The sequence below is a fragment of the Ammospiza nelsoni genome, chromosome 2, assembly GCF_027579445.1.
Source record: "Ammospiza nelsoni isolate bAmmNel1 chromosome 2, bAmmNel1.pri, whole genome shotgun sequence".
NCBI classification, from domain to species: Eukaryota; Metazoa; Chordata; class Aves; order Passeriformes; family Passerellidae; genus Ammospiza; species Ammospiza nelsoni.
Genome location: NC_080634.1, coordinates 27,637,311 through 27,780,581, shown reverse-complemented (window position 1 = coordinate 27,780,581; position 143,271 = coordinate 27,637,311). Strand labels below are relative to the sequence as shown.

Here is a 143,271-nt window from a genome sequence, read left to right as displayed (position 1 = left end):
GAAATGTATCACGCAGTGACAGCAAGGCCCTGGATAATCCTGTCAGTAGGTTCCTCTTGAAGAGGCTGTATTCCACAGATGGTTGTGAGGGGCTTTCTGCATTCCTCAAAGCCTTGTGGCCACAGTACCCTCTTCACCCTCCCTTCTGCACACCCCCTTACTAGGCTTGTATGCCAAGCTAATTTAAAATGTGATGCAGACCACCTCAGCCCTGAGGTCACTCAGCTGGCCCACGCAGCCTCCCACCACTCACCCCAGGTAGGATCTGTCCTTCTTTATTTGTGCAAATGATACTTTGTCTTTGAATTGTAGCTGTACATGGGAAAGGTGCAATTAGCTGCTGCAAGGAGCCAGGCCTGTCTGCCTTCCCTTGTTTAACAGAGGCTTTAATTAAAGACCCCCTGATGCTAGAAAGGCACATTAATTATTCATCTGAAAACATTTACATAGAGTCCCCCGTTTCCCTTCTTCAATAAATTATCAGCTTCACATCTCCATAATTCATCGAAATGACTAAAAATACATTGTCTCAGCCTCCATCACCTCCCTTTTCACTTTGTCTATTCCGACTGTGATGGGTTCAGTATCTTAATGTGAAGGTCTCCTACTGCTCTTAAGTAAAAAGGGAGGATGGAATACAAGGGGGAGAGGGAGAGGGAAAGATTTGTCCCCTGATGGGAGTCATGCAGATGGCAGTAATTTTTGTTTTTTTTCTTTCCCACAAAACTGGCATGATCCTGAGGTTTGAAGAAGCTCATTGACTGTTTCTAATAAGGAAAAAATCACTTAGAGGAGAAGAAAATATGTTTCCAGGGGCAGAAGAGGTCTGGGTTTAGATATTTTCTATGCTCAGATGTAGACAGCCTGTGTGATCCTTAGCCCAGCAGTTAATCTCCCTAGATCATCTCTGTACCTCACCTGTAGACCAGGCCAGCAGTTGCCTCTCTGCCTGGTAGAGGGATGGTTCTTTACTAGTTATAAGCTGTTATAATATAGATGTGTGGAAAAGAAAAAAAAACAGATAAGTTAGGCAGAGGGAGAAGTTTTGCAACAATTCACAACAAAGATGTCACTCCAGGCACAACTGAGGGAAAATTCACTGCAAATGGTATTCTCCAATGCATTTCACTTTGTGACAAAGTGAACCATCACATGAGGAAAAAAACAATCCTCTGAGGGCTTGTTTACATGGGGAGTTAAAAAAATTAGTGTGAGGTGTGAGATAATGTGCAGAAGTTGAAGTGCATTTAACTTCTGTGTGGGGCTCTGATACAGAAGGAAAATGGCCACAGTTCACTATGGTGACAATTGAACAAAAGCAAAGCAAAGATCACTTTCTCTCCATATATCTATGCAGGCCTTAACATGCTTTCCTGTGCACTCATTTCACATCTTTGGTAATTTATTTTAACTTTCATGGATGTTTTAATCTGCAGGCATTGGAGAAGTGCATGCTCCACGTGGCTCTGAATACCTACTGTTCCTGGAAAACCTGGAGCAGTCTTGGTGCCTACAGAAATCAGACCAGATGTGCTCTCCTGGGAGCAAGGGGAGCCAGATGCTGCAGACAGGTGATCTTCTAGGATGATGGGTGGAAGGGGCAGGATCGATACTGGCAACTTTCTTGGGATGTGGTCAAAGAGGGCATTCGATAATGAACCAGGAAAGAAATGTTGAATTCAGAGGACTTGACCTCTAAATCTGAGACCAAAAATGGGGTGGAACTGATTACAAAGAGAGTGACACGGTTATCTGAAGCATTACTTTATTGAATTCTGTGGGTTTTTTTCTTTCTCTTGCCCTTGCTGTTTTAGATGGGCTGTCTTGGCTCAGCAGTAAATAGCACGGTGACAAAAACCTTGTCTGATCATGGGGCTGTGTCTAAATCTTAAGCACTGCAATCTTAGAGCTGAGAGACTAGAAGCTCTTCTTGCATTCAATACATTGATTAAGTTTACTAAGATATAAATATCATCTATTGCTTACCAATTACATTATAGTTCAGATTATTTTATTAAGGGATCTGAATTAGCATTCTTCTGGACGTAAGAGGAGCATGTTTTTGCAGGCAATAGTTAAAAGCTCCCATCCTTTTCTTCCATCTAAACAAATTGAATTAAAATTTTCTGTAGTGAAGTCTTTTAGCACTTATATATGGAGACCCCTTAAAAATTGTCCAGACAATGGCTTTCATCCAAATGTATGTAAGTATCAGTCTTGAGATACCTCACTCACAATCCAGCCTTTGCTGTTAAATTTGTATTGGCCTTAACATGCTTTGAAGTAATAATCAGTGCTGTGTCTCCAGGGGGATAGGACAATATGTAATTGGCCTAAACAGAAGGAAGATCTCGTTAGACATTAAGAAGCCTTTACTAATGGTACAGTAATTAAGCACAGGAATAAATGGCTCAAGGCCTTCTGCCTGTAGAGAAGTTTGGATGAACACACTGAATCTTGTCTTCTCCCACAAGGAAAGCAGAGATCATTCTTTGCAGTTTCTTTCAACTGTGTTTTCTATGATTCTGCAAATGTCCACAAAGTTTTCTTGCCAAAAGTGGCAATAGCAGCATTTTCATTGCCACCGCATTGTCATTGAAAATGCTGCCCCATCAGTGCCCCAGCGGAAGAACAAGCTGAAATAACAGAATGCCAATGAGAGCATCCTTTCTTTCCAAGCTGGCAGGACCAAGCCATTCTGGAAGGTGATGTACATCTCCCATAACCCATGCTCCAGCTTCCTTGGTTGAGCCAAATTGTCTTCCCTGCTTGTCAAATGGGAGAAGTGTTAACACTGTAATTAGAAACATTAAAGCAATCAAAATGAGCATACAGGCATAATTAAGGCACTATTGGTTTATGTCCCCTGCAGGCATTCTTTTAGAATAAATGACTTTTTGGTTTAATTTAAGCCTCTTCAAAAACATCACTAAAACAAAGGGGCAAAGGAATTTCTATCCATATATTCACCAGTAAAACTATTTAGTTTCCAATCTCATAACCTAGTTTTACTGGTAACATTTCCCTGCACTGACTAAATAGAGGGTATTGCTGAATAAAGAGCTTAGCTTGACAAGAATGAGTTGGGTCTGGACAGCAAGAATCAAAGAGGAGCAAGAGAGACGGCACTGGCTCTGGATCAAGCCCTTCATAAAAGAGAAATTAGCTGTGCTGTGCCAGTTGGACATGATGTTATGAAAGTGCCATTTTTTCCTGAGAAGGAAAGGTACACAGAATAATTAAGAAGGCTGGTAGAGTTTTTTCCAATCTGGGTGGGTGCATAAAGGAGAGATGAAGATCAGCAACATTGGGTGAGTATGGAAGAGTTGCAACTCTTCTTCTCTGTAAGTCTAGAGTGGTCTTGCACTACGAAGGAGGTTGAGCCCCATTCACAGTGCTCACTGGGTTAAGCCTTGGAAAAGTAGATGTTCAGCTCTGACCTGCTGAGGCTGAGGTATCTACAGAAAGTAGCCACAACTTGTCTAGTTGAGAAAGATGGGCCCAGCGCTGTGTGTGCATGTACATGTGGTGTGATTTTGCTGCTGACAAAGAAGCACAATTGCCACCCATTAGAAAAGTTCTGCCCCTTGGTTCCTCATTCTGCCATAGGAATACTTTTTATTGTCATCCTGGTAGTTCTAATGGCCAATTCAGCCCGAGAAAAGGGGCTTAGGGTTACCCAGGGGTCAAGGCAGAGTTGTTTGCACCCAGTGGCTTCGTATAGAATGGGAATCTGCACATCCAAATGGGTGAATATTTTCTGTCCTGGCTGCCTTCAGCTCACAGGAAGGTTGAGTGACTGGAGGACTGGCATGTGGACTTTATTTGAGGTTGATGTTAACCTTCCCACTGGTGGGAAGTTACAGGGTCTACTGAGTATTCCTAAGGGTCTGGGAAGAATATTCAAATTTGACCATCTCTGCAGGAATTTGATCTTACAATATGCTCTCGGAAATGTCTTCCTTGTATCCACTCTTCCCTGTTTTAATGAACTTCAGGTCTTTGATTTATCCTTTGATAAGATCCCATGCAAACCCTCAATCTGTCTGGTATAGGCAAGAAACGTGATAGAGCCAGCTAATGGTGGTGCAGATGGAAGGACACTTTCTTTGAGGACCTGCCTTCCTGACAGGGTTAGCAAGCCCTGTGTTAGCACTGTGGGGTCACTGTCACACTCATGGCTATTCCAGACTCAGCTTTTTGCCCAAGAGCCAGAAGAGCGACAGCTCCACAGCTGGCATCTCCCACCATCGGTTCTTGGACTTAGCTGCTGTTAGCTGCAGGCTAAACTCATCCCGTGTTCCGTCCTGCGGGTAACATGACAAGCAGCAGGTACTGCAGGACGCTGCTGCAGCTTCCTGGTCCTAGTACTACCCTCGCAGATACCAAGTGGCATCCATCAGGATCCGAATGTTCCTGTGCTGGGCAGCTGAGAAGAGATGGCAGCGTAAACCAGAGGTAAATAACAGACTCTGAGTCTGAGTTTCATTATAGTTCTTCATACCAAAATGAGCCATGGTAAGAGTCAATTGGTGTACCCTTCCTCCCCAAAACAGACTAAACAAGAGGTTCAGAGATGTAAGGGGAATTTTTTGGCTCATATTTTGGCACACACATGAAGAACTGTGGAAATGACGTTTGTCTTTGCTCACTCTAGCTCTGGCTATGATCTCTATGATCATAGAATGACTGGAGCAAGTAGCTCCCTTATCCCAAAGCCTTGCCCTGTTACTGCATCCCCTGCTTGCTTGGCTTAGGTTGCCTGAGTTAGGATTGCTGAAGTTCCTGGATAGGGAAAGAAGCACAAGAGAACCTTTATGCTGTGGACTCTCCTGCAGCACCTCTGCAGAGGGGCACAAATGCCACTCTTCTACCTCACTTTTTTTGTCCCTGTCCCCAGTGAATGCTGCCACAGCTGACGTGCCATCTGTACAGAGCAGACTGATGGCCCTTTCCCTTGCCCTCTGCCCTCTGCAGAGGCAAGGGGCTGGAAACTGGCTGCAACAGATGGGCAGAAGGACAAGGTGAACGTCACAGGCAGCACCAAGAAAATCCATCTGAAACCTTGCTCCATATGGGGAAGTACAGTTCCAGCTGTTCAGCCTTCGGAGTAAGCTGGCTCTGAAGCTGCTGCTACCCTGGCTGTAATGCTAGGCAAGCACAGCCCCATCAGAGCTGGTGAATAGGGGGAAAGCAGCAGGGGTAGCAGCATCATGCTGGTACAAGGAATCTCGTGATGCTATTGCTCCCCATGATTATGCTGTTAGCAGCCAAGCAGGGTGGAGTTTAATGAGCAAAGGTAGATGAGAAAAGGAAAACAACTGAGACAAATGATGTTTAAATGTGATGGCTCATTAAACAAAAGCTCTCTGCTATGTTTCTTTCCTTGGTAGCAACAAAAGGGACAATGGCCATAAGTAAAAGGCAACCCACTGACGACAGGAAGGATTTATAGAAAGCAACACACTTAATTTAGCTGCTCCAGCACGAATGAGCAGAGATATTTTGCATCAAGTAACTCAAGTGAAGGATTTTGCAATGCCTTTGTATGAGACAGAGTGCTTTTTTCTGCCCGAACCATAGGAGCTTCTTGCTATTTGAATACCAAGAACAAGTCCTGCTTTTCTTCATATCTGAATTCTTGTTGTCTTCAGCAGATGTTTTGCAGTGCAAAAGTCAGTGCAGTGTGAGCTGGGGGCCTCATATTAATGTGTCAACCATCTTGTCTGGCCTGGCTTAACGATGCCTGCCTGTGGGGCCTTGCTCCTGACCAGATACTGTAGCTTTTACTGAACTGTAGGCCTTTACAGATTTTGGGAAGTTAGGCTAATCAATTCTCCTTCAAAAGACAGCAACAGCTTCACTAGTGTCCTTCCTGACAGATGTAAAACCACTTCCCAAATCATCTGTGATGTAGAGGCTCCACACCCCCCAGCTGAGCAACTATTCCAGTGTTTCATTGTCATAATCCACCTTGTCAGTATATTGCCCTCTCCAGTCAGGATATAGAGGAGAGACTATTTCCTCCTTCTTTGGCAAAGCCTTACTATTGATTGTGTAGTGGATTGCCTTTCAGCTTTCCAACAACATGTGAGAAAAGATCTCCATAATGTTCATTTGTCTTACAAGGCAAATGGCTGCTCTGCATTTGTATAAATCATGGAACTGTGTGTGATTTTGTGCCTGAAGAAAAAGATACAGTCTATCTTACTGGAGTTCCTATTGTGTTATTTATGAGACTTTTGAAGGCAATAGTCTTCAGGCATGAAATACCTGAGCCCCCAGGAGCTCCCACCATTAAGCTCTTGACCTGAGAAGCTGGCCCTGCAATCCATCCAACAAGACAAGAGATGGGTCCCTGGACTTCTTTGCCAGTTCAAAATGTGTCAGGAATGAGAAAGTCATGATCCCTTCTGATGTTAAAATATCTTAGATAGCAAGAGAATGATATCTTTACTGTTCTTTACTTGTTTTCTGCATAGGCAACTCAGCCTTATCAGAGATTTCATTGTCCAGTACTGGAAAATTTAGTCATTTGGATGCTGTAGAAAGTGTGCTGCTAGGTCTCTCCATAACAAAAAACAACAACTTCAGAGCAGATGCAGAGAGATGAGATTTAAACCTCCACTATTCACTGGCCTTTTTGAGGGTCATGTGCCAAGGAACTAACACAGATTCTAGCATTCCTGGTGAAATGGTGGTGCACAACAGCAGTGGTTTTGTTGGTTGTGTTCTGCACATGGCTGCACTGACATTTACACAGTAAAACAGGTAACTTCATTCTGTCTGATGTAACAGGAGGTCTTCTCTCTCCAAGTGTTATTTGATCCCAGAGGGATTGAACTGATTTGAAAGCACCTTTCATCAACACCCTCTCTGTTCCAGGTGAGGATCTTGCACGATTGGAACTACCTGTTCAAAAATCTTGTGGGAAGGCAGCCAGCAAAGTGCAGTGTCCGTACAGAAAGTGCTTATTGGTTAAGAGATGGCAACGCTGTGGACAGGAAAAATGCTGCTGAGACAATTTATCTACAGTGAGGAGTTTAAACATTCAGTTCTCACTTCTGTACCACTGCATCTCCTACTTAGTGGAAGTCAAAATGTTGCAGTTGAGCAACATCTCATTTTGTGCATAGAAATCAATGATCTGATTGATTGCCCTCAGACTGGTTTTCAAAATTGCTGAATCCCCATTACCTGGATGATATGAGTCAGAGAAATTAAAGTCTCACTGATTATGGCGTTATAAGGCAATCTGAGTCTGCAAAAGAATAACCTGCATATTTGATATCAGGGCATGTTGTGTTTGCAATTGACATTTTGAAGGCAGATACCTAAGGCTAGAGCAAGCTACAAGAAAAGCAGACCACAACATTAAGGCAAGGCCAATTGAATATTCAGTGACTTAGAATCTGGCAGTGAGTGAATTTCCAAAAATTCTTACAGACAGCAAGATTTACCTCCAACTGCATTGCTAAAGTGCGGGTATGTGGAAAGCTGTGACACTGCAGAGATCAGCAGAGATCCAGTCAATGCAGGGGGTGCATTGGAGAGTTGTGCTGCTCTTGTTAGACACAGTAAACTCAGCTGATGGGTTGAGTGGCTCTCCATAGTCTGCAGCCTGCATTAACTCCTTTTCTGTTGACTGAAAGCAGACATTTGGCCCCAAGGTCACATGCAAGTACCCACAGTCCAGACAGCCACATCTCACACTATCTGTGAGTACGCACAGTTCTTCTCACTCCTGAGCTAAAAACCTCACCTTGGTGTGCACCATGTCAGTCAATAACAAAAGCAAGCAGCTGGAAAAGGTGGTTGCCACAGAATAATCTCCAATTCCCTGGGAATAATATCAGTTTAGTGTTTAAGACCAGTCCTTCCACCTTATTTCACACCATAAGGATGTAGAAAGTGTTTGGAAACTGAGTCTCGAGTCGGAATGTCTTCTGAAGGGTATTTTCACAAAACATTCAATCCCAGAAGTCAAGAATGTATAAATGTATATATAAATGTCTTCCCCCTTGCAAAAGGGAAAACTTTTGCCTACTCTGTCTATCTTGTAAATGACTTCTTCTCCTGACTTTGCTCTGATGGATTTCCTAGAGTTTTCTTATTTCTTTGCAGGTGGCCTCTCTCCAGTTTCATAAGTACTGATGACCACATTTTCTTCCTGTGTCTGTTGAAGGCAATGACCACTATATCTGCTCCAAAACAGCTCCCCATGGACAGATCCAGGGAGCTTCTAATGACAAAGAGGAATTTGATGTTCATACACAATATGCTGGCATGTAAACCCACCAAGGATGACCAGAAGAAATGGTACCTGACTGTCTTCATAAATTTCCTCAAGTGCCTGGTGGGTAGCAGAACATGCTCTTGCCAATGACCTCTGAGATTGCAGTATAAAATTAACCGAAAGCAGCTAAAAAGCAACTGGAGGGGAAGGATGTATTTTATGTCAATTCAGTCAAAAAGTCCTCAGAATTAGTTGCCTGAAGTGTTTGGGAAAGCTGACAAAGTATAATAGCACAGAGACTATTTTCTTGCTTCTTAGCAAAGACAGCATTAATCGTCTGGGCTTAATATAGCCTTCCACATGCCAACTGGGTGCAAAATTATGGCTGGTATTAGAAAACCACTTACCATGTGGACAGGCTTAAAGTGCAATAAGCTGTGGGGTGTGGATGCAGATGGAGTATGCCTAAGGACAAACAGTGACCTTGAGAATTGTGTGCCATGTCTCTGGAGATATAGTGCCTCTTCATTATAAACCTGACAGACATGGAGCTCTTCATCAGTGGTGGCGCAGGGAAGGACTTAGATTTGGAGCCAGGCTTGAATTTTGCAGTCCAGGTATATCTAGACATGTCTGAGCTCAAGAGATTTACTGGAAAGGGTTGTACACACCCTTATAATAATATGTATTCATAATGTATAGGCCAATATACATCATGAGTATTTCAGAGAGAGAATCCATGGCTTTGGATGTTTGCAAGAACAGCACGTATAGAAAAAAATCATCATTTTCTGTGCCCAACCTGGCTTGATTGGGGTACCTTCTACCAAATACTTTTCCTTATTTTGATAAAAAAGGAGCAGAAGTATGGCTGAGCATCTAATCTGGGACTTTGTCTTAGCACTTGAAGAATGCAGAGTATATCAAATAAGGTCAGACCCTTTAACACCCTGCATTGTAACATCTGTACAACACAGCTTAGAGATTGTTGTTCTGGTATTACTACCTAGTAAAGTGGGCTCAATGGTGCAGTGCTTATATAACACTATTTTTTCTGTGCATGAATTGTGTCTCAATCCTGTTTTTCTCCCAGTAGTTTCTTGATAGTTATCAATAAACAATTTTAACTAGTAAGTTTCAGGTCTTGCAACATATTCTTCATTGCTGTATATGTAGTTAGCCTCCTTGGTTATGCAGCAATCTCTCTTGGTGGTCTCTGATGAGGAGATTAATTTTAAGAGCATGATAATAAATATACCATCGTTAAAGTCTTTTGGACAAATGTAAATCTTTGCTAAAATTAGAAGACATTCAGTGCAGTATTTCCGCAGTTATCCAGACACTGACATACAACATCACGCAGACTGAGTCGAGCGGAAGGCTGATTCATGGATCAGGATTTTTGATAATCAACCAACACTAGTATTTAGGTAATTATGTCTGTAAAGGATGTTATGACATCTCTATCTTACGTGTAGTGCCAGTTACCGAGACAGCTTCTTTTTATAACTAAAATATACCTTTCCTGCCTGAAAACATTATGATAATTGTGGGAATGTCTCTTATTGCTGAGGCGCCTACACCTTGATGAAAATGACAGAGCTCAGCTTATGTGAATTAATGCTGAAAGCACAGAGGAGACTAGCTATGGCTCCTCATCTGACTACTGGAAGCATGAAAGGTGTGGCAGCAGGGCTGGAACTGAAAGAAGCAATTCAAAAGAAGGGGAAGTGAGAACATCCCAGCATTTCCAAGTGTCATATTCTCTTGTTAGTGGGCAAGATGACTGCCACTGAGACCCACTAAGCTGAGAGGCTGATCCATGTTTTGCCTTCCAGCTGGAAAAGGGGCCTCTGGGAGATGGCTGCATACTGTGCCATTGCTTTGCTATTGCACCTATCCAGAGGGAGGAGCATCCTTTGCTGCTGCACAGGCTCTGGTGCAAACCCCTCTCCTGGCTGCAGCCAGGAAGGGAGAGTTGACTTCACAAAAAGCAGCTGCTGTGCACTTAATGTCTTGTGGTGTTGTTACCAGATGTGTTGGTTTTTCGTTATACTGGGGATCCATCTTCCTTCCCAGCCTGAAACTGGGAAGCATAGCTGTGCACCTCACTGCTAGGCCACCATTTGGGCTGTGAATGGAAGGTCAGCCCTGTCTCCAGACCACAGGCACACACTCATCTCTGACCTTCTCACTGGCAATCTTCCAACAAACTCTGCCCCATGTTCAGATTTAGGGAGAAGTAGCCTTAATTGTGTGCCAGACTTCTGATGCACACTTTGCAAAATCTTCTGGGGTCTGTCTGAATGACTAAATAACCAGGCCCAAGGTGCTTGCTCTGAGCTGGAGTGCTGTAGCTGTGCTGATGTTCATCTGAACCAGCATTTCAAGATGCTCACTGTGCTTCTTCCACTGGATGATACTTCACCATCCCTGCTTCCTTCTCCCTTTTCCCTTCCATCCCCATGGCAGGAAAGACTCCTTGGCTTTTAGGTGGGGGTAGGTCATGGCAGATGTGTGTTTTCCTTTGAGACTTGCCCACTGCTTGGCTTAATTAATCCTGACACATTGCAGTTGCTGTTACAGAAGAAATGTCAAGAGAAATTAGACCAGCTGGTAGCATGAAAACTGAGGAAGCGTGGTGCCTCACTTTCCTGGGTGGATCTGATTTGCTTTCCTGGCAGGAGCTGTGGGACACTGGATGGCTGTGAGCAGAAGAGTCTGACCTGTGTCACCTGCTCGTGCCACAGTTGCCTTGCACCAAGATCCAGCAAAAGGACATCAAGGACCTGTTCCCCAAACAAGCCAAGCAGGGGATCTAATGAGCAGCAAGTGGCATGGCTGGGCTTGCATGAGAACTAGGACAGCCCTGGGATCTGGCTTGGCTTAGGGTCCTGGTTACCTGAAGCATAAGGCTGTGAGGAGCTCTGGGGCTTTCTTGAGCTTCTCAGGGAGGAGACAAGCACTACTGAGTTGCTTCTTTATTTTTTTTTTTTTTTATTTTTTTTTTTTGTCTATGAGCATCTTTAGCAGCTGTTTCTCATCATTTTCTTCACCTTTATACCTACTTACTTGAGTGTTTTCATATACCAGTCAATTTTGTGGGATTTTTATCAGCACCTTTCATGCTTTTTTTTTTCCTTAAACAGGCAACTTTCATATTTGATGTTTCATTAGACCGTCGCATCTGAGCTCTTTCTTTTCTGCAGTGATCTGATTTAATAAAATGAGAAGCCAGTCTAATAATGCACAGTGCAGCTTCACAGTGTGGATGCCTTGTGAGTGTGTATTTCCTTGAACATCTTCTTCTCTGTGCTCTTCTGTGTCACATCAGTTTGTAAGTGTGCAAATGCTGTGATCCTGGAATAGAATTCCACTTGCAGAGAGCTGGCTTTAACACTTAAATATGGCCCAAAGTTCAGGAGCATTTTTTGTGCTATCTTGGGGATGCATGCAAGTAACATTTCGCCTCTGCTTGATGATTGGCAAAAAAATCTCTTTGTTCTACCAGACAGGCACTTACTTGCCAAGGGCATGTTACTCGTATTTAAATATTAAGAACAAGACCTTGCCATGGCATGGTGTCTCTAGCTTGAGAAGCTCAGAAGTAAGTTTAGCTTCTGGTAGGATAAAAGGGATATTTTTCTCCTGTTTTGAACACATAGATCACACATCCTGTTGTGGTGTTGAAGATCTCACTCCTGATTTCTATGCTGGGCTCAGTGGAGGAGTGCTCCTCTGGGACTCCTCTGGGGAGTGGATCATGAGCTATGCTGCACCAAGAAGCAGAGAAGAGACCAGGTACTCAGAGAGAAGAGCAGAGAGGAGGAAAAAGAAGGATGGTTTTGTGAGGGCCATGTCACTCCTTAAGGGACGACGACCTGCCTGCAACAGATCTTTTGGTAGCTGTGATGGCATCATCAGGTTCTTTGCCCTGCCCCAGCAAGTTCCAAGCTCAAGGGCTGGTCTAGGCACGAGGTTACCCAGGCCAGGAGGTTGTAGGAGGCAGCGACACAGTCACTTTCTCTTGTCCACTGCACCTATTTGTGCAAAGAAAGCTGAGCTATTGTTGGCCAGTGACAGCCACTCTGATCTGCAGCAATTGGTGCATTGTGGTTGCTGTGTGTCCACCAAAGCTCAGCTGACCGCTGAGAGAACAGTGTCATGGTCTTGTGCACTGTGTCCCTCATCCCCATCCTACTCCATACTCCTCAAAAGGTCACAGCATTGCTTGTTCTTTCTCTCCTGTGGTCAGGGAAAAAAGGGATGTTGTGTTGTAGAAGACTTGGTTTTTGGAAACAAGCCCTTCTCTCTGACTTTCTGCTTGATCTGGAGCTTACTGCACATATCCAATGTGTAAGAGGGCAAAGGGAATGGGATTTGGGGGCTATGAGAAGCCTGGCTCAGATATCAATCCCTGTCCCCATGTCCATTCATTTTTCCTTTGCTATACCACCTTCAAGAGGTCCTAGTCAAGAGTCCTAGAGATTGCTGGACTGAGTGTAACCAGGCTGCAGAAAATGCTTGCTGTCTGTGGTACCAGCAGGTTTGCCTGCCCTCTGGGTGGTGAGTTTCTGAGTGAGTGAATTTATAGGAGGCCAGAACCCAGTAGGTATCACTGCTCCATGGGTCCTAGCATCCATTTCCTTTTTGGAAGAGCTTTAGGAGCTGTGAGCATGGGAAGCAGCCTCCCAGCCCTCTGTGGAGAGGGGTGTGTGTTTGCATGGTGCCGATCATGCTGCATGAGGTGGGAATGCACTTCTGCCATGTATAGGCCACTGCCTGAGCTGGGGCTGTCTTATGCTGAGAGAGGTGCCCACGTGAGGGCTGCTCTGGTATTTTTTCCACAAATCACGTGTATTTCATTGACCAAAACTGCCCACAACTTAGAAAGGGATGGCCAGTTTAAGTCATTTTAACACAAGCACACAAGGGCCCCTTGGTGCTGAAAGGATGGCTGTCCCAACTCCTAGGCACTGCTGCCCTGTTGGAAGTTGCCAGCCTGGCACAATCTGCTGGGGAAGCTGTTCAAGCTTCCCTCCCTCATCCAAGTTGTGCACAAACCTCAAGCTTAGCTCACACCAGCCATTCTGATGACACTGAGGTACATCTGCTCTTCCACTGGCATGGCTGAACCTGAGGGAAGGGACCTCTTCATTACCTGAGGCCTTTCTCACTCACAGCCTTACCCTGGTTTAATTAAAGCACCACAATCCTCTCCCTGAGCTCTCCCATGTTAGTCTAAAAGTGTTTTACATCTGCTTTTTAATTCTTAATTTCCTTACAGACTTAACTTGGATCATCATAATCTTTTCTCAATCCTGTAGAGTACAAGCGAAGTCGGGAGGGGCTTCAACTAAATGTGTGTTACACCAGCACAATTTTATGGGTAGGCAAGCTCTGATCAGCATGACTCAGGACATGTGAATATTCACAGCCATTAAAGTCAAAATAAATACAGTGTGGGTGACCTAATAGATTCAAACAGTCAATGCAGTAGCAGGAACTGCTGTCAGTGTCCATGAACAAAGAAAGACAAAGTTCCTTCAAATAAATAAAAAAGTATATTCACTCTGCATTATTCACCCAACCACAGCTTCTCAGGGAAACCAAGCTGTTAATGTCTGGCATGGGAGAAAGCAAAGCAAAAAGTACAAGAGAAATGGAAACAAAGTATTTTTTCATGTTTTAGCTACTGGGACTCAACTATTAAACACGTTTGCTCAGGATGGAAAGATGTGAGATATGAAGCCCTCAGGCAGTAGCAGTGGTACACAAAGATACCTCTGAGCTTTTCACTTTGGCTCTGAAAGGTGCTCCAAGGATGGCTTTCATTGGGCCCATGTGAAGGAAGGAGAGATTCCCCCCACACCCTTTCCTGTAGGACTGCAGATAGTGGGAATAGAAGGACTGGCACCTGGCTGTGTTGGGAGGGAAGACTTACTGATGGTTCTGCTGTCCTCATATTCATGTTCTTGAATAAACCACTAGAAGTTAACTATCATTAGTGTCTCAACAAATTACAAAAAGGTTTGGGGACCTGCTCCTTTGGGCACTTTAGTAAACCTGGACCTTATTAGACATCTTTTAGAAAGTCAGCAAAGTCTTTGCACATTTACTTCAATGTTATTAATTTACAAGGGCTACTCAATTAAGAGAGTCCACTAAGTTGTAAAACTTTACTTATTTACACTGCTTCTCGGCGAAGGATTTTCTCAGAGCGTGATGATGATAGGCTTAGGCATTACAAATCCTCTTGCTGCTTTTGTCAACAGGCAGCCTGAGAGCATTAATCAGAGAGATGCACACTTCCCAGCAGTGGCTTTGCTCCAGCTCCCTGCTGCTTCCCTGCTACAGGGTACAGCCCTGCGGGGCACCAGCTTCCCTCTGAGTCTGGAGGAGCTCTGCACACCAGCATTAGCTTTTACGAGGGCTGGAGACCCCATTTGAAAGGCAGCAGGAAATTGGGAATCTTATCATGACCACTTTTTAGGCAGCAGGCAAGATGAGGCTGTGTTTGCCTCAAAAGCAAAGCACTCTCCCCAAAGTGTGCATTTTGGCTCAAGGCAATTTTCTCGCACCACGCGTGTCTCCAGTGCATGAAGCTTCATCAGGGCAGGATGTGGGGTACACTTGGGCTTCAAAGTGTGCTTCAAATCACTTTTCAGACAAGTGAAAAATTGCAGTTCAACTTACTGCTGCAGAGAAGGGAAATGGGAGTGCAGGGTGAAGAGGACTGGGAATATTGTGACCTCCAAGCCCTCCAGATCACCTTTAGGGATGTCCCAAATGCTCCTTATTTGTCTAGGAGCCTCCAAGTCATTTCAGGCCAAGTCAGTCACGCAGCTCTGTGGTGCTCACAGAGCAAATGTGGTAGGTAAATGCAGCTGCTACTCTTGGGAGGTGCTTGTATACATTAATGGTATGAGGAACTTGGCACGATTTCTGCCTTGCCCCAGCCCAGGGTGTTATTTTTCCCCCTGTCACTGCTGCAAGTGAGATTTAACTAGGATGATTTTCTCATTCCCGATAGTTACTGAGATTTTGCTCTGGGCACTTGGTGAATCCCCATCTCCCTGTGCAGACACTGTGGGTGCACAAAGTGTGAAGTTTGAACCCACCTGGCAGACTGGGACAAGTCCTTCCTCCTGTATGGATTCATTGAGATGGTGCTGGGGAGGGTGAATCAGTCAACTAGCTGCTACGGGCAAGAAAGCCACTGTCACAGGCAGTGAGAAAAAAGGGTAGCATCCATCTGCCTCAACAGGCAGATATTAGACACATGGAGAGTTTGACACAGGTTGTGTAGCAGTGAATTATTGTACATTTTGACCCTTTGTCCAGTGTCTGCCTCTCTGGCTGCTTGGACTTCTTTCTGTGTTATTCAGAGCATTATGCTGTGTATTGACATTTGCCTTCTTTGAAAGCTGCAGGGAGAGGATTACCCACTGCTTTCCTACATGGAAAATGCCAATAATGAAATTGAATGCAGTGCTTCTTCCTTCGCTAGGAGCTGCAAGGCTTCACAAGCATGTCATAAGCATGGTGGTAGCTTTTGCTGCCCTGAAAGGGTTTGCTTCTTGAAGCAAATTGATTTCCCCTCTGAGTCAGCATGAAAGCAAAGTTTTTCAGCTCTGACTATTCTACAGGTGCTTGTGCAAAATCTAATGAATGTGTTAATGTGCAATGCAAGGATGTTGCTAGGAAACTTGTGAGAGCTAAATGAGGAAATGCTGTTAATAGAGGCAAGTGGCAGGGCCTCAAAGTTTTCCTTTGCAATCCTGCTCATGGTTATTATTATATAAACAGGGCCAGTTGTGGCACTGTGTTGGGTCATCCTCTGGTGACAGCAGGTCTGCTTAAAAAGCAGTAAAAGTAAATTAAAAAAAGGCTTGACTCTTATGGGTTTTGATGTTCTTTCATCCCAGAAAAGCTTTACTACACTATCTGCTTCTGTAAAGGGCGGGTAAGTGCCTTCTCTTGTGATGCGCTGATGGGAACTTTGCTCTGCCTTATTTCACGGTACCTATTTGACACTCACTGGTGACCGATCTGAACCAGCCTGTGCAGACCTGTGTAAGCTCCAAACTGGGGCAGTGCTTTCCCAGTCAGACTGAAAGGTTTTGTGAGCTCTAGAGCACTGAGGGAAGTGATTTTTGCCTCTACCTTTGCCTGTCTACAGTGGGCCTCCCGGAGTTTAATTCAGCTCAAAGATGATATTGAATGAGAGATTTTCTTCCCTACTTTGTGGTGTTAAAATGCCCATAGAGCCCAATGGATGCAAAGTTAGCAGTGACTGCTAATATCTTATGTTTGGAAGAGGCCAAGAAGCTTTTGACTCAGTTTGCCTGTGGGCACACTTAAATGATCTTCCCAAATTAAGCCCTCTTGCCTTTCCCTCCTAATGGCACATTGTTACTGTAGCAAGTGTTGCTCTTCATGCCATTACTAACCCTCTGAAACAGCACATTTTGCTTCTTCTGAAGTTTAGAGAGTGCTGGGCTTGTTCTCTTTTGGAGAAACATTGAGCTTTGTATGTTATGTACTTTCCAACTGCTGAGGAAGTTTGGGCTGGCAATCCTGGCTTCCTTCCAGCTGAAGCTGTGACATTCTGCTGCTTTAGCTTTTCTTCCAGCCTCTTCAGTTCATAATACTTCTATTCATGTCATCACTTGTTGAATTAATTTTTATCTTTTTTTTCCTTTTTTTTTTTAGAAACAGCTAGGGGAAAAAACCAAACCAACTAAAGAAAGTTACAAAACTCCAGCAGCAAAAGTTTTCTTTGGATGCAACTACTTGTTCTCTTATCTAAGAGTGAACTGCAGGTGCCAGCTGTCAGCTGGAAAGACTTTGCTGTGGTGTGGTGTGGGGATGGGAGCAAGTTGCATGCCAGGTAAGCTTTGTTTTGGAATGAGTTGACAAGGGAGTTGTTCCTAATGTGTCCTGAAGTACAAGTTGTTTATGTGGCTCATCTTGAAGAAGCCCTCATAACCTTTTAGCCCACTGCATGCCAACTGCTGGGGAAAAAAGCCCAACCCTGGAATAATAGTAGTGAATTTAAAATGCTGTTTGGAAAAATTCTTCCTCCTTGCCTCCCTAGTGTTCAGATCCAAGGATTTTTTTTTAATCTTGAAGGCTTTGCAAAAGATTATGTGATATATTTTTTCATGTCTTAGTGATCTAATAAAAATTAATTCCTTTCCCTAGAAACGTTGTCTCAGCTACAGCCTAAAGTATTCACAACTACAACACTACTACTACTGTGAGCAAAGTTGCCTCCATTTCAATGAATCCAACTGTGTAGAATTCAAAGGGAATTATCTGTGCAACCATTTAAAAATTACTCAAATGCATTTCTATGCAGAGAAGTCATAGCATTAAAATCTCGAGTCTTTTCAGGACATGTGTCCCCTTTGTGCAGCTGGGAACTGCCCTTCCCTAATAGCATGAGGCTCCTATTTCTATCCCTTCACAACCACCAGGCCTTAAAGATGAGAGGGTTTTTGTTGTACAGGGTTTTTATGCCTAGAAAAGCATCACTTGCCCAAGGCTGAATCTGAATCTTGTCTGTCCTGAGTGGGGATAGTTTGGGGAGAAATGCCTTTGAAACCAATGAGTTATTTGTAACACTAGAATACATTTGGTGGAGACGAATTAATGGGTAGAGTACAGCTGAGCTGGTGAAAGGTACATGATTAATTCAGTTTTGACAAGACTGTATAATTTATAGCCTGGATCACACCTTCAGTTAGGCATATCACATTCTTTATTTCTACAACTGTAGAGCCTAGGAATACCAAACCTGAATGTCAGCCATAGTGTGCTTGGTGCTGCACACAAACAGAAGTACAAAAATAATGGTACAGTGTGAAAGAGAAAAAGCACACCTGAATAATGTTGAGACTATTTTGGGAGGCAATCCTGCTCACCAGTGAAATATTGAACTATTGAAGCTTTCATGCTTGATGACTATTTCCATAAATGTCCCAGTTTCTGTCTTTGCAGCCATTCCTTCATGGAGCCCAAGTTTGATTCCAAGGAGAAATAAGCTGAGAGGGCAGGACAAGCATTGCAAAAGCAGATGTCTAGTGATGCTGTAGATAATGTGGGGTTTGGATGCCAGGGTCACCAGAGATGTGATTATGAGGGATGTGTGGGTTCCTGCCTTCTGGTAAGCTGAAACTGTAGGACAGAATGATAGAAGAGAAAGGGAATTTGGCTGTAAAGGAAGGGGTCTATCCCATGCAGGAACAGGTTAATGTGCCTTGTTGTAGATGTGACCCAAGTGATGAGGAAAGCCAGGTAGGCTGGAGCTTTTGGTTCCTGTAAGGGCAGTAGCTGCCCTTGCTGTGGGCCCATCTCTCAACATCAAACAGGGGAAGGGAAAAAGCAGGCTCAAAATGGACTCCAGCCCCTTTACACTGTGGGGGAGCACCCCCTGCCAATGGCTGTGAAGTGGATGTCAGCCAAAACCCCATGTTGCTATTGTGGTGCTGAAGATCTTGCTATCCTACCTGTAGGACTTGCAAGGCTGTTGTAGGAGCTCTGCTCTGCACCTCTGGCACACCTTGGGGCTGCTGCTCACTGCAGAGCTTGTGCTTCACTTGTTAGTGATTTCAGAAGTATCGCTGCATAAATCAATATGCAGGAAACTAACTTAGCATCTCTGCCAGGTGTCTGTTTTCCTGTAGCCTTCCCCAGTATTTCAGACTGGATTGGTAATGAGCAGAGAGCTATATTTGTGTGGAAGTGAGATGCCAGCTCCTTAAGGATTCATTTATTGGGCTGCGGGCCAAGGAATATTTTGGCCCTTGATTGCATGTTGCTTGCTGCATTTACTTAATCAAATGGGGAAGCTTTTAAACTTTCAATCCAACAACATGAATACATTATTGTACAGTCCTCTGATTTCCTTGTTAGCAACATGTCAGTAATGAAAATGGGGCTAAGGAGGAAAGAATCAACAGTGTCATTTGTCTGAGTCGCTCTGGGATCCAGGTATGGATAAGGACTCTGCTGTTGTCTCTTTTATAACATCAAGATCCATTTTATGAGATGCCTTAGAAAAATCTGGTTTGTAGCTGTTTGATATCCTAGAGAAATCTAGCTGCTTTTTTTCTCTTTTGGGAGAGGGATTCATCCTTGGAGATGACACCTCCTAGAAATCATTATAGAAAATAGTATCCGTGGTAACTGGAGCTGATATTTCTATACGCAGAAGAAATCTGTGCCATCTTAAACTGGGAGTTGATTGGATGGGGGAGGATAACTTCAGAAAAAAAGCTGCTTTGAAGCACTAGAGAGAGGATCAGGAGGCCATGTGAGGTGCTCAAATGTAACTTTACACACCAGTAAATACAACCTTACGCACAAGTGTAAGCCCAGTCCCAAAATCAGTAGTACCTGCATCATCTTTCAAATGCTGGTATGTCCAGAGAAGTTCTTTTGGACCTTTCCTGTCCTACAGGCACTTTAAGTTGTTTAGCTATGTTTATGCAGATGCTACTGTGAGAACACTTGCTTTGGTTAGCATGCCCTGTTAGCAGAATGAGCTTGCTGTTATCCTCTGCTGATGAAATCAGATTGAGCTGAAGTACTGGTGCAGGGATGTAGAGGGCTTGATCCATTTCCACAAGAAAACAAGAAGAAGCTCAGGAAGCTGGGCTTCTTCAGCCTGGAGGAGAGAGAGGATAGGGGAACAGGCACCTGTCTGCCAATATGTATGTGAAAGTCATAAAGAATATGGATGTAGACCCTTTTTACTGAAGATAATTAGTGGAGAAGTGCAGAGAAGTTTTGGAATTTGTGTCCATGAGATTTTGAAGAATTGACTGGTCAGAGCTCCAAGCAACCTAGTCTGAATTAAATTTTGACCCTACTGAAATTGTTAATTTGCTAATTATTTTTTTTAAGTGAAGGGTATTTGTTTTGGTGGGTTTTTTTGGGGTTTTTTGATTACTTTTGCTAAACTTAGATGACTCATAGACAACACTATTGCTTCAAAGCTTTAATGAAAAAATCTCTCAAACTTTTTCTATATTTGAGAAGCTCAAATATAGAAGCTGAACTGGAATCTCTTGACAAAAAGATGCAATGTGGGGAGAAAACAGTTTTGGTAGAATTTTGGTTGAAAAACTTGGTTCAGGTCTATACTTACTTTCAGATGTGTCTAGGCAAAGTGAACAACACTGGGGACGGTAACTAGGACTCCTCAGAATTATTTCATATTCATCTTCCAGTTGCACCCAAGGGCCTACTGGTAATGGAGCCCCCCATAGGTTGGTCCACATGCCTTTGAAGAACAGTCAGATGAAGAAAAAAGTGAATTTTTTATTAAGGGCCTAATTTAGCTAAATTGAGTTGAATCTGTTCTACCACACTGAAAATTCCAATTGGTTTCCTAAAAGTCTGATCCTCTGTAGCCCTCTAGCTGGGCTGGAAGTGCTGTGTGTTTCCCCAGCAGAACAGGCTCTCTCTGGCCGACCAACAGGCAGCTGTTACTACTTTGTATCTTTTTGGAAGCTCCTGTTTTCAAAAAGACAAACTCAGATGAGGTAATGTGCTCCTTGCTCCTCAGATTGATACAGCAGAGGGAAATGCAGGCATGGTGTGATAACAGAGACCTTGAAAGAAGGGACAGAGGATGCAGTACAGAGGGGAGGCATTGGGGTGATGACAAAAGAGGTGCAGGATACCAATGTGGACATCAGCTCTACTCACTAATGATTAGAAAAAGAAATAGGGACATGAGAGCTGGACAAAACAAGTATTAAAAAAGAATAAAAAAAATTCAATATATGTAAGAATTCTCCATGTGTAGTAAATCTGGATGCAGTGTGGACTTGCAGGCCAAAGAAAGAGGAGTGAAATATAAAATGTTACTAAAAAATGTATAAACTCTGCTCCATATGAATCTTAGATGGAGGAGGAAGAATATATCAGCATTTTGTTCTTCCCTGCAAAGAAAAAAATGGGTTGTTTGCCGGGAAGTGTGGAAACTGATTTCAGCTGTATTATTACTCAGATTTTTTCCAGATAATAGTTTTTAATTTTTTTGCATCTAATAATTAGGTTTAGGTAAATAATATTTCTTGATTAGACTATTATGATTTCAATTGTACTAACAGTAAATTCCTAGGTTTGTATATAATACTTGTTTCTTTATTGTCTGTAAGAAAGGATTTGAGTGTAACTGTGCCACCCAGCAGAATCACAGAATCATTTAGATTGGACCTCCAAGATCATTGAGTCCAACCTTTGACTGAACAACCTTGTCAACTAAACCATGATGCAAAGTGCCATATCCAATTTTTTCTAAAACACCTCTGGAGGGGTGAGTCCACCACTTCCCTGGGCAGCCCATTCTGATGCTTGACAATTATTTCTCCATTGCTTCTCTCTGTGAAAGGGACATCTTCCCGATGTCCAACCTGAACCTCCCCTGCCACAGCTTAAGGCTGTGTCCTCTCCTGTCACTCCTGTCCTTGCCTGAGAGAAGAGGCTGCCCCCACCTGCCTACAGCTTCTTTCAGGGAGTTGTAGAGAGTGATAAGGTCACCCCTGAGACTCCTTTTCTCCAGGCTAAACAACCCCAGCTCCCTCAGCCACTCCTCATAGCACTCACTCTCTAGACCCTTCCCCAGCTCTGTTGCCCTTCTGTGGGCACTCCCCAGCACCTCAATGTCCTCCTTGCAGTCAGGGGCCCAGAACTGGGCACCGCGCTCAAGGTGCAGCATCACCAGTGCCAGGCACAGGGGGACTGTCGCTGCCCTGGTCCTGCTGGCCACGCTGTTGCTGACACAGGCCAGGATGGCATTGTCCTCCTTAGGCACACGCTGGCTCATGTGGAGCCACTGTTGACCCCCAGGTCCTTTTCCACTGGGCAGCTTTCCAGCTGCTCTTCCCCTGGCCTGTAGTGCTGCCTGAGGTTGCTGTGACCAATGTGCAGGACCTGGCACTTGGCCTTGTTAGCAGGTGAGTGATAGCCATGAAAAAATAAAAACAAAACAATTAATGCAAGAAGGAATAACTTCCTTAGGCCTCCACCACGAGACATTCTCCTGCTCTTCCAACCTGTGGTATTCTGTAGGACCGAGCTCCTCTTGTGATGTTTTCTGGAGAAGCCAGCAAGTGAGAGATACCACAGACTGCTGCCAACCATGAGTCAATTGGCACAAGGGAAAATTTTCCTCTAAAGCAGGCATCAAGCAGACTTCTAACTTACTGCCTCTTCTAGTCCAGTCCTAAAGTCAGTGATGCATCTTTACTTCCTTTTTCTTAATGTGAGAGGGACACTGTTATGATTCCTGGAGACTTCATTTCTCCATGTAGCAGCTATGCTCAGTCTTGGCTGTACTGCAGCAACAGCTACAAAACCCAGAAATAATTTTGTCGGTGTGACCTGTTCTGTCCCAGACCATTTTGCTAAAATAAGCAAAAAGAAAGGCAACTGGTGTGGTGTGTTTTGTACTGCTGAGTGAGGCACCTTGCTGAGACTGCTGCTCTCATTTCTCATACTGTAACCGTCTACGCTGAAAGCATTCATTGCCATTCACCTTTAGGAGTTTAATTTGCATAATCATTTTTTCTTGCAGGGCTTCAGAATTGGCTGATCTGGACTCTCCACTTCAAAATATCTTAACTGTGCTTTTCAATATGCACACAATGCTGTGAGCTAGAACAAAACGATCTTGTTGTGTTACCATAGAGACACCCAGGGTCTAGGAAGGGTTCCTGCTTGAAATCTTACTGTTAAAGGGACAAGGGCTGTTAAGATTTGATGAAGGGCTTAATCCTTGACCAGGCACTGGTATAAATCAGTGCCACCAGGGTGAAATGAACTGGCAGTCCCAATGCAGTGCTTTACAGACAACACCCTCCAGTCCAACTGGCCCAAACGGGGCTCTTGTCTTGGTAGACTCAGAGAAAAAAAAATAAAAATAAAAGAGGTGGAGGGAGCAGGGGAAAGGTCCAGGAAATTAACTTGGAAATGTTGAATCACTTTATGCTTTTCCTTCATTTTCCCCCCTCTTGTTTTGATTTGAGTTCTAATTAAAAGGCTTTCCTTTGCACTTAGACAACTCAACTTTGCTTTTAAGCATACATTTTTTAAGCACCACTAAATGAAGGCAGGCATGAGGGAAGGTGCAGGGCTGACAACTCTGCTCTGGAGACAGAAGTCCTGCATTCACAATTAAAGGCAAGTAGTTGGACTATAGCTGCATTCCTGTGTTGTCCTGGAGAAAACAAGATGTGGACTGAGAGGACACTACCTTCCATGACTCTGTACAGTTTTTAGTGTTGCTGCTGTAGTTGTCAGTTATAATGACCATTTTGTGCGGTGTAGGGAGGAGAAAATGCCTTGCTATGTACATAAAGGGAAGCAGAAGCTGGTTGTGAGTAGACTCAGCAAAAAACCTTCTGGCATTTTTGTTTACTTGGGACCACAGTGTCTGGGCTGCTTATATGAGCATCAAAATGGTGCTTAAGAGTCCTACTTGCCAACTTATTTAAAAACTTTAGTGCAAAATGGAGAGAGACTCTTTACTCTGACCCATGTTAGTTAATTGATGTTGACCCTGGAGTTAAAATCCCCAAATGAGCATTAGAAAGAGCATTGGTGAACATGTCTTGAAAATTCCACTTTTGTCATTGTCTGACAGTGGTGGGAGGTGCAGATCTGCCTTATGTTATACATGGAGCTATTTTCTAACTCTCCAACAGTGGCTGTTGATTCAGTTCCATAAGACATCCTGGCTCTTAAGTCTGGTGAGGGCAGAGTTTAATCCTTCCTGCTGTCCTTAAGTCAGCTCTGATGACTTCTTCCTCTGGCTTAAATCCTGGCTCTGATGGACTCACTTGATGACTGTTTCATTATGTAGAGAATGGTAGGGTCTCTAGGAGAAGAGAAGTTCTGCTCTTTGTTTTTGCTGTGAAATAAATCCTTTCTGGCCCAGGCAAACGTGAATTATGTACACCCTGCCTTGCATAGGCATCCATGTCATATTGTGCCAATGCAGGATGTTCAGCAGAGCTGAATTTGTGCACATCCAGGACACTATTATCTCTTCAGGTGCTCCATACTCTCAATAAATACTGTGTGACCCATGGCTAGCACTAAGCAACAGCAAGAAATGCTGTCAATAATAGCTTAGGAGCTTGCATTCCTGTCAGCAGTGATTTAGAGAATGGTCTAGACTTCCTGCAGGACAGGTGAAAGGAAGATAAGCTGGCACCGGCTCTGAGCAGCTTCCCAGCAGCCTAGCAAATGCTGCAACAAGGAGAGATTTGAGTCTGAAGTGGAGCAGGGGAAATCAGAAATGATAGCCAGCAGGTCGTGTCAAAGTGCAAGCTTAGTTTTGTTCTGATATTACTTCATTCTTGTGTTGTTTCTAAACAGAAGACAACATCTGCTGCCACGTGGCTGCTGAGATTTTGTAGGAGTCACCCTTGGGATGCCATTGGCTTCCTGTGTTGAAGGATTAAGTCAGACTCAGAAGATGCTGAACATTTCTCCCATGAAAACACTGAGGAGAGGGTTGAGGTGTATTTAACAGCCATTTCAGTGTGGTGGTAATAAGTACCATCATGCTTTAGAGGGGAGAAACCTTGCCCAAACTGACCTTTAGGCCAGTAACATGTATCCCCCTCATCATTGCATAGGTCACCTGTCTCATCCATGGGTACATTGCACTGTGGATGCCAAAGATCTGAACTTTCTCTTCCATCAGTCCAAGACAGATGCTTTGCTCAGCTGCAGAGTAACATAGACACTGCTGTGGTCCCTGAGCCAAGCAACCATCTGGAACTGGGAACAGCCCTGAAGGTGTTGGAGAGATACCTACACTGCTCCATGAGCTTGGAAAGCTGGTGTTTGCTGCATGTGGATCTTCCTGTCCTGTTCCGTCAAACTGTCCTGTATATCCCAAGGGTTTTCACCACTATGTGAGATATCTCTGGCTTTTGTGGGTAACTTTGTGAATTAAAAGTTATTTTTGCAAGTTTTGGATACAGACACCATTAGTGATATCAAAATTAAGAGAAGTGGCCATATGTCCACTGGCACAAGGATTTGAGCCTCTTGTGTTTCTGAATTCCTTATCCATTTTCACTCCTCATTGGAAAAGCAAGTAAGTGGCTGAAAAAACATTATGTGCGGTTACTAGTTGCTAATGAACATCAGAGAGTTAAGAAATGCAGAAAACTGCAATATCTTTTATTAGACCAGCAGATGTAATAAGGAAAAAAACAGATTAGTTTTCAAGCATGGAAGCTCTTCTTTAGGTCAATGTGCCCAAAAGCGTGTTGGTATTTTCAGCTACATCAGCTGGTCTAGTGGGGACAGCAGAGAGAGATGGCTCTTGATGTGTGGGTCAAAGTGGCCTTGCAGAAAGAAACAATGCAATGGCCTACTTGAGTGCTGAGAAGTTTGAAGGTACGCCTAATCCACCCGGGTTTCCATGGACACATCCGCTCCTGCCATCTGGCATTGAAGGAGTGTGGAAATCTGCTTGTTGTTTCAGGGCTGGTTTCCCTCAGATATTCGTGTGGTCTCCCTATGTGGCTGACTTGCATGCATAGGCCATTGCTGTGCCAGGGATCAGGTTATCCTGACCAACACATGGACAGGGCTCACCCAAAAGCCTATGCTGGCCATGCATTGGATACACAGCACCTGCACTGGACTGCACCTGGTGCTGGACAGTGAGGGTACATCTCCCTCCTGATGCTCCTGCTTGTTCCACTATGCAGGCTTTCAAAAGCACAAACCTTTACACTTGGGACAGAATTCCCACATAACCAGTCCTGTGGCCAATAAGAAAAAAAACCTGTGATAGGTGAGTTGACAGGGTTATCACGGTTTTTTCTTCTATTTTTTCTTCTATTTAGTGACCTCTGTTTTGTATACACAGGTGTTCAGCAAAATAAACCCAGGGCTTTGTTTGAATGAATTAGTTTTATTGAAAAGGTAGAGACATAGTTAATTTGGTATATATTTGAAGGGCTGTCATATTTCTTCTCAGATAGGATTAAAACAGTTCAATCTGCAAACTCTATTTCGTCTGTCAAAGGGAGATAACCAATTTCACAGACTGAAGTTATTAATGATCAACTGAGTGAATTTTATCCATCTTTTTATATCTTGGAAGGACACCTCACTGAAGCTGATTTTGATCAATTTGTAAGCAATGTCACCTTCAATAAATTCCCATCTGACAATAGATAACCCAGTAACAAGCTGGGAGACAGCAATGGTGATGTAAGACCTGGCATCTATTGGAGCCCTTGAACCCAACTGCATCCCCACTGGATTTTTAGAGCCATGTTAAGGCAAAAGGGGAAAAAAAAAGTAGCATCATCCTGGAAAAAAGCTTTCTTTTCAAATTTGACTCACAGAGATGTTTTTCATTGAGACATGAGAATTACATTACTTATCATAATTCTTTCAAAAGAAGAAGGTGGGAGTGGTTTCTTTCTTTCTTTTTTTATTTTTCTTTTTTTTTTCCTATCCTTGTCCAGCCTAACATGCACAATCTTGGAAGTATCTTAGCTCTTCAGTTAAAGGATCCTTGTGTGTTCTTCTGAGCAATGTAGCCTGGGATATGGCAAAGCACTTCTCTTCTGTCCATGATGTACTACTCCATCAATGCCGAGGAAGAGGTATAGACACTCACTGGTGGGAAAATGGACTGCTAGAGCAGCAAATATCTGTGCTCATAGCTCTAGTGTCCAACAGGCTGGAGTGTGCTGCACTCCCTGGATAAATGGTTGGCATAAGTCTAATATTTTGTGGAGGCTCAAGGACAGCTGAAGTAGAAATTCAGAGTTCCAGGAACAGTATATCCTCGGCCACGTCCTTTCTGTACAATCTGCAACCTATTTTTGGAAGTGGTGATAAGGTGAAGAGGGAGCCAGAGTGAGAGGACTGACTGGTGCATCTGAAGATTATTATTCCCTGTGGCTGCTCCATCCTTCTGGAGTGTGGCCACAGATTGTTCTTGCAGTTGCTACAAGAAGCAGCTGAAGTCACTTGCTGTGTCACTGTGGTTTGTAGGTATGGTACAGTATCTGCTGCTGATGACCAGGTCTGAAAGCTGATTAAAATGCTCCCTGATCCTAGCAGCTTGCATCAGGAGGGAGTCATTTGGGTCCATTTTGGGCAGAAATGCTTTCTCTGACCACCAGGCTCTCAGTTCACATTATGCTCACTGCACTTTTTAGGAAGCACATTAATTCATTTACTGTAGAGGGTGAACTGATCTTTGCTGTTTACCTGCCAGCTGATGCACAGCAGGATGCAAGGAACAGTCCAAAGTGAGCTGGGATGGCATTTGCTAAATGCTCTGTGTCCTTATACTAAAAAACACACTTATTTCCATTAGGTCAAGACAGCTTCCAAGTCTTGGCAGATCAGGAAGGCAGTGCGGCAGTCCTAGGGAGAATATGCAATTTTTCTTGTTTTCCCTTGATTTTTCTTTGCATCTTTTCTTTCTTGGAAGTGATCTGCAGGAGTAAGGGCAGTGGCAGGCCACTGTGCCAAATATGCTCTGTGCTCTCTGCCCTTGAGTTTGCTGAAGGAGGTTATGTTTGGCAAGAAACATTCATGGGCCTTCATTGTAAGTGAATGTGTGGACATACTCGTTGTATTCCTCAAGGTGGTCACTGTGTGTATGCACAAGGATGGAGGTTTCCTGGAACTGCTTCTGATCATAAAATCATCATTTTCGTTTGTCCTTTTGCTTGATGAAAAATGCAGCAAGTCAGCTGGAGAAAAGAGAAGCAATCTGAGAGAGTCTGAGAAAACTTCAATTCCCATATTGCCACAGAATGAGGGGAACAGCTGGGCTATGGCTCTCCCTTCGATGCTTTTCTGAAGCGTTATGCTTCAGCTGCTTGAGCTTTTGCCAAGAGCTGGCTCCTTAATGGAGCAAAACCCTCTTTAAGTCTGCCTGCCCATGGCAGGGCTGGGGTGGAGGGTGCTTTTCTAGAGTGCTAGAGCTGTCAGAACACCTGCCTCATCAGGTTTGATGTTGGAGAACATGCAGCAGGCACCAGACCAACCTGAGAAGACTAAAGGGTACATCCCCTGAGTCACCATGTGATGCCTTCTCGACTTTCTGAGCCACCACTTGCTGAATGAAATCCGAGCCCATGTGGCAGTGAGCAATTTTGCTGCCTGATAAGGGTAGGTCAACCATTGCTCCTTGTAAACAGAGTTAGTAGTTTTATTTCAGAACCAAGATAAATGGTAAACCTGGACTGCTGGGGTGACATTTTTACCTAGTCCTCTGATAGAAGTTTGCCAAAGCTTGATGCTGTCCAAGGCAGAGCTTAACCTAGGCTAACCAAGGCTGGTGAAATGGTAGTTAGCTTTCCACATACTGTTGTTATGGGCACCAGCTTGCTTTTTTTGCATGGTTCTTAAAGAAATTTATGTTTTTCTACCCCTGAGACCTTTCCTTGCGATCTTCACTCCTGGGTGCAGCTCTCCCCCACCCCTCTTCACAGGGGTAGTGAAGCCATGTAAAGGGTCAGAGCACCTTTTGAGGCAACTGAGGAGGCAGAAACCTGAACAGTGCTGAGCAATAGGGTAGTCTGGGCAGGGGACAGGGGGATGCTTCCAGGGACTGTGACTGGAGGTGGGGAGAAGCATGACAAGATGGATTTGCTGCCTGCAGGATGCAAAGGCTGCATAGCTGTGCTTTGCTGGGGAGGAAACGTTGAGTGAGGGAATGAAGCAATTGGACATTTGACAGAATTGTTAGAGAGTTTTCCTTGTCAAACTGCTTATTTTCACAAAGTAAAACTACCATGATCAGACTTGGACAGGGAGCTGGCTGTGCGCGAGGAGTCATTCTGTGTAAGCTTTCTGCTTGTTCCTTTCCCCACAAGCTCATCCTAAATTCATAAAGGGTTTCCTTTCTTCCTTTCTACCCTCTACATACACTTGATGTGTGCTGATTTTCAACTGATAAATTTTTCTGCACAGCCTTAAGAACTGCACTGACTTAAGCTTGTGACACAACTTGTTGGCGATTCCTGCGTTACACAGTATTGCAGTTCCCCAACTCCGAGACCTGCCTACACCCTTTGGAGATACCTTGGTCGGTTTTACAGGAGTGCGGAATGCTCGTGTTTCCCAGGCTCCTGCATGGCGGAGTTAGGGTGGTTCATACCTTTGCAGTGTTTATACCGTGCGCTGCAGCGGTGACCAGTCCCATGCAGACCATCCCAAATATTTTGCTGTGCGCTGCCGCTGCCGTCTTCAATGCAGCTGTAGGCAGGCTCCGGAAAGAAGAAGCCCCCACGCTGCCGCGATGATCCGGAGGAGCGGTGGGGGTGCAGTCTCCAGCTCTGCGCTGGACCGCACCTCCACGCCCTGGCCCGTGTAGCATCCCTACGGATGCGGCGGCATCGGGTTGGCGGGGAAGGGGAGGAGGGGGGAACCCCCAATTTGCGCGGAGAGAGGAGGAGGGTGGTGGGACGTGCCGCTGCGCGCCGGGACGGTGCCGCGCGGGGGGTGACAGCCGCAGCCCGGCGGGTTGCGGGGGCGGCTCGGGGCCGCCAGGCTGCGCTCTCGGTCCGGCCGCCGCGCCTGCCGCCCTCCCCGGGCGACCGGGGCTTGGGGCACGGCGGAGCCTCGCCGCGAGCGGGCGGTCCCGGGACGGCGGCGGCACCACCGGCGGCGGCACCTGCGGCGGCGGCGGGCAAAGGCAGGGCTCGGCGGCCCGCTCCGCGCCCCTCGCCCGGCCCGGCATGACGCGGCGGCGCCCCGGCGGCGGCGGGAGGTGGGTGCCGGCAGCCCTGGCCGCGCTCCTGGCCCTGAGAGGTGAGTGCTGCACGGGCGGAGCGGGGCGCGGCGCCCGGCACGGGGCATCGCCCTGCGGCCGCGGGGTCGCCGCCGCCGGTGCCACGGCGGTGCCCCGCTCGTGGGGAAGTTTTGATTGCGGTCCCGCCGGGGATGCTCGGGAATGCGGCGGCGGGCGAGCGCTTTTGCAGGCAGGCGTGGGGAAGGAGCGTTGCTCTGCTCGGCTCCTTCTGCTGCCTCCGCTGCACCATCCTTCCTTCTATTCTTATATATACATATTTTATTTAATTTATTTTTTACCGTGCCGTAAAACTTGCTTGAAACTGGGCTTCACGTTATGCTCAGTTGTCTGGGCCTAGCCCCTTGGTAAGCTCACCTGTGTGGAAAACTCTGGTCTATCCCTCAGGCCCTGAGGCAGCAGGGAACTTTCCGCAGAGATGGTGACAGGCTGCTCGGAGCCCCCTGTGTCCCCCCCATCCTCTCCTCTGCCTCCTCCTTCCAGGCACACGGCGCACCGCTTCAGCTCTGAGATACGTGCCTGCCCCCGGGGACGTGGAGACTCCAGTACCTCCCGCCCCCTATAGCCCTTCCAAAATAAGGTGTGTTCCCTGGTCTCTGTGCGGAGAGGAAACAAATTGCGTATGACAGATGCTATTCACATCGCTTAGTGCATTGCCGGGGAGCACCAGGAGGTGCTGCATTAAGGGCAGCAGAAGAAACTACCAAGTGCAAGATGTTCAGGCTCATCTGTTGATCAGGTGGCAATGCCTCCTTTCAAGTAATGCTAAACTTTAGAGCAGCCCGCTTGGTTATGGTTTACAGAGGTCCACATGGCAATTTTCTTAAGGTCTGACCTTTAATGCAGACACTCGCTAAGCAGTTTTGCAGAGCTCAGCTCAGCAGTGAGCAGCTCACAGCTTTGAGATAGCTGGGCCACCTTCACTGCTGGGAAACTGGGAAACTTGCTGCAAGAGGTCCCTGAGACAGAGGGAGGACAGTAAGAAATTATGGGATCTCCCATGAGAGGACCAGAGATGTCTCAGCAAGGTCTAGATGAAACCTCCTCACAGTCGGGATATGGGTGGAGTCTGCTGCTTGGGTGGCTGTGCTGAGCTCTCACTGCCCTGCAAGGCACAGCAGGCTTTCCCCTCTACCCCGGGCTTGGTTAGAAACAAGTCTTGTGATGGATAAATGAACTTTTCACAAATGCCTCAGCCTCAAATGCACCCTGCATTCCTGTCCTCAGAAATTGTTTGGGAGTCTGAGTCTCATGCATTAACTGGAAATTGCATCTGCTGACTTCAAAGAGATGAATTATGGAAAAAAAATAAAGTTTACTAGCATTAAGTTGAAGGAAATAATCTCAGCTTTCATACTTCACACTATTGATTTGCTTTTCTTCCTTTTTCCAATTTGGAAAGCAAGTTCAATTATTTTCAGGTTCTCAGTGCTACAGGTTTTTCTTGCCTGCAGTCATTGCAAAGGTGTAAATGTCTATGGAGTTACTGGACTTGCTCCAGTTAAAGGCATATAAGTGGTGAAGTCCTGTTGACATGATGTCACTGCAAAAACATACAACAGTAATCAGATATAAGGTTAAAATTGAAGTGATATTTAATCATCCTTTTAAGCATTGACTCAATATTTACTTCTTTTTTTTTGTTGAGGGCACACGGGGACAGTGACATTGGACAGAACTAGGTGTGAAAACACCCTTTCCCATGAAATATTTATCTCCAATAGTGTAATGGTTTTTCTTGCAATTTCCTTTAAGACTTCATAGTTACCTGAATGAAACACCTATATCTCAAGCTTGGCTTTTTTTTTTTTTTCATTTTGTCTTAGGAAAAGTCTTTAGAAGATGGTGGTAGATGAAAATAGCTGTGGTACACAGTTATTTTTGTGGAACACAACACTGCCATATTTTTTGGTGGTTCTTGAGTTTGAAAAGAAAACACTCTAAGGGATAAGGAACAGACATACACCCAGGAAAGCTGAAATTAAACTGGGAGAGTTTTTTCTAAACAACATTTGCAGAAGATTAGTAAGTGTGTTTCTACTCTGGCCTGCCAAGTATGATTAGGAAGAGTGATTTTTAAATTTTTTCCGCCATTTTTGAGATTTTAGGCTGGTTTAGAAGATAGAAGAAAATGGGGGGTCATATGCAAAGTGATTCCTAAATTAAAAATAAGATTTAAAAGAAGGATCTGAAACTGTAAGAGTGTATAATCAGGCAAAATACTTAATGCCAAGAAAATGAAAGTTGTTGGGGGGAAAAAAGACTTTGGAGGTCATTTCATCATTCTCACACTTTATACCTACAATAAAATAAAATTAGACTTCATAGTGATATTTAAGTCAATTATTATAGAGCCATTTTCTTATGTTGCTTTGCAATTTGTAGAATAACAATTATCCTTTGTAGCTGGTGCTAGTTGCCCATTTTCTGGGCCTATTATATCCATGTTAATGTCCTGGGCCAAGGGCAGCATCTATGTTTTCCCTCTAAAACATTATAACCGTAATAATTTGTTGTGGCAATAATATTTTCCAAGGAGGAATCTAGGGAAAGATAGGAGGGAATTCTCTTTAGAGCTTTGAAACAAAACCTGGGATTGCTAATCAATCCTCCTATGTCTCCAGAAATAGCATCCTGCAAATTGTCAAATGTGGTAGAAATCACACATCGGGTACAGTCAGAGTGCAGAGCTGATGTGTTTTTTAACTGCATGGTGTTTGGAACCTGTGACACAGAACTGCAACAGGTGAGATTTCAGTGTGTTACAGTCCACTGCAGATGGATCTTGCAAGAGCAGGGGGTGAGGGTGCCTGGCTGTGGTGGATTAATGCAACAGCAGCTCTACAGCTCCTCACATGACTTGTTGGAGTCGCCCTCCTGTCGGTCTGAGGTTCTCACAGCTGAAACTCTTTTGGCCTTGCAGCACCCTTGTCCTACCCACCCGTGCTTCCCAGCCCTGCACCAGGTCCTCAGCCCTAGAAAGGGAGTACTGTGTCAGTCCCTTGCCCTTTCATGCTTTTGCAGTGTTTTTATGGAACAGATTGCCATTTGTGTCAAGCTGTGTGGTTTTGTGACGTGTAGATAAATCATTTTGCTCGTGACCTGACCTTGGTCCCCAGTGGTAGGCACAGATGCATTAACTACTGCTTTTTGAAGTGGGCATCGTTCCCTTATTTTGGAAACCAATTCTTTATCTCTGTTTCTTCAGTATTGCCTAAACTGCAATTTTCTTTTTATAAGATTCTGTTCTCAAGGGATCTCAGAGTGCCTCAGGAGCAGCTATATTTAGTTGCTCAGTAGTAATATGGATATACAAAGTATGGTATAAACAACTCCTTAACTTAGGAAACTTAGGAATTATTTTTCCTGCCTTCTTGCGAGAGTAGTGTTTTTATTCTTGTACCAATAGTACAGATGGAGAAGGCAAAACTCAGAGAGACCTTGTGACCCACTGAAGGTCAGTGGATGCTGGTAGTAGTCTTGAGTGTCTTGGAACAAACTGTAACCACAGGAGGATGCTTAAATTTATGCAGCAGGTTAAGCAATAATGTAATGGTCGTCTTTAGGGATGTTCACTACTAAATTGTGGTGAGTCATCTATATTTAGCAGGATGCTACTATCATCGTGCTTTTTAAGTAAAGTGCTTTTAACACAGTTTATTTCAAGGAGAAGTGCATGCACTGAAAATCTGTTCTTTGTAGTTTCCTCCTTGTGGAGCATTAATGCTGCCTTCCCTTTTGTAAGTGTTCAGAGAAAAATTTAGCTCCTGGTTGTTTAACAGACAGCAATGTAGCAAAGACAGTTCTCTGGTTATTACTACCCTGTGTTTGCACAGTTATTTATAAACATTACCTAATTGAGAGTCTCCAAACTTACTTTGTGAGGGAAGTCAGTTTGATTTACAGCATGGAAAACTGATGTGTACAGAGATTAAATTATTTTCTTGCTGTCAGGTAGGACGTTTGCCCAGCCTCTCCTTTAGAGAAGTCACAATTACAGGGCTCCTGGTCATATGCCTCCCTACTTTATTCTTGCAACTGTTTCATGCCTTGTGCACCAGGGATAAAGCACAACATTTTTTACTGTGCAGAGTGAACTTTTAAGGTTTTTTTTTTTTTTTTTTCTTAGAAGTTTTCATCTCTTTGGTTTTGGAGGTCACTTGTGTCCTGGCTCCTGCCTTTTTTTTCACTGCATGAACTGGGCTGCTCTATTTAATCAGAATTGAGGAATTTGGCTTCATTCTAAATGGAAGTGGAAGTCAAATGCTTTGATGATTTTAAAAGGAAATTTTTGAGATAAATTCCATCTTAGGACACTGATATTTTGTCTCTTTGTGGAGTGGTATTGTTATAATACAAGGAAGTACTCTAAGCAAAAAGATATTTTGATGTGAAAAGTCAAAATTTTTCATACCAAAGATGCTTAAACGGAATGTTTCTACATTTTTGATTTTTTTTTCCTCCCTGTTTTTCTTTTGAAATGCAGTTATGATTTTACAAAAAATCCCATGTTTGATAAGTTTTGGTTTAGTGGAAGTAACTTCAGTAAAGCTTTAGTGGTTGCTGCTTTTTTATTTTTGCAGGGCACTTAAAAGAGATAAAAACCAACTTGCAGCAATTGGTCGTACCTGTGCACAGTCTTTGCCCATTATTTTTGCCATCTTGACACATGTATGCAAACACCATGTACACGTGCACTGCTCTTGTCCTTTCCTTATTCATTGTGCTGTAGAGCACTGTACTGAAAAAGTCAAGTTTCTATTTAAGAAATACAGCAAATATTTGTTAATATTTGTTTCTCCTTCTGGAACAGTCACTGGAGAAATCAGAACAGGACTAGCAGGTTGAGCTCAGTCCCTTATTATTTGTGCATGTGCAGAGCCACAGCTCTCCTCCTGGCAGCATAGCAGTACTTGTACATTTGCATCTCTGCATGAAGCTAATTTCAAGTGTAATTTTGGTATTATGTTCATCAGATTGCTTATTTAGGGACAAAAACTTGTGCAGTTATTTTCTCATACTCTCATGAGCCAATGTAGCTATGAGAACATGAGCTTTTGCTTCACAAGCATCAGCAGGAGAAAGCCAGCATCTGAACTCCACTTACTCAAGTTACCTCTGAGCTTTGATTTTACCAGGAATGTTGAAGCCAGGAGTGTTGTTTGTGGGGAGGCAATGACACCCTGTTTACAATCTGTGGTGCATTTCTGCAGCAGCCTGTCTAGGCAGTCCTGGGCCAGGTCAGCCCATTGGTCCCTGCTGCCATGGCCAAATCTGGATGCTCCAATGGGAGATGCCAAAACCTCCTCAGTGATAAACTGGTGTCAGACATTTAGCAAAGGGGAGTCTGGTGTCGTGTCTGTGCTACAAGTTGCCCTCGGAATAGGCTGGTGTATGCATTGCTCTGGACTTCAATGCCTACAAAACCCAATTTTCTCTTAATTTTAGGGTATGAGCACACTCCACTTCCTTGCCATAAAATGAATTAAGTCATGTACTCCTTCTACCAATGCAGAGTGAATAAAACATCCATCTCCTCCCCTTCCTCAGGCAAGTCCCCACCTTGCAAAGCAGCAGATGTAAAACTTCTCCCTTGCCAGGGGCCCGGTTGAGCTGGGCTGAGCGAGCCCCCTGGGCCATGTCCTGAGCTGGTGTCCAGCAGGGTGGGTGTGCAGTGGCCCAGGACACACCAAGCCCTCGGCCTCCCGAGCTGAGGGGCTGCGGGTGGGCTGCAGGCTCAGCTTTCCCTCTGCCCAGACCATTAACATCTCTGCCAAGAGCAAGTGGGCTGGCACACCCCTTTCTGCAGGCCCACTGGGGGGGATTACTTCCTAATCCCCACTAATTAGTTGGCTAGTGCCTGGAAGCATGAGGGTATAGTGATGTTATGCTTTTTTCATTCTATTTTTGGGTTTTTTTTGTTCTACCTGATGTATCTGTGGATGTTCCCAGTATCCTTATAAATGCATGGGCCTCTGTGATTTCTGCTGAGCTCTTGACTTGACTATGACATGGGCTAATCATTCTTGGTAGTTAATTATTGTCTGTGCTTAGGAGGAGTAAAAAAAATAAAACCAGAAAAGGAAAATGACAATATTTTCCCTATGTCTGGTCATGTTTTCTGCTCTTCAGTTATGCTAAACAACCTTTCTTTTTTTCTCTTGAAAAAACAAGCAAACACAAAAAGCCCACAAGCAAACAAAACTCCCAGAGATTTATCTGTTTCACTTCTTCATTCTCATTTGATAATTTCTTTCTATTTAACTCATCTCCAAGTTAAATTGTCCCAATTTTAACAGTGTTTGTCCATTAAGTGTTTTTGATTGATGAATGATGAAACCTTTCTGTGCCTTCTGCATTTTCAAATGTGCCATGCAGAAGTAACCCCAGCAATTCCAGCTGAGGGTGCACTTTCAGTGTTCCTGGTGGCATTAGAATACTTCCAGCGTCCTTCTTTTCAGCCTCTGCCTTTAGACACCCTGACAGCTTGCTAGCTTCTTTGACCACTGTTGTATGTTGAACAGATGTTTTCATTGAGCTGTTCACAGTGATATCAAGATATTTTTCTCAAGCGATTACATTTGAATTAGAGCCCCATGGTATATGAGTAGTTCAGATTATTCTCTCAAGTTCTTATTACTGTCTGTTTGGTAATGTTGAATTTCATCCTGCATTATGCTGCCCACTTGCTTAGCTTTGTCAGATCCCTTGGAAGTCTCTCTCAATCTTCTTTTGTCTCAGCCAGCCCAAATCACTTTGCCAGCTTCCTGTCTCTCTTCCAGATATTAAGGAATAGATTAAACCACCCCAGAACTGGTTAGAAACCTGGGGGTAATCCCTTGTAATCAGGGCCAGAGCAAGGGCGGGGGAGAGGGGCTCCCATGCCTCTGAGCCTGGGCACTGAGGAGTGGGGCAGCAGCTCCAGACTCAGCCTGACCTCAGCTGGCCTGAACCCCACTGGGGCAAGGCCAGGGGAGGAGTTCCCACACCAGGCAAGCAGGGGACAGGTCTGGCAGTGGACTGGCGTCCTGCCCAGAACAGTTTAGCAGGTGCACTTTGAAGTGACAGAAAATTAATTACTTAGTACTGTCCTTTTCCTTCCAAAATTAGAGTGGATTGCAGGGCCACAAGTTCCCCTGAGCTTGGTTTGTCCCTTATTGTGTACTTTTATGGGCTTAGGGCACTGGGCTGATTTAACCAAACACTGCTGACACTTCCAGTTAGCCTGTAGCTCCCTTATGAAGAGCACACCAACTTCAAGAACCACCTGACCTAGCAAGAGTTTGCTGGTCTTTGCTAGTTACAGCCACTTGAGAAAATTTTCTTCAACTGTTCTGCACTTCTGGACTTGTCTCTTAAATGTACTGAAGTGATTGGGTTTTGGCTTTTGCACTTGGCCTTCAGTTTTGTTTTCAGTCCTATCTACCATTTTATGAGGTAACTGTTTAGACTGAATCACTTCTTGTTTCTGTTGTTTGGCCATACAGTGTGTTCTCTTGCTTCTCAGCAGTTTTTTGTTTAGAGCACTGAGTACCTTCTCAGTGATGATGCTGAGATTGCTTCCGCACACCACTGTACAATGTAACAATTTCAGTTCCGCTGCTTTTGGAGTTAGGCTGTTTTGAGCCTTTCTGCTTCTAATTGTTTTTTCTAACATGTAAGAGGCACAATGCAAAATTCAGCTACTGTGTTTCTCACAGGGATGTTAAATTTTATTGTGTAGCAGTCACTGTTACTTTGTATCTTTAGATCATTGCAGGGTTTTAGCTTCTAAGTGTGCTGGGACAGGTTGTTCCAAGTCCTACCTACGCTCTTTTAGACGCTGCAGAATTGTAGCCTGCTGTGACTCTTAGCTAATTCCTGCACATGTTGCTGCAGTCACTATTTTTTTCTGTTTTCTTTGACTTTGTTCCTTTGCTCTCACTCCACACAGTGCAGTTGATGTTCTTTACCTGATCAGGAGGCTGTTGGGAAATACAGGTTGCTTTAGTGAGAGTTTTTTTTAGTTAACTTTTCTCCCTTTTCAGCCTTAGCTATCTAGATGAGATTTGTATATCACCCATTCTGCAGTTTGATGTCTCTGCTTCTTTACCCACACTGGATTTCCAGGCAGGGCATGAGTCTGTGACGAATTCTACAGCTGTGGGCACACAGATTGCAAGGCATGTTGGACACTGTGTTGCTTGGTATGGCTGCAAAAAGAGGTAGTTGCATCATGTTGCAGGGACTGGTTCACTGCATTGAACCCAAAGTGCTTCTTGGAGATTTTGCTCCAGCTCCACACCACCTGCTCTGACCTGTGCTCCCATGTGGTCTATCAGCATTAGCTGCACTCCGGAATGTTTGGTTTGGAGGTCATATCTCAGCAAATGCAGCCCTGCTTCTTGGTAAAAGGGTCCCTAGGATTTCCTGCATGGAGTGCATCACTCACTCTGCTGCCTCTCACTGCCTGTGGCAGTGAAGGGCGCCTGGTGCTCCCCATGACCAGAGAAGGAGACAGGGATGGGGGGAAGACGGGTTGCTTTAATGGAGCAGAAGATGATGGAGGGCTTCTGCAGGGCATTGCTGAGCGTGTGTGATTTCTGGGCTGCTTCCATAACTGTGTGGTTCATCTTCACTGTTTGATGGGGTTTATTGCCTGAACATCTCCATGGCTTGTGGAGCTGCTCATGTGCAGACCTGCTTGGCTTTCTGACTATGTGAGCTAGTGACTCGGAGAGGTTGGAAGGACCTTGGCTACTTGGCAGAGGGACAGAATGGCCTCAGTCTGTCTGCAGAAGTGTCATGTCCTTGGCTTGTCAAGGGCAGCCCTTCCTTTTGCCCCTGAAACAGCTGCTGCGCCCTGGGCCCTTATTACGGGACTCATCCGCAATCAGCGCCTCCCTCTCTGTGCTGGAAATGCCTCAGACAGGGAGAGCAGGCTTGTGCATCTCAGCTGCAGGAGCTGCAGCAAGGCTGTGCTTTGCTTGTTCTTTGGGGAATGCTCCTGCTAGCTCTCCTGTAGCTTTTCTGCATAGTTTCATCTGTTCTTGCTGCTCTCGTCCTTATTCCCAGTGGCTGTTTTGCCTTTTTTTTTTGCCTTTTTTTTTTTTTTTTTTTTTGCAAGACTTCATTTCAGCTGCCACATTGACAGCAGTTGTCTGTTTATGCACAGAATAGGTACAGCACAGGCAGGCTTCCCCCACCCCCTGGTCCCCATCCTCCAGCCCTCCTGCATTACGTGCCCCGTCCCCCACAGGTTCACCCTCGCTGGGAGCTCCAGCCCCGAGCCAGAGGGCTCACAGCGAGGGCACCGCTGCAGGTGAAGGGGGGGAGCTGAGGCATCCCACCGCCACCGGCTTGTGTTGCATCCTAATTGCAAATAGCCCTTCCGGCGTCAGCAGTTTGTGGGAATAATTGACAGGAGGTGCCGGCGAGGTGCTGAGTCAGAGAGAGGTGTGCTTGCCAAGGCACTGCAGCAGAAGGAGTCCGTTCGCCTCGTGTGGAGGGAAGCCAATGGACGGTGGGTTTCCTAGCTGCCTTTTGGGCCTCTTTCTTTCCTTGCTCTGAGGCTGCAATTCAGCAGCAGTGACGCTATGCATGTAAGGGAAAAACGAGGGGATCGGGGGAGCTCTTTATTTTTTGCTTTTTCCTTTTTTTTTTTTTTTTTGGCTGAGAGCACTGGGATTAGGGGATGTGGGCTCCATTCCCACCTGCTGCCACTGGGTTTCTGTTCTGTCATTTCTGTGCTCTGAGCAAGCAGAGGGGTAGAGAACACATGTTGGGGGATAGTGTCGAGAGAGTGGCCCTAGTGACAGATTGATGTCTCCTGGGAGAGGAAAAGCAGCATGTGACATCCTCAGCTGGGCAAGGGGGATAGCTATGCAAGCCGAAAAAGCTGCGAAATAAAATTACTGAAAAGGTGTTCTGTCCTGTCCTTCCTGAGGGCTGTTTCTGCTGCAGTGTCCTACCATTTATTTGGGGATTTGAAATTACTCGTTTGACATGCAGGAAGATGAGTGCTTGTCCTGTACACATCTAGCACCTGATGGACCTCCAGGTCAGGCTCGTGAGAGCTTTGTCATTTATTCCTGACCTTTTTGAATATGGCTAACATCCATGTTTATACCACAGCTGAATCTGTCTCAGAGGTCTGTACTCTTTCCTTTTTCTTGCTTCAGGGTGACTTCAGTCGTCTTTGTCTTTCTTCCTCTCTGTAGCACAGGGTACCTTTTTCCTACCTTGGACAAAAGTCAGTATTTATTTCACAGTGATCTAAATATATGTGTCTGCTGTGTGCTGCTTTTGTAGGGAGAGCATACTATTTTTGCTTTTAGTAACCACTTTGTGGAAAGAGATGAGGAGCATGAAGACAGAGGCCCATGTATTTTTCACAACCCTTCCTCTCTATGCTGTGCTCTGCCCACCCACTTTTTTAATGCTAATCCCTGTATAATCTTTCTCTTCAGTGACTCAGGTAACAGCCCTGTTATCTAGATCACCATGCAGCTGATGGGGAAAACTGAGGCCCTGAGATGAGAAGTGCTTTTGCCATGGTCATGCAGGACTCCCATGGCCAACGTGGGGTTGGAGCCTGCATCTCCTGACTGCCAGCCCATGCCTTCTCCACTGGGCAATGCTGCCTGGCCGCTGATTTAATCAGTGGCCTGCTGGATACTTTTCATCCTGAGTTTTTGTGGCAGTGGCTCATGGGTGGTTGTCGATTCTGAGTCTCTAGAGAAAATCTGCAGCAACTAAATCAAATGCAGTTCTTCCCTCATCCTTGAATTGACCATCTTCATGATGAATATTTTGCTTGGGGCCCCCAGAGGGGTGGCCCTGGGGTCGCAGGTGAGGGGACTGTGTGTGCAAGGTATCTGTCCTACTCACCTCCAGCTTGCTGCCTATTCACATGCTGGGTGCAGTGTGACACTGGTGGCAATCTTAAATAATCTGTGCCTTCAGGACACTTTGGAGGCAATCTTTCCTGACTGGGTTCTGCTGCAGGATCAGCCAGGGCTAATCAGGATCAGATTAGGGCTGGTTTGGGAGGCGCAGGATGGTCTGAGCCGTGACTGTCCTGCCTTCAAGTTCTGTTTCTGTGTGAGTTTTGCCCTGCATGGTGGAGATGTGTTAGCCAGGGCACTCCTACAGAGAAGAGTGAGTCTGGTCCTCAGGCATTGTGAAGTATTTTCTTCACTGCTTAAGGGAAGCTTGGTTTCCATTGGGTCTAATGCAGCCCTTCTTCCTTACCCACTCTCTACCCATGGTGTGGCTTCACCCTGAAAATAGAAAAAAATAGAGCATTGTCTGTTGCAATTGGGATTTTATAAGATACCTATGGGAATTAAGCACACAATTCCCTCAGGTTCTTTTTAGACAGCCTAGCTGATGTGAATTTATGTTGGCAATAAGCAAGAGTGGAAGCAGTCCTGTCAGCAGAGCCACAGCTATTTTCCTTGTGTTTGATGTAGAAACTGCTGTGGTAAAGCTTATTTAGCTTTGAGGTTTGTGTCTCAGGACCTGGCACTGGAGCCTTCAAGAGGTCTCTGGTGCGAGAGGACCCCATGCTCTTGCCTCCTCTGGGGGTCTTTTCAAGCACTCAGAAGGTCTGTGGAAATACCAGTGTGTAATAACACCGTGTGTAGGGCCACAGTGCTGGGCTGGACAAATGCACCTGACATCCACTGGGCCAAGGACTGAGCCTGCTATGAGCCAGTCAGAATGATGAAACTCTGCCAAACCAACTCTTCCTTCCTTTCCAAGGTGTAAAACCGTGCATGGATGGTAAGGAGTAGCATTTAATTGCAACTCACTGCAATTGAGATAATTGAGAGATTCTTCTGACAACTGCAAGAATCCTTTTTTATTCTCTTTCTCCACAACCAAAGAATGACAACTTGTATCAGTTTTCCACAAATGGAGAAATTCAATGACAATCATTGTACTTTTAATTAAAAATAAACAGTTATGATATAAGATAATAAAACAACTGCTGGAGATCAAACAAGCTGTGGAATATAGCTGTCACTTAGAACAAATCAGGACACAAACAAGAAGAAAAACCTTCCTTCATCCCTGGTAACAAGTGAGAATCCTTTCTGGGATTTTGTTTCTGTGGCTAAAATAATTTTCATAGTGTAATTTAGGTTTCTTTTTGGAATTTGCTCCTCTGGCCATATAGCCAGGGCACAGCTGGCAGCTCTTCTTGCAGCTGCCGGAGGGGAAAAGTGATTCAGGTGGGGATGCTGCTGACCCTGTGATCCAGTGCTGGGCAGAGGGTGCCAGAAGGTCACTGTTGTCTCCTGCCAGTGATCTGCTTCCAGCTTCTCCTCACCCCTTTCACCTTTATGAAAATGTTCACTGTGTGAACATAAGTTGATAGACACAAAGGAGTGTCCACCTCTAATTGTGAATTTATGTGAAATGGGCCCAAATTTTGGAAATCTCACTAAATTAGTGAACTATGTAAGGCTTCCATTCATTTTGGCTTTGCTCAGAGTACAGCTTGGATTATTCTCTCAGATTTGAAGAGTGTTTCAGCCTTGGAGCTCAAAATCAACTTAGAAGCTAAAATCAGACTAGGTCTCCTTAGCTTAGCTTTAAAAACAGAAACGTATTACACTCAAAGTCCATTAAAGCCAAAAGGATGTCTTAATGCATGTGTATATATATATAATATATAATAATGCACATATAACTGTACAGTCAAAATATAGCAGCACTGGGAAATGCATAAGTTAATGATGCCTTATTATGTATCCTGTATCATTTATGGCACGAATCCTGTATCTTTTATGGCATGAATTTTATAGTCTAAGTGGTAGTAAGATTAGAGGTAGGTGAATAATTTATAGCAAATAATTTATTTAATGAATTCCTCTTCCATTTCTATTTGAAAATTGTTTGTGAACATCCTGCGGTTTCTTTGCATTTTACTTATTTGAAATTACTTACTGAATAGCTTCTACAAATAATATTTGACATGCCACATGTTCATAAGAAGGTTTGTTGTGGTTTTTTTTAACTGTTTCCTAAGAAGGAGAGCAGCATTTCAGCTCCAGGTTTGGTTGCTCAGCAATGATACAAAGTGAAAGTTCATGCCATAGTATTTCACTATCCTGACAGCTTAAAGTAATTGCTGGAATTAAGCAGTTTCTGAAATGTATAAAGAATTAGCTATTAATTTTTAATAATTTTTCAGACTGTTTGTGGGGATAGGCAAGTTCAAAACTCACTTTTGCCAGTGAGTGCTAAAATTGCTCAAAATGTGTTACTTCCTTGTACATTTACGTCACTAAATTAGAATAGCTGCAGAAATGAACAGAATGCTCTAAGGTCCACAGTCAGCAGTGTGCTGTGCATATGCCTGACTTTAGGCATATTCCTGAGTAGATGCATAAGTGGTAGAGTGGCAAATTATGAACTTCAGCATATGTTTAAGTGGTTTTCTGAATTAGGGACCAAAATAGAGAACAAAGCAAATTTATCTTTCATGAAAGTGAACATACAAGAGAATTCTGTTTCCTTATCTGCAACTACAGGGTACTGCATCTTTCAGATGGGGAACGTGGGGGAGTGATGATATAAATGTTGAATTAAGTTGCAGTATTCCTGATTTCATCCAATACAAGGCAGTTTATTTGAAGTTTCTCATACATATCACTGTGCTTTTCCCCCCCCTTAAATATTGCATGAAATAGCATAAAGAATTGAAAAACAAACAAACAAAACCTCAGCCATTAGTTTCATTTTTTTTATTTATATCTTCATCTTTTAAGATTTCTCAGATTTCAGAATATTTTCCATGTACTTTTATTGGCTTATCATCCCTCTAAGAAAAAATTAATTTGGAAATATTAAATAATGCTTGACAAAAGTAATGCAAATGGTCCATCACAGAAAGAAGAATTTTCTCTGGGTCTGCAAGGCCTAGGTGTGAGTTACTTTAACATCTTAAAGAACAGCTACAACAATGTCAGCTGCTGAAGGTCAACATTTTTGTGTGCAACTTTTGTGTACATTGTGGAAAGCAGCTTCTGAAGCTGTGTGAGACACCCTTCAGCTCTGTAACACAGGTGATGCTTTGTTGGCCTACCTGAAGGCACATTTAAACAGTTGTTTTTTTGGGTCTGTGAACCAGTGAGATCTCATATTCTTCCTGTTTGTGTCTTTGGGCTGACCTATGTGGGGTTGCTTATGTGTAGTAGAGGGTGGGACATGGCAGTGAGTACCTCACCTAACATCATGAACCCTTTTCTTCTGTCAGAGGAGGGCTGGGTGCAGGGGCTTTGTGTCCCAAGGGAACAAATGCTTCTGGGCCACAGGGCCCAACTTACTGAGTTGAAGTTGCTATCAGAAGAGCACAGACAATTCAGGAGAGGGTGGTCTGGGAAGCTGGGAAGAGAAAGAGCCATCTCTGGGTGATTGATGATGTGTGGGATGCAACTGCAGAAACAGGCGGTCAGTTTTGCGGGAGGAAGAGATGTTGTCCCTGCTGACTTGTGAGAGCTAAAATGACCTCCTTGGAGCAGAGAGTCAAAGGAGTAAAGTGTTGTTCCTCATGCCAGTGATCAGAAGTGCACCCAAGCCATGCTGTGCACCCAACACCCAGACCAGACAGACCATGAAGACCAGCCTGCCAAATGTGTTCATCGATGTCCATCGGTGCTTATATGCAAGGAACTTGCACTCATGAGAGGAGGGCTGCTTCCAAAGAGAGGATTTCTGGACCTCTTTACACACTGCTTGCCCTTTAGGTGATGGTCTAGATCCCAGTCTTGTACACATGGAAATCAGTGGGAGAGTTTCAGCTTCATGTGGTTGGGAAGGTGAGGGAATGTTTGTCAGGCAACAGAAAGGAGGACTTGATCTGGGCTAGGACTGTGTGCTGCAGGGAGGGCTGGGGAGTGCCCGGACTGTGCATTCCCTGGTATATATTCCTATTTATTGATCCATGCTCCTCACCCACCTGTCCTCCTCCATGCACTGCACTGTGATTTCAGCCCCAGGGCTGGAGAAGATTCTGTAGGAAAAGCTGGCAGTGAAATTCTGAATATTGCACCAACAGTCTCCTCTTTCTAAGGCTTTCAGAACACTAATCACATGAAATACATCCAAACTTATTGCTCATCCTTGACACCTTTTATGACCTCAGTGATGAATGTTAAAACATTGAAACATTTAAATTAAAAAGCAGTCACCTGTACCAAACAAGATAAACAGCAAATGGTCCCAACAGTCTGCCACGTGCCGTAACACACCGTAGGAATGCCTTTAGCAGCAAAAGTAGCACTGCATTAGGTTTGCAAGGGCTGTGGCACTCGTGTCTATGACAGGAACAGCATCAAGAGACTTCTTGAAGTAATTGCATCCTCAGTATTTTGGGACCAGAGCCTGGCCAGCTCAGGAAGGTGGGAGATCAAAGGCCACTTCTGAATTTAGCTCACTTTCATAGAGCCTTGGGACAAAAATGGCAGAAGAGGTTGGTTTGAGAAGAAGTGTGGCTATGTCTCCATCCAGTGGCTAGTGCCAATGATGACGAGTTGGCATCCCACAGAAATTCAGTTTTATGTGGGGCAATCTCCCAAAAGAAGCATGTGGCAGATGCAAGGCTGCCTTCTCAAAGCTGACTTTTACAGAGGTCTAAGATGTGTCTTATCTTGTCTTGCGCCTTTCTGTGTTGTTCTGTCTTCGGTGTTACAAACATAGACTTATTAACAGTACCAATAAAAATATAATATAACAACAACAACAACAATAATTATTATTATTTACTATTTTACACTCCTGTGGGAAAGACCCTGATTATGCCAAGTGGTTCTGCTGTGACTCCAATGGGATGGCGCACAGTTGCAGACCTAAATGGCTGTGGCCATATATCACGCTCTCTGTGTCTCTCTCACAGTCAGCCAGGACAAGTCAAAACAGGCAAAAGGAAAGAAAATAGACAAATTTCCGCATTCATAGCAGCTGGAGTGAACGCCAAACAGATGGGCTCTTCCACCCCGATTATCCTAACCTCCTAAATATAGAAATACAGGCTTTTTTTTTCCCTTCTTTTCTATTTTTTTATAAATTTAAATTACCCGAGGGGGTGGTGTTAGCTCACGCTAGGGCAGTGCTAACGAGTGCAAATAGAAGTCATCTGCTGACAGAGTCAGATCGTGGCTTCTGCTCATGACTATCCCCCCACCCTGCCCACACACATTTTTTTCCACTGGAAGTGTGGGGAATGAAGGGGCTGAAGCCGTCCTGTCTGTGGGGTGGGGGAATGTGAATGTGTGTGTGAAGAGGCCTTTACTTCAAATTCTGTCAGTACTTATGCAAATACACAGAGTAAATAAGCAACAAAGAATATGGTTAAGAACTACACGTCCTTGCCTCCTCCTGCAGATGGTTTGGTGAGTAGATGGGGTAGCAGTGCTTCGAGTCACTGGAGGAGTTCACAGCTATTTTGGTTATCATTGCACAAGCACACTGATAGATATGGGGTAGAAAGGTGCAGGGTCTGCTTTTTTATCTTGTACCAACTTGTGTTTTTTTGCAGCATGCAGAGAGATTGGAGGGATGTCTTCTGGCAGCAGGCTGGTTGTGCCTGAACAACCTCATCCTTTTTGTTCTGCAGTAGTTGACATCAGCAAAGCAGCAGCAGGGCAGTGCCTTGTGTGATTTTTTTTTTTTTTTTGACTTCTTTTGCCCGTACTGAGGACTTGGATAGGAAAATTCTGATTTTTTTTTTCCAGTGGAGAAACACACCACCTCAACAATGCTGTGTTTTCCATTAATCTTTTAGATTACTTTTGCTCTTTCTTGCTCCAGGGGTTGCATTTTGTACCTATTATCAGGCTTTTGCTCCCTGACCAGTCTTGGAGAGCAGGTGGCAGGAGGAGGTGCTGCCTGCACAGCATAGTAGAGGAGTGTGAGTCTGTGTCTGATCCCTGCCCTGTTCTACACTTGCAGGGTGGAGAGTGCACACACCTGGGTCTTGCTTTCCCCACCTCTAGGAAGGGAATGAATGACAAGGCCTTGTTTCTGGATGTTTCAGGATGCTGTCAGGGAAAAACATTGTGTTGGTGCTGTATTACTGCTATCACTGCAACCATGAACCAAGATATATAATGAGGATAAAGGTTAGGAGCAAAACTGCCCTGACTTGGGGCCCAGCCAAGCAGAACTGCAATGTTTTTCCCCTTGTCATTATGTACAAGGGTGTGTTGTGCTCTGTGGATGTATCTGTGCTACTATCAGTGCAGATATACAAATAGACCGTGTGTAAGACTTCAGAGACTCTGTGAAGAGATTCTTTATCTTATGGGCTGCTCTCCATGTAAGGCTAGCACATAGTTTATTAAAGCTCCCAGGGCTCATTTTGCTTGTGTGCTCATGCTCTCCTGCAGAAACTCAAATAGCTGCAACCTTAACACCAGGTGCCAGAGTGCCATATGTACCGCTGGGTTCTGTAGGATTTGCATCATCCTCGGAGGCTTCCCGCACACAGAAGAGGTCAACAGCTTTTAGAGGAGGCTGGCTGGGGAAAGTATGGAGTTTGCACTGTTGAAGAAGGTCTCTAAGAATAAGTTGATCCAGCAGCTGGCAGGGTGACAGAACTGCAGGAGATCCTGCCTTGGGGCAGAAGGATGAGGCTGGTGGTTTCCTGAGGTTGCAGTGCAGGGGGTTGTTACCCCATGTCTCTTCAGGGTAGAGTGCTTCTCTTGTTACATTGAGGTCATGCAGAGTGGCTTGTCTGAGCTGTGAAGCACACAGATGCTACAGATACTGGTTAGTGAAGCAAAAGCAAATAAATACATCTAGAAGCTTCCCCTGGAAACGGTTTGTTTTTAACATGGTGGTGATCATTCCACTGATAATAAGCCCAGCTGAGGCTGTGCTCAATATTTGCACTGTGTCCCCTAGAGCTGGGGTCAGAAAAGGGCTTTGCAGCCTGGATGCAGTGGCAGACCTGTGCTAGCTTCCACACCTTTGCTTAGGGCTCAGGATAAGCTCCTGCAGATACTGCATGCAGGGGATCCCAGTGAGAGGCACCTACCTGGCTCTGCAGCAGAGGAGCTTTGGCAGGATATCTTCACTCTGATTCACAAGTGGCTCCATCAGACCTGGCTGGCTCAGCACAGGGGCACTCGAGCATCTCCACACTGTGCACTTGAGTGCTCCTGAGCAGCAGCAGCTCAGGGGTGCAGGCACACCCGTGCTGGCCCTGCACCCTGCCTGCTTGGCTCAGCTGCCTTGCTCAGGCTCCCAGCCCTGCACCCTGGCTCTGTCCCTCGTGCTGACTGTGCCCCATCCGTGCTGCTGCAGCCAGGGCACTTGGGGCTGTGCTCACCCTGACAGAGACACCACCACATTTCTGCACCCAGGGCATGGGGAACCCACAGCCAGCTCGGATCCTCCCTAGGGACTCAAACAGCATTTTTAGGATTTAAAAATACAATGGTACTGCAATCTGAGGGTTGTTGTGCTGCTTGTGTTTAAGGATACCTGGGTATTTTTAGTTATGCTTTTCACCTTTTCTTGCCTCAGTTTCACTCTTGATAAATGTTGTTAAAAGTCCCTCTGATTGCAGTTGTTGCCCCCTGAATAGTTGTGATTTTCATGATTGTTATCCTCTCTTTGCTTTGAGTCACTTAACTATTTTGCTAGGTTTGAAAGAGATTGCCTGGAACTTTCCTATCCCTGGATTCTAACTCAGACTGGTTTTGCATGGAAAATTTAACCCTCTTGTCTCCTATTTTTGAGAATAAGTTGAGGGAGGGAATGGGTTCCTGCACATATGAAAAGAGAAATGTTTTCTTTTGAATGCTGCCTTTCCACTATGTTTTGTAGCCAGGCCTTGAAATGCAGCAGAAGGGTGATCTGTGTGCTTTTTGTCACCTTTGAGACAATCCACATGAATTAGGTTAGATAAAGAGCCTTTGAAAAATCAAATGTGATTGTCCATTTGCTCAGCAGAAGCAACACAGAATTCATTGAAGAAAAAGCCTCAGAGTTTTCACTCCTTGCAGCTTCTTTGTGTGAACTGGGACAAACCCAGAGCACCCCTGCATATGCCATCAGCTGTCACTAGGAGCAGAGAATGGACCCACGTCTCCCTTACCTGCCTGGGACACTTCCTTTGTCATACTTGGAGGTGGTGGAGAAGAAAGACACCTTCCTCATGCCCCAGGAGAGAGGGAGCTGGTCAGGAAGGTGGCCAAGGCAGGGGTGCCTGCAGCCTGAGGAGCATGGTGAGAATGGGAATGCACTGAAGGGGTGGGGGGAAGAAGGGAGGAAGCTGATTCATATGGGATTGAATGGAGAAGGACTCCCTGGGAGTGAGTCACATTAATGGGCTGCTCCCCCAAGCTTTTTCTGCTTCAGAAAATCACCTCTCCCAGCTTCTCCTGGGGAGACAACAATCACCTGGAGGGATTGAAACTGGGAGCCTTTATGAGGGTTCCTTTGGCCTGATGAGGCTCAGTGGAGGGGGGGGCAGGATGAGTCTGGGCCTGGCTGTGTCACATTCCAGAGGAACTGAAAAACTAGAAGACCTGAGCACCCTGAAAACCTCCCTAGGGACTCAGCAATTCTATCTTCAGTCTGGGATTTGAGGGTATACCACAAATATAACCCACAGTCACACGTTTATTCTAAAGCCAGTAAACCAGATGATTAGGTATAGGCTCAGTTTCTGTCTATCCTGGAGGTTGAAAGAATCAGGGAATAACAAAAGTACGTGATTTATTTATTTGTTTGTTTGTTTTAATACATAATCAGCTATATTTTAGCAGTGCCAGTGGATGTGGCAGCTGTTGCTGTTGCTTTTCTGGCAGCATCTGGGCTGAATACCTGAGCTGTGTTGATACTTGAGTGATTAGACAGTTTGTTTATAAACTGTCTTGATGAAGGCTGGTACTTGCACCGCAGAGGTTAAACAGGAGGTGAATTAACATGATATGAAGGTAATAATGATTAATAATTGCTACATTAGTAACAAGAAGGAGCAATGAATTAACATTGGGATAGTTTAAATTTCTGTGAAGTAGATTGCCACTTTCATCCTTTCCCTCCAGGTATATTACATTTCTGAAATGTCTCCTGTCCCTTCTGTGCTGAGACACTGCTTATCTTGGCAGTGGTCAAAAGATGCTTTTGGGGCAATAGTGTTCTTCCTTGCTTTTGTTTTTGTTCAAAAGAGTGGAAGCTGAGGACAAAACAATCTCTGGCCTGGATGTGATGTGTATCTTGGAGCAGCTGTTTAACCCAGCCTTTTGCATGGAAATGAATCAAAGTACCTGAACTTGGGCCTCCAACCTACAGTAATTTAGCAGGCTTTTGCTCAGAATCCATAATTCAGAGACAAGATAGATGGTGTATTTCAGGGTTTGGGCAGAGAGCCACCTGTACAGCATGAAGGAGAGTGAAGTTCCCAGAGCACCTTCCTCCTGCCTCTCACAGTACCTGGGGCTGCAGCAGGTTGATTGGAGGAGAGAGGTGAAGCTGGTCCAGTAGCAGTTGATGGCATGGCATTATCGCTCCCTTCCCACTCATCCATTGTGGAGAAAAGGCACTAAGGCCTGTGAAACATATGCTGAGATCACCATGCTTTGTCAGCTCCAGTGAGCTGGATCCTGCTGCTCAGCGGGGTTTGTAAATACTCTTTACTGTGCAGGGAAGCTGTGGGGTCTGGCTGTCCTTGGCTGCTTGCTCCTAAAGCTTCTTCAGTTGCAGAAGTATTTGGGAGATATCTATTTGCTGCATGGCATTCCTGGGAGCAAGGAGGAAAATTTTCTGTTTAGCTTTCCTTGTTTCTTGGTGTCAGATTTTGACAAGACACAGCACCCTGCGGTCAAGGTTACTGACCACATTGACAGCAGGTGCGGGCAGACTAACTCTCTCTCAAATGGAAAGGGATTTTTTTCCTTAAATCATTCACCAAGTGATTGTGAATTAAGAGTGAATTATTTTCAAACGGATCATGAATTGAGAGTAAATAATTTTTTAAATGGTGTGCTGTGAAACAATCACAGATAGTAAAAGGGACACCAGGCATTGCCTGGAGATAACTGAAATGCTTTCTCCTACAAGAATCGATGGCAGCAAGAGATCCCCCTTTCCTTTCCTGTCCTCTGATCTCCAGGTGCTTTACTTCATGTAAGTAGCTATTGAATATATGGCTGGTGTGGCTCTTAATTCCTTGGGGAATACACAGCTGGAGAGAATGTTCATTTCTCTCCAGAACACATTACTTTCTCCCAGTAAGCAAGCTTAGCTTTTTAACCCAAGCAACCTCCCTCCCACACCAGTGACCCTTGAAAAGATGTACTTTTGTTCTGTCTGTCCATGACATTTTATAATTTTCTTTAAAATGGTTTAGATAAAGACTGTCTTAACTACTGGTGGAGTTGGAGAATGACAGACTTCTGGGAAAATGAAGCTTCCCTGTGTTTGTCCAAAGTTCTACTTCCAAAAATGTTCCTGTTGTCCATTAGATAGCTAAGAAACAGAGTGAATGAGAAACATAGTGAGCAATTACTTACTAAAGTGGAGGAAGAAGATGGGCAGGACAAACATGTTTTATTTGTTTCTTTAATCCTTGTTTCTCACAGTTCCATTTTGAATATCTGCCCCGTGGATGACCTAGGCAAGCCCAATTAAAAACCAGAGTTCAGTGTATCACTTCTTTTTTCTTGTGGCCTGTGATCTTGTCCTCTGATAATTGAGCTTTGGAGTAAGTCCCAGTGAATAACTCTGAAACTCCAACACCAAAGACAAAAAACAACACCAAACCCCAACTTTTTGTCTTTGCTCATGACCAAAATAGGAATATGCCAACTAAAGGTCACTTTTAGGTTCTACCTTTTTCCAGTGCCCTGGTTAGAAAAATCATGCATGGGAAAGGGATATCATCAAGACTGGGGAGAAGATATTTCCCTTCCTGGTCAAGCCTGATCCAGGATGGAGACTGGGATGAGGAGAGAGAAGTTAACCTGAGATATTTGGCTCTGCAGGACAGCTGCTGTCTCCCAGACTCTTGTTGGAGCTGTCACCCTGGAGAAGAAAAGGCTTTGGGGGACCTTAGAGCACTTTCTAGTACCTGAAGTGGGCTACAAGAGATCTGGGGAAGGATTTTTTATGAGGATATGTAGTGATAGGACAAAAGGAAATGGCTTCAAACTGAAGGGGAGTAGGTGTAGATTAAATACTAGGAAGCAATTCTGTTCTGTGAGGGTGGTGAGGCACTGCCCCAGGTTGCCCAGAGAAGCTGTGGGTGTCCCTGGAAGTGTTCAAGGCCGGGTTGGATGGGACTTTGAGCAACCTGATCTAGTGGAAGGTGCCCCTGCCCATGGCAGGGAGACTGGAACTGAATGATCTTTAATATCCCTTCCAAACCAAACCATTCTATGATTCTACCTAGAATTAATTTTGACTGATAGCAGCACAGAGTAGCACAAGCACAGCTGTGAAAATAAAGCCACAGGTTGGCTTGTAGAATTTCCTGTGATTTAAGTCATAATGTCTCCTCTTAATTAATTTAATTCTGGTTTAATTAATTGAGGGTTTGCCTTGATTTATTTGGTTGCTGAATTGCTCACTCAGATGGCTTGTGTGAAGAGCTGCTGCATTTCCTTGCACAGACTGGAAAGTTGTGTTATAATGTAATAATCAAACACAAATTCCTGATGATACTATCCCCCTCCTCTCATCTTGCTCCACTCCTCCATCAGGGGAAAAATAATTGAAGAGGAAGGAATGGATCCACAGGTTCTAATGCTTAAAGAAGAGCAAGACATTTCTTGGAACTTGATACCATTTTTGCATTGAGTTATCAGCGTGTCTCTATGCCAGTCTGCTACAAGACCATGGGCACAAGGCCTTATTCCTTGCAGCTGCTATTCTTCCATGTGTAATGTGGCTCATTTGAGTTTGGGATGTGGTTTTGGGATCATGAGCATGTCAGATGCCCAGCTGTACCGCATTTGCTTCTCACGGGGCAAGTTACACTGGGTGCTCACCAGCAAAGGGTTTTGCTCTCCCTTGTTCTCCCCCTTCGAGCATCCACTTGTGCCGTGTATGTGCCGGAGAGCGTCTCCCCCCTCCTCCATCCTTTTCCCGATCCAAAGTCTCTCAGCGATCTTCTTGTTGTTTGTGAGGAGCCAGCAACCCTCCTCCTCCTCCTCCCGGCTGGGAGCAAGGCCCTGATTTCCATTTGAATAGCAGCCTTTCTGCTGAGGCTTCCCCACGGCCCCGGCGAGTGAACAAGGAGCCCAGTGTTCCCGGACACGGGATGTTCAGCCAGCCCTGACGGCCCCGCTGTCCTCAATGCGGCTTTTCAGCCCCTCCGCTGAAGCCCGGGGCGCCGGGCTGGTGGGGGACAGCTCCCGGCTCTGGGCAACATGCCACTCATTTTAAGCAGTCCCAGCCTGTTCCCACTTCTGCCTTTATGGTCTAGCAGAGGCTTGTTTGAGTTGCAGCTGGTTTTCGTGTGGCACCGAGGTAATGAAAAAAGGGAGGGATAAGTCAGACTGGAGTGGTAGCAGGGGATAGGATGAGATGGGGTCCTTTGCCAAAGGCTTGAAGGATGAGTGGGATGTGCGGGGGGTGAGTCCATATCCTGGCCAGGGTTTCTCTCTCCTTAGCTCATGCTGACACCTCAGGTTAAAGCTGACCTGTGCCTTGCTCCTGAAGTTCCCTTCTAAAAACCACATCCTGCCATGCAGCAAGCTCTCTGGATTGGCTTTTTTTTCCAGACATGGCGGTGCATCTCCCCAGCTCCAAGGTTTTGGGGCAAAGGCAGGACAGAGGAGCAACATCTGACATGCCCTGGAACTGCTGAGAGTGGGCAAAGCCTCCTGCCCCATTCTACCACTCGGAGCCTTTGTAAGGGCTGCCTGCACAGGTGTGGAATAACTTGCCCACTTCTCCTACTGCTTTTAGCATCCAGGAGCCCTTGGTGGCATGAGAAACCCCAGCTGGCAAGCCATGAAGGAACTCCAGACACTGCAATGTCCCAGTCTGACTGTGGGTGCTGCTTTTGTGAATCAATTTTTGGTTTTTGGTTGTTTTTTTTCCTCTGTGGGCAGAGGTAAGGGATTCCAGGTTTGTTTGTGTTCTTCCCCAGATAGTGTCACACTGATGACATTTAAATTCAGTGGAGCAGGCACAGAAGGGGCAGCAGCAGAGCAGGCTTCCCTCTCTGCTGCTGTAGGAAGAGCCAGCTGGAGCGTGGGGACAGTGATGAGGCCAGGCAGACCTCTGCCAAGGCTGGCAGCAAACAAAGCCCACTACAACCGGTTACAATGTGTTAAATCGCTAGTTCACAGCACACATGAAGGGGAAACCTTTCTCTTCTGTGTGTATGGGTAAATTGCTCAGAAGTAAAGGTAATCATTGCTTCTGGTAACATAAATTTTAATGTAGCTGCACCCTTTTTAGCTTTTTTGGTTCTTCCACTGAGTACTGTTCATTTGTTGCTTGGCTGCTGAGTTCCTGCTGTTCTGATTTCCCTTTTTTTGAAGAAGGCCTTGATTCAAGTGAGCTACACCCCTCTTGAGCACACAAATGACGGAGCATAGGCAGAGATCTGGAGGTCTTGCCTTCACCTCCTCATCTTCCATCCCATCCTGGCAGCCCGATAGGACTGGTGGTGCAGGAGCGGCACTGAACCCTGCAAACAGAGCGGGGCTCATTCAGGTTGGTGGTGGAGGCTTGGAGCAGGCCAGAGACTGTTTCTCTGCTGCCAGCAGAAGCACTGGAAATCCAGCATTCCCTGCTCCCTGGGCTCTGGGGTTGGTGCCCTGAGTGGTGGTGTAAAGGATGCTGCATTTATTTTCAACTTTTGGGAGGAGTTATTTGTAATATAAAAGGATGGAAATTGCTGTGGAAAGTCAGTCACAACTTCTTTATTAGAAGAGCACTTCTTGCTCTTTGCCATGAGGAAGAAAAAGGAATGTTTCCAGATTTCTGTTAGTGGCTGCACGCTCTGAGGCAGCTCAGCACTTGGTGCTCTTTGAGGCTATAGGGGCTGGAGTGCTCTTATGCTCAGCACTTCAGCTGGCAGCCTCCACAGACTTCCCTAGGGAGCACCACGGATGCTCAGAGCTCAGCAGGATCAGACCTTATATTAACATTACCAAATGATGAAGCGCAAGGCGCCCAGAGAAAAATAAGTTTGAGTCTCACTGGAATTCTTGGACTCCTGTGACAATTTTTGAGTATGGAAAATTCAGGCAAGTTTTAACACGGCCAACAAATTGTTGAAGTTTTTCTGGGGTGTATGGATCCTGCTTTAGGGGACCTTCTTACCAGGTATCTTTTGAATGCTGCACTCCCTCTTACAGAGTTTGCTCTGGTGCAGCTTCTGAAACTTGTTCAGAGAGAGAAGCTCCAGTTATGTGTAAGAGATAATATGTAACTAAGCTGATATTTTTTTCTTTCTTTTTTTTTTTTTTTACTCAGTGGAATTTGTTGGAAACTCAAGAAGAGAAAAATACAGATGCTTGTGTTACTGTAATAGAAATGTCACAGATGAATAGGTTTCTAAATTGTGACATTTAGGAAATAATATCTTGTCTTTTTTGCACTTGGAGAAGACTATAATTTCAGTGTGAATATTTCTTTGTGTTTTTGTTTTTTAAATTTATTTTTAGAAGACTGTTTTGCTGGGTATTGAGCATATAAAACCCTGAGATGATGTTGCTATGAGAACCTTCAGCATTTCATTTCCAGATTAGGAGTCTTTAGCTATGAGACTGTCACGATAGTTCAGCTCAGCTTGTTGCATTTTAGTTTTATGAATGAATCTAAACAAGGTTATCACCTGGGTGACTTGAATGACTCTCAATTAATTAAAAGGAAATGCAGAAGTTACCCCCAAAGAAAGCCCAAACCCAACAGTTTCTCTAAATATAAACCCCTCTAAATTCAGCTATAAATATGGTTCTGGAAACAGCTCTGTGTTTTCTCTTGACAGCTGCATTCTGAATTTACACTTCCTCTGCTGGGAAGGGAGTATCTCTTCATGCTCATCTCTGTGCAGTTCAGCAGGATACATTCTCTAAGAAAAGAAACCCTTCCCAAGATTAGCAGGCTCTTCAGCTGCACGGTGATACTTGGGTACTTTGACTCAAGGTTATTTACTTTTCCTCCCTTTTAATTTTTTTAAAATTACTATTTTTGTGACATTGGCATCCAGTTTGTTCCATTCCCTGGGGTTTTGGGGTTTTTTTGTCTTTTACATCCATAAAGAAGCAGAGCTCTGGGGGCTGTTTGTTGTGCCTCTTTTACTTTATCACACAACCTGCAGCGACTACCATTGAGAGTAGGAGGTGAGGGAGAGCAAACAGTTCATGTCTGTTAGGATTTTGTGATTTTGGTAACAGTGTGCTGCTTCTTTTAGATCCAGGTATGTTTGAACAGCCAGGGAAGGAGAGGTGGGTTCCACTGGCACAGCAGGTGTATTTCTCCAGCACATCCAGGACCCTGGCAGCAGATGCTGCAGGCTGGCTCCCAGCTCACTCTGCCTGCCATGCTGGATGGGGTGACTGGGAAGTTCCAGTGGACTGGCACTTCCAAGTCTGCATCAGTGAAGTAAATTTTTCCATCAGAAGCCGTTTCCTTCCCCACAGCACCTTCCTGGCTCTCTTGCAGGGAGGATGGTGTGGCAGCAGCCACTGCTGCATATCAGTAAGGGTGTGCAGACAACTGGCAGCAAGTCACAGAGAAAATGCCTTCTTTCTGCAGGGGTTTAGTTAGGCTGTGAGTTACATTAGCAGAGAGGGCATACTTACCATGCCATAGGGTGGGCATCAGTCAAGCTGGGCATGAAAGGTCAGGAGCTGCAGGGTGTGCAAAGGGACTGAGCTCCCCACAGGCTGAATGAAGCACAGCAATTGTAGTGGTGCACCTCCAGTGAGTGAGGTCACAGGCTGCACCACCAGGGCTGTGCTGGACCTCTAGAGAGGTGTGTGAGTGCTCTGGAATCCTCTTAGAGTTGGATGTGGTGTGGTCAGTGTCTGTGCTGCTGAGTGCTCTTGTGTGGTGGTCCTGCTGTCCTACAGGGTCAAGCTGTGTTTAAACAGTGTGTGAGGAAATGTGGTATTTGAAAAGTTGCTTTGATACTCTGAGTGGGCTTCATGTTGCCCACTGAGCCCATGCTAGAAGACTGCTAAACATTGTGTCATCTGTGCTTGAAATTGCCTCATGAGCAAGGTAGTGGGGATACTGCTGGGCAGGAAGGGGGGACATTGGCTGACCTGTGTTTCTGGAGGTATTTTTCCTCCTCTTTCCTTTGCCATTCCTCACAAAGAGTCAAAACTGGATGGCAAAATAGGAAATGGATCCTTCTCAAAAAGTGCCATGCTCAAAACCAGTAGCAATTGGAAGGGAGTGTGCATAACTTAGAGTGTGCAGCAAAGTGCCTCGTCTGGCTTGTTCTGTGCCTGAAGGCTGAGCAAGCAGCTCTGAGTGAAATTATATACAAGTGCACGCACGTGTGTACACACACACAAACACAGAGCTCTGCATTTGCCAGTAAAAGTGCAGTAACCTGCACTCTGCATATGAAAGATCATGTCTGTGCTAAAGGTCCATCATCCAGGGGGGAGTTGTGCTGTCAGGAACTACAAAGGAGAGAATCATTGATATATACATTGCTGGAAAACCTGAAAGGTTGCAGAAGCAGAACTAACTGTGCTGTTTAGGATTCTTTTTTACATTTTTATTTATTAAAATGCTCTAGATGCAGAGTAGTTCTTCTCATTATTTATAACTGTCGCTGCGGCCTTGAAATGAAACTGCTGGCACTTTGATAAATGTGGTGAAAGCTTGTCTGGTGTCCCTGCCACTTCTCTAAAGTGCCTCCTGCGTCCTCTGCTGAATTGCTGTTTCATCAGTTTGGACAGCAGTGTTCCTCAGCAAATTGCAGTAAAAGTCTAGTTGCATCATCCCCTGCTAATGGAAATGGAGCAGGAGGGAGTGAGCCTGTGCCATGAGCATCCTGTAAGTGCTAGGCAGAGCAGGAGCAGGAGGAAGAAGACAGCCCTGCTGAGCCCCACTCACCTCTCCATCCTGGTCAGTTTGGTGGGATAAAGGCTCTTGTTCAGGGTTGCTGTGAGCATGTTTTTCTTTTGCCCTGTGCTGACAGCTGGGATGTCATTCCTGTTTGAATTGCCTGTGTCCGAGGGCAAAAATTAAGTTGTTCCAGCCCCTCCTTCCCATCATCTCAATGACCATGGTGTCAGGACAGTCAACGGGGCTGTACTGGGGCTGTCCTGATGGCTGAGTGCAGGGAGCTTTTAAAAAGCATGAAGAATGCAAATCCTCTGAGATCAGAAAAGGCCAAAATGCTGACATTGAAAAAACTAGTGATCAAAACAAAGGGAGAAAGTTTGTTTTGCACAACCAACCAACCAACCAACCAACCAACCAACCAACCAACCAACCAAGAAACTAATCAACAGCAACAAAGAAGAAGCCTCTCAAAACCTTGACTTCTCCTTTGAGCAGAGGGACTTGCTCTTAGATTGTCTTGCTAAGCAGAAGCTGCACTTGTGCTGAAGCAAGCCTGCCAGTATGATGAGGCAATGGAAAACTTGCCCTACAAGGGGAGATTAAAAGAGCTTGGACTGTTTAGCCTGAGGAAAATGGTAGGGGGAGTATGAGAGAGCTCTGTAAATATGTTAGCAGGTAAACAGTGTGAAAAAGGAAGAGTTTTTAAGGCTAAGGGAAGGTATTTGCAATAGTGCAATCAATTATGAGAAATCAATTGTGGTAATCTAGTCCAGGAATTAAACCACAGTTTCATTCTGTTAGGTGGAGGAAGTTTGGAGAGCAGCTTCCAAACAGAACAACAGGAACAAAACTCCCAGACAGGCTTTAAGAGGAGTCTTTATCTGTCTGTGAAGGGGATTGTATTAAGAGGGCTGGGCTCTGTGTGCCAGTAAATTCTGTTCTATGCTGCTTCCTGTATTTCTAGTCCCAGATTAACTATTTGGGCTTTTGTATGAGATGTGCATAAATAAAAATCATAGATTAAACTGAGTGGTTTGCAACTTCAAACTAATTAGTTTGGGGTGTGTGGCTTTTTGTTTTGGTTTTTGTAATTTGGTTTTTCTTTTTTTTTCTACCATCCTTTCAGGGTGTCCTTTTGACCCGAATATGCCACAGCAGCGTTTCACCCAGTGCCCAGGTTTCCCCTTCCTTGTCCTCAAGCCGTCTCACTTTTGTGCAAGCTGTTTCCACCAATGCATAGCACAACTCAGCACTTTTAGGGGCTGAAAGGTATTTACCAGCTAAGAGGGCAAGAGTACAAAACTATTTTCAGCTCTGTGACCCACCTCAGCCAATTGGATTGTGTCTGGTAATCCTATTTGGTGGAGATGGGTTCACGTAACCTGAAATAGTTTCTGCTCTTTGCCTTCACCTCCAGTGCCTACACAGCAGCAGGGCTGGGGTGCCTGTGCTGTAAGACCTGACCTCCAGAAGGGAGAAGGGCAGTGGGAGAGCTTGGGCTGAAGCTGCTTTCCAGGAGGTTGTCCCTTTTTCCCCACTGGTGTCCCGTGGGGTGATGCCCCTGTGAGGTTGCTCTCCACCCCTGTGGAGTCAGGCATGGATATGTCTAGCTCTGACCTTCTTATTACAGCCCAGGCATCAGTCTTGGCTTCTCCCTTTGGTGAGGAGCAGTATTTTGGATTGCTACTGCAGCACTTTCATTTTTGCCTGCACTGCCACTTCCTAATGGTCATATGTAGCCTGGAATGGGCAGGAAGGAATTAAGTCAGATGAAGAAAAGGACATCAGTATTCTCTTACACAATTCACTTCCAATGTGTAAAGTATTTCAAAGTAATGAAAAATCTATTGCACAAATTAGGCCCAGAATAGATACTGCTATTTAGCCCAAACTTTCCAGACAGGATTTGTGGCTCTAGGGCTTTTATTGGTGCTGTAACTAAACAATGAATTTGCAGGATCCTTTTTTACTCCAGTTTTACTTTGAGGAAAGAATTGTGAAGTTACACTGTCTACTTGACCTTTTTTGCTTTGTACCTTGTTGTCACTTTTAGCCCTGATGGCAGGAGTCTGCAAAATACTGCATTTGCCAGAAGTCACCAAATCATAAGAAAGGAAACACTACTGAGGGAAAGGAGGTCCGTAATGTGAATTTAGGCAGAGTATTAGGCATAAGAATATCCCAGCCAGCAGGCTGAAGGAATCTAGGCTTCAGGGCTGCTACTCAGAGATTCCTTGAGTATTTAGGATGGCGGTGGGCGTGTACAGCTGAATATCTCTGAGCTTGTACAGGACTACAGAGCAGGAATGTTGCTGAGTTTTGTGGTTACCAGTTATAGCTCAGCTCAGCTGAGGCACTTTCTGGCCTTGGTTACTGCAACTTTCATCCCTTTGATTGATGGAGAGTACCAGGCACACTGAACTGGGCTCACATGCCTGCCTCCTCCCTCATCAAAAAGGAACAACTGTGGGCTAATCCCCTGGGCAGCCCCAATGGCAGCGAGAGATCCTGTGCTCTCCTTTGAGGGGTAAGATGAGATGCTCCCTCTGGCACAGCTCCCACAGGTGCTGCTCAGCCATACCATGGGTCAGTGCTGCTTCTGGCTTTTGCCTATGCTCCTCAAAGCTATCCCCCTTATTTCAAGGAAATAAAACTTGGAATAGCAGAGGCATGTTCCCTGGAGGAGTGGGAGGAATAGGAAGGCTGAGTATAAGGTGCAGTCTGGTGGGAAAATCACAGAATATTCTGAGTTGGAAGGGACCCGCAAGGATCAAGTCCAGCTTTTAAGTGAATGACCCATACAGGGATTGAACCCACAACCTTGGCATTCCAGGGTTATTTTAGCACCAGGGACTAACCAGCAAAGCTGTACTCAAGGTCATTTTCCTAGCAAAAGCATAAACTGTAGGTTGTGGTGTGTTACTAAACCCAGTGTCAGCTCAGGCATGGGACTTCTGTTGCCATGGGTGCTGGACCAGGCTGAGCCTGCCTCCCAAAGCTGTGTGTGGTGAGCCTTTGTCTGCCCTGTGATGCAGCCAAACAGTTGGCAAGTGTTGTCAGAGACCAGTGTATGCAGTGCTTTGCACTGCTTTTGACAGTGCTTTTCATCATGGGCCATTGCAGATGCTGAGTTAAGCCTGGCAGCAAACCCAGGAGGTGGGCCAAGTGTGCTACAAGCTAGGGCAGGCTGGGGGGCATGTGGAGTCACCCTTGTGGAGTCACAGGATGGGCAGAGCAGGGTCAGACTTCTGGCAGTTTCCCTTTCTTTGCAGCATTCATACTCAGCGTTCATGGCACGATGGTTTGATCACTCCAACCTGCAGCTTCTCCCTCACCTGCCCTCCTGGCCTGTGCAGCAGCAGCAGCTGCATGGGAATGAAATGCTTTTCCTGCTACACAAATATCCAGCACTGCAAAACTAGTCTGGAATTTCTCCCTTTCTCCCCCATCCCAGTATCCTTGTTCCTCTGTCTTTTCAGGGATCATGTGAGTTCTCCCAGAGACATTTGGCAGTGACATGTGGTTTATTGTTGCGTCTTTCTTCTGCCTTCTCACAAAGTAAAACCTTTTTCTTCTTTCAGTGTTGGCTCAGCAAGGGCATTGGATTTGGATCCAGCATGAAGATGAGCAGCCAGCATAAAACCTGGGCGAGTTTTTGGAGTAAATAATACACCCAATTCATCTCACTGCGTCATTTGCACTAGATGTCTTGGAAACCAGAGCCTCAGTTGGACAGGCAAGCCTGCACCAACTGGAATTGAAAGGATCCTCCCAGCCTGAGTGCTGGCAGCCCTGGAAGGATTTCCTTCTAGGCTTTCTCAGTTTACCTGGACAATAGTCATAAGTGTAGCCTTTCTTGCACATGCTTTAATCTCATGTTTCAGACTGTCTGTTAGTCATCTGTAGGGTCAGGAGGGCATTTCTCTCTCTGATCAGTATGGCAGATCTGCTGCAATCTGATGGGGTTTTTCTTCCTTCTCAGTACTTTAGGGCACATATTACTTTTTCAAATTTCTGGGCACTTTTTCCTAAAAAGTTCCTGCTAATGGTGAAGGCAGAACATTGCAGGGTGTCAGTGGAGTGCTTTATGTGCATTCCTATCCCTGGGCACTCTGCAGTTAAAGCAGCACAGGACACCAAGGGGAGGGTAAAGTTTCTCTTTGTGGGACCTTTTCATATCAAAACCCCGTTGCCAGGCTGCCAGAAATTACATGGTGTTTCCAGTCCTTCCTTCCTAGTGGCTGGGATGCAATTCATCCAAGGACTGGCAGGGTGCTTGCAGTCTGTCGTGGGGATCCAGCTTCCTTGGGGATTGCCACCAAGTTTTTCTGCATCCTACTCCAAATGTAGCCTGTGTCCTCAGGCTGCTCAGATCTAAGAGCTGCTGTCTTCCCTCTCCTTCCCTCTCTCTTCCCCCTGTGAATTTTGTCATTCACCTTATTTAGTTCAGAATTGCAGCAGTCAGGGTATTAAAAAAAAACAAAACCAAAAATCTATCAATAATATGTGTTTAGAAACAAGCCTCCAGGGTTGTTTAATTAAAGCAAATGTGATGGGAGGCAGCCAAAAGGCATGTGTGGGGTGTGTGTGTGCACAGACAGCTGCCATGGGGGAGCAGCACGTGTGTACGTGTGGGTGAGACAGGGAATAAAAGATCTGGTTAAGTGGATCCTTTCTATCTGAGCTCCAAATATAATGTTCTTAAACAAGGAACCCATGAGAAAAAAAACAATCCTCTCATGGAATTTTGGAAAGGCTTGTGCCAGGAAGAGGTCAGCAGCCTGGATCTGCAGGGCTAGCACAGCTGTAGGCTGGGGTGCCTGAGAGTTTTGGTGGGGAAGAGACATCCTAGCCAGCCCTTTCCTGGGCACAGGGGCTGGATTTTCCTTCTGGAATCAAGCTGGAAGGCTGATGGCTCTCACCTATTTTGAAAGAGACAAAAGGCAGGCTGGGAGAGGGATGTGTAGGCTTTTCTTTTACCTAGGCTTTGGTTGCTGACAGAAGTGGAAAGAGGAATAGAAACAAAGCTATGAGTTTCAATTCCTGTTTTGTCCCTGTCATCCATAAAATCTATACCTCTTTCCTTCATGAGCTAATTAGCAGCTGGATATCATAAGGACCTGATTTTATTTTCTTCAGTTACTTTGGAAGACACAGAGAAACCTAGGTGTACTGGGGGAAGTAATTCTGACCTACTAGACCTGACTTTTCTTTTCAAATCAGTTTCATAGAATCATTTACACATTGTGTCCAATTTTTTTCAGCTTGTGTTCTCTATTTGCCAAAAATATTTAGCTTCTTCCCTTTCAGAGCCCTGCAGAGTCCCATCTCTTTTGCCTGCCTCTGCTGTCCCAGAAAAGGGAGGCAGAGGATCCTGGTGCCTGGTAGCTCTCCCTGGAGCCCTCAGGGAGAGTTGTCCTTTTCTGGGAGCTGAGGATGTAAAAGGGCCATGTGCCTGCAGAGCTCAGTGCTGGCCACAGTGGGTCCTGCAGCGAGCAGCTCTCCTGCTGCCAGTGGTACAGAGTTGGGGTGCCACAGCTGTGCGCAAAGCCAGCATCATTCTCCTGTGCCTGATGCCCACTTAAAAACAAGGGGGAGCAGAAAAAGCGGTTTTGTTTTCCAGCTGAAATAGCTTCAACAAGTCCCTGTCAATGCAGCTGTTGTGTGCGGCCCTGGGATGAGTGAGTGGCTCTGTTGTGCTTGTGCCCTGGCAGCCATCAGGCCCACAGGGGCTCCTCTGAGCTGGGGGCTGGTGAAAAACAGAGGATGTGATGGTGGGAAAGGATTGCCTCAAGGATGGTGATTTGCCATCCATTGCAAATAGCCTTGCAGTGAGAGGTGTAGCTGTGGCTGCTGCTGAGCTTCTCAGCCATAAGAGAGCAGTGAGCTGTCAGGCTAGCTGAAATAAGAGGAATATTGCATCAAGGTGTTACCTAATGATGGTGGCTTTGTAGTCTAGGGAGCCTGCAGCCCTGTGCCTTCTCTGAAACTCAGGTTGGTGAAAAGAATTAGGGTGGAAAGACCCATCTAGTCCACCTGCAGGCAAGAGCAGTGCAGCCTGTAACTTTACATTAAGGACTTCCAGCTGCACTTTTGCTGTCAGGTTTGGCGACTGCACCACCTTTCTCTGGCTTCCCAGTGAGCTCTGGACTGCCTCAACGTGTGTGGAGCCATTGAATGTGTTGAGTTGCAAGGGAGGGTGGCTGCTCTGTCGAGCTCCTGGTTCAAGCTGCTCCTCCACTATTCCATTTCTGTGCCACAGCAGGTAATGCAGGTTCTTATCAGCTCTAATTAATGCTCCTGGCAGTGGTGACAAGTGGCCCGCAGAAGTGTGAATCTAGTTTAAGGAGACTAAGAAGCCAAAAGAAAAAAAAAAGAAAGAAAGCCTTCTAATCTGATCCACTATGCTCAGGCCAAGAGATCAGCAAAATGATCAAGCAAGGAAGAGAAACAACTTCTGGCTACTAGATTTTGCATGCCTATCCAGGCCAAGTGCTGGGGGTAACTATTCAATGATTGTAGCACACTGAACATCAATCTTGTAACAAGCTTGGATAATACCCTCTGGTGAATTAACAAGGACTGCTGATATCTAAGTGCTTTTCAGCTGTGTGTTGCCAGGAATAAGTCTCAATTCTGGGGGGCCTGAGTCTCTCCTCAATCTGAGTTTAATTCCCTCCCATCTGCTGTCTGCATTTCCCGACGATCCTCGCCCAAGTAGGGCACAGTGTGTGTTTTGAGGGGAGTGGGGACATGCTGAGTTCTCTGTGGGCTGACATTTCCCAGTCAGAGAATTTCTGCTGTGTGGGGATATCCAGGGTCTGCTGTGGTCTTTGTGCCCCCGCATGAGCAACCGGGTGCTGCCTCAGCTGAAGCGTCCTGGGAGCCTCTGCTGAGGTGGCTCTGCTGGGAGAGCAAAACCGTCCAAGCTTGTGCAGTCTGGAGCAGGGGACAAAGGCAGTCTCATTCCCACCATTGCTGGGAAAAATGGGGATAATTATCTCATTATTCCTGCAGCCTCCACAGCTCCCAAAGAACGAGTAACTGGTGTGCAACAATGCCCCTGCTGTAAATAACGCCCTCAGCACATTCCACTGAAGCAGAAGACGGAGGTATAAAGCACTGTCTGCCCTCAGACCACGCTCACAATCAGCAATGGGACCTTGGTCCACTGAGCTTTTAGTTTTGGGTTGTTGTTTTTGTTTTGATTTGATTTTTTTGGAAGTGGGGCGGGGAGCTCTCTGTGGGCTTTCTAATGTTTTATTTATTAAGTCAAGGGCATGGGTGCATGTTCAGTTTGCAATGGTTGGAGATGTGCAAGAAGCCTGTGTCACCCTTGTCCCAGAGGTGACTGGCATCTTCACTCAGAGGGCAGGAAGGGAGACTTGTGTCCTGGCTGTGCCAGTGCAAATCTGGGGAGTGCCACTTACTCCTCCTGGATCTGTCAAAATGAATTTTCCTCTTTTGGCATCCAAAGTGTCCCTGAGATCCTTGTTTGGAAGGAGGCAAGACTAGGGGATAGGAATAGGAGAAGTTTTGCCAAGGTTCATGTAGCCTGCAGAGATCTAAGAACACTGGATGCCATGACTCCTGTTTATTTGCTTTGTCTTGTTTAAAAGGTGTCCCGTAAAAATAAATAAATGATGCCATCTGGAGCAGAGAAGTTTCTTTTGTCAAACTTCTGCATGTTTCACTGATCCATTGCTGATTTGTGGAGGTTACTGCAGTGCTGCTGATGCCTGTCCCATTATCTGTGGGTGCCTGAAATCTCCTGGAGTACATTTGTTTTGTTTGTTTGGTTTTTTTTCTCTACTTGTTACTCACATGAGAAATATCAGGAAGCCATCTCCCAGGTTTTCCTGGAGTGTTCCTGGAAGACTGAAAAGGTGTATCATTAAGTTTCTTCATCCTTGTCTGAAAATTGCACTGACTTTCAGGAAAGGAGATATTTTGCATAGTGTTTGTCAGGCAAGTGGTTTAATTAAGTGTTAACATAAAGCAGAAGGTGAGTTTTCAATGTCTTTCTGTTTCCTTGCTCAAGCTTCTATTCTGTTCGTTGTGATGTGACTATTTCATTAGATCACAGGAGATGACTTTGGCAAAAATTAAGAAGCTGAGATGTAATGTTTCTAATGTGTCTTAAAAACAACTAAAAGAGAGGTGTAAAAAAACTCCCATCCATACATTAATGTTCGCTTAGGCCTCAGATTATTGCCAACCCACAAAAACAAAAATCCAAAGATCTAAGCATCCCTCTCCTGCAGCCCTTCTGGGAGCAAGACTGGTGTTGGCTGGCACATGAGCTTTCTCTGTGCCACCACTGTGCCCCAGCTGGGCAGAGCAAGGCGGGTGTGGGTGCTCCTTGCAGAGAGGAGAGCAGAGCCAGCTGCAGGGAGCCAAGGCAGCCCCCATCACTTTGTCCCAGGCTTTGATGTTGACTTGCTACAAAATTTGCCTGCCTCCTTTTCCAGCAGATAAAACTGGGAAGGGTGACTGTTGCTCGTAGTGAAAGGAGGCAGTGTGTGAATTGGTGGGGGTTGTGCTTGTGCCTCTGTGAAGTGCTGGATGGATGTAAAATGTCTTTATTCCCTGTCTGGTCCCAAACCAAAAACCCTGTGAGGCTGTGCAGAGGAGGGATCCCTCTTCCTTGCAGGCCATCTGCAATCCTTCCTGCCAGCAGCCTCTGCTGCTCCCACACTGAGCCAGCAGCTCAGTGGTATGTTGGGGCTGGCTGGCTCCGGGCAAGTGGTGGCTTACACAGAGGGTGGAGCTTTCTGAAATCCTGCACCTAACCTCGGCAAGGACAGGCTGTAGCCAAGCAATGAGTCTTCTCCATCTTTGCCACACCATCTGTCTTCTTCAACTTTCTGTAATCTTTCAGCTGCTGGATTAGAAATTATCACTATGCAGTGCTGGGCTAAATCCAAAGCAGGGCTCCTCCTTCAAGTGATTGGGGAGAGGAAAGTCTTGCTGAAATGTGGTGTATCTTCCCTCCTCCTCAGGGCCCTTCAGGGTCACACCTGCCCAACTTGGAGCATCCTGGAATGGTAGAGCTGGATTTATGCTTTGTGTTTTGATGTCTTCCCATGCCATGTGCAGGGGTAGAGGGGATAGCACTTGTGATTTAGCTGGACAAGTGCTGGGACAGGAACACAACTGCTAATTTCTCCTCTAGTCTGACCTTTGCTAAATAACATGCTCAATGCTGGTGCACATGTGGAAGAAGTTCTGAGTCCTGCACTTGCTCATTATCAGTCTTTCTGGAATCAAAGGAGAAATTGATCTTTCCTCTGTGTTTTTACAAGCCCAAATATTTCGAGGAGTGAGACAAAATGCTTCCTTCCCGTGTACTGTTTCTAACATCCATGTTATCAGTGTTGCATTGTCAGATGTCTCCTTGCTGCTTAAAACATTGTGCCTCTTCTTTCAGCATCAAAGGCATTCTTTTCACAAGGAACACAAAATGGGGTGATATGGCTCAGTACAGAGCGACTGGTGCAGGATGCTGCTGACACTGGAGCAGGTTTAGTGCCTTTGTGCCACAAATGCATCCAGGACTCTGGAACACAATAAGGCAGCTTTTCTGCCCCTACCCCATTGCTGGCACTGCCAGTTTTAGCAGAGTGAGTGCTGCTAGCTTTTTCTTGAGGTTTCCCAGTTGTATCTTGTGTCTGGAAGAGTATTTAGGGACCTGTGGTTTAAGCACCTGTCAGTGACACTGAAGGTATGACATCTGCCTACCTACAGAAGTGCTGCCACACCAAGGGGCACAGCACATGCCCAGGGTCCCTCAGTCTGGAGAAGTCAGTGTGCTGGCTGGCATGGTGGGGAAGGAGGCAGTGAGCTGTCTCAGTTGGAGGACCCAGGGAGATGCATGGTTCCTCATGCCAATCATAAGCCAGCAGTATTGCATAAAAGGGTGGTGCAGCTGGTTATAGGCATTATTTTAGAATGTGTTTTATTAATGTTGAATTTGAACCAGAAGAGGAACAGCTTAGTTGGTTATGCAGTACCAGAAGGAATAGGGAGCCATTAAAATGTATCTGGGTGAGCAAAGCTGGGTGCACACAGAGGCAGCACATCTCAGCAGTGAGAAGGGGTCCTTTGGTAGCAATTATTTTTCTGATGGAAGCTGCACTTTTGTTGCTGCTCCATGAGGTGCAGTGCAGAAAGGATGACTGCCTGGAGGGTGCTGCTGGGAGGTGAAGCTGTGTGCAGTTTCCTCAGGGAAGCAGCAGTTCCTTTTGTGAACCATTACTCTGTGTGTGCCCATGTTAATGGTGCTGAGTTGCCACTCACTGTCATATGTCCCTGCCTCCCAAAAGAACCTGCACTATGGAAAGGGAACAGAGAGGGGAAAGGAAAGCTGAGAAGCAGGGGACTTACAGGCTCACAGGGAGGTGATGGGGACAATGCCTACATGAGATACTGCAGGCAGAAGTAAGCTCACTTGACCTTCTATCTGAGCCTGTGGATGAAAGCCAGTGCTGGTCTGAAAGCCATGAGATTGCTTCAGTGCAGCACTGGATATAGGCTCATGCTCCTTGCATCTCAGCATGCCAGCCACAGCTGTGCAGCTTCATCCTGGCTGAATCCAAAGCACTGCTCCTCCTTCAAGGGATTCTGCCTGCAATACTCCAGCTAAATATACCCATGGCGTTGCAGGTGCCACCTTCTGCTTATAACCCTCCCCTTTTCCCAAAGTGCAGCCCACCAAGTGTGTGTTTGAGGGAAGGCTACTCAGGCTGTTCCCTAAATGAGTAAAATGGCTCTAATATGCGCCAGCTGGTCCCATCACCTTCAGATGTAACTGTTTAATGTACATGTTGTACATCAGCTTAGCAACTTGACAGTTGTGCTGTGGCTCACACAGGAATCCCAAATATCTCAATGCAACATTGCAGCATGACTGTTTCTCCTGAACTGCACCTCTAAAAAGAACAGTTAGGCTGAAGATCCCAATTTCTGTTTCTCTGCAAGGTTGAATATTCCCATGCTGTGGACACCTTTGTTGTCCTAGCAGATGGCCTGCAGAGTGTCAGTGTTGGGGAAGCCACTTGCTGCAGTGGTTGGAGGATTAAGTTCAGAAAGGGTGGGTTTGCCCTGAGGAATGATCCCCAAAATTGCTGATTTGGAGAGTCCCTTCTATACACTGCAGTTGTTTGCACACAAACCTATCATCTATTCTCCTGGGATTTGCTGTTTATATGGAGGAGAACAAATAAAGATTCTTCTGCAATTTCAATGGAAGCCAGGGAGCTTTTAAGCAGGCAGAGCAGCTACTGGCATTCCTGTCTCTCTGCTGAAGAAATGGGCTGACTGCTAAGAGAGATGTGAGATGTCACAGTTCCTTTTCATCCAAGGGATGAAAAACACTGTGCAGGCATTTAAGCTTTACAAAATCTCCCTGCAAGGTGTAGGAGGAATTTTTTTACAGATGGAGAAACTGAGACAAAATGCCTTGCTACTGCTTGATCCATTCATTTCTGAAAGAATTGAGGACAGAAGTTGGGACACCTATTCATAGCACTGACCACAAGGTCCTCTCCCCCTGTCACCTTGGGAGGGACATAGCCCATGCAGCAGTGCTCTTGGGAGGGCCTTCAGTGTCTCCTTTAATCAGGAGACTATTTTGCAGATGTGTCCCCTCCATTCTTGCAATGACATTGTATCTGACCTATATTTCTTACAGATATTTTGTTTCACCACCCCATTTCTAGTATGTCAGCCTGCAAGACCCATCTGTATGCGCTTCCCATTCCCTATCCCTCCCTGTTTTCAACCTATGCCAGTGCACTGCTTACTGGAATCATAAAAACTCTCACCTTGTGTGAGCTTTTTGTTATCCTGCTTGTGGTTCTGTGCTCCCCTTCCGTATGGCCCTGCCAGCTATGGCACAAACAAAACCTGTCTGTGGGGGAAGGGCGCGGGCTGGGAATGCCCATCCTCTCGGGGACACGGCTGATCCTGCATGTTGTGAATGAGAGATGCTACTCTGTCCTCCCTTCCTCTTCCCTGCGGTGAGCTGACCATCTGCTTACCTTAATGGACTAGAGATTAGCCTGGAGGTTAAGTTATCAACATAATTAACCTAGATTTCTCCTCTACAGCTGAGGCAATTTTTGCTTATCTGCTGCTCAGGTGATGTTGTGAAATTCAGACAGCTCTCGAGGAACAACAGAAACTGGAGCAATTGGAGGGGAAGACTTTCAAAGTTTGAAATTACTCTGAAGCCTCCAAGGCACAGAGATGAGAGATGATGAAGTTTGTACAGGATCACGTTATGTTCTCAGCTATGAGAACGGTATTGAAGAGGTCTAATATATTATTAATACTGGTTGTTCCTTATGTGGAGGGCTTTTCAGGTCTGTGTCTCAAACCAGGCAAGACTCATTACCTCTGTTTGTGGAAATTTGTTCCTAGAACAGATACAGAAAGTGAACAAATTGAAAATATTACATCCCTGTGTTTCTGTCCAGGCGACTTTTGTTGTGTACCTGTGGGACACTTCCCAGCCTGTGCTCAGTGGTTCAGTGACAGGTTATCATTCCGTACTGCAGTCATGTCTCACCAGAAACTCTCTTCATGCTGGCTTAGGATGCTAGAGCTAATGTGACTCTACAGCCACGTGTGGGTGGCTTTTATGCTACATTTTCTTTGACAGTAAAAGATTGCAGTTGCCACTTCAGAGCATCCCTAGCTGCCTTTCCTGCCCTAGATTCAGGCTGTGTTTGTGGATAGTGCTATCGGGCTTATGCTCAGGCAGCCTTCCTTTGCAGGGCCCCAAGTTTCAAAGGGCACCAAGTCCTTCCACACACCCCCGGGGTTCTTCTGCCCGTGGCCACGGCATTCAGGCCGTGTGCTTTGCACTTGGACTCAGCTGGCCGTGGGTGGGGATCGCTTGCAGAGGCTGTGAGTGTGGGAACACTGTCTGACCCATCCCCGCGGGCACTTCCCGTGCCAGAGGACGTGCCACTCGAACGATCATTGTAATTACCGTCCTGCAAGCTTTTAATCCCTTGGTTAAATAAAACCAACAAATGATAGTGGGAGTGGGAAACTGCAGCCGGCTGGAGGACAGCCCAGCCAGGAGCAATGAGATGTGTGAATGAAGGAACACCCGCATCCTGCCAGACACCGAATCTTCCTAATGGTGAAATTAGCATGCAGCTTTGGTCAGATCCCACCCACACCTCGGTGCTCAGCTGCAGACCTCTCATTGGCACAGGGGCAGGCAAGCTAGAAGGAGTTCAAAGAATAACTGCAATGATTAGGTGCTGGAGGGGAGCCGAGGTATGAAGTAAGATTAAAGCAACTAAGTGTGTTTATCATGGAAAATTGGTGATTAAGGGGGGAAACCTGTCTTCCTGTAACTTGAAGGGTGTGAACTTGAGGTAGAGGAGCTGATCAGAAGGGTAGCAGGGGACATACAAGTAGGAGTGAGGTGATAGGAGTAGGAGCTCAAGGAAAGAAATGTAGGTAGAATATCAAGTGAACTCCTAATTACACTTTTTGGTAATGAGTGACAATGGTAAGGATACAATTTTTTTGGGATGCATATATACAGACAGAAAAATGCTGGAGGAGTCACCCTCTAATAGTAAATTATCCTGTAACAGCAAGGGCTGGACTACCTGAGTCCATACATGGTTTGGACCCTTTGCCACATGTTTTTTGTTCTTTACAAATATATATATCTAGGAGGAAACAAACAGCACCAGCACTTGTGATTTTCAGTGGAGACATGTTGCAAATGTTACATTTTCCAGTAACACTTTACCCCACACTGTCAGTGTAAAATCTGTCTGCTGTCAAACTGCAGTGGGGTGTCAGTCCTCATGTCTCTTTGATAAGGTCTGGGAAGGATTTGGAGGACATTAGCAGCACCCAACGCCCCCAGGCTCTGCTTAGAGTAGCTGTCCTCGGTGAAATGGGGGGAGCCCTGGTGGGGGAGCCCTGCTGGTGCTGAGTTGTTTGGAGATAGAAAAGCCTCAGACCATGCCTGTACTGATTTTGTATGTAGTGCTTGGTATGGCGAATCAGTGTGCCCATCATGCTGTTGAGCTTGTGCTCTGCTTTTCAGTTAAGGCCTAAAATTGTCAGACCTGTCTTTTTGGGTGGCAGAGACCAGTCACAGTGCAGGGAGGCTCTCCCTTATCTTGGCTGTGAAGGATTTGAGTTTCCTTGAGAGGGGTTTGCAAGCCCTGTCTGTTCTCTTGGAAGCATTAGAGGACCTGTGGTTGGAGCACAATGACAGGCACCTAAGGTGTTTGTCCTTTATTGTCCCGTGATTGTGCCCATGCAGAAAAGGCAGGATCACTCTCCTGACAGACAGGTGAAACATTTACTTGAGTGTTTCTAGTGATGACTGTGCTGCAGCCATCTTACTAGCTTACTAGCTGAAATGATACCCCACCACCCCTTCCAGAAAGCCTTCCTATACCCTGGGACATACATTATACTAGGGATTGTTTCCTGTCTATAGAATCATGGAATCACAGGATATGCTGAGCTGGAAGGGATCCATCACGATCATTGAGTCCAATTCCTGGCCCTGGACAGGACACCCCAAGAAAGAGTCACACCCTGTGCCTTAGAGCATTGTCCAAATGCTTCTTGAATTATGTGAGGCTGGGTGCTGCACCCACTTCCCTGGGGAGCTGTTCCAGTGCCCAAGCACCCTCTGGGGGAAAAATAATTCCCTTGATATCCAAACTAAATCTGCCCTGACTCAGCTGCATGCCATTTCCTTGAGTCCTGTCACTGATCACTAGAATGAAGAGATCTGTACCTTCCCTTCTGCTTCCTCTCCTGAGGATCCCAAAGACCACCATCAGGTCTTGTCTCTTCTTGTCCAGGCTGAACAAACCAAGTGACTCCAGCCACTCCCCACAAGGCTTCCCTTCCAGACCCCTCACCATCCTTGTGGCCCTCTTTGGGACATTCTCTAATACTCTCTAATACACTCTCTCTTAATGTCTTTCTTATGTTGCAGTGCCCAAAACTGCCCCCAGCACTCAAGGTGAGGCTGCCCCAGTGCAGAGCAGAGTGGGACAATCCCCTCCCTTGCCCAGCTGTGATGCTGTGCCTGATGGCCCCCAGGGCACAGTTGACCCTCCTGCCAGGGCACTGCTCATTCAGATTCAGCTTTCCATCAGCCAGGACCCCCAGGTCCCTTTTCACAGAGCTTCTCTCCAACCACTCATTCCCCAGTCTGCACACAGAACCTGGGCTGCCCCCTCCCAGGTGCAGACTCTGGCACTTGCCCTTCTGAAACTTCATATGGTTGATCCATGTGCTTACACATTCATCACCTCCCCCACCTCTTCCCTGCCTTGCTTCTGCAGCTGCCTGCATGCTTTCCATAGAGTTTGCAAAGTCTTTTCATTGGCAGTAAATGTTGCTTAGAATGGGTTCCCATTGCAAGCATCTCACCTCGATGATCTCCAAAATAATGTGTTTACCAAGTTTGCAGCTGCCCATGCTATCTCTAATGCACACAAATTCTCACCTTGTACCTGATCTGTTCTCTTGCTCCTGCCTGCCTTTCTCTCCAAACCTGCAGGATGATCCCCTAACTGTGTTGCTGTTTGTCACACCAGCTGCCCAAAGGCTGTGACACCAGGTACTAGCATGGCAAACACTGACATAGTGCCCGTGCTCTACCATGGTTCTTACCTGGGGCAGCTGCTCCCCATCTTCATCATCCTAACACAGAGTGACTCAGCTCCACTGCCCCTGCAGTAACCTGCCTCGCCATAAACTGGAGACCTTTACAGCTGAAGGTTTGCCTCCAACATCTTTTTTTAGCTTGCCTGGTATAATTCTCTGCTCTGTGACTGCTTGCAGACAGCACTGCAGGTTTTATTTCCAAAGCAGGCAGCATTGTAATTAAGAGGTCCCAAAATGAACTCAGCCTTTCAATAACAAAGCATAATAAAATGAGCTCCTAACAAGACTGACAGGAGAGCAGTCAAGCTGTTTCAGCATCCGTGTAGACATTTTACCTGACAGTATAATAGCCAGTTTCTTTCAGCTGTTAAATCCTTTTACTCTGTTAGGGTCTGTCAGCTGCTGTCACCTCAGGAACCACCAACAAAGGGGTGCATCCTTGTCTTTCTGGGGAGGTAACAGCACCAGCTAAGAGGTAGAAGATTTCAGCCTGGAAAATTTCCAAACACCTCTAGAGAGGAGAATCCTGCCACTGGCAGGCACTATAGAATCAGATAATGGCAACCAATGGCAACTGCAGGACTGATCCTTTGCCTCCTCCCTACAGGCAGGCAGCTCTGAACAGCTGTGGTCTATGATAGCATGTAGGAAATCAAAGTCTGTAGCATTATGTTGACATGGACAACCAAATTTTGAGACCTAGTCTTGAGAAACTGATCTTTCTCTCAGACAGACTTGTACCAGCTATTTCACAGCCAGTGCACACTTGCTACACACTAAATGTTTGCTGACTTGCAGCTAGGCTGGTGTGCTGGGAGGCCATAACATCTCTGTGTTATGGCCCACTTCTGGTACTGCCTGGTCCTAATTTGCTTCAGGAGTTGTGATTGAGCTGCTGGTCCTGGCTCCAGCAATGCTTAATGAACCTCTCAATCAACTGGCATGGATAAAATTTGGCTGGGTCTTGTTACTGGGTATTGCCTTCCTTGTCTGACAAGGTCTAGTGAAAAGCTGCTTGATTGTCATTCTATCATTGTCATCCTGTGTCTGTGAGAGAAGGCAGGTGATTGCCCAAAGAGCAAAAGATCCTGGAACCCTGAAAAAGCCTGGACTTCTTGCCCAGGCAAAGGTAAAGACCCTTCCTTGAAGGCATTTCCAAACCCACAAGACCTTGTGGGACAGTGTGGGTACAGAACAAGAGTAGCCTTTCCCCTCTGTGTCCAATCCCTTATCAGCTCAGGGAGCCACTGGCTGCCTGCTTTGGTGAGGCCGCTCAGGATGGCCACACAGTGCTGAGGATGTGTCTGCCAGCAGGGAGCAACCCTGGACTGATTCTGCACCAGGGAACAAAGCTGTGCACAGAGACAGTTCTTTTCACCTGCTCCCTGCCAGGAGATGAGGCTCCTCCTTGCCTGGGTCCTTCTTGCAGGGAGCAGGTTGGTGGCCGGGGTCATGCTGGAGGGAGCTGGCAGCACTGCCAGGGACTGCGGGGCCAGGGTGGAGAGCTGTGTGGTGGGACAGTGCACTTGTGCAAGTGGCTGTCAGTCTCCTGGCATCTCCAGAGTGCTTGACAGCTGGGAACACAATGCAGACAATGCTTATGTGAGAGGAAGTGACAGCAAGGAAATGGAAACCTCTGGAAGCATACCAGGGAGTGAAGCCTTGTCATAATATACCCCCAGGCCAGATCAGAATTACTTCAATGCAATGATTCATTATTTTTTTCTTCTGCTTTTCTCTCAGCAAGGAGATGCTACAGATTTTGGCTGGTATTGCTGAGTATGAAAAATATCATGTTGCACACTTAAAGGAGATGCTGGCAAAATAAGAGTCCTGCACAGAAAAGCTAGTTTGAATGTGAGTTTTCAGGATAGCAGAGCCTTGGTTTTCTGGAATCATAGTAGTTTAGAGTTTGCTTTATTTTGCAAAAGGAACGCAAATACTTTGAAGCTTCATCTGGTCAACTACAAAGTCCAGGAAGAAGTTTCCCTAGCACCTCCTCCCATGTAAGTTTATATTTGTTATTGGAGGGATCTCTGTCTTGTATTTTCACCAGATTTCAGAATGACTTTGGTGTAACAAGGCAGGATGAAGTCCTCTTTTATTCCAGCCTGGATGCCATGGGGATGTGATAGACCATGTGGTGACCATCTCTCTTTTCCTTTTTACCATACTGACAGAAAAACAGCATCTGGTATTGGTTTTCACTTTTCCCTGAGAGGGAAGAGATGGGAGTAATATCACAGTGGGTATGTATGCTGGTGCCACAACTGTCATTAGGAACCTTTTGAGGCCAGTGGGCATCCCTGACTGGTGGTCATGTCATGACTGGGGACCAGCATTTGCCCACAGTGGAGCTATGATGGCCAAACAGTTTATTTCTCCTCTGCATCATGATCTATATAAATCTCATAGAGCAGAAAGTGGTTATGATCATTTATCATTTGATGAGCTTCAGCTTTGTGTCTGGCAGATACTAATGGAGAAAATGTTGTCATCCAAACCCAAGCAGCCTTCAGCTGCAGTTAAATTACAGTACTGCTGAAGAGCTACAGATTTGAGAAAAAAAATAATAACAGGTGGGCAGATTATTAAAATATAATGCAGACAATACCTGGAGGGTAAATACATTCAGCTTTGAGATGACAGTGAAATCTGAGGAGTGTTTTGACGGTGAGAACGCTGGTATACATGTGCCTTCACAGTGAGGACCCCTGGTTACACAGCTGGAGAGCTGATATCTTTATTTCAGCAACTTGTTTTCCATCATAGAGGAGGGCTACTTGTGCCTGATAACCCACAGGCAGCCTGGATGCATCTTCTTTTGCTGTGTTTTACAGTAGGCTTCCTGCAGCATCCCAGGAACCAGAAAAGTCTTGCTGCAAAACTGTGTGCTTTGAGAGGCATTGCAGAGGCTGGCTAAAACCAGCCCTGGGCTGCACAGCTTGCCCTGGGTTCCTGTGAACCACCACGTGACTGTGACCACAAGCAACAGCAGTCCTGCCCATACCCAATTCCTGAGGAGCAGTGTCACAGCTTCTCTGGATACAGGTGACTTCTCTATCTGCTCAGGTGTGCTTTCTTCCCCACCTTGTGCACGGGCTCAGCTCACCCTGGCAGCCTCTTGCCCCATGCATCATGCAAGCTTTTCACTGTCTGTCCTGCACACACTTCAGTTCTTTGTTCTGCCATACCTTTACTTCACTGCCTGGCTGGGGAAGACACATTCATGCCAATAAAACTGATAAATTGCCAAAGAGGGTGAGATACAGTTTTAGTAACTGGCATAACAGTGAATTTGCTGACCTGGCACAGGGAGGGGAAAGGGAAAGGCTTGTGATTTAATTACAGTGCTGAAGCAGGGCTGAGGAGAGCCTGGCTTTCTGCTGGAAGTGGTTCAGTTACTTGGCTGAAGATAGAGTCCAACTGCTGTTCACCTGAGGAGGCTGCAAATGCACAGAGTTGAGAGTCAGGGCTGCTCAAGAGGTGGGCCTGGGTGCTGTAAGCTGCATTGAGACCATCTGCAACACTCTGCCCCCCATCCATGACTTGTCACTGCTTCCCCTGTACTGGCATTTTAAATCACACCCCAGAACTGACTCTTTAGAGAGCTGCACAATTTCTGGGGCTGATGTGAAGGCAGTGTGACAAGGTGTGGGCAGAGTTGGGATGTCAGCAAAGCATGATCCAGTCTGCTTTGACTCGTGTTCCATACCAAATCCTGGTTCTAGCTCTGCCACTGACATGGACAAAGACAGGTCACTTCTCCGTGCTATGGGCAGAGAGGGACAAACTGCTGCTGTTGTCACTTTTGGTCACTGTATCCCCAGATGCTTTCCAGTAGTCTGGAAAAGTCTGGTGCTTGCCTTGTTTTGCAAAGCTAAAGCTGTCTCTGGAGTGCCCCAGCCATGCTGTGGTCCCCTGTCCCACTTGCAGGGCTGGAGGAAGATGAAGATCAAGCATGGATCTCTGAGTCCTGCTGTTTTCTCTTCTGCCCTTCATCCCAGGCACCAGCTTGGGGAAAACTAATAGGTAAGTGTCTGTGGTGGAGCATGAGCAAAGTGGCTCCAGTTCTTCCCAGTTTTCTGAAAAATTCAAGAGGAAGATACAGACGGTGGGCAAACTTGGTAAGTTGGAGGCTCAGAGGCTCAGCAGTGGGTGTTAGCTCCAAGAAAAAGGCAACATGTTGAACAAAATCTCCAGAGATTTCAAGTTTTATGAGTCTAGAAGGAAGAGCATCTCTTTCGAAAAGTGTATTATCTCTGAAAGTAGAAAATAATTATTACTGTACCGGTGTGATAGATACCTATCATGTTTACAAATCTTTGTTGCCAAAGGAAAAATATTTCAATACATTTTGAATACAAGTTGTCTCCTTAGGGGCCACCTTATCTCTGATACACGACTGATTATTTGGCCAGAGAAAGGTTATTGCAAGAAATAGACTTGACCTTTTAAGCATACAGCTGAGATTTCCAGCAGGAGAGAGCACCACACTTTCTAAATGAATGTTTTAGTAGGCAATGAAAGCAGAGGAGTGCAGCTAATTAAAGATGTATGTCGAAGAAAATAGATGGAATAATAAAAGGTAAACAAATATTAGAGAAGACAAACATATTGTCAAAATAGAAGTCAAAGCCAGCCAGCAGAGAGAGGGAAGAGTCCTATGTGGAACAAAAGCAGCCATTTTGAGAACTGTGCTTAGCATTAAATTGCAAAGAAATACAAAAATAAAATGCAATTATGACCATGCAGCTGGAGGACAAAGCTATTATGATGATGATGCAGAGCCATTGGTAACTCTATGATGAGAAAATGCAAAAAAACCTTTCAGCCATCTGGTCAAGCCTAGTACTTACACAGTTCTCCTTGCTAATGGTCCTCACATCAAATATGTTTTGTAAAGCTGCATCCTTAGCAGTATTTTAAGACTGGATCTATAGTAATAGGACATATGACCAGACATGCAACCAAATGCACACAAACCTCTACATTTCTCATCAGCTTTTGAAGAGAGAATTGTGCCTGGTAGAGAGTTCAAATAATTTTTTTCCTTATTGGCATTTGTCCAAATCTCTTTGGCTTCCAATACATCTGAACAGAATCTTCCCTGAGCTTGGTTTCTGCTTTTGCTGTGCCTCCCCTGTAAAGTGAATATAAGTTACTGAGCAAGTATTGACTTACTATTCCTACAGTCAGATCTGTGGAAGGGCAGTGGGGGGATTAACATAGGGAGCATGTAGGCACCTGAGCTGGAATTTAGCCTTGGCTCTGGCTCATCACTCTTCATATTATTAAAAAACAGGACCCCAATGACTAGAAGTGATCTGGTTCTCAGCTTTATCTCTGGTCTGAAAGCCAAAGTGTCCAAAAGCATGACTCTTCTGTGGGAAGCCTGGGCTTGCAGAGAAAACAATTTGCTGGCAACTCATCTTGGGCAGCATTTTATTTTTTCCCATGAAGGTTTCCCTGCTTTGCTATGGGCTTTTGCCTGGTCAGGCTCAGTGAGTGTGGGAGCAGTGGGAGCCTAACTCTGTGAAAGCTGGTAAGAAAGGGTGGTTACAGGTTTCTTGTGTTTACAGGGATGATGGTTTTTGACATGTCTTTTGGTGCATCTCTGTTTGGGGAGGACTGAAGGAAGACCTGACGTCAGAGAAGAGGGGATTGAGTGTGGGTTGGAGCAAAGCAGTTCTCTGAACTTGAAGGTGGTGTCACCATTGTCACTGTTGTTGGGAGCTCTGGGGCAGAGCAAGGGGTGATTTCAGTCACAGCATCTTTGTGCATCTCGGGGAGATGCCAATTCAGAGAGACATGATTGCCTAGTGGTCTGACCTCTGTGGGCCCTGCTGAAGGAGGTGAGGCAGTGCAGGGGAGGGCTGCTCTAGGCTGTGTAAGCACTTTTGATTCCAAGTGATGGCTGCTCAAAGGCAGCTGGTACAAAGGGCTGCCTGGCAGCAGACTCCCCGTGACAAATGCTCACTGGCCATCACCAACTCAGGTATTCCGAGGGCTGTTGTGGAAGGAGGTTGACTGAAGTCACGTGTTCAGTGCATGGGCACCTGCCCTCAGCCTCAGCAGGTGCCCCAGGCCCCCTGGTGAGGCAGGGGCACAGCTGCTCTGAAGGGGTCACTGCCTTCTAACGCTGTCGCTGCTCTGCTGACTGTGCACTGGGGACAGAGAGGAAGAGGAGCTAACAGTTTTTGTTGACAAAGCTGTCTTGATACCTGTGTAGATCTATAGGCAGAGTTGCCTGAGGAAAGATTAAAAATTAATGGAGACATTTTCACCCTGGCTGGCTCACATGCCATTTTAATCCTGCTGCCAACATGACAGGCATTTCTGCCTGGGAAGAAGCACCGAGTGAAATCCAAATTGTTTGACAAGGAGCAAAACCAGTTACTGATGGGGCCTGGGGCAACAAATCAGTTTGTAAACACTCTCCTTTGAGGAAGGTCTGTACATAGATGTTATTTGTATGGTGGCTTGGACCAAGGTCTGAAAATCTCTGAAGTGAGCGCTGTCTTCAACAGAAGGCAGTCTCTCCTGCAAATGAGGACAAATGGGCTGGTAGTGAGGAGCAGGTGAAGAAACCTGTTTTATTCCAGACTTGGTCTATGTGCAAAATAGCACCTGTGTAATGGAAGGGATGATTTGTTTAAGTGCTCAAATCTTCTGTCTGTTCCTCTGGTTGAAGGAACTTCAGCTGGTAAATAGCAGGCCCAGTGACAGCTAATGCCAAGGGAAGGGTCATAAAAGCAATGACTGTTGGATTTCACGGAGAAATGATGAACAACGTGCTGAGCTCAAAATGTAGGATGAAATAGACAATTAATTGCTTCTGGGGAGCAGGGGAAGTGGGATCTATGGGTGCAAGAAAGCTAGAGCAAGAATTAGTGAATGAATCAAGGTTTGCCCAGGCCCATGTAGTTCAGGTTTCAACACCATTTCCCACAGAGCTATACCTGGGAGCTGTGGGGTGAGCATGAGAAGGGACACGCTGCTCTTCATGTAGTCCTCCAGTAGTCACTGTGTTATCACAGCCCATTCTTTGTAAGCCAGGCAAAAGAACTTGTCCTCTTTCCAGAGAGATCAAGCCTGAAATGTAAAAATAGTCCGATTTGGACTGGAGCTTAAACCTAAAGTGATTACATGACTTCTATTAAAGCAAAAAGCAAACAAGCAAACCCTATTTTCCTCTGGTGATTACATAACTCACAAATCAGATGAATGGGCAGTCTTCAAAGCCATGGCCAGAGGAAAACACCTGTACAACTTGAGCCCAGTGGCTTTGTGCTGCAGGAACTGGTGCTCTAATGCATGCTGACCCTTGTAAGCACTGTTCTTGCCCTGCACATACCTTGCAGCCTTCTGCTCCTTCTCTTCAAGGGCATGTGTGCCTTTTCCCAGCTATATTTGGGGGCTTCATAACCTCTTCAGTATGGCATTTCTTACTGCACTGCTGTCTCTCTGCTGCGGGGTATAGAGCTGCTCTGTCAGGCACTTGGGACTTGGAGGACTGCAAACCAACTGGTTTTGCCATTGCCTGTCAGCAGCACAGGCAGCAGGGCAGCTGTGTGTTGTACTGAGAGAAGTAAGAACAGCAGAAGAGGTTGCATCTACAGACCCTGTGCATGCTGTACACACAGTGCAATGCACATGCTCCTGAAGAGCCTTGCAGACATGTGATCTGAATGGCAGCCCAGGATTTCTTTGCAAAGAGCTTCAGTAAAAACTTGTGTAAATCAGTACCTGCTGGGGTCCTGCTGTGGAGATTTCCTATAGTACAAGGAAGTTTACTTAAATGAGGGTTGCATACCCCAAATGATGGTGTTCTTGAATCATCAGCAGCTGAGAGATAGTTGTGTGTTGTGACTTGTGCTCTGTGTGATTTCTCAGGGGCCTTTGTCCTCACTGCAGGTCATCAGTCAGTCTCTCAGCTGGAAGTTGCTGCTGAGCATGCTACACGTTTTTGTAAATGCTGAGAATGAATTATATGGTCTTCCATTTTTTTGATACATAGCTTGAGGGCTTTTAATTTTTCCTGGCCTGAAATCCTTCTGGAAAGCTGGCTTGTGTAAAGCCTCACAGTGGCAAGTTTGAGCTGCATATCTCTGAACTCAAGGCCCTCCTGGCTGGGTGTCCAGCAGGTCTCTGACCCCTTCACCTGGTGGAGAGGTGGCAGAGGGAGTGAATGATTTCCCATCAGCTTGCCTGCTGCTCTGGAAGTAAAGTGTTAATGTGGGGAACAGCACTGCAAAATGTGTTCATTAAAGATGGATGTGGGAAAGATAGGTTTTTAGGGGATAATGGGTGTGCTGGGAGGGTGTGGGTAAGGCAGGAGCTGCCATATCAGTAGAGTGATAGGCAGGACCTGGAGGATGCCTTGCCTGCACTGCTGAATGTGGAGGGTTATCTGCAGGAGTGGAACCAGCACTTGGGCTTTAACCCAGGCTGGTAGCAAGGAGGCTCACATGCCAGGTTCAAAATATGTGTGGGGCTGGGACAACAGCCACAGAAGAGCTAAGGATTACTCTGCAGTGAAGGTACTTGTCTGGGGGGGAGGTAAGGGGCTCTGGGCTCCCCTAAGCAGTTGGGTTACTGAGTCAGAGACACTGAGAAATAGAAAGCTGAGAGTTCAACATGCTGCATGTTGGTGATGGGATGAGCCCTTCACCCTGTGCTGCTGTCCTATTATAGGGTTTCTTTCTTGCACTTCTGCCTCTTGAATTCATATCCTCAGGCTGTTTGCTTTGCTCAGAGGTTATCAATATTCTCCTAAGAAAGGGGTTGGATTGTTTCCTGTCTGGGGACACTTCACAGTCAGAACTAAGTAGAAAAAGAGGCTCCTTCATGTGAGAGCATTGGGATCCAGCTCCAAGCAAAATGGCCACTGCTTCACACTTCCTGTGTAGGAAGGCCCACTGCCAGCCCCACTTGCCTGCATGTCACGGGGTAGAAACAGGAGAGAAAAGCAAACATCAGAGACAGAGCTGGGTGCTTGAGGGTGTGGTGGGGGCTCTGAGTTTGCAGCAGGTTTTCTGCAATGAGTTGCAAAAGGCATTTGCAATGTTTGCTGTCAGAGGGGCAAGAAGACATATTAGTACAAACAGGGGTAACCTAACCTCCAAAATGTAAATGCTGGAGTTAACTCCTTGATCACTATCAATAATATCCAGCAAATATGTGAATGCCCCAAGTCTTAAGTGTCTCTAATGTATTGCTGAAGTGTGAAGAGCCTTGTTGTCTCATGCTCTGTTGCTACAGCATCCTGACAGCTCCTTTGCTTCAGAGACTTCTCGTAAAGACATTGATAGTTACAATGGAATTGGAGGGGGCAGAATACAGGCAGGAGCCAAACTAAAGCACATTTGATGTAAAAGCATATGTGAACATAGATACCTTGACCCTGAGTGTGTGATTCTCATTGCATTCCATTTGCTCAAGTCTTGCATTTAAGTGTCATGGCCACTGCCATGTCAGCCTGCTCTCATGCCCCTGCAGAGTACACCGGTCTGCCTGATCCAGTTTGGCACCTCTGAGCCCTAACAATGGTGATGCTTTGAAGCTGTCTGGGAGGGAAACTGCCTGTGGAGAGTGTTTGGCAAAATTTAGACATAATCCTGCTTCCTGTAACCCTATCCATGAAAAGGACTGTGTTTCTCCAATGGAAGGCAGTGCCAGCAAACCATGGTGCTCAGTCTAGGCACTCAGCTTTGTTTTCTTGAGGTATTTAAATAATCCTGCATTATCGATCATGATATCCACTGGTACTGGATCCTCTACACAACTTGATTGCTTCAGCAATCTACACTTATTGCCACATTACAAAAGTTGGTTGTTTTTTTCCTGAAGAGCTCTACCTAAAAGTGTACCCTCTCCTACCAAATGATGCATCTCATTTTCTGTGCCTGAGATGCATTGCTCAAGTGACACCTTGATTGTGCTCTTCCAGGTTATTGGCAGGCTTTCTCCTTCTCTTCCCTCATATTTCTTGGCTGCTCTGTTATATGTGTGAAAGTGCCTTCCATTATGCTACACCTGCACTGGGTAGTGGAGCTGATCCATTGGTCTGCTGGGTCTGGTACATCACACACAAATTATACCTAGAGTTACCTCCCTAGAGTTTTATAGATTTTTCCTTTTTTTTTTTTTTCCTTTTTTCCTGTTCATGGTCTCATTGGGTTTTTCTGATAGATGGTCTGTCCCAAGGTAATGCAGAGCAGCTGCATCAATTGCAGAGCAGATGTAACGTGGGATTCTTGTCTGAACCATTACGGGGTGTTATGTCACAGTCAGGGCTCCCCAAGAAAGGTGAGAAACCACAACCCAGATCAGGTTGAACACCCCCAAGGCTCCTGGCTGGAGGGCTCCAGACCACCAAACTGGCCCTTTCACCTGTTCTTCCCAGTGTGTTAGATGTGATCAGTCTTATCACCTCTGTAGTCCTGCTGCCTTGAACGCTGTTCTGCCATCCTGCCTGTGCTGTGCACCTTGTTCATCATGGTGCTGTGCCACACTGCAAGAGCTGCTCAGGTAGGGTAGCCCTCTGGCCTGTTCCTTGTGCTCTGCTCCAGAAATGCCTCATCTGCTTAGGCAGAGGGAAGGCTTATCTTTTTTTTCCTAGTACATCATTGGTCTTGTAAGAGACTTAAGTGACTCTGTTCAGTGGTGCAGAAAAATGGACTCTGTGTTTTCTGTCTGGTGGTTCTTGCTTTTTAGTTTTCTCTGAGTCTCATTCTTTCCCTGTGTCCCTCTGGTCTCCCAGTTTGTCCCACTCCAAGCTGTGCACAATCAGGGGGTCTTACTCTTGCTTCTGCCTTTCTCCCACCGCTTCCCTCCATGCGCTTCCACAGAGACACGCTGTCCTCTTGGTCACCTGCCTTCACCCAGTGTCTGGGGCAGGGTGCTCAAGGACAGTGGCTCCTTTTTCAGCCATGCCTGTCCAAGGAGCCTGGCCATCTCCCAAGCTTTATCATGTTCATCTGCCAGCCCAGGGCTGCCCTCACCTCTCTTGCCCTCCAGGAGCCTTGAACAACTCTTCCCTCCCAGCAGTGCCTCCTGAGGTGCTGTGTACATACACAGCCACCATGTCCGTGTGGACCTGGCAGTGCTTGCACGCTCAGTTTCATTTTACCTGTGATGTGGCTGGAACACAGCTGCCCTTTGTGAGCTGTGTTCCAGCAGTAATGCTGGCTTTGCTGGCCTGCAGCCCCTGTGGCAGGGCCAGGTTGCCCACCCCACAAACACACCGTAGGCACTGCATGTGAACAGTGCCTGCCAGCGCTGCTAAAGGGCTCCTGACACGCTTGACCTGACTTGTGTGTAGCAGTTCAGTCTGTATTTGCTGTGGTTTTTGAAATCTTTCAGGAAGGGCAGAATGAAATTGGTTGGGTTTGGCAGTGAAACTTCTCAGCCTTTCCTTCTGCTCAGAACAGGGGTGATGTCCATGTATTTTTATCTCCACTTTGATGTTGAATTCCATGTCTTTATTTGGCTTGCCGTCTTCTTCCCTCTGCCAGGATGCCTCTGGCTGTACCTGGTTATATCCAGCCCTTTGGCATCCATGCAGGGATTCTTGTGAGGGTGGTGGCCACTCCCTCGTTCCCCACCTGTTTCGAAGATTTGGGGATGGGGGGGGGGTGAGGACTTGGGTAACAGTTGCATCTGGTGGATAGAGTTAATCCCTGCAGTCTTGAGCATCTCCTGTTTTACTGGCCTGCCTGGTTTCCTGCCTCCAGCCCCTGCCCTGTTGGGGTAAGGTTACTGAAGATGGCAGGAGGTGGGAGCCATGGGGGGAGTGTGTCTATTCTGAGGAGCTGGGTTTGGTTACCACTCCAGCACGTGGCATGCCAGAGACGCTTGGGTATCGCTGGCAGGGAACGTGTAGTACTGGGGAGGGGGGCAGGAGCTGCACCATGGGAGCAGGAGAGCATGGCCAAGGAGCTGCCAGGCTGCAGGACCCATCTTTCTTTACCCAGATGATTGCAGAATTAAAATGTGTTGAAGACCAGGAAGCAGTGGCACTGAAAGAACATACAGCAGTTCATCTATTAACTTTAAATTACTCATTTTCCTGAACTCCCCACTACTGTGCTTCCTTGGCAGTGAGGGAAAGAATACAGATCTGTTTTTTGCATGGATAGCCATGGTGAAATGACTCATCTAAGGATGTGGGGGGTTTGTGGCACAGGGATGACCAAAGCCTGGGTCACAGATGGCCTGATAGATCTGTAACTTATCTGCTAGATGGTAATGTGTGTTGCAGAGATTGCTCGTAGATACAGTATTTTGGATATCTACAGATAATGATAAGGCATCATTCACATGTAAAGTGCTGTTCAACACACTTTATAAGTCCTTCAGGTACAGAAGCTCAGGTTGGAAAAAGAGACTTCATGGCCTGAGGAACAAGGCACAAGGCAGGGATATGATGAGTTAATGTACCCAGCTTGGGCTTGCTCTGATTTCTCTGTGCTTGCTGGTGACATATGGGTGAATGAGGACAGTGCTGCACCTAGATGTGTGTCTAATGTCACTGTGCAGTGTGTGGGCATGCCTAGAAGGAGCTTTCTTATATCAATTTGCATCTCTACCTACCTGGTACTTACCCCTCTTTTATAAACCTTTAAAGAAAATGGTATTTTCACCTGCTGACACACACAAAAAAGCTCATTTGGGAAACTTGTCTGCCTGCAGGTTCTTGTCCTACATCCCACACTCCTGCAATGCTGTCTTCTTCTGCTGACATCCCCAGGATCAAGCACCACAGCACTTGCAGAGAGTGCACACATCTTCCGGCACCTCATGCCCTGCCAAAGGATTCCACATGACCACCCCTACCCCTGCCCAAACTGTTAACACTGAGCTTCTTCCTACATCTCTTTTGACCCTTAGAAATATCCTTTGCTTTCCACTTTCCTTCCTATTTACTTGACCAGGTACTGGCAAGTGCATGGCTTTGGGATCTGTGTGTGGTGATTGACTCCCTGGCAGGAGAAAACCTGGATAGGTTTCTCTGTCTGTTGAGTTGTTACAACAGTTTGTCACAACACAAATTTACCCATCTTCTCAATGTCACAAATCTTACAGGAAAGAAACCTTGGAGATATCTACTGCTTTGTAAATTTTCTGACCAGCAGGTTTGAAAACGGTGTGGGTGACAAAATACTGGTGTACACCCACACAAACTCTTGGTGTGATCTCAAGAAATGACATAAGTGTTGTATATATAGACAGTAATCATAGCTCTTTGTCTTAAAAGCAAGACCACATCTCTAATTTGACTACCAATCAAGTTTTGTAATTTTTCTTTCTAAATTACTTGTGCACATTCTCTTGGTCTTTTCTGAACTTCTCTGTGGTGGATATTTAGTGGGCAGTTGTGCTTGGACCAGTGTTCTGGTCTCACTACTGCTGTGGTCCTCTGGCTTGGTGACCCCACACATCACATCCTTACCTAGCTAGGGGCCCAGTGGGCCAGCCCCCATTCCTCAGGCACATACTCTGTGTGTGGATGCTCCAAAGCCCATGGCAAAATATCTGTGTCTGTGCCTGTTTATCCTTGTTCCCTGCCTGGCACAGCACATGCAATTCCCATTTGAGAGGGATGTAGGAGAGCTGTATGGGAAAGCATAGCACTGTTTAATGAATAAAAAGACATTTACAAAACAACAGGGTTTGTTGTGGCTACATGCAGACTTTACACCAGACAGAGATGCCAGCATTCCTAAGAATCACAAGCAGAAAGACTATTCACAAGCACAGTCAGCTGATTAATTTATTCACTAACAATAATTTTTATGGGTAAGTAGTCTTGAAAATAGAGTATTTAGGAAATAAAATCAATAGTCCTTTTTAAGAATTCTGGAGCTATTGGTGGAAGGGAAGTAAAATTGTTTCATACTTTTCATTATGTGATGCTTGATAAAGCGCAGAGGAGTCATACTTTCTCAGTCTGAGCATTTTTTATATATTGCCTCAGTAACCAGAACTAGAGCTGCTGTCTTGCAGCTATTACTTATTGTGCTGTTTCAAGAGATAGGTTCAGCTCTTACTGCTTCTTTGTCTGCAGTCTATCAAAGTTTCATATTTTTTCCTCCAGATTTTTTACCTATGACATTATTGGTTCTCCCATGATGGTTTTTTTCCCTACAGGATGCTACTGTGGTGTCTCCTGCTCTCTCAAACTTCTGTCGTTGGTTTTTAAGCTTTCCTACTTTAGCCCCTCATTCATGTTTTTACCTTTTTGTGTTCTTTTCCCCAAATACTCCACCAGTTCTCCATCCAAACACATTTTATTACAGCCTCAGTCACCAGTTCTGCCTCTAGATATCTCCCTTTAAAGTTTTTTCTGTTTGCAGTGGGTTTTCTTTTCAGTCCTAATGGAGCTGCCTCCTTGCCCTTGGTTTTTTTCCAAGTCTGTGCTCTGGCATCTTACACTAACTTCTTGTACCCTGTTTTAGCTTAAGACCTCTTGGAATCATATTTTACTCTTAATGTTACCAAAGACAGTGGTTTCACAGGGTCTCTAAGTGCTACAGTAGTACAAATACATATTTAAAATTCATCATCCCGCTAGGGCACATTCCTGATGTCCTAACCTAGCAATTCCCTTGCTCTTAGTGCATGCGCTTTTCAAATGCTGTGATAGAGAAGTATATTGTAGTCACTTAGCAACCAGAACTGGCTTTTTGAAAGCAAAAATATTGGTTTTGTTTGTAATTTTGGTTTCTGGAACTTTAACAATTGTGTGCTCAGGAAGTCAATGCAGTGTTTGCAGGGTTGCAGAATGAAGATGCTGTGTCGGTTTATGGGCTTGCTTGCACACTTGTGTGTGTGCATGCTAACCTGCTTGCTCTCCTTGGTTATAGATGGGACAGGGTATTCTCTTGTCCTCTTCTTTTGTACCTGATTTGTGAGAGTGTTGCTGAACTCCACTTAGGCAGTCAGTGAGAACTTTGGTGCTCAAAAATCTGGAAAAATCTGTTCCTCTGCTGCAGAGGCAGGCTGCCTCCAATGCATCCCCAGCTGTGAAAAGTTCCAACTGCCCTTTATTCAACAGCCAGCGCTTCCAGCTTTGTCCCTGGCAAACTCTGCAATGCAGCTCCGAGTGATCAATGCAAAAGATTTTGGCACAAGAAAACTAAAAGTGTGGGTACAGCACAAACCAAATTGAATTGCAAAATAAAAGAGCTCAGGCAATTCTCCTGATTGTATTATTCAGCTTCACATTTATTTAATTAAAGCCAGGCATTTTCTAATTAAAACGCAGCCCCTGCAGGATTTCCCGCTTGCCTTGCCGAGGCGGGATGCGGCGGGCAGGGCTCGGGGGAGCCTTTCCCTGGGGATGGGGTGGCCTCGTCCTGCGGCCACGATACTGCGGGACAGCCGGGGAACACCGTGCCCGAGGGGGGGCCCGCGGGCCGGCCCCGGGCTGGGACACACGCACGCATCGTCCCGCTTGCGAGGCAGCGCACTGCCCTCTAATGCTGCTCCCCGGTAGTGGAGGAGGGAAGCCTCCGGAGGTGCCCGCTGGAGGGACGGAGCCCTGCCCAGGCTTCGGGAGAGAAGCGCATGTTTGCGGTCCCGCGGGGAGCGGGGACAAGCAGGGCATGGTTTGGAGGGACGCCCCGAGGCCAGCGGAGGTGTCACACTCTCAATCCCTAGGCGAGCCTGCTGGCCCTGCCTTGCAGAGGAACTGCTGTGGTGCCTTCTGTACTTACTTGACATGGGCTTTTCTTTCTGCAAGTAAACTTCTCCCGAAATGTGCTGTAAAAGAGCTGCAGGTCAGAAATGTTGCCCTAGGGCTTTATTTATAGCTGTGACCTGTCTTAGGTGAGGCCATGACTTGAGCTGCTGCAGAGGCAAGGTTGCCCTTTGTCAGTGCTGCCCTTTTTGCTCCAGAGAGGCATGTCCAAGCTGCACACTGCACTTATGTCAGAGATGTCCAAAATTACCGTATCTTGCAGATCTTGTGGGGGCGATTTCCATCCCTTTGAGCCTACGTCTTAACAGAGGAGCAGGATTTGCTCCTTCTGCTTCCTAGAAGTGTGTGCCTGGAGGTGGGTTTGCCTTTGCTTCCTTTGCCAGGGTGCCATTGGGTAGGGGCTCTGGTGGTCCTGGCAGTGGGCTCCCCTTTTGGAATCAGAGTCTGCCACAGGGAAATCGAGGCACCAGGAAGTGCTGGTGTTTTAGATGCTGGCCTGTGGGATCAGGCTGCAGCACCGCAGAGGCTGCATGGAGCCGTGGTGCTGGAAAGGAAGGGCTGGAGGAAGGCTCAGAGGTGGGTGGTGTAGGGTGACCTCCCTGTGGCACAGGAAGGAGAGTGGTGTGGGGCAGAAAGCTTCTGCCAATAATGGAGTTCACTGTTTTCCTGACCTGAGGGCAACTGGGTACGAAGCTTGGCTGGGAATGGCTCATCATAAGACTGTCATCAGTGGGTTTAAGTCGATACCAATTACAAGGTTATTAATTAAAAAAATGTGACTGCTGTGAATAATGACTGTAACCCTTTATTTTCCAGATAGTCACATTTTGTATGAATTAGAGCTCTCTACATGCACTGACTGATAAAGGCTCTACTCCATTAAACATGTGTTTTAAATGTCATAATAGCATCTTTTAAAGTGTTAGGATTGATGGTTTTTTCTTCAAGACTGTGATTTTCCAGCCTTGAGGAATCTTCTTTGACTCAAGAGTCCCTATTCATGCATCTTCTGCTGTCTGAGAAAACATAAAAGTTCCTTCAAACACAGCTCAACATGAAAGGGTGAATGTTCAATCAGGCATGGAAACCCGCCTGATGTCATCTCTTGTTTCCAAAGAAGTTTTCTGGCATTCCATTAAGTGTTCCCGTGCTTTGATCTGTGGGAAAGAGATACTGGGGTAGTCACCATCCTTTACTGGCATTGAGATAAGAGCTTGCTGCTCATATTATTGCATATGAGTCGTGTTCTGGGGTCAACCTCCAGACTGTCTGGCTGCCACATCCTGGAGGATGGAGCTTGGGGCTGACTGCTCCACATGAGGACTGGTGTGTTTGCTCAAGCAAACCTGCACCTCTGGCAGTTTCCAGAGTGGCCTGCTGGACCCTTTTCTTGTGTTCACAGAGGGGCTCAGCCTCCAGGGGAAGAGAGGAGTAGAGGGAGGCAGTGAGAGAGCTACCTGTACACTGTCTCACCTTGTGAAGCAGCTGGTGCTACCTTATTTCTGTTCTGCACCTGAGGCTCAAGAACAAAGAGCTGCCTGGCTTTGGTTTGTAGTTCATCAGCCAAACTTTGGGACAGCTCCAAAGTGAGCTGTCCCCTACCTCCAAACCTCCCCTCTCCCTACACCTCTAAGGCAAGCTCTGAGCCTTACAGTGCCACTCAGCTGTGCCTGGAAAATGCTGTCCCCACCCTTGCTGACACACAACTTGATGGATTTGGGGGCATGAATCCTTCTCAGGGACGCACGTAGCCCTGGCTCCATCACCGCTGGGCAGGACAGATGTGAATCCACGTGCATTGGTGACGCAGGCAAACTGGATTTGGCCAGCTGCCGGGGCTTTGAATGTTCATTTTGGGGGAGGGAGGGAGGGAGGGAGGGAGAGAGAGAGAGAGAGAGGGAGGGAGAGAGGGAGGACAGGGAAGGGGAAAACCTGCCCCCTGCCTGCTTCTGGTACCGAGGGGAGGGAGCAGGGGCTGTGAGCAGAGGAGGAGCCAGGGCAGGGCTGACTGCTGTGCCAGGAGATCCTTTCCTCGTTTGATGGCAGAGACATAATATTGTAGGGCCAAAGCCCAGGAGCTGGCTGGAGCTGTCTGTCCTTTTTCTGCATCCGATGGATTTGCGTGCATCTGGGGTGTTGCTTTGTTTTTCCACCCTGTGTTTTTTAGTAATAATCCCCTCCAAGGTTACAGAGATATCATTTGTCAGGCAAGCCGACAGAGCTCTTTCTTACTATGGGATTACATAAGAGAACACAGGCTTTATTACCATTTTAGGACGTATTAGCATTGTGGATTATTTCCATAGAGACTGAGCACAGTGGCAGCTTTCACTCAGGGTTCCCTCATCTCTCCTCCCCCCCAACATTTTACTTTTAAAAAATTATATCCATTAGTGAAAAAACAAGCAGGAAGCATCCTATGAAGCCTGGTCCATGATCAGTGTTGTATGTGGGGGGCTGACACAAATGCCAAGAGTGCACTGCAAGACCGCTCTCAGAAAGAGGGATTTCAAGGAGATGATGCAGAGCAGCAAGAAAGCAGACATGCCTTCTTCATTCCTGCTTGTTTGTGGGTGAGGCTAGGGAGGGCTGCTGCCCCTGCCTTGGTTGTTCTTTGCCTGTGGAATCGTGGCAGGTTAAGTCAATGCTTCATGTCTCAATTGAGCAGTCTGTGAAATGGGGAGGTTAATTATGCTGGGGTATCCTGTTGGCCATGGTAATGCATGAGACTATGATTTATCCACAGCATCATTTCTGTAACAAAAGCCAGTCCTGGAACAGCTGTCTCACACTGGCTGTGAGTCTTCTGAGCTGCCAGTAGAGTAGGAAAAGAGTGTGGAGCATCGCTGTAAATAAATACAACTGCACATTCCTTCCTTGGAAAAGCATCTGGCCATGTTTTAGGTCCTGCATTTCTGATGCATGCTGTAACCAGGGTGTGGGGGAATCTCCTCCACAGATGGACTAGCAGGGGATATTTTAGGTCTTTTCTCTTTTCCTCAAAACTTATGGAGAACAGACATGTTTTTCTTGAGCAAGTCTAAGGGATCACTGAACTGTAAAATTTGGAAACTGATTTCCTCCTCTTCAATGTGCCTCTGCTACAGCAAAAGTTCTGGCGTATCTCATGGCCTGGCAGACATGTAATGGGAAATTTTTTGCCTTCATATGTGCTGGAGGTGCCTGTTACATGAAGGGGTTTGCCATGAATCTTAAACTGCATCATGCAAAGCGGATAAACTGCAAAGTGCCAAGGCAGATGCCAGCTCGCTTGTCAGTGACCGGCCTTCATGTCTGGAAAGTAGTCTTTTGTTTCACTTATTCCTGGTCTTTTCAGGGATCATAAGTCATCTAATTAGTGTTTCTTCTCCTTATGCTGCTCATGTATAACACAAAAATTGTTCTAGACTTGAGCAATCCCCAACTTAGGGAACATCTGCACTGTTTGCACTGCAGTCATATGTCACAACTATCCCCCAGGACCAGTCTTACAAGACAGCAATCAGAGCTAACTTGTGTCCAAGAAAGAGGCTGCTGATGTGTTTCTTGGATGCTTCAGTTCAGACCCGTGCTCTAGTGTGTCTGTGTGCACGCCTCTTCCCTGCTAGTGAAACCAGTGGGATCTGGGTTGCAAATGAACTCCAGTGACAGAACAGGCCTCTGCAGAAGAGGTGCTTTCTACAGCAGAAGCAAAAACTAAATAAAAATTCACCGAGGATCAGTCATTTTTGAGTGACTTGCTGAAGAAAGGCATGGAATTTGAGGTTGTTGGAGATGTGTGGGAACGTCCGGTTCGGTTCTGTGATGGCTGCTGTAGAAACTCACATGAATTCCTGGACAGCCACATACTAAACAGTTAAAAGAAACCAGGCTTCAGATGTTCTGCTCAAGAAGCTTTTCGTTCCTCTTTGGAAGAATAAGTTTACCAGAGCATTGAGAAAGTAGCTGTCCTGTTGTGACCCTGGCAATTGTGTTGTTTCAGTGCTTTATCAGCACAGTGCATCCTTACCTGGGATGTTACTCCGAAAACCTTGATATTTACCTGTACGCTAATTGCACCAGAGTTTTGTCTTCTTATCTGTCATTTCAAAGAATTAGTTATATTTCTTGCCATTAATAAATATGCTCTTTGCTGCCGTAGAGAAATGTGTCCAAGAGAGGAAAAAGAAATAAAGTGAAGTTCTCATTTTTGTAACCTGCTTAGACTTATCAACTTTGTATTCTCTCATGGGCCAGTCTCCTGTTTTCTTCTCAACAAAAGGACCTAAAGACTTTTTAAAGCCCTTAAAAGACACAAATTTCCAGCTAATGACTTGTGGCTGTGTAAGCAACAGGATTTAGCTTGCTCACACAAAGTAGAAGAGGTTTGGATCTTTAAAGATTTTTAGTTGGACTCTTCATCCAGTCACAGAATGCTTGTTGGCCAACTGAAAGTGTCCAATAATCTTTACTTTCTATAGAAGAGACCAGGTATGATGTTTGAAAGACTGAGTCTCTTAGTCCTTAGAGAAGTGCATTTACAGAAATGTTTTGTAATCTAAGATGTCTTATCCTAGCCAAAGTGGGCTACTACAGCAGACCCCAGCAAGGCAAAATTGTTTGTGGGAAACAGCCTAAGGAAAAGCTGTTTTGGCTGAAATAAAAATCCCTGTGTGTTCTACTCTGAACTGGTATGGCCTCGCCTTGAATATTGTGAGCAGTTTTGGGCACCACAATATATGAAGGATGTTAAGCTGTTAGAAAGTGTCCAAAGGAGGGCAATGAGGATGGAGAAGGGCCTTGAGGGGAAGCCGTATGAGGAGGGGCTGAGGTTACTTGGTCTGTTCAACCTGGAGAAGAGGAGACTCAGGTGAGACCTCACTGCAGTTCCAGCTTCCTCGAGAGGAGGGGCAGGCACTGATCTCTTCTCTATGGTGGCCATGGGAATGGACCCAAGGGAATGGCCTAAAGTTGTGTCAGGGGAGGTTTAGTCTGGATATTAGAAGAAGGTTCTTCCCCCAGAAGGTGTTTGGACACTGGAACAGACTCTCCAAAGAAGTGGTTACAGCACCAAGCCTGGCAGAGTTCAAAAAGTGTTGGTGGCTGGAGACTTTACCCAGAGATCTGACTTTCCCTCAACTGAAAACAGGACAAAGAGTTTTCTTAGGTGAAATTTGCTACAGTTCAGAAAAGAATTGTTCTAGGATGTTCCTATCAGCCTGTGGAAATCACTAGGGAATCCCTTAAATATCAGATCCTAAACACGCTGCTCTGCAGGGCTTAGGGCAAGCACTTTTCTTCAGGGCAGCAACACCAGCACCCATACACTGCAACAGCTTGGTGTGATTCTTGAAGGTTTTAGGTATTTGTGGATGGATTGCAAGGGTTTGTGCCTTGGGCTTATGACTGACAGAGCAAACCTGCAGGCCTATGCAGGCAGTGGGGCTGGCTGCATTTCTCATGTGAACAACATGTGCTCTTCCAGGAGCCTCAGGGAAGGGCACACATCTAAACTGGGCTGTCTGTGGGAATGATTAGTATCTGTTTATCACAGCTGCTATCAAAGCAGAGTAGCAGATAAATAAAATGGAGAAGAACCTTCTTTCTACCACAGTTGCAGGAGTTCCTTCACCTCATACTTGCTCATTCATGTGGCACAAATCAATTTTCCTTGATGGTTAGCTGGGTTGTATCTGCACAACAGCAGGGAGATGAGCAGGCATTGCTTCTGTCTCTTGTGGTCCTCAAATGCTCTTTGAGCAAAGTTCTGACTGCAGATTCTCCAGTCTGCAGCTGCTGAAGATGCGGGAGACATCCATCTCAAACCTTACTACCCAGTGTCTTCCTAAGGCACCTAACTTTGGAAACCTGTGAAAGTGTTCATCAGTGATGGAGGGTGATCCTTGGGGTTGTCCCATTAACCTCCATCTTTCTGTCCTGCCCAGGAGCCCCGTGCACACAAACTGCTGCCTTGGGTGCCAGAGATGTAACTTAATTCTTTCTTCTCCTGCTTTTGTTTGATAAATCCCTTACCAAAGTAAGTGCGCATGAGGACTTAGGGTATGTTAGATGGGCTGCATTTAGGCTGTTTCCTGTGTGGAAATAGCACAGTAAAGCTGATGTGTCCTAACTGCAAGGAGCCTTGCATGGCATGTGGACAGAATTATTCTTTTTTATAAGTCATCAGACTGTGCCTGCACAGGGCTCTAAAAGGACTATGATAACAGCCTAATTTCTCTTTTTCTGCTCTCATGGTTTTAGGGGATTAAAAAAAAAAAGAATTAGTTGAGGGGCACCTGGTCATGCAACAGTCCTGTGGGTGTGTTGGTATGACCCCTGTGTGACTCATGATATACTCTGAAAATTTAAAGAAGCTTACCCCAAATGAAATTTCTTATCTACTTACTTTGTGTGGTCCTGCCTTCAGCTCCAGAATGGGAGACTCTCAGGGACCATAGCAACCACTGTAGAACAGTTTTGCTTATCTGCTCCAAAGAATGGTGGGTGTGATAGTAAACTCCTTGTGTCTGCATTGTATTGAACCCCAAGTGTTCTTAAAGGTTGCCTTTGTTAGATACCTGTCCTTATTCAGTGTTTTATTTGAACACTGTATGTATGGTGCATTTGTACTCACCACACCCCTGAAAGTTGCTTCATTGCTTCATGCTTTCACTCTGTGAAATAAAGATAATTATTCATCTTTAGGCATATTATAGGGTATTTGGTAGTCTGAATTTTGCTCTGCACAGGCTTGCTTCTGTGTTGAGATCTTCTGAACTGGGCCTGATTTGATGCCTTGGGGAGGCAGTGTGGCTGCTCTTCCAAGTGACTTTCAGAGTCATGTATATTGGTTGTAGGACAGAAAGGAGGGACCTGAAGATGAACCTTTGGTCTGAGAAAAACACCCTAATTTCAGAGTTATCCTCTGTTTCCAGGTATGCTGACACCAACATTTCAATTTGTGGAACCCAGTTAGTCTTGCAGCAGGAAGAAAAATACCCTTTGACTTATAAATTGAGCACACTTAATGGGGAGCAGCAGTGGAGTAGTCATTATTAATAATTATTTGCATAACAATAGCCTTTCTTCCACAGATTTCACAAAGCTGGGCAAACATGAATTAATTCAACCTTGAACTACCCACATGGGAGGATGAAAAGTATCATTATCCACATGAACAGTTTCTCTGCATGATTTTACTAATTATAGTATAGCACTTAGGTGTTGTTATATGTGCCATGTAAGAAGGTAAATAACATTTTACAGAGAGAACCAAAGGCGTTTCTCTCCCAGACTCTTTCCAGCACTCACACTGTATTGTCTCCAGCAATAGGCAAAATTATTCTGGCAGAAGGTGAAGGAAATGGGCAGCATAGGTAGAGCTATAAATAGGTGAAATGCCTTGCTTATGCCCTGCAGGAGTGGGCCTTTCAAAGAACTGGATCAAGATAGTTACTCAAGTTGCACACCCTGCACCATACCAGAACAGCTTCTACCTTCCTCTGTCACTTGGAGGGATCTCATTCCTGATCCTAGCAAGGCAGTGTAATGCAACCCTCCCAAAAAGGCTGTGCTGTTCCATTAGCACTGCCTTAAGATTTAACCAGGTTGTTCCAATGAGGTGTGGGAGCACCTTCTGCTTTGTGATGCTTTGAGTGTTAGGGAAGCAGCTACTGCCTCAAAGCCCTGGGGAAGTGCCACTGAAATACTTCCAGCTACCTGGGAGCCTGTGGGTATTCCTCCTTCCTGGCATCCGAGACTTCCAGCAAGGCCTTTGCTGTGCTTTTTTCCTGCTAAGCTCATGGAAAATAGCTGGCTCTAGGTTTTCCTGAGGACAGCCCAGCAACTGGGCATGGCGGCGTCTGAAATAAATATAGTTTTGGAGGAGAGTTCATTTCCCCTGAATTAATGCAGCCTGACACAGAGCGCAGGAGCATGTGCCATCTGGTCAGATCTGCCTTGATTTTCTGAACAAGGGGGAGGGTAACCGATACTTTTATGAACTGTGCTTGCTGCACAGGAGAAAACAGTAATCCCCTAGGTACTGAAAATGAGAGATGCTAATCTGAAATTAAAATGGGTAAACGGACAGAGGCCCGGTAAGGTCGTGAAGATCAAAACCTTGTTCTCTAAGGAAATGAACATTTTTATCTTGAGAAGCCCCAGGCCCAGCCATGTAGCCCACCAATTTAATAGGAGGTGGTGGGGTAGCATGCTGCTCTTGTGGGGTCAAGCTTGTTCCCTGCACACACAGGGTGTAACGTAATTTCCTTCCTCATCCCATGATGTTTGTATGTTCTCTGCAGAGATTTCACTCCTTTATTACCTGTCCATGCTGCCTGCTCCACCCCGGGCCTGTTTTCCCATTGCCTTCTGATGCTGCTGCATAAATTGGGCTGGAATATGTCTCTCTCATTACTCCTCAGATAGAGAGCAGACATTTAATTCTACTCTAGCCTGCAGTCCTGCCGAGTGTGTAATGAAATGGCCAGGTTCCGTGGATTCTCCCTGGGAGGGAGTCAGCAACAGTCCAGCTGTGTGTTGTACTGCAAGCTGGGATGCTGGAGGAGATCCTCGTCTCCTTCCTTGTGCTGCCATAGGAGCAGGGCTTGTGTGTTCATGAGCCATGGGTGAGGATTCTGTGCAAGCTGCTGCAAAGTTCAAGGCTGCCACGTGTGCCCTGCGGCGATGGCTACGAAGTCATGGCTGGCTGTGACTTTGGTACAGGATGGGCTCCTAAGGCCAGCCGTGCTGGCCCTAATTTGGCAGATAATGGCTGAGTAACCCAGAGGCATCTGTAAGGCAGGAACACAAAGTGTTTGCCTTGTTTTCCTAACAAAATTGTGCCCTGGCTGTGTGCCTTTCAGACTTTCAGCCACCACCCTGCAGTACAAAATAACAATGAGGGCTCTGAAGCTTTTCTGCAGATCAGGTGAGGCTGCCCTGCAGTACCACCAAGAGCAAAGAGCACAGCAGGGAGGTGGCAAAAAAGCTGCTTTCACATGCAGCAAAGCACTGAGGGAATCTGTCAAGGTGCAGAGAGAGATGCAGGTAATAACTTCCTTTACCTGCCTGAGGTTTGTAATGCCTGCACTGCTTAAGGATAAAACCTATCATCCTTTCATATAAGCTTGGGATGAAACAGAGTTGTGGGCTAACAGAGACCAAAACAGAGGCAAAATTGGGGTGCAGAAACAGCAGAGGTGCTCATTGCATTTTTTTCTGGGGGTGTTTGCACACATTCATGGCCAAAGCCTCTGTCTTCCTGGAGTTCATGTCACCGAAACACAGCCTGTGCCTCCCACCTCAGGGGTCATTTTGTCTGCTGCAATCAGGTCTTCCCTTGGAGCTGTGGGTACAGAGCACACAGGGCCAGCGTGCACTGCTTGCTGTTGGGGCCAGCACCAGTTCTTGTGGATGTGAGGGCTGCAGGAAGGGGAAAAACTGGAGGCGTGTTTTCTGTGTGGTTAGTTCAAGGAGAATATTGTAGCTCTTTTGGTCAGGAAAGATGTGTGGGGAGAGGACATTTTCCTGTGGTAGCTTGGTTATCCTTTTTCCCTGATGAAAAGCAGTAGCAGTACCTTGATGTCTTCCTTCCGCTCTAAGATGTAGTAAAACTTGCCTGGCTTTTTAGGGGAAGCTGCATTGCAATGTTTGGGTAAAATATGCTATCAAAGAGGGTGAAGGTTTATCTAACCTGCAAAATCCAGTTAAAGTGTCAAGATTGAGGTTTAACTCATGACAGAGAGATTCTGGCTCAGAACTTTCCATTGGTTTCAGGAGTGCTGGACTCTGATCATCTATGCAAGGGGCCTGTTTCTATTAAGATACTGTATTTGTTTCTCTCCTCCCCCCCTCCATCTTTTCTCCTGAAAAGAAGATACCTCCAAAATCAGGGAACTTCACTCTTCTCTTTCACTTTTTTTTTTTTCTTTAACTCTCAACCTTGGTTTTTATTTCTGGACTGGAATGCCCAATACAATCATGCAAAGGTCTTTTATTTATGTTTGGCTGGGAGCTGACTAGATGCCCAGCCTGTGAAATAATCACCATCTGTTGATTGTAATTGCAAGGCAAAAGCCAAAAGCCTGGAAGGTTTTTTCAATGATGTATTCAAAGAACTGCAGCTTGACTTTTCTGAATAAAAACAAAAGCTTCTGCTTTGGGTAAGACCTTTTTTTTTTTTTTTTTTTTTTTTAATACTTCCCCACATGGTGAATGCCTATGAATAGCTCTGCTACTCATTCCCTCCTTATCAGAAGCAATTTGGCTTTGAGCTTTCTGGGGTTTTTCACTGCTGTCTGAGAAGGTGGCATCATTGCTGTGCCTTGGTGCATTGTGCCCCTCATCTGCAGCTCGGCACTTTGATGGGGAGCACGCTTGTCTGAGGTCCCCCACACACTGAGTTTCTTCTCTCCCTTTTTTTATCTCTCTGACATCCTGCCATTCTCACGTCAGTCAAAGCTGTCTCTGGGGAAGAAGGACAATGCCGAATACTGAAGGTGCAGTGAGAATCAATAATTCATTTAATCATAAATTAATAAATGATGATGCTGCTTGGGGAGAAGGGGAGGAAAAGAAAGAACATTAATAAAGTGGTTTCCAGATCAATTCCACAACTCTGAGACACTGAAAGAAGGCTCCAGAGGGCCTGAACTTGGTAATTGTCAAGATCTGTAGGAGTCCCTCAGTACCATCATTGCCGTTGCTTGGGTTTAATTCAGTGATACGCCTGCTGTCTGCCCCCTCTCCTGCGGAATTTGGAGGCTGCAGAACTTCGGTATTCGCAGGATGCAGAGCAAAATGCCTCTGGGTGGGGCAAGTGAGCCGTATAGAGGTTTTTCTGCCTGCTGTATGAAAGCGTTGCAGTTCCTCAAGTGCTTCTGCCAGGCACTGAGAGGAAGGCAGGTCTTCACTCCTGGCCCCCCAAGAGCAGAGCTTGCTTCTCTAGGACCACAGGGTGCAACTGAATGTTGTTCCCACCGGTGACCTGGGAATACTCAATGCTGTGCTGCATCTGGCCCTGCCCAAAATACATGGTGGTGAATACATATGTGCATCCCATCTGCTTGACACCGTGGCATATGAAGGCAAGGCAGGCCAGGATTTAACCATCAGAAAATGAGGAATAAATGTAATAAGGATGTTGAGTGTATTAACCTCAGAAGACACCTCTCAGAGAGGCAATGTCTGTTTGTTCCAGTAAGTGGGCAAGGACTTCCCAAAGCACTCCCTTCTGTAGTAGTGGGCATGACAGGTGGCCAGATTTGTCACAAGCTGCCACCAAGCTGCACGTTTCTCTCCGGTGTGCTCTGTCCTTCCCTGAGCCTGCAGTAGTGCAGACCTTTAGCAGCAGCTCAGCTGAAGGCCCTTAGGGCTGCTGAGCACTATTACTCTTGTTTTCTCCTTCATTGGCTCTTAAGTAACATCTGACACGGGGGTTGGATTTGGCTTTTTGAAAATAGGTACGACCCCAAGGATGTTTCTCATGCATTAAGTGCTCTGTAGGTCTTCCTGCAGTTTGAGCTGACTTAAATTTCTATGAGAGATGAAAATGCTTATTTTTGTCATTGTCCAGAAGAGGTCAGGTCTGTTTATGCAGTGGTTAGAGAAATTCAGGAACTGTGCCCCTCTCCCAGCCCATCCTGTGGTCAGCAGGCATCTGGAAACATGAACTCCCTAGGGGCAGGAGGTCTTTACTATGTATTTGTATGTCACTGTACTAGTAATGGTAATGAATAGTGGAATTAGAGCCTCAGTATCTCTTTTATGTAACCATGCATGTTGCTAATGTGCATTAGATTAGCCAGAGCTGCTCAAACACCCAGCAAGGCTGCTTGGCTCAGTTTGAATTTTGCCCAGTGCTTGTGTGCTGGGTAAAGTGTCTGCTCTTCCTAGAAGGAAGGAACAAATCGATGCAACCGAGGGTGCTGCTGTAGCTTGGGAACTGGGATCTCAGACAGTGCAAAGACTGGAAAACAGAGAAAAGATCTCCAAAATGCTCTCTCTGGATGCAGTAGTATCTATTTTCTGTGCTCCTTCTTTCCTTTTTGTTGAGTTATTTCTGATTTAATCTGATTCAGAAGCAGAACAAGGCCTACCTATTTCCTGGTGTACGGTCTACCTTTTTTCTTCCTGGTTTAGTCTCATAACTCCTAGTTATTACCTCCTCTCACTCTGCAGTGTTCACATGCATCAAGTGCCTCTTACAGTTTACTGCCCTAGGGCTGTTCTTTAATAACCTGTATGCATTTAGCCCTGCTTAGTCTTCTGTGCATATTCTTCCATGTCTGTTTATCAGTCATCTCTGATTTTTTTTCTAGTTTGCCGTTCATCTGTTGATGATGAGGAAAAAATTATGGAATTAACCAAACTGAATCCTTGGACTGGTTGTGTTGAAATGGTGTGGACACTCTCCCTTCTTTCCTTTGCTGTGTTGAGATGCACTTCTACTTCCCACTCAAAATTGCCAGAGCCTGATTTGCTAATGAAGCACATCAGGATTTTTTATTTGCTTCTTTTCTGTAACCTCAAGTTTCAGGGAGTGAAACAGTTTCTGTGCTTTCTCCCTTCTATTGCGTATCTATCTTTTAGATTACTGCTCTCCAGAGACATTAAATGTTTCCTTTTTTCTGTGTTGATGGGTTCAGTTTGTGGCTTTGGTAAGTCCAGATGCAATCATCCTCTGTCCCACTCATGCTACTGTCTGCTTTAGTTTTCAGACCATTGCCTTCACATGCTCAATTTTAAGGAGCTATATGTTCATCGAAACCCTCTTTCTTTGCCTTCCATTATATTTGTAATTTCTCTGTAGGGTGGCAGCTGCAAATTTCATGGACAGTTAGTGTTGTTTCCCTGTGACACTGTTTTAATAAGGCCACCATGGATGAAAACCCCTTGGCATGTCATTTGTCACTTCCCAGTCCAACAAAGCATATTTTCTTTTGGTACCACTGGCCAGTATTTTGATCCATGGGCTTTTGGTTCCAGTGGGGCAGTGGCTAATCCTTCAAATTCGTAAAGCTTCAAATTCTCTTTGCTATCTTTCCTCTGTGTGCTAATGTGTATGTGTATTAAAAAGCAAAATATTTTAACTTGTGTATTTCATGTGATTTTATTCTTTAGATTCTTAATGACCCGACGTATTTGTTTCATTATTTCACTAAAGCTAGACATTGACTTAAAATTAAATATTGCTGCCTCTATTCCTTATTGAAAATCTTTATTATGTTTGCTTTTTTGGCTGGTTTTGTGGAACCTCCCTAGCTCAATGTAAATTGTCAGATTATTTGTCACTGGGATAATATGTTTGTCAATGACTCGCCATAACAAATTAGGCCCCTGATCCTGCATACATTTATGCAGGTGCTTATATGTATAGATTGCCTAACATTCAGCTCTATATTAGTTCTGTTGATGTGAGAAATGCTTTTAAAAATGTCTCTGTCTTTTCTGGATTAAGTTCTAGGATGTTGCTTGCTTTATTTCATTTGTGGACATATAATTCTTCAAGTTCTTTTTGCTTCTGCTTTTTTAAAACTTGCTTTCCCCCCCCTCTTTTCTAGTCCAAAATTCTTCTCTTTATTCTTATGGCTAGAGACAGATTTACAAAAGCTGTTCAGCCATTTCTAAACTATTCATTTCATCCTCATCCTCACTTATTAATGAACCCACCTTCTTTCTGGTGCTGCTTCTCCTCCTGATGAATTTGTAAATCCCTTCTTATTCTCCTCAATGCCTTAGGCAACATAAATTCATTTGCTTTTTTTTTTCCCCCTTGCCCTTATCTCTTCCTTGCATCCTTAACTGGCACTGTATGTTCTTGTTTAGTCACAACCCCCACTTTCATTTGCAGCAAAGGAATTTCTGGTGATTTTCTTAATGAAAAAGCATCGATAGGAAAACACCATGCTGTACATTACTATATGATCTGAAATGTTTCATTTAAAAGTTGTGTGTTGTGGAGCTTTCTCAGGGTCAATTTATGTTGCAGTCACTGCATAGCAAAGCCAGCATTTTGGCTTAAGCATTTCTTTGCTAAAATTTAAAAGTGCTCACCATGGCTTGTGTAGGGCAAGACAGGCAGCTGAGCAAATGAGAATTCCTCTACTTTCTGAGTGGTTTCATGCACTCTGTTGACTGCTCATTGCAAGAGCTGCTCTCCTTCGCTGGTAGGAGATATAGAAAAACCTCCCTTTCTGAGGGGAGTTCTTCTAACCCAAAGTGGTGGAGGTCTGTGAGTGTTTCAGCCGCTTGCTGCTCACGAGAAGGCAAAGAGCTAAGAGGAAACCTTGGGTGAAACACTGAGTGGCTGTAAAAGGGGACAAGAGGCAGGAGGTCTTTCCATCCTTGGAAGCTCCACTTGAAGACAGACTGGCAACAGTGCTGTGTTTGAAAATAGATGTGGTGGTGTGTGAGCTCCATCAGCATGTTGGGCAGGCAGAAATGTCCCATGACCTCTGTGACTGCTTTCACCAGAGGTGTCAAACCTGCCTTGGGCAGCAAGGCTGGAGAATGTCTGGTGAAGGAGTTTTTTTGCACAAGATCTGGGAACAAATAAACCTGGAGGCTAAATTTAGAGGCTCATTAGAGGAGACCACTATTCAGCCAAGGCTGATATTGTGACCTGTAAAGAGGCCTGTAATCTCATAAGAGTGGGGCTATACCACTGACCTGCCTTGTGACCTCAGAAAAGTCTCTGCCCATGTTCAGTTTCCCAGTCTCTTAAAACACGGACAGTGATGCAGGGTTACAGGGCTTTGGCCAACTCCTGACTCTGAAATGCTCTGAAAACCTGGGTAGAAATGGAAGTGCTTCTTTCTTTAAGGGAGTCAGAATGAAGCTTTTCGTGGGGCAGGGCAGGAAGAAGTGGATTGTATTTAGTGGTTCCCACCACATCTTTTTGTGGTGTTCTGACCCACCTTTCTCTCACTTTCTCCCTTTGTGGATGCCATGGAGAGCAGCTATGCACAAGCAGAATATAATGAGATCATGAGGTCTCATATGACTCTGAGACCAGAAGCCACTCTATCTTCATCTTCCCAAATCGTGGCATCTTTCACACCCTTCCTGGACATGGACAAGTCAGGAGTCATGCAGAGACCCAAGGAGGTGAAAAAAGAAGGCAAAGCACAAAATACGCTTAAAAGCAGAGTTTACTCCCATAGACCCATACTTGTCCCATAGACTTATACTTTTTCCCTTCTTCTGTCCGGGTGGGGAGCCTGCCAGAGTTCTGGTCAGTATGTTGGTTATTTTCTCAGAGGAAATGCCTTTTTGTTTACATAGGGGAGAGAGAAGCTTAGAGAAGAGACCTGGCACAGAGCAGTTGGGATTTGGTTAATCTGCTTAGAAATACATTAATCGGAGGATCAGATGCTGTCAACAATACTCTTTCCCCTCACTCTCTTCCCCCTTTCAGTACCTTCCTCATCACTGCTCCCACTGGATCCTATTCCTCACCATCCTCCCTGCAACTCTCATCTCCCCTGCTGTGAATGCCAGGGAGTAATGAAGGACAAGGAGATTAAAGCAAAATTAACAAATAAAATATAAATCCTAGACCTAAATGAAAATTAAAAATGTGTATTCAGCTGTTTATTTATTTCCCTAAAAATAGCCTTGTACCCCAGCCAAAATAAATGTAGCCAGGATTTCCCTGGGAAGTTCTGGGGAAAACAGTCAGGTTTCAAAAGATGAACAACTAGTGCAAATTGTGTCTGTCTGCTTTTCCCTTTGATTCCATCCACATGACATTATCATAGCATTATGACAGTGACTGGAGAAAAGACTACTCCATCCCTCACTGCCTTCAGCAGAAACTACAGGTACTCAGCCTCTGGCTGTCATCTCTTGTGCAAAGACAGGCATCCATACTTGTCAGCAGTCACAATTTAGGGGGTGTTGTATTAAAACTGGAGCCAGACTGTTCAGTTTCTCTTTGCACAGCTGGGACAATAATATACACAAGGACATTGCCTGTAGAGGGAGAGGAGCTCTGGAAGGAATTGTCACTGTTAGTGGCTCATTGCTCATCCTGTTGCTTTTGCCTGGCCTCTGGGGAATTGGAAAGGAGGTTTAAAGGTGGCATTCCATGACTACATGAAGCCAAGTCTGTGGCCAAAGTTGTTGCTCTCTGAGCTCTTTTGTAGCAGAATTACTGTTGTCAGAAGAGTTTTTGTTCTACATGCACTGTTTTCTTCTAACATTTTTGTTTTATGAATTTTTCAAGGAAAGCACAAGAACAAAAGGCATTGCAGTGAACAAATTATCAGTACCAACTGGGAGATAAAGAAAGAAAGTAGCTAGCAGTTGCTATCTACTCTTAGTATTTGTTTTTTTCTGCACAGACTTTTATATTCCTGGGTTTTGTTCTCAGAAGTGCAGCACTCTATTTCATTCTCTGTATGAAGGTATAATCATAGGCAATGCAGGATATGTGATGTAGCTTGCTTAATTTCAAGGAAAACATTTCAATTCAGGGATCTCCTGACCTCCAAGCCATTATTTTAACAGCATTACAGTTGCATTAATTTTGGAGGTTTTGCAATCCCATGTTAATCCACATTCCATTGAAGCCAGTACACAGACACCCATTGTCTTAAGCTGGGGTTGGTTCGGGTCATTACTCTTCAAATTGTGCTAAGGGAAAGGATGAGAATAAGGGGAAGGGCGCAGTGGTTATCAGAGCTCAGTTTTTTTTTGTGTTTTCATGGGTGAAGTAAAAGCTGTCTTAGAAAGAAATTGAGGTGGTAAATATTTTTACAGGAGAATTGGGGTATTTTTGAGAGGGAAGGAAGCATGAGGAGAACACGAGGCTGCTGCCTAAGGGTGCAGCAGTACATGCCCCAAATAGGAACAGAATGTCTTGGCCAGAGATCTCAGTGCTTTATCTGTTCAACAGGAAGAAATGTCCTTGTGCCAGTTCCCCTTCTCAGTTCCCTCCTGCTAGAACACTGCACTGAAGAGAAGGTGAGAACTCACCCCTCATTCTCTTCAGTGTGTTTTAGAGGAAGATCCAAAGGAAACAGTGCTGTTTATATAAACACATGAAGAGGTGCCCTCTAGGACATGTGAACCCCATCAAAGTTGAGGCACCCCAGCTCTGCTTGGCCTGCCTCCTGTATTCCCCCACCAATGTGACCCACCTGCCAGCTAAGTGTGGCTGCCAGGCTGGGTGGTGGTGTCTGCTGGCTGTGTCCTGCAGGTCCTTTGCAGGCCTCTTTTTCCCAATGAATTTTCAGTGCTGATCTCATGACCTGTACTGTACTGTGAACCATTGGTGCCCTGGGACAGCACCTTCAAAAGATCTGGGCTTGAGCATTGGACTTACAACCAAAAAGTGGTCATAAGATATTCCTGATGGCTCTGTCCAGACCTGGTGCCAGTAAGGGAGAAATAATGAATTAGCATGGTCACAAATTCTTGTACCTTGGCTTCCTGCCAGCAGGTGGGAGATAAGGATCCAATAAACCTGTCAGAGATGTGTACCTTGGACAGCAGCCCCACACACATGAGGTGCTGTTACTTCTGGTTGGGAGCTGGGGCTTTGATACTTGCTGGTTGACATTATAGCCCTGAACCAGTGTGTGTAGGGATTTTGTCAGTCTGGGCAAAGAAGGGTGTGATAACATTGCTGCTTCTGTTTTGTTCAACATGAGTAAGAGTCAGAGGGACTGCGGCAGCACAGGTCTTGCTGTGAGCTCCTATCAGGAATGCACACAATGTCCTTTCCAGTGTGGCATTCTTGCTGGTTTTAACATGCTACTTGGATTAAACTAAACCTAGTACAGACACATGCTGTGTCTGCTGAGCATAGACGCTTGTGGGTTTGGAGCTGGCCTATATCTCAAAAATGTTGTGGGGAGCTGGTACACATTTTTTCTTGGCAGGTGCTTTCTTCACCATGCTTTTTCTCTGTCTGACAAAGCAGTGTCATCACTGCTTTTTCCATCCTCTTAACAGCAGGGGCTTTGCTGGATCTTGCCTCAGGCCCTGTGATTGGGCTACTGGTTGGAATTTGCGTTGCAGAAGATATTCCAAGAAAGAAGTCCTTCAATGAGGAATCTTTTCCCAAGTACTGTGTCCCTGGAGTGTTGTGAAGGAGGTGTGAAAGAAGAGTTGCCTCCTACTCTAGTAAACCCCATGGACCTGGGTAAGGCCCCATGGAGGATTGAACAGTAGGAACTGCTGAGACAGCAACATAAGTTCCTGTCTCTCTGACCCCCGCCCCAAAGCTTATCTCTGTAACCCTATAGGCCACTATACCTAACCCTTACTATTGGTCAAGTCTGGATCTCCCTTAACCCTATAAAAGGGGCCTGCTTTAGCCTATTCGACAGAAGAAGAGCTGTCGCTGGGACCCTTCACAGACTCACCCAATAAAACCATCGCTGTGGAACTGCCAGGACCTCTCCTTCTCCTTTCTTGTGTCTGCTGCAGCCTCAGCCAAGGGCACCCTACCTAGCAAGCAAGAGCTGAGATCCTAAGAGAGCTTGCAATCACTAAAGAGCTTATAATCACCAAGCTTGCTAGAGGGTAGCCCCGTGGCATCGGCCTCGAGCTAGCCTAGCTTTTGGGCACTCTCTCTCCCTGAGGAGTGGCTCCCGGGCTATCTTGCTCTGCTTGATAATAAGGCCAGAATAGAGGCTTTATTATATCCTACCATTCTCTTCCCCTGCCCAGGGTGTTGCCATTGACTTCCTTGCTCATAGCCAAGACCTGACATGACAGAGTTCACAGCCTGATGTGCTCCTTCTCAGCCTCAGTGTTGTGTGTTGATGTGGATGTGTGTTCTTGGGCTGAGAAGGGAGTTTGGAAGCACTGGAGTGGTTGTCCCCTTCCAGCATGGCTGCACACAACACACGCACTATTGCTGAACAAGCTGCAGGTCCCTGGGAAAGTGGACTTCTTACACATCTGATTTTTTTCTGTGACCTCCCTCACGTCTGTAGAGTGTCCCTACAGTTGAAGCATGAAGAAGTTTGAGATCTTGGGGCACCTTTTTAGGCCAGTGATACATGGACTGTGGTCTGGGACATGGGTCAGCGCCATGTAGGTAAGTTCTAATAAATAGTAAAGATTCAGTGATTTCATTCAGACACTCTCCAAAAATAAGAGTGGATTTGGGGCCTAGAAGTTCAGACACCACAATTCTGGTCTGTGTGCTGCTTAGCAAAGTAGCAGGCTAAGTCTCAGTCAGCCCTATACCCTGCATTTAAAACTGCTTGAGATGGAGTTTTCAGCCTCCATGGAGCAGTTTGTTACACAGCTCTGCTGTTGTCACAGCTAGATAGCTAGTCAGAGATCTCACTGCAAATTTTGTTGCTAATAAAGATGATTGGTGGGGAAAAGAGAACTATTTTTATCATGCAAATTAAAAGCATACTACATTTATCTTTTAGCATTTTTCTATCTATTTTTCTTCTGTTTCTTTGCTGTCCCTTTGATGTATCTCCCTATCTCTATCTCATTTCCTACCTTCCTTCTTCCATGATTATCACTTTCTGCTTTCACAGGGAGCAGAAAGAAGCATCTGCTGTGCTTTTTGAATTCCCACTTAATCCTGCCTGATCTGAGAAGGCTCCTGTCTCTCTGGTACCTTTGTGCTTGGTACAGATGAGTATGGCAGAGCCCTGCAGAGGGTCCTGTGCTTTTGGGATGCTTCCCAGGTAGTGCCTCCAGCCCCATCTTCTTCCTTGCTCAATCTGAACAGCTCATGCTCAGATGCTTACGTTATCACTCATTTCTTGCAGCCTGATGGATGGAAGATGGATGGAAGTGACGCCTGGAGCTTTCAAATATGTTCATTAATTAGGCCTCCTGGGGTGTATTCCCGGCTGACCACTGTGTGCGCGTACACGGAGCTGGCGGGCGGGAGGAGAGGGCATGCCTGGCTCTGGAGCATACGCTGTGCATCCTGCTGCTTTGCAGGCTTGCTTTAACAGTTGGTCATTCCTTAAAGCCTCATCCCCCTGCAGAACTGGAGAGAGCCTGGGATGCCTTGGAGGGGCAAAGAGACGCAATCGAGTTTGACAGGATTTGCACCACAAATTAAGTGCTGAATGTTCACGTTTGACACTCCAGTTCCATGGAGCTTTTGGGTAGCCCTTCACAGAGAAATCTGTCAGAAACCCAAGCATCCAGAAAGCAGGGGGAAAGCCACTCTGCCACCTCCTGTTTTTCACTTCTCAGAGGATGCAAAACACCAAATTGGTGCTGCATAGCCTTGTTAGCTCTAGTGTGCTGGGGAGGAAGGTACTGTCATGGCAGGGAGCTTGCACAGTGCCCTCCCTCCACTACCATCCCACACCTCCATGTTTCATTTTAGATGTAATGGTGATGTGGCGGCAGCACCACCATTCTTCTTGATTGATTAAAAGTACAAGTAGGAACAAAACTCATTTAATTATATTGAGCCAGAAATGTTCTTGTCAAAAGACTAACAGAAGCTTGGTTTCATTTCACAGATTTCTCATTTCCAAAGGTAGATGTATTTTCTCCATCTGTCCTCTGTGGTTATGGATTATTGCTCTATGTGCTGTCTAGAGCAATGCTGTCTCTTCCAGCCTAGCAGAAGTGCTTTGCTCCATTGTTGTATTGCTTCCTAGAGCCTGGAAAAGACTTCACCTTTTTGTGACTTGGGTACAGAAATACATATCTGTAGGTTGTCATATACTGAGAGTTGGGCAAGCAGTTCTAAAAAGCTGTTCCTTTGATGGAAGTCATCCCTGTATGGGCAACAGCCTTGTGCCAGTCTCAGTACAGCACATCCTCCCACAATAGCACCCTGTCATTAGAGCTGAATTCCTTCCCTGTGGCCTATGTTTACTGTCAACATACAGAACATTCCTGTAGCAACATCAAAAGACAACTCCTTCTGAGCTTCTGTGGTTCTAGGATTTAGCCAGCGTCTTTCTCAAACTCTTGGTTCCTCCTGCTCAGAGACTACTCTTGTCCTACTGTATTGTTGTTTAGCCATTCCACACCTGCCTAGAGATAAGCAAATTATCTGTGGAGGTATGGGGCTCTTGCAGAAGCCTCTGGTGAGAAGCCTTTCCATGTATCTCTGTGGGCTGCGTGTATTTAGCCATGCTGATTTACCTCCATAAGTAGCCATCAAGTGTACCCTGTTGCATTTATTCCTCTATGGCCTTCAACAAATGTTTTCCCTAGGGTCATATTCTAGCTTGCAACCTATCTCTTGGAGTATTTATTGTGTTCAACCTGCATCTAGCCTCGAGGCAGGCCTCTGCTCCTTGCATTGGTCTCTCTGCTTTTTCTCCTGCTTTCCTTCAATACCACACGCCCAAGCAGCACAAAGCACTCTTGGGCTGAAGGGACACTGCCCCAATTCACAGCCAGGCAAAAGGAGTCAGGCAGTCAGATGTATTGCTAGGACAGCTGCTGAGGTGGATGGAGAGGCCAGAGGCTGTCCCTACTCCCCTTCCCCTGCCAGAGGTTACCCTCAGTTCAGGGTGTCAGCGTGGCCACCTGCATTCTTGTTCTTTATGAATGCATTCTTGCATTCTGATCTCTCAGTGTGGCCTATGGTAGAAAAGAAATTGCTCTTACCCATTAACCAGGATCTTTTTACCAGAGCTGTGTGGGAGAGAGAGCTATTACACCAGCAGTTCCACTGGCAGGTCTGAGTGGGAGGCAGAGGCACGAGGAGTGAGAGGGATCCTTCTCTGCATCTCTGGGAGCCACCAGGAGCAGCTATGTCCTCAGCAGGAGTGACTACCCATCTTCTCCCAGCAGGTACAGACTGCAGAGCCCAGCATTCAAGCCCAGATACACATTTTTCAGTGGCAGGCTGGACTTTGACAAAGTAAGTTTTAGCTTTCTGACTTTGGGCTGATTTATCTTAGCTGGTTTTTATGGAGTCTGAGGAAGAGCCTGCAATCCTTGAAAGGCCTGTGCACCTGAGGTTGGAAACCCCTCCTCCACCAGGCAAAATCATGTTCATGTTTATGTGAGTGTGTGCAGCAGCTTCTGACTCACGTTGTGATTTTTGAACTGACAGAGGTGGTGTGAGCACTCGCAGAAGGCAAGGAAAGCAGGTCGGATGAATACTGTCGAAGCAAATTCAGGCTTATTATTCAAACAGATGTTCATGAATATATTTTGCCATACTTGCAGAGTTTTAATTGTAATCTGACTTGATGGGCACATGAGTTTAAAAGTAGAAGACCGAATTTATGGAAGGAGAGATAATTTGGAAGATGAACTACCAGGCCAGAAAGTGAGAGCTTATGTCTGGCTCTGCACAAGCAAAGGCCTGTCACCTGGGCTTGTTGATCCTTGTCTCCTCTGGGTCCCAGGGGAGCTCAGATCCTGCTGGGAGAACACATCAGCATCCTGAGCAGGACTATTTGTGTGCTGAATTGTCTGTTCATTCATAATTATTGTTTTCTTTACTTTATACTGTTGGCAAATATAGTGGAGTTTTGGCACTTTATTGTCCTCCTACCTATCACTCCTCTGTCCCCAAGTCAAGGGCTCTCCTCCTTTACTCTTCTGCTTTCTCAGCTTCCATGGAAGCTGTCAAAACCTTTCATGGTGGCAGTCCTGTGAAACCAGATGTCTGTGAACTTTTGGTGATACAATGACTTCACTGCCTGGTGAGCAAGAGGAGAATCTGGGAAAGAAGCCAAAGCATGATTCTACTACAGTGATTATTATTATTTCCATTAGCAACTATGGCAGGAAAAGTTATGATAAACAAGGGAGAGATAAGTGCGATTTGTAGGTGTTTAAACCCTACTGTGCATTTTTTAAAATTTGTTTCTTTTTCTCCTTGAATACAAACACTGATTTAAAGCTAGGAACAAATGGCTTCATTTTCACCCAGAGCCCGGTGATATTGGGGGTGCCCACATGTGGGGCAGCACAGCCTATCCATTCTCACACAGTACCTATCACACAGCAGGTAGCAGCCCTGACTGCAGATGAGATGTCCTCTCCTCTGGCAGCATCTGGAGATCAGAGAGGCATCAGCACCTCCCTGAAGGGGACAGTCCCTTCCAAGAGCTGTGCTGGCTGCCCGTGCAGCTTCCTCACCCAGGAGGTGTGCAGGCAGCGCTCACCTCAGCTGGCACTGTGGTTCATCTGGCCTGGACCCAGCTGGCTGCAGGTGAAGGCAGCCTCCTGAGGATGGTCTCAGGTGGAGGATTTGGACAGAAATGAGCCTGAGAGTACAGAAAAGAGTGTAGGAGAGAGGTTGTTTTGTGATGGTAATTGCTGGCATAACTGTGCTGAGGCAGCTGTTAAAAACAGTGATGCTTAAAGAGAAAGTTTTACCCCTTATGGTAAATGACGTGGTAGCACAGACTCTAGAGATGGAAACCTCCTGCTCAGCTTCCTGCAGAGCTGTAAGGCAGCAGCTGGTAAGAGAGCCATGGCTCCAAAAATACTGGTGGAAAGCGCAACACCTCTGCACATGCTGCCTGGTCCCTTGGTTCCCCCTCCAGGCAAACAAAAAGGAGCACAAAAAAGTAAGTAAAATTGAGGGCTCAGCCTTTTCCAGCTCTTGGGAACCACAAGTAGGTTTCTCTGCGTTTTAAGGATACCTGGGGAGAGCAGTGAGTACCTGCTCTTGGCTTCAAGAGAAAAGAAAGAGTTTGGGGAGGCTTCATTATGCAGAGTAGCATTGATCTGAGATTTTAATAATGCAGTGGACTTGTAAGGGTTCCAAACTGTGAGATTTTTGAATTAATTTTTAATCCATGGTTTAACATTAAAGATTAACATGTGTTTCAAATTTCAGAAAGGGAATTCACCCCTGAAAGGCTAAGACTTTCTTCAGTGTTTTCTTAGGGTTTTGTTCTGTTTTACCTTTTTTGTCCCTTTTTCTCCCTGCTGGGTACATAAAATATAAAAAAATAGATTAAAAAAAACCCAAACCAACAAAAAACTCCCAACGAACAGCAAACAAAAAAAACCAGCCAAAAACAAAGGAAAGGGAAAACCCAACACACAGGCTGTGGTTGGGGAATTTTCAACTTGTTGTTAAACCATTGTCCAATTGGGCTCTTTCATATTAATGCTGCTCTGTGTGCTTTTAGACTTGGCAGGAGAAACAACATCTGTGTGAAAAAACTGAGCCAGCTGTGCAGAAAAAAATGTTAGTTCAGAGCAGTTGTGTACTGTGCTGCTTGGGCATAAGCAACTTCCTGCATTTGCTGCAGAGGGAAAATTTGCAAAATGTTTTCCTGAGACTTTTACTTTAAAAGACAAGGGAAGCTCATAGCAGTTTTATGTCTGCAAAAGTTAGCAGCTGTTGTAAAAGGGAATTCAGGACATTATGAGAAGGGAAGAAGAGAGGGCAAGCATAAAATCAGATGGCACTGTGGGGCTTGGTCATCTGGGGTTATCTCCAGATCTTGGCATCAGAAATAAGGTGGTAAGGAGGGAGCTGCATTGTCAGGTACAGTAACAGCAGCATCTGCTCTCCCAAAGTCTCCTTTCTGCATTGCAAGCATGTTATGATTGTACTCTGTGGTTTTTGAAAAGCTGCTCAAAGGCTTTGGAGCATTTGATAGTTCCTTGAGGGTGCCTGCTTTTTTCCTCCCAGCCTGGAATGCTTTGGGCCAGGGCTGCTTGCAGAAAATGTTTGCTTATAGAATCATGTTGGCCTCCAATGGAGCTGAACATAGTGAACCTTCTTGGTTATTCTTTTTTCTCCTTGATAAGATGTGTGTGTGTGTGTTAATTTGAAATCAATACTAATACTTAGTACAGTGGTGGAGAGAGTGATTAATAGGCAGAGCAAGGGCCATGAATCAAGTTCTAAATTCCTGTTCCTGTCTTGCCATTGACCTGCTACATGGTGTTTGGGTGAGTTATATCCTCGCTTCATCTTGGTTTTCCTCACTGCAAAATGGAGACTCTGCATTTCTGCCTGGCATACTTTAGAGCTACCAGTGCAACTTTCTGCCATTCGAGTTTTTCAGTGTGATGCTCTGTACACAACTAGAGTGCCGGAGGGCTGGCACTGGCTGGAGGGGAAAGTGCACAGCATCTGGGAAAAAATCAGCCTCAGTGATCGTGGCTTGGATGCTTAGAGCTGCAGATGCTTCAGCTCTGGGTACACGATGAGCAGGGAAAGCCTCTCAGCTCTGGGATGTGTTTGTCTTTGCACCCTGTGCTGGCACATGCCAAAAGGACACGTAGCAGATGGACAGCAGATTTGTATTAATCTGGCTGTGTACATTTCATCTGTTGGTCCTGCTTCCAACATACATCATGGGAATGATCAGCCCAAATGACTGGAGTGTTGGGAACTGATTTATAGTCAGCAACACTTAAACCAGAGTTTTGGGTTTTTGTGCAGACAGGTTGAAAAGATTGCACTTCCAGAGGGCAAAGAGCACGGAGTGACTCTCCTTCTGGGAAAGGACTGCAAAGTGCTTAAATTTATGTGGTGCTGTGGCTTTTGTGTGGAAGTCTCTGTGCCTGACACTCTCCCCTTAAACCACATGGGGACCAAACTTCACATGGAAATGTCTATAGCTCCAGCACTCTTGGTGTTTCCATGAGAAGATTGTGATGGAGTTGTTTGTAGCTAAAGCAGGTAACAAAGTGGACATTTATTGCAGGGAAGTCCTAATGTACCCTCTCTGTTTCATTTCACTTTCTCATAGTGAGAGATCAGGTTGTGTAATGGAAGGACCAAAAATCAGGGTAAATTTCCACTGGGAAAAGAGACTTTTCACATGATGTTGAAAGGCCATAGCATATTAAGTATGCATGTGTGTATTCACTGCACTGGTACTGCATAAAATTATGCAAAGTTGGAATTTATGTAATATCTAAATATATGGCAAAAGTTTAAATGGATTGAAATAAAGTGTTCTTACCTTATTGAACTGAAGTGTGCCAATATTACCATAATTAAATGAGGAAGTCAAAGCAATTCATTTTGTCTTCACTCACTGAAAATGTCATCAAAGTTGATAGTCTTACAATCTATTTTGATTTTAATGAAAACTCTTCTTTTCCCAGTGGAAAATTGTCCTTTTACAACCTCTTTTAGACAGCTCAACTCATAATCTGAAACATTCAATTACTGACCTGACATTTGCCAGAGCAAAAGACAAATTTGGGTTTTCCTTTCTTTCAATTTAAATGAAAAAGAGCCTGCCTCATTTTCCTTTTTTTTTTTTTTGTTTCCTTTTTGTTTGCTTGTTTTTAATGATTTTAATAATTTTAAATCCAAAGTCATTTGGGATTAATGAAGTTTACGATATGGAGGTCCAATGTCTTTGAATATGGCCATGTAAACTAATTTCAATCCGACTGCTTTGCTTTAATCAGTCCTGTTTGGAGACAGGGAAGTTTCATGGTGATTTTCCACATTCTTAAGCCTTAAAGGCTCTCTCACCTATGAACAAGTTACAAGTGTTTTTTTTAAACCCCAGTTTGGCAAGATACTCAAACACGTGCCTAATTTTAAACATATATCTCCACTGACTTACGAGCCTTTAGTGGAATTTCTAGGACATATCAAATGCAGCCAGGCATCAGTGTCTGGCTGAGCAGCCCTGGCTCCAGGTGGGCTCCTGCTGGCCATACAGGTGACAGCTTTGGTGGAGCAGGACTCAGTCAGGTCACAGAGCAGGAAAACTGTTAAGGCAGCTCAAAGTTGTGGTGAGCAACAAACTTTGGCCAAGTATCCTTCCATTTGCAAAGCTTGTGCACTCCACAAGTTGAGAGCATTTCATACACAGGACACAAAATGGGTGTGGAAAGCAGATAGCCAACTTGTTGGCATGGACTCAGCCAAAACTTATGCTTTTCTGGACCAAATCCTTTAAGAACTTGATACTCACCCTGGTGACAGTCCCTCTTGATCTCAAGGAAAATGGGCTCAGTCTATTTATGAAAACTTTTCCTCTCAGAAAGGGCTTGGGAGGTTGATTCCTTGGGGGTTGCTTTTATTTTAATATATTAAAATATTTAAAATTATATTTTTCAAATATTTTAAAATATTTAATTTTATTTTGTTGTGTCTTAGGCACCCCTTTGTTAAGGGGTGACCCCACCATAATCCCCCACAGGCCAATATATGCAACCATGGGGTGGTGATGATGCTGGAATATTTCAGTAACAGGGGAAGACTGGTGAGGTGGTCCCAAGAGGCATTTGGAGGAGCTCCCCTGCATTTGGCTTGAAGAAGCAGAGCCATTTCTTGGAAATTATTTCCAATCCTCAAACCCCACTGTCCACAGTCCCCTGAACTTCCTAAGGCCCAATCCCATCTCTCATTCTACTACTGCAGCCCCACAGTCCTCTCCCTAAAGCTCTCCTTCCCAAAGCCAACCTCATCCCCTCTCTCCAACCTGAACTTGGTCAGGCCCAGCTTAACCCCACCCTTGCAAGGAACTTCCTTGAGGACTCCAGGATGATGTCAATGGTGTCTGCAGAGAGGGAGACAAGATCCAGTATCCTGGATCTTCACCCAGCCTGTGTTTAATAGGGTAAGTTAAGCCCTGTGCCTTTTTTGTTCATCACCCTCTGCTCTTCCTCCTTTTGGAGGAGGGTGGACATAGCTCTTGATGCTTTGGGTAAAAGCAGTTGGATGAACCATAGGTTGGGATGCTTGCACTGGAGTTTGACCTAAGGATGGTTGTCTGCTGCTGCTGCCTTTCCCGACCCCATGGGTTGTATATTCCAGCCTGCCCACCCATTCATCCTGCCTTCCCCTGTGCCAACTCCCTTTACTGGACTTTAATCCTTTAATCTTATTCCTTATGGGCTCTGTCCTTCCCACTCAATATACCATTGCATATATTTAAACCTTGAGTTGTTTTCCCTTATTAAGCAGTTTATCACTGTTGCAATCTTTTTGTATTTTTTTTTTAGCCAGGAGAGAAGGAAGAAATTTATTCTTTCGACCATAAATCATTTACAAAGCTGCTGGGCTGTTAATGTATTTTTTATGTCTCGGCAAACAGAAAATAGAAGTGAGTGTCTTAGTAAAGCTTTGCCGACCTGTTTTAATTTCAGCTTCCTAACCCTGACTCTCTGTTCCCCAGTCTTGGGAGCAGGTCCATTTCTCTTGTAGAGGCACCAGTGGATACCTTCTCCCCAAGGAGACAACGCTGCTGTGTCAGCAGTGTCATGTGCTGGTGCCTGCACTTGGCACTGATCCGCAGTGTGACACATCTCTGCTGACTGGGCTGTGCTGGGAGAATACCAGCAAAGAAATGGGATCAGGCAGGGTGGGAACTCAAGCCTATTTCTGCTTTTAGAGCCTGGCAAGAGCTCTAATTAGATGCCCACTCTGGGGTAAGCATGTTACATGCTGCTCTCAATTCATCCCATGCAGCCTGAACCTGTACTTTTCATGCGTGGGCTCAGGTGTGGTTACAGAATACCCACAGGAATGCTTGAGGATGCTTTCAGAGACAAGGGCTGGCCATGGTGGAGCTTCCCAAATGTTAAGAGCTGGCTTCAGGGAGGTTTTGCAACCTGCTTCATGAAAATTAAGCCAATGTGTATCTTCACTGTTCTCAGTCAGCTCCGTGCATTTTCCCTCTTTCTGGAAACACAGATACCAATCTTTGTGTAAAAGGTGAATTTCATTTCTGTTGTGCTGTGACAAGCAGTAAGATAATTAAGAGGAGGGAAGTGAGAGGTGTATGTTGGCATCCCAGCTAGATGAATGGGTAAGTCTGCAGCTCAGAGCTGTTGCTGCAGGCTTTTTGCAAACTCAAGCTGAGCTTCTTACCTTAAATGTACTTATAGGAACATTTGATAAGCTTGCATCCCCAAGTCACTTGGGCTAAAGTAACTGACTGTGGTCATTTAAAATGTTCCCACTCCTAGACATCCATTACTGTAGGATGATGCCTCTGCTGTAGCAGTGAGCAGAACAGGACAGTGTGTCTGCAGTACAGCTTCCCCCTCTTACGGCAAAAGAACTTAGAATGTGCCCATACCTTCCTAAGCAGGTTATGCTACTTAATGCCTAGCTGTGAGGCAGAGGAACTGCTTCTTTTCAGCTTATGCTGGCTTTGGGGCAATAACCTTGTGTTCAGCAACAAGGCAAACAACAGAGGATGACAACATCTTAAGTTACTGCAGCAGGATTCCCCAGAGCTGATCTATCACAGGAGTAGGGGGGTGAAGGAAAAAGAACTGTATTTTCCAGTCTTAGTTTTCTGAAAGACAAAGAATAGGCAAATAACTTTTTGTGCCAAATTAAACTCTTGCTTTCCTTCTTGTCTGTGCCTGCTATTTGGAAAATAGTGTTTCAGGCATCTCTGAAGGACCTGAGGAGAGGGAAATGACTGGCATCCTGTTGCAAGGATGCACCACTCTGTTTGTACCTTGGGTAACCTGCCTTGTGTGGCCTTCAGCTATCTTCTGTAGACAGATTGCCTGCTCCTGATTTGCCCACCTGAGTCCTAGGGTATGAGTCATTGATGACTCTGATTCTAAACACAGCCAGGGATGGACAAAATTGACACCAAATGGTCATACAGAGTGGGCTGAATTAGCCTTACCCACCCCTCCACTCTCAATTTTGGGAAGAAATGAGTGAGCTCTTGAGTTCCTGTTCCCCCCTGAGTCCCCTCTGGCCTTGCTCATCTGCTACAGCAAAAAACCCCCAACCTCTGAAGTGCAGCTGCTCCTTGAGTCCTCTGCAAATGCTGTGAATTCAAGGACTGCCAGCTCAGATGGCAGCAGTTTCTGTTTCCAGCCAGTGCCGCATGCATCTGGGGGAAGTGTTAAACTTCCCATAATGTACTTAATAGTGCAACACTACACCATGGAAAGGGGATTAACGGATGCCCTGTGCACAGCCATTGATTAGTTTCATCCTAGCTAATGTCATTGTAGATGCTATTTCTGTTCCTCTCAGTGTTCTTTTGTATTTTTATAATCTTGCTATAATACAATGCAGTTGTTTTTCTGCCTCTAACTTGCACACATATTGCATGCAAGGCAGCAGAGATAGATGCAAGCCTTGCATCTATCCCAGCTTGCTGGAGCTGCAAAGGTGGCAGCTCTCCTGGCAGCTTTAGCAAGGCTTGATAGAAGCATGTAAGAGAAGCCTGTACTGGGATCACAGCAGGAATCCAGGACTGGGAAGGAGCATTTGAGTCATTGGCGCCATGGAGGCTGCGTCTCTAAACCAGATTTGAGTTCTTGTTCCCACTTAGCACATGCCAAGAAGTTGCTCTAACACTATATTCTCCTCACTGTTCAAAAACTTCTTCTACATTTCAAGTCTGTGACTAATTAAACAGAAGCATTAAGATCTATTGGAAAAGCACAGTTCAGGTGCTTAGGGAGCTTAGCATCATGTGAACTCTGCTACCTGGAGAGCACAGCCCCTCTTGATTTCCCTAGTAGATTTGAGTACTCAGCAGTTCAGCTAATCAAGGCTAAAATTGAGGCCTAAACCTGAGCACATGAGGATCTCGCACTAATGGGGACCCTCTGAAGATACCTGAAGCTGTCTGGCTTGCTCAGCAGGATCCAGGCAGTCTGTGTCAGAAAGAGGGAAAGAATCAAATTCCTCAGTATGTCATGAGAGCCCCTTTCCCACCCCTGCACCAGCTGATCCAGCTCCTCTGACAAGGACATGGAAGGGAACTGACACCATTCTGGAAGTATGTGCAGCTGAAAGCTTTTCTGCCATTTTTGTTTTGGTCATTGAGTCCATTTTTCATCCTGTCTATAGCTGCAGACTGGGGAGGTCAGCACAGGGAGATATGCTCTATGTCATCCCAATCAGTCAGTTGCTTGAAATCTTCCTCCCAACTAGCCTGCAGAGAAAGACTTATTTCCAAAAGAGAAGATGGCAGGGGTGGTAGTGACTGCTGCTCCCCAGTCAGCACCTGATGCCAGAGTAGAGTGGGTCAGCAGGAATTTTCCCCTGTTAGTTTTCTGTCTAGTTCAGGTTATAAATGGCAAGCAAGAAGGGTCAGTGTGATCAGCACAGTTCCAGAGGTACTGAGCAGCTAGTCCAGTTCTTGGCAAGAAACACTGCAGGGCTCAACTTCAAGACCCTGACAATGTGTTTTCTCCATGGATTAGTGTCTGCTAGCCTGCATATCCTACAGGTTGGGCAGTAATCCTGAGATTACTCTTACTAGTGTAAAATGGATCTTTTCACTTGGGAAGCTCCATGCTGAGGGAATGACTTGATACCACCAGCTGTGTCTGATGGTTTCTCCAGGGATAAAGGTGCCTATTGATCTGCATTTAACAGGAATGCTAACACTACAAACATCTCAGAGGAAAAGTTAGTATCAGTATAGTTTTAATACCTGTTTTACAGAGACCTTGCTCTAAACCATGCTAGATGGGATGGTTTTCCTGCTATGTCCTCCAGTCAGTCCTGCAGAGCCAGCAAAGATAGGAAGGAAAATGTTGGAAATTATTTTGCCTTATACACTGTTCCATTGTCTCCCACAGGTTACTATCCCATTGCTAGACCTGTCAGACACTTGCATAACATGTGCCCTTAAACTGGGGCACAGAAGCAATCCCCCTAAGAATGTCTGGACCAAACTTTGTCCCCTTGCTGTGAGCTGGCAGAGGGGGGTATTGTTTGCTGGAGCCCTTCCTTCCTCACTCTATTTCTCCCACTATTATTGTTCCAAGGAGGTTTCTACCAAGCATCCTTCCCAGGAAAATTTGTGCTAGGGCACCTTGGACCCAGGATGCAGTCTACTATGACAGTGTGAATCTGTCCCAGATACCTGCCCTGCAGAATGACTTTGGAACCTGGAAGTTTTTCCATGGTAGAATTTCCTTAATGAACTGGAAATAGTCTAGCTAGGCATAAGCTCAGATCTATGCTCCATTGCAGTGCTTGGTGATGTTGGTTACCCAAGCAGGGTGGAGTCTACTGCAAGCTGCCTCCAGACATTAGGTTGGGTAAATACTGTGTTTGGTTAGATAGACTCTGAACTAGCAAGTGTACCACATCCAGAATGAAGCAGGATACACAGTCCCTGGTGAGGATGGGCAAGACCAGTATTCAAGCATCTTGTTGAGCAGCCAGTTTGGATGCTGTCATATCATGCTGGATAATTTCTATGTTTTCTGTGTTTGCAACTGCAAGCCATGCACTTTCAAGGGCTTTTGAGTGTTTGCTGCAGAGGCAGGTCCTACGGCAGGTGTACTGCCTGCTTCTGTTCCTGCCTCCTCCTGCTGTGAGTCACTCCTTCCTGGGCTGTAGGTTTTGCTGCTGCTCAGTGTGTTGGCTTGGCAGTGTACCTCAGCTCATTCAGGGTGGAAGACATTTCTCTTCTTTAGCACAGGGGGTAGCTTTGGTCCCAGACTCAGAGATGTGAGCCAGGCAAAAGGCACAGCAACTTGTCTTTTCCTTTCATCTCAGGAAAAAGACTGCTCTGCAGTTTCTCCCTCCATTGCCTGCGGTTGCCAGATGGAACACTGTGCTTCTACCCTATTCTGCAAACTTCTGTGTGACCTCATCTGTGCCTCTCTAACAAGGGACCCAAAATGTCATACTGCCAAAGGTATCTTCCCCAGCATGTGGCAGCAGGATTGCTAATTGCGCTGGGACAGGCAGGAGCCATTCCAGCCATTCCCTGGGTTTCCTATGCAAGCTGAATCAGCTTGAAGCTTTATTCTCATTTTCCCCACAGTGACACATATTCCTGCACATTTTCCCTTGAGGTCTGGAGATGCAGAATGCACACAGCTGAGGGTTTCTTTCATCCCTTTCACACCTTCTTCCCTCCTTCCTCCCCTGGCCATTTCTTTCCCTGGCTTGCCAGCACTGCAGAGTGAACCTGTACTCTAGTCTCTACCTTTGGTATCAGGAGTTTGCTGCTAGCAAGTGCTAGCAAGTGCTGATTCTGCTGGTGATCTCTGGAGGAAAGGTGTGGCAGTGAGTGGGAACTGGGAATGTTTTTTACCAACTTAGAATGAGTCAAAGTGCTTAGATTTGCCCATGTCTTTCAGTTTCACTGTATCTGGTATATTCTGAAGGCTCTGTGAAACTTGCAACCCCTCTAGGGCAGCTAGAAAACATGGCAGCATCTGACTCCTCCTTACACCCACCAGGGAGGGCAATGTGTGCTGTGGGACTGTGTCCTATGTGCTTGTGTCATGATGTATAAATTACCTACATAGACTCCTCCATGCTTAGCAGGGAGGGAGCTGGAAAAGCAGCTACTTGGAAAAGCAGCAACAGCAGCGAGCCATCAAAAATGGAATCAGTTCTGTTGCCAGAATAATTACTTGAGCCTAAAAATGTGAAGAAATTCTGAAAGAGCCTCTGCAGCCAAAACATTCTTCTGCTGACTGGTTTGCTGATAGGGGACAGAAAAATGGAGCATCCCTTCTAATTAGTGATGGGAGCTTGCTGCCTCAGGATCAAAGGAGAACGCTGTTTGCTGAATCAAGCCAAGATCAAAGTGTCCTACGTACAGGAAGGGCCCATTCCTCTTTCTGCTGACAGTGGTGTACCCTGCTCATCCTCTGGGCATGCTGCTTACAGGGCTGCTTAATTACTAAGTAAGGAGGCGACTGCAGTCACAAGAGAGGGTGTAATGGCCATTGTAATCCAATTCCGAGAGATGATTCGGTGGTGATCGATTCTTTGTCTCTCTGAAGTCATTAAACTTCTAAATGCTTAGAAAATACCTGGATTGTGTAACTTTGCAGAAGGAGACTTCTTACAACATCCTTTGCTTGATTTTTCTGACCTCTTATGTGTAATTTGACTTAGTAGGCTGTATGTGTGTGCATATATCTATATTTGCATTTATATCTACTCAAGGGAATTGAAGTCCTCATTCCTTAGGCTGCATTGTAAAATACTTATCCCAACAGATATGCTAAATTTGAAATCTCTTTTCCCCTCTCTCCTCTGCCTCCCTCCTCTTGCATTAATACAAACCCACATTTTTGCAATGCCCAATTTTGAAATGTTTAAACACTAATCATTTGGTTGAGTTTTCCTAGTTGGTGTCACCCTGGGCAGACAGGTTTTTAAGTGTGTGTGACTTTGTGTGCATCCATCTGTGTTTTGGGCCACGACTGTTAAACGTGTGGAAGAATGCAGTCACAAAGATACTTGCATAGATGGACAAGTGCATGTGTAAATGTTACATTTTCTGATAGTCTTGAGATGGTGCAGCTTCTGAAGAGGGTTTGGTCTTTGCTCTTTCAGCTGTCTCACTGAGAAAGGAGTCATGTTACAGTACTGCCTGCCCAGTGCTGTGCTAACATACCACCCTACCTCCCTGTTCATGATGCTGGAGGAGGAGTTTGCCTACCTTTCCTCATGCCTTGTTCAGTCTTCCTTGTCAGAAGTGGCTGTGTGTGTGTTTCCCCAGCTGTAGCCCTGCAGGTGCCATTCAGCTTAACAAAATGAGTCCTAAGTGCCACCTGCCTTGTATTCCAAAAGAGCCAAAAAAGGGCCAAGGAGCAGTTTGCATGCCCTGGGCTGCCTGAGGTAAAGGCAAGCCTGAGGAGCTGGCTTGCCTGGTGGTTTAACAAGGCAGAGATAGGACAGTGTGGTGGTGGGGGGTTTTGCTCATCATGCAGGCCAGGTTCAAAGCAGCTCCCCTTGACAAGAGAAATGAACGGAGATCTCAGCTACTCCTTAGTGCTTCCCTGCTCCATGGCATTCAAAGTAAAAGGGATGCTGTGGTGCCTTGAAAGGAAAAGGAGATAATGTGGGCTGTAGGGTGTTGCAGCATAAGAGTGGGGTACTGGCAGGGAAAAGTGAATATGTGTTTTCTTTCATCTTTAAAATTGCTCATGAGTACATTGCGAAGTTCTCAAATGTAGCAAAAAGTATTTTTATGGTGAATAAATTATGCGTGTTCTATTTTAGTGTTTTTATTATTCTGCAGGATGTTTACAATCAACTAATAATAAATATTAGGAGTAGGAAGAGGGTGATTAGAAAACCTCATCATCTTGATGACTGAGTGATTGATATAACTAATCCTGCAAAGCAAACTGCAAAGTCTGACTTTTCCAGTAAATTGGAACACTCACACTTATGTAGTACTTTTTCTGAATGACAAGGATTGGAATGTGTGGGTTTTTTATGGAAGGTAAAGTGGAAGGGATAAGGAATGAGACTGAAAAACACACAGTGTTGTTCCAAATTGCATGAGTAGTTTCTTTTCTTCTCATGGAGAGGATCTCATTAAATCTACACTCAACATAACAGAAGAACTTCCCGCACCATGTCAGAGAGGGAGGTCAATCCAATAGATGTTCAAACCATTGTGACTCCCTGCACACTGGTTAGCACATTCATGATGCTAGACTGGATGAGTAGTCATGGCAAGACAGCCTTCAAATTTCAGCCTGCAGAAAAGACAATTCCTTGCTGGAGTCACATTCAGCAAGAGAGATCTCCAAAGTTGACATGGATCACTTCCGGGCTTTGGGCTACTGCCACTGCCTTGCTAGCCATAAGAAAATGAGGAGTCCAAATCCATTCCCAGCCTGTTGCCCACAGACACAGCTGGAAGGCAGATGCCTTGTGATAAAGGTGATGCTTCTTCCTGGCTCTTCCAGTTATTTACTTCTGCTTGCTACTGACAGACTTGCATAGGAGATTGATGGATTAAGGTTCCACCAGCTGTTTCTTATCTGCCACCTAAATCTCTGAGATGTTAGTACTGGAGAGTAACTGTTTCCCTAGGGGTTTCCAAAACATTCCGTATTTTTAAGTATGTCCCAAGACAATGAGGAAAGTCAGACTCGGGGTGCTTTTTCCCCACAAAGTAAGAAACTTGTGAACTTCACTTGAAGAGGTTAGAGTGAAATTTTATCTGACTGTGTTCTGGAGCATTTCTGAGCCTCCCTGAACTATGTGGGGCTTTGAAGGTAGGAGATGTGGATGGAGGAATGGAAGTTTGGAAGAGGCAGCTGAGTATTTGCCAAGTCCTGGAGTAGTGCAACTCTGGAGCAGTCACTTCAAACACCAGAACACATGGAAGGCTGTTCAGGTGCTAGAATCTTTGGGTTCCCAGCATCTGAAGCTCAGCACTTCCAGGCTCTGGTGCTGCATTTCTACATTAGGCAGTCTGGGAAGGATTTCAGCAGACAAGCATGTGGGGACACTCACCTTTTCCTCAGACATCAGCCTATTTGATATCTTGGTAGTTCAGATAGAAAACTCTTCTCATGAAGCATTTCACCTTCAGCAAACCACTGTCTCTTGGCAGAAGATAGAAATTTTTCAGGCAGCCCTTCCTGGGTTCAGCAAGAGAATAGGCTGGTCTGAAGACAGCACCTGGATGCTAGCAGTATTCTGCTGTTGCCTTGGAGCTTGAAAACTCCTTGCCTTCTTCTCCAGCACCCTCCCACGTGCTTTGAACAAGAAAATGGTGAGCTGTCATAGAGAGATATACCTTTTTATAGTCAATATTTTGATTTTGTGGAGAAAAATGGTTTACAGCATTTTAGTGCAACTTGAAGTGGTGGTGGAGACCCCTTGGTTAGTTTCATTTGACAAGATTTTGGTGGTAGGAACAGAGGTATTTCCCTGTGTGACTTGCAGTCTTAAAATGGCAGCCTTGAGCTGTTGTACGGGGAAGCTGGTGCTTATCAGGCTTTCATCTTTGTGCAGTCTATGTGGAATGCAAAGAAGTGGATGGTAGAAATTCTGGAAAATAAATGAGATTTGACGAGATCTTCCAGTAGCAATAGTAATTTTTCATCACCTAAATAGAAAGGACTGGACTGGAAAATAGTTCAACTTTTAACCCTTTAAATTAAAAATATTGTTAAAATACATCTGGTCTTGCTGTACTTTATGAAGCATAGAAGTTGGAGGAGAACTGTATTTCTTGGTTAATATTGCAGTTTCTTTTTCTCATTCCCTGGTGTTGGGTATCACTAAGAATGATGGGTTTGAAAACATATCTCTTTCTCTTAGAGACAGCTTGGTTGTTCTTATAGCCCTTTACCTGTTGCCAAAAAAAACCACTGCTGTTGTCAGAGGCTCTGAAACTAGAGTACCCACAATTAAAAGGACCACATATCTACATTTGTCTGTAAAAAATGTCTGCATGAGAGCAGAATGATCTGTGAAGAAGGAATATAATTCCTTTTAGACAGATATAGTAGGGTACAGTTGTGTAGGAATGGGATACTGAGTTGTGACCTGCAAGTGTATGGGACCATCTGCAGTGCTTTGAACTGTGTGTCCTTCTCCTGAAATGCTTGAATTGTGTGTCCCTCTCTTTCCAGGTCTGGTGTGTGCCCTGGAGGTGTCAGTCAGCTCAGGGAGTATCCAGGTTGCCCGAGGCCAGACAGCAGTGTTGCCCTGCACCTTCACCACTAACGCTGCTCTCACTAACCTTAATGTCATCTGGATGGTCATTCCTCTTTCCAACGCCAACCAGCCCCAACAGGTAGGTCTTTTCTTACAGGAGCAGGTACTTCCTTGGGGCTTTCCTGCTCCCCACCATATTCTGGATGTAGGCCCTCTACAATGCTGAGTCCACGGTGGTCCCAGAACTTCACTGTCCTTTAACTGCTGAATGTGCTCTCTGGGTATCACATGAATCTGTTTTCTTCAACGTTTTGTTAACAGATGCACATTGTGTCCTTGCCTGGATATGCAGCTGGGGCAAGTGTATGTGATACTGTATTGCTGCCCTGGGCCTCTGGTAGTATGTGTGCTCAAAATAGCACAGGAAATGTAATCCAGGTTTTGGTGTACTGGATATGGAATTTGGAGGGCCTGGGAGTAGCTGCAGTTTTAACTTGTGAAATCTATGTAAAATGTTCTCTAACACATAACTTCTCATAGACTCATTGTCTCTTTTACTTCCCTTCTTATTTTTTCACTGCCTGTAGCTTTTGCAAGTCCATTCTTATGAATACTAGCAAATGAGAGTATATAATGGTGGGCACAGGAATCATAACCTGAGATTTGCTGGTCTGTTTTTTGCCCACATACTCTGACAACAGAAGAACGCCTTTTCTCTGAAATAAATCTTGGGTCACACTGCCCTGATCACATTTTGTATTCAGTGTGAGAACCTGCACTGAAGAAATCTTGCTCCTCAGGGACTTGGTCTGAGCACAGTCTGACTGGCGGAGGCTGTGCAGGTTCAAAGGTTGCACTGCCTGTCATCCAGCTCATCCCAAAGTCCTTCAGTAAACAGTGTCAAATCATGGCAGGATCTTACTGATGGAGACTCAAAATGATACTGTCCACAGATGCTTTTCTTCAAAGTATTCACTGACCTGCTGAGAGCCTCTGCTTCTGTACATTGATCCTGTCCAGGCAGGTAATGACTACCATATGAAGGAGGCTGGTATTGCCAATCCAGCTACACCAGAAGATTTGGGTATCTTTCTGGTCTGTTATGAACATTTTTACTGACATAAAATGGGCTACAGAGTGTGTTCCTGTTTTGGAAAAAAAACCATTGCTAGGATGTATATTGAGGTTTGCTTATTCAGAGACATTTTACTAACTGGTCCTTTTGGCTTTGGAAGCCCATGTTATGCTTGCTGTTCTTCCTCCTTGCTCAGCTCCTGCAGAGTGTTGTTTGAGCCTTCCTTTCTTTTGCAGGTTATTCTCTACCAAGGGGGTCAGATCTTTGGTGGTGCACCCCAGTTCTATGGGCGAGTGGGGTTTGCTGTGACAATGCCAACCACCAGTGCCTCCATCTTCATCAACAACACTCAGCTGTCGGATACTGGCACCTACCAGTGTTTGGTCAACAATCTTCCCGACCGAGGCGTCAGGAATATTGGAGTCATTGGACTTACTGTCTTGGGTGTGTTTATTGGTATTATGGGGGGAAGGGGGGAGGGGCAGGGACAAGGGGACCTCTGTGCATGACAGTGCATCATGAGCAACACAGTACTGTGTGCCTTTGAGCCCACAGACATCCTGTGGTGAGGAATGGGCTGCCTTATGGATACTGTGGGAGTTTGTAGGGCACATAGTCTTCATATGCAGGCAGTGTGTAATGAAGTTTTAAAATGTGGTGGAGAGAAATTTTTTGGGTGGTATTGTGATATGGAGTTGCAAAGTAGCAGGAATAAAATACGAGGGCATCCCAGAGGGCTGAATGGAGCGTAAGGGGTTTGGTGCATAGCAACAGGAGGAGAGAATGACTTTATATCTTTGCTTCCTTTCCATGAAAGCTGTTAGTTCTGAATGCGCCCATTGATGCTAAATACTCCAAAGTGCATGCCATTATAGGGATATGAAAGCAAAACCAAATCACAGTAAATTTGTCTATAGTTCTGTTAACTTTCACCATCCTTGCTATCTCAAAGACAGAAATATTCACCTTTTTTTCAAGGGAGAGGTCTAAGAGAACTGGGTCCTGTGAAAGTCAGCAGTAGTCTGTAACCCCGATGGGCTGGTGGGTCAGGAATCTTTGTGTGAATTGTCTCCCCCCAAACCATAACGAGTTCTTGTCTGCTGCCTCCTTCTTTGTCCTCTTGACAGCTCATGCCACTGTCCTTGCTTTCCCCAGCAGCACATGTCCAGAGTGAGCCTGCATTCCGCTGTTTGGTCACATTTCCTGATTTGCTATCACCTTCCCCTCTTCTCTCGCAGTTCCTCCTTCTGCCCCGCTTTGCAGAATCCAGGGGTCCCTGGACGTGGGCAGCGATATCACACTGACCTGCAGCTCAGAAGAAGGCATCCCCCGGCCAACATACCTCTGGGAGAAACTGGACAATGTCCCCAAGTTGCCCCCAACTGCCACACAAGGTGCTCATTCTGTTGATTATCCTCTTATTTCCCAGGTGGCAGCCTGGGCTGCCCCTTGTCTGAGCTACCAGAGGTGGCATGGCTCACTGAGCGTCTGCCATCATTTGCATGGTCCCTTTATTGGAACGAAGATTCCTAAAGCCCACGGTGGACGGGGTACCCTCCAGAGGCCACTTCAATTTTTGTGGGTTTTTCTGGTCCAGAAACATGTTCCCCATTGAAAAACAAGGATTAGGTCGAATGGAAGAGAGAGAGTGTGATTTCTAGATTTTGGCATGTGGCTGGAAATTTCAGCTGCCAACCCACCTGCATTTTAAACCAAATGAAAGGCTTATAGAATGGAAGTGGGTAAAAGAGAGGCAGAATCATCCTGGGGAAATACAGCCAGCTTCTCACAGTTCTCCATGAGGAACTGATGCCACAGTTCTCCAATAAATTACTGCCAGAGATGCTTTTCAGATGCATAGAGAAGCAGGGCTCTGATCAAACTGGTGTTTCCCAGCCTCAAGTCCCACTCTTAGGTTTTCTTAGCCTAGGTGTCCTGATCAAATACTGACAGCTGTACTTTTGCCCTTTATCTTGCTGTATTTTAAGAATATGCCACCTTTCAGTTTCATGTAATTCAGGAATGAGGAATATTGGCAGAGCAGGAGATGGGGAGCCCAGAGATGGGAGAGTAGGGGTTCTGCAGAGCAAGACTGAATTCAACAAGTAGATCTGGGTATAGGTAATTTTGCATCTCTTTCTTCCCCATTCTTACACAATGCTGAGAGTCCCAAGCTTTCATCTGCAGAAATTCCTCTATAAGAAGAGAAGGAAACATGTAGTGTAAGCTCCTTAAGGCCTAATCTTGTCTCTGTGTGTGTATGTGCACGCACAATGCTTCCATCTAAAGGTTATTTCCTAATTTATTTCTCTCTTAATAGTCTCACACCAAAATTCTCTATTTACTGGCTTTGCCTTTTCATGGTTTTCCTCAAGCGGGGGAGGGATTTAAATCCTTCTTTTCTCTCTGACTAGACCAAGTCCAGGGCACTGTCACTCTCCGAAATATCAGCACTGTGTCCTCAGGTCTTTACCAATGTGTGGCTTCAAATGCCATTGGAACCAGCACTTGCCTTCTGGACCTGCAAGTCATTGCACGTAAGTATTTTGCCAGGGGAGGCTTGGCCACCTGTTTCTGTCTTGTGACAGTAAGGTGTGTAACCATGTTTGCTGTGAGCTACCACATGCCTCTCCATCAGAAGACAATCATGCCCTGGAATGGGAACATTGCCTCTCTCCCCTCCCAAGCCACGCAGTTTCATGTGCTTACAGATGGCCACAGCCCATCCCTGATTTCTTCTTCATGCTCTGTTCAATCATCTCCACAGCTCACCCACGGAGTATCGGCCTGATTGCAGGAGCGGTGGCCACCGGTGCCGTTGTGCTCGTTGTTTGCATTGTTTTGGTGGCTGTAGCACTGTTTTACTGGAAAAATAAACACAAAGAAGAAGAAGAGGAGGAAATTCCCAATGAGATAAGGTAAGGGTCAGGGAAAGCTGGTGATGGGGGACCTCCAAGCAAAAGCTGTAGCTGACAGGAGTGAAATTGGAAACCTCCTTTTTGTTAATCCTGGGTGTGTTCCCCCAGGTCAGATGCCCATATATATCCAGAAAATGGAGGGAGAAAATGAAAGATAGTAACAATACATTTTCTTTTCAGTATTGCCTCTAATGTCTTTAATCCTTCTGCCAGCAAGAGGGATGGGACTTCATGTTGTTAGCTCTGTAGGAGAGTGATGTGGTGGGAATTCTGACCCATAATGCCAGATACTGCTATCACTGCCAGCAGTGATAGCTAAAAAACTGTGGAGATACAGCTGTGATATTCTCCAGTCACAGAGGTTACAGTCACAGCTATCACTGTCTGGCACTGCCTGACTTTCTTTGAGCATGGGTCATTTGCCTCAGTGGCAAATTTGGCACCGGAAGCACACAGGACCTACACATAGGTAGGTCCCGCAGAGAAGGACAAGTGAACAGGCCAAGGAGCAATGCTGATTCACATTGGTGCTTGGATCGATGACCCCAGCATGGTAGTTAAGGGTGGGGGTGTTGGACAAGTGGGCCAGTGTCCTCCTTATGCCCTCACATCTTCTTCTTCCCAGAGAGGATGAACTGCCACCCAAATGCTCCTCTGCCACAAAGACATTCCACGCTGATGCGTCCTCATCAGAGAACGACACCCTCACCTCCTCCAACACCTACAACAGCCGCTACTGGAACGACCCTAAAGCCAACCACGCCACAGACTCCTTCACCCGCTTCAGCAACAGCAACGATGCTCACCAGCCCCCCTTCTCCCGCTCAGGGAGCACGAGTGCCCGCCCCGTCTATGCCAACGGCGGCCACCCGTCCCCAGCTCCCCCTAAGACACTAGTGGTGACGGCCAGCACGGCGCCGTCGCCTCAGGAGGTGATCCGGAGCAACGGCTCGGTTGGCAGGAAGCCACGGCTGCCGCACACCCGCTCCTATGCAGTCAGCCAGGCCACGCTGGAGCGCATCGGGGCTGTGCCCGTCATGGTGCCCGCCCAGAGCCGGGCTGGCTCCCTGGTGTAGGACCGTGTGGGTGGCTGAGAGCTGAGCAAGGGGCCTCTCATCCCCGGTGGGGCAAAGAGACCCTACTCCTTCCTGAAAGTCAGTGAGGCGGTGGGGGGGTCACACACTTCCCTCTCCACCTGCCCTCCCCTCTCGAGGCTGCTGCCAGCTGGTGGGACAGCCCTGGCCCAGCCGCTCTCCCCCCAGCTGCTGGAGCTCCTCGTGCCAATGGACGCCACAGATGTGCCAAGGCCAGAGGAGCAGGGAGGTCGGGATGTGCTCCCGGGCTGCTGGGCCCCAGCTGGGACATGCACTCGGGCCTGACCCTGGGGGGAACTTTTGCTTTTATTTCCTGTTGGTTTTGTTGGGGACTGATTCCATCCATTTGGGTCTTTCAGGGAGGTTGGGGAGATATATATATATATATTATTTTTTTCCATTGTTGTTGCTGTTTTGTTTCCAAGAGGATGATGACTTGTGTTGGGGCAGGGAAGGCTGCGCAGTCCCAGCTTCCCATGGCCCTGGCTCCACTGTTGGATTAGGGAGTACTGTGCACTGGGGCTGGGTGTGAGGAGGCATGGGACAGGCCGGAGGGGAGATGAAGGCACAGCCACCAGCCCAGGCAAGGGGATGGTTGGGTGAGGGTGTGGGCCAGGAAGCATTTGTCTTTATTTTTTGCGGTTCTTCCCCCCACCTCAGCACACACAGACACACACAGGCACACACACAGACACAAGCAGATCCTCAGACTGGGTGTTTCTCCTGCACTAGGTTGGAGTGCCACCAGAGCCCTGTTTATAGCTGTGGAGGATGCAGCCGTCTGAGCATCTTTCCCTGAGACACTCAGTGCAGGGCAAGGCTGCACCACTGCTGCTGCTGCTGAAGCTGCTGCTGCTGCTCTAGGGCTTGGATCTCTTTTTTTCCTTTTTTTTTGGGGTGTTGCTGGGCTTATTCAGGAGGCAGAGAGGAGCAGGGTGGTGCGATGGAGCACCAGGCAGGTTCAGGAGGCATCTGTTGCCCCTGGGCTGCTCTGATTTGGGGCAAGTGACTTCAAACCCCACAACTTTGATGTTTGCATGGTGGATTTTATTCATCAGGCTATGCAGGGCTGGGCAGCATGGCAGGGCTTGGAGCCTTCACAGAGAGGCATCAGAGTTTTCATTCCTGCTCTCCCACGTGCACAGACATGTTAGCAGGATTTGTTTCCTGCTTTAGAATGCAGAGGCTTAATGAAAGCCCACACACTATCTCTCTGCCTCTCCCACTTCCCTCAATGTCCTGGGACTGGGTACTGGTGGCATCTGCCAGTGGCCCTGCCATCTCCTTGCAGCCTGGCAGGTGGTTTTGGCTGGCACCTCTATTTTTTCTATTGCAACTAAATAGCCTTAATCAAAGCCAAGAGTTGAAACCTCTGAAGGAATCTGATGCCATTTGGAGGGCTGGACTGAGGGCTGGGATTTCCTCTGCTAGAGAGCGCTGGTTCAAAGAGGCCACACCTGGATAGGTGTTTTGGCCCTCCTGCATAGCACCAAGCCTTGCACAGGCAAAGGCAGCAATCACCTCAAAAAGCACCAGAGCCCTCCCAGGTCTGCTCTTGGAAAAGCAATGTGGGGAGTCACAGGTGACTTCCATAGTTCTCACATTGGAAAAGGGTCTGTTTAAGCCAACAGACTCTTCCTCATCCCCACTTTCCTTGTCCCGGCACGGCTTTACTTTCCCTAGCAGTGCACAAACCTTGGGCAGGGCCTTCTACCTGAGCAGTACAAATGCAAGCACAGACTCTGAGGAGGAGGAGGGAGAGGTGAGGGCTGGGTTCCCACGTGGACACAGTGGCTTTTTGGGAGACTGGGAGCTCCCAAGCAGCACTAGGTTTGAAGCTTGGCTGAGATTTTGTGCCTTCTTTTCTTAAAATAATAAAAAAAAAAAAAGGAAAAATGAAAGAAAAAGGAGATAAAAAATCCAAAATCCCTTCTTTCCCCCTCTACAGCACTGCATCCAGAATGTGTGCAAAACCCCCAGGTGGTTACTCTGTGTGTGCACACATTTCACTGGTGCAGTCCAGTTTCCTGCCTGTCTGCTCTCTTTGCTGCTGGGTGGTAGGATTGATGGGGGAAGAAGAGTGGCTTTAGAAACCCTAATGGGGGAAGGAAAAAACCCAAAACAATCAAAGAAAAGCCCAGACACATTCTCTCTGCTTTTGTAACAACCCCTGTGTGACATTTACAGGAACACTGCCCTCAGCAGGCACCCTCCTCTACTGGGAAAGCTCTTCCGGTTCCTACCCTCCATAAGACTGTTTGCTCCTCTTTCTTTGTTCTTTCTAATTGTATAAAATTCAATAAAATTTTATTCATATAAAAAAAGGATTTCTGCCTGCCTGCTGCTGCTTTTTTCTTCCTCCTACCTAATTCTGTAACTACAATGACTTTGGCCATTAGTACTTATCCTTGATGTGACTGGCAGTAGGCAGTGACCGTGCAGCCGAGAGCTGAATGTTATTAGGCCAGCCTATTTGGTAGTGAGCTCTGGTATGAGAGCCTTGTTTTTCCCATTCATAATAGTCTGACACATTGCCCTTGAATGTATAATTTCCCAGGCTTGCAATGTCGCTACTTCTCTGGACAAAGGTGAGTTTTATTTTCTGTCTTTTGGCAAGGGAGACCCTATGCAGCTTTGAGTGATGTGGGAAAATGTTTTTTATAATTGCCAAATTTTGCTCTTGTATTGGCTTTCCAATCAAAACCATAGCATGTTTATCCCAGATTCAATATATAAGGCAGTCGCTGATTTTCTTGGGCATTTGAATAAGTTTGATGGGGGAAAAATATTAGGAAATAAACAGAAATGCTGGTCCCCACAGACAGAGCATGTGAAATTTCAGTCTCTGAGCATTCACACTCTCAGAGCATTAGGGCACTGCAAAGAATACACTTCTTAGTCTGTATCAACAGCTGCTACCAGAAGGTTATAATTAGGGCAACCTGATGTTTTGCCAGGGATTTTGCATTTTTCTCTCCATGTTTCATTTTCCCTATTTCTTCTCTAAAATTTCACAGATATTCTGAGAGTGATTATTAAAACCAGAAACCTGCAGATCCAACAGCAGTGGTAACTCAGCCCTGCTGCCCATGCATCATGTTCTCATTCCTGGGTATTTTTCAAAACCTACTTCCAAATGCTCTTGTAAATGTGTTTTCAGCTATAGACCTTACTGTAAATAAGACAGCTGCATTGCCATTTTCAGGAAGTTGTCATAGGAATCTTAATGTTTCCATTTATCACCTTTTGATTGTGCAATCTTGATGTGACATTAGTAGCATCTTCACATTTTATTCCCATGATAGCCCTGTCAGTATTCTGCTACACTATCCATCCCTTGCTACTGGTTTGCTCCTTACATCATCCTTCTGCATGTCTTGTTGATCCAGAGCAGGATTTCCTGGGATGCAGGATGGTTTGCTAGGTTTGTGCAGCACCTGGAATGCTGGAGTTTTAACCTGTAAATTGTGCCTAGTGAAGTGTTGCTGCAACACAAATAACTGAAGAAAACAATACCAGTTAGATGACTTGACAGTGCTCCAGAGTTTTAATTTATCACTAAAAATCAGAGGTTCAAGCTATTGCAGCAGTAAGTGAAAGTCACCATTGAAATGGTCGAGTTTGCTGACAGCCTTCAGTTTCAGATGTGCCACAGAGATTGTCCATCACATGCCATGGATGTTGCTTTAAATGTTGGTACCTATGGCTATGTCACCTTCTACCAAAGAATTCAGAGAGGAACTTGTTCTGAAACAAGGATTAACTGTACTTTTGAGTGCTGAGACAGAAATAACCATGAGAGGATGCTTCACACTTTAGAAGTGGATATCTTTTTAGAGGCTGGTGTAGATGAGAGCTCAGTTAAAAATATTTGGGAAAACTGGTCTGCAGACTGCCAGAAGTTTTTTTAACTTACACAGCTTTTGGACTCATATCTGCTGATTCAACTGAACTAAAAAAAATTAAAATTATTCAGATGCATGCACTTCAACACACTCTTGCTGAAACACAGATGAGTTTCCAGCGGAAACCAGTCGAACAGATGGTATCCTGTCCAAAACTGCCTGGTTTCCCTATGAGGATGGGGGATGCTCAGGACATCAGTCTTTCTTACATCATGGTTTAGGCCCTCATTAAGAAGACATCAAATCAGGGTTGCCTTAGATGACACCCAGGAGGTAATTGGGTGATTGATGGTACTGGGCACAGGAAATCAAACACATATTTTTATATTGGAGGAATGTTCATCATTATCATGGTTTCATCAAGTACGTTGGTAAGCTCTTCCAGGTTACTGGATTTTTCTTGAAAGCAACATTTGGCATCCCAGCCTCATTCACTTCAGGCATGCAAGTGTCTCTTTGTGTCTGCACTCTAACCTGGATCTTTCCGGCCATGGCACTGGTTTGTGAGCAGGTGGATGGGTCTGTGCATGTGTCTGCCAGCACCAGGTGAACCCAAAAGGGTTCAGCAGATTCTCTTATGATGGTCTTGAACATTTCTAGCTTGTGGAAGACCGAGGAAGTACATGCCTTTCACAAGTTCACTTCTGAGCAAACCCAAGCGCTTATGTTAACTCATGGCCCCTGTTTACCAGAGGCCTGGAGCAAAGCTGTTGTCAGGTTTCTCCATGACTGAATTGCCTCTCTTTCTGTGCTCTTTCCAAGGGCTGCTGGCTATTCTGCCTGCAGCTTGTTTTCCTGATGCCAGCAAAGCAGTGTTCACTCACTATGCCCTTGTTACAGTCTGCTCTTGCCATGAGAAAGGCAAGAGGTGCTGGTGAGGATCAGGAATATGGGTGTTGAGAGAGGGAATGCAGTGTCACTGAGCTCACTGAGCCACGGGCTCTTCTTGGCTGGGGAGTAGATGGACATCAAGGACAAAACAAGCCTTGGAAGCAGGGAGAGTGAAATGCTGTGGCTCTTTTTCTTCACATTGCTTTCCTCCCTGTCTGCCTCTGTGCATTGCATGTGCCTGGAGGATGTTACTGAGAGTTACCAGGTCTGTGACCTCCTAAGCAAGGGAGGGCACATGCAAGGCATTTCCTGAGCCTTGGCACCAGCTCAGAGCTCTTGTTGACTGGTGGACAGCACAGAGAAAGGTTTCCTTAGGTCACCTACACAGCAATGGAGGGGGAGAGGGAGATAATATGTGGCAAGAGCTTTGGACACGTGAATGCTGTTTTTAGCAAGGAGAAACTTGGTAGTCTTGGGACTTCCTGACTCTACAGCTCTGGCATATTTTCTTTGATGTGTTTCCATGGACAACGACATCTGAAAAAGCACTTTTCCTTTCCCTGTAGTAGAGAGCACTGCTGATGTGCAGGAATGGGGCAGTGCGCATGGCCGAGGATCAGACTCCTCACTAAGCCTTCTAATGCCATTTTCTGCTTGTTGTTTGTTCCTGATTTCCTTCTTCCTCCCACTTCCTCTATAACATGCTTGAATGAGAAAGTGGGTTGGCAGGAAATTTAATCTATCCATGTAAAAAAAGCAAAAAACCCCCAAACCCAGAAAACAAATAGCAGTAAAGAAGAGAGATTAAGACGCAGCTTGCGTGGTTGGCTGGCAAGTGATGCTTTAGCAGTGGATGTAGCCTAGGTCAGGTCCTGGATTTGGACTTATTAAATCATACTTGGGAAGGGATGATGACTTGCTTCCAGTTGATATGCTTTAATGGGAAAACTGATGTGGTACATGCTCAAAGAGAAACATTGGCTCAGTGACTGGACACAGTACAGCCCATAGGCTCTGTAGTTTCTTGCTTGTATTTAAACACACTATGTTTGGTAGAGTCTGCCTTCCTGGATGCTATCAATATCTGCAGAATTTCTCTCAGGTAGCTAATTTTTCTTGAATGATCACAAGACCCTCTGGCAAGCAATCACCAGGTTGTTGTCCATGTGGACATTTCAGACAGGGAAAAGGTGTGAGATCTGGGTTGCCGCAGCACTCTTTAAATTGTGGCAGTTTCTGAGGTTGCAGAATAGCCCAGAGACTTTCTCTAGTGCTTGGCATCACTGGTACACCCTTTGCATCTGGGATACTCTCCTCTCTTTCTAGACTGAGGCTTGTGGGACATTTGCCCCTGTTCTCCACATGAAGGACCAAAGGCAGCAGGGGCTAGAATTAGCTCCATAGAAAATACAGCATGACTTTAGACTCTCAAAATTAAGATTCTTAGGAATAGAAGCTATTACAGAAATGTGCCATGGACAGAAAGCAGCTCTTTCGGCTGTGGTTTTCTGCTGGGATTAATTTGTCTAAAATCAAAGACTAACTTTTGGTGACACAAACGACAGTAATAGGTGCACAGGCACACAGATCTCCCACCAGCTCTCTCCAGGGGGCACAGCTCAATGGCTGCAGACTGCAGTCCGTTCCTGCTATCTGCGAACACAATCTCCTCAGTTTTGTTTGCCCATCTTGCTGGTGTGTGAATGCATCCTCCACTTGCTCATCCACGCTCCGGGACAGCGCAGGAGGTCGAAGCACGACAGTAAAGGGTGAGAACGCCCCATGCTCTTGCTCAGCCCAGTCACCCAGAGCATACATCCCGTTTGTTTCCCGGGATAACCTTTCCCGGGAGTGCCTTTCGCCGCTCCTGCCGTCATTGCACCAGTTGCACACTGGCCAGGGAAAGTTGGTTACTTCTGGGAAAGCAGGCAGGGAGCTTCGGGGCGATGTCGGCACAGCGGCCGCACATTCTAATTCCCTCACTGCCGCCGGATTTGGGTCACAAAGATCGCCTTTTTTGGTGGCTCTACGCTGACATCCTCTGGAGGGATGCAGAACTTCAGCCGCTCCCGTGCGCTGCTGAGCTCACCTGCACATGGCTGCACCTCCTTCCAGCTCCCGGGCTGGCTTTTCCCCCTGTGATCCTGCAAAGAATAAAGTGCTCTGCCCCTGGGGTATGGACACCTCTTCCTTTTCCCCCTGCGATTGTCTGTCAGGATATGCTCTCACTACTGCGGTATCTGCTATGCTGGGATGAAGAGGCTTGAGTACTTTGTGTCCCAGGAGCAAATGGTCTTGAGCACAGCCTGCCTTTAGCTTCCCAGCTTCTGCTCTTTTAATGATGGTCTGTGGTTCAAAGGCCCGGGGCATGGGCTGGTGCTGGGGCAGTGCCAGGGAACAGATGGGGGACAGTGTAGAGAGCTGCTGCCCCCACATTTAACTGCATAAAACAGTGCAAAAGGCTCACAGCTGGCTTAAATTTGTCCTGCTGCCTTGCTGAGGCTGAGAGGAGCTACCTGGCTGACTTTTCTAGCTCCTCCACACTGGGACAATGCTTCAGAGATCAGGAGAGCACCCAGTGGAAAAACCACTGCAAACTAACTTTTATATCCCTGCCAGCCAGCTCTGGGGATTCAAGGATTTACCGACCTTGTGAAACCAGCAACCATATCCCTGCTCATTAATGGGCCCAGATTAGTTGCCACAGCAAGGACATACAGAGTTTGGGGTCAGATATGAGAGCAAAGTACTTGCTCATGCAAGTCCAGTGAGGCTTTGGTTCAGAAAGCAAGGTGATTACATGCAAACCTCCCAAGTTTGATTTTCTTTTCAGCTATGGGTTGATGGAAAGAAGGAAACATGACCCTAATAGATTTTGGATGTGACTAAGACTCCAAAGTGTTTCGCTTTACAAAGAGCCACCTCTAGCCCCAGGCAGTGGACTCTTGAGATATTAGAAATCAAAACTTTCTTCCAGATCTGTGGGTGCTAAAGATGGTGTATGAAATAGTCCAAACCATATTTCAAAGTTTATCTACTCCACAAATACTGTTTTCCTTGAAACATGGCTCATAATCAGGATTTCCATGTCATGCCCTCATTTCTGTTCTTGTCGGTCAAATCAAGAGCATTCAGCCCATGGGGCCTTTCTGGTAGCATTTCAGCTGAGTTTTAATATAAACATTGTGCCCCCATCTGTCCCCAGCACACACCAGACCCACAGGATGTCTGACCTTTCCTTCAAGTGGCATCAAGTTCCTTGTCCACTGGCTGGGAGGGAGCTGCAGCTCCTGAAGGCTCTGTCATATTTCTAAGCACAGAGTTCAAGGTCTGCATTAAAATTGATCAAATCAGTCTCTGCCTGTTTTAAGTTGGTTCTTTTTGGCCACAAAGGACTCTTGGACTGTAGATTTGTGTTTTCTTTCCTTTTCCAAAGGCTTTTGGAAGTTATCAATGACTGTCTATCTTGTAGATATAGTGGCCATATATCTTTGCATCATATTTCAGGTCTCATAAACAGAAGTCTCAGCATTAGACTTGTGTTATTCAGAGCAAATCCATTGCTTGTTAGAGTGAAGCACGGAGGAAAGGGAGCACACCTCACGATTGCAACTGCTGCACAAGGTATTTGTGGGAGAGAACAGTTGTGAAGTTGTTTAAAACACAGTCACTATGATTCTTCCCAACGTATTAATTTCTTTAATGTCCTTTTCATTGTTCATTTAAAGCTTTTGGTGGATTTTCTGCTGCTAAGCCATACTTAATAAGCAGGAAGAGTATTCCTTTTCATACTAACAGATTACCTTTAACACTCAGTGCTGCTATTGAAGTCAATGGTATTCCATTGGGAATCGCTCCACTCCTACATTTCCTCCTGTCTTTATCAACAATAAGATCAGGGACAAAATGAAATTGTGGTGTGACTTAGAGAAGCAAAGAGAAACCTCCACCTGAGAGTGGCACACAATGAAATGGAGCTGCTAAACTGATTGAGTTAGCTTGGGGCAAAACCCAGTGTGTGTGTGAGCGTGCATTTGGGGCTGAGAGCAGGGCAGGTCACTTTAGGGGAAATGAATGAAGGCAGCATTAAGTTAACTTGCAACAAGGATATTCACCCACAGTAGCACCCCAGTGTATGGAACACTGGTTTTGCAGGCCAGGTGGTACTGAAGCCATAAAACACCTTCATATATTTAAGCCAAGTTATATTCACCAGCCGTCACATCTCAGCCACTAGGGAGTTAAATTTAAACTCCTTTTTCAAGCTTAAATATAACTGTTCTTTAAATAATTCTTTACTTTGTAGGTGTGTGATTTATATCCTTTAAGGGAAGGAAATTACTCAAGAGGATAGAAAAAATAGTACATTAAATGAAGACAAATACATCGGGTGCTCATGATCCAGCAAACGTGCTGCTGGGGTTCTAGTCAGATCTGGGTTTCACTCTCAGCTTGCCTTTGACTTGCTGCATTCCCTGAGGTAAGTAGGAATGCAGGCACCCAACCTGGGGGGCCACAGCTGGATGCCTGGAGTGCATGTCAGAGGCAGACCTGGTGGTTAATCTGGATGTAGGAGCCTGAGAGTGAAAATATTAGCTCTAGTCTCACTGAGACTTTTGTTCCCCAGCTGGAAAAAGAATATAATCATAAGGAGCAGGAATGAGAATGACTTATAAAAAACCCCCCATATAATCTACACACACATGCAGGTGTGCATGTGCACACACAACCCCCCCCCGAGGTCTGACCTAAGAGGTCCAACTATATTTGATCCCCTGCTGAAGGATGGTTAGCTTACTCTTAAAGCTCTCTGCTCAGAGAGTCCACAGTCTTAGTAGGCACAAGGATAAAAGGGAATGCGTCCAACATTGGTTTTGACTGACTGCCTCATAAGAGTTTTATATATGAACAATAATCTACATATTTCTTCATATGCACGTTGCCAGCTCCCAGTGTAACTTTGTCAGAAGCTGCAGAGAGGATATGCTAGGAATACACAGAACTCTGTATTTTTCATTGATTTGCACTCAGAGACTAGGATTTTCTTTAATCCTAACCTGTATTTTCAAGGAACTGCCCAGTTCATTCACCTCCTCTGTTGGCATTGCAGCTCTTCAAAGCAGGTGACCAGCCACATTCAAATTTGCTCTTGGGAGATGGGAGAAAGGATTTACTTCAGTTGTAGTAACCTTTGCATATCTGGTGGCTTCATCCTGTGAACAGGAAAGCTATGAGGTGTGGGGAGGGGGCTGGTTTTATTTAGCACCAAGCAAACTCAGTCCAAGGGTGCTCCCTGAGCACAGGAGAGCTGTGTATTGTCTCCACAGGCAGGGCTGGGGTTCGAGTACACCTGGCCAGCAGTTTTGTCACTCTCAGGTATGGCAGGGAGCTCTGGGCTCCCAGCTAACCCCAGAGCCCTCCTCAAGCCTGAATGGAAAGACAAACATGCTTTGCTAATTGGAGAAAAAGAGTAAGGTATGGGTTTCATAAATTATGGGTTTCTGGTGCTCTCTGTAGAAAATAGAGAGCATTGGCTCTCTGTTGCATGTTTGGCTCTCTCATGTTGCATGACCTTGAAAGAGTGACCATCCAATGGTTTTGGGGAGCAGCAGGTGGGTTTTAAGGCTTGCACTGCAAACAGAAGGAGCACTGCTGCTCTTTGGAGTGGCACAAATCCCAGTCTTCTCTGTAAACTGGTGTCAGGACTTTATCAGTGCTGCACTGGTGGTTCAGCTTTCTTTCAGGATACCAGGTAGAAGCATCAGCTCTCTTGCCTGGGCTGCTCCTGACAGTGGCTGCAGCACTAAGGGATTCCCACCATGCTGGTTATTTGCAGTCATGGAGTGTGCTCAGGGTGAGCTGTGAAAGCAGCTCTGAGAGCCTTCACAGCGAATACAGTGACAGCCACAGCACAGACAGGGGCACCTGCATCTGTCTCAGTGCTGTCCCTCCTCATATTCCCAAGACAGCTGCTTTCTCAAGCCATTTCCCAAAGGCACGGTGTCCTACTCCCTAAGCCTCCTGCTCCCAGACCTAGGCCTCTCTGGTTTTCTCCACCTCTTCCTCTCTGCCATCCTTTATCCTCTCTTGGTGTTTGCCTCAGACAGAACTTTTGTTCCCCATCTCAGTTTTGCCTCTCCTACTGCTGAAAAGTGTGTTCCCTCTCTGTGGAGTCTATTCCTTCTCTTCCAATCCTTCTCTCTTTTCCTTCTCTCCTACCACCTTTAGTCCTGTCCTCTCTAGTCTATGTGGCTGAAGCCTCTGGTTCAGTTTCCTTTTCCTCACTCTGGCTTACAACTCTGTGGGTTTTTACTTCACCCTTCCTTCCTCTGTTCATCCATCTTCTGTCTCCTACCAATTATCTCCATCTCCCCCAGCTTTCCCAGTTGTGTGGTGAGGTCCAGTTAGCCCTGTGTGAGTCTCTGTAGGAACTCAGGTGATGGCTGGCAAAGATGGTGAGCTCAGTGATTTCACCAGCACCCAATGGCTTTGTTTTGCCATCTCTGCAGAGGGCAGCTTAGTCTTGTCCACACCTCTGTAATTCAGTGGTGGGGGCAGCACAGCTGGCAGTGAAGGTGGTGCCTGTGTAATAGGTTTATCCCTTGGGCTTTGCACTGCCTCCAAGTGCAGGGTTTCTGGGTGAATCACAGCATCACAGAATGATTGGGATGAAAGGGACCTCAAAAATCATCTCATTCCAACTTCTCTGCCTGTGGCAGGGACACCTCCCACTAAACCAGGCTGCTCAAAACCCTATCCAGCCTGGCGTTGAACACTTCCAAGGGCAGCCACAGCTTCTCTGGGCAAC

The 143,271-nt window shown here is 45.7% G+C and overlaps 1 protein-coding gene across 2 annotated transcripts; it reads left to right on the top strand.

Annotated features, from left to right (window-relative positions):
- The first annotated feature begins 29,991 nt into the window (after positions 1–29,991).
- On the top strand, positions 29,992–134,051 carry IGSF11 (immunoglobulin superfamily member 11). 2 transcript variants are annotated; one of them, XM_059467061.1, is made up of 7 exons: positions 29,992–30,064; positions 126,616–126,779; positions 127,952–128,159; positions 128,954–129,109; positions 130,130–130,252; positions 130,483–130,633; positions 131,259–134,051. In XM_059467061.1, the coding sequence occupies exons 1-7, from the start codon at positions 29,992–29,994 to the stop codon at positions 131,707–131,709; spliced, it is 1,326 nt and encodes a 441-aa protein (XP_059323044.1). In that variant the 3' UTR covers positions 131,710–134,051. The 2 variants fall into 2 exon arrangements, with proteins under 2 accessions (XP_059323044.1, XP_059323045.1); XM_059467062.1 differs by lacking the exon at positions 29,992–30,064 and adding an exon at positions 30,595–30,642.
- The last annotated feature ends 9,220 nt before the right edge of the window (positions 134,052–143,271 follow it).

What these genes read in the sequence shown, in the direction of transcription:
- IGSF11 (XM_059467061.1), top strand. Translation starts at nt 29,992, where the DNA reads ATGACGCGGCGGCGCCCCGGCGGCGGCGGGAGGTGGGTGCCGGCAGCC. An exon ending in CATTGGACTTACTGTCTTGG is followed by an intron (nt 128,160 to 128,953) that starts GTGTGTTTATTG and finishes CTTCTCTCGCAG; the next exon opens with TTCCTCCTTCTGCCCCGCTT. An exon ending in GGACCTGCAAGTCATTGCAC is followed by an intron (nt 130,253 to 130,482) that starts GTAAGTATTTTG and finishes TCATCTCCACAG; the next exon opens with CTCACCCACGGAGTATCGGC.